At 37.0% G+C, this 144,179-nt stretch overlaps 1 protein-coding gene and 1 non-coding gene across 3 annotated transcripts; both read left to right on the top strand.

Moving 5' to 3' along the window:
* Positions 1–27,810: 27,810 nt before the first annotated feature.
* FAM83B (family with sequence similarity 83 member B) lies at positions 27,811–109,106 on the top strand. Of its 2 annotated transcripts, none has more exons than XM_004772411.3 (5): positions 27,811–28,001; positions 45,051–45,562; positions 94,193–94,357; positions 95,114–95,238; positions 102,767–109,106. In XM_004772411.3, exons 2-5 carry the CDS (start codon positions 45,119–45,121, stop codon positions 105,066–105,068), a joined length of 3,036 nt encoding a protein of 1,011 aa, XP_004772468.1. In that variant the 5' UTR covers positions 27,811–28,001; positions 45,051–45,118; the 3' UTR covers positions 105,069–109,106. The 2 variants fall into 2 exon arrangements, with proteins under 2 accessions (XP_004772468.1, XP_004772467.1); XM_004772410.2 differs by lacking the exon at positions 27,811–28,001 and adding an exon at positions 28,029–28,096.
* Positions 57,696–57,802, top strand: LOC123389541. The gene has a single exon (XR_006604156.1). It is a non-coding gene; the product is annotated as a U6 spliceosomal RNA (small nuclear RNA).
* Positions 109,107–144,179: the final 35,073 nt, after the last annotated feature.

The raw sequence follows: 144,179 nt of genomic DNA on the forward strand, positions 1-144,179 counted from the left end.
ATCTACCCTTTTAACAAACTTCCAAGTGTACAATACAGTATTATTAACTATAAATGCAATTTTGTACAGAAAATCTCTAGAACTTTACTTGCTCTTTTAGTGTTATTAGTGTTTTTATCCATTGGATTGGGAAGAACAATAAAGACATAATATTTAATACTGATAATGATGAAAAGAAATTAGTATTATTACACACTTTTGGTGAAAGTGGTATTTTTTGAAATGTAATTTTAAGTTCTAGGCTGCTAAGGTGGAACTATCACAGTAACTCTAATTAGGGCCCCCCTCATTTTTCACAGTTGGCCTTGGACCTCTCCTATGAATATTTTTAAACCTTGGAAACAGGAATTATACACATGTTATTGTGTATAACATGAGACTCAGTGTTTTAGAGGGTATGGTTCCAAAAAATGTATATCACTGGCTCTTTTTCCCCCAGACTCATACTCCTCATGTGTCTGTAGGAAATGTGGTAAGAGCTGGTGGGGATATCAGCTCTATCTTATTTAATGTGGTGCTCTTATAAGGTCATTTTAAAATTTTTCTTTACATTTTTCCATTTGCCTAAAATTATATTCATAGAAATGAAACTGGATTGTCACTGATTTTACCTTCTCTGAATTCAATAGGTTATTTTTTCTATTAATTTAACTTTATATATTAAGCAAGAGCTAAAGCACGGGAGTCCACATTACCCATATCCCTGCTGACCCAACCCAATTAAAGCTCTCTAAGAGTCAATTTCACTTTCCACATTCTTTGAATTTCCACTATTACCAATACATCCAATTACAGTATGGTTTATTAATATTAGAGGAGATATTAACAATCTGATGGTAATATTGAGTGAAATAAATATGAAAAATCACCATGTTCTTGTATGGTTCATAAAATTTAATTTTATCTAAAAATATACCAGGCACAGTGCAAAGTGTTATATAAACATATAAATCATAATATTCAAACCTCTCTTTATTACTTACTATTTGCATTGAATAGTTTTTTTCCTATCCTTTCACTTTGAGCCTATTTGTACCTTTTTGTCTAAGGTTAATCTCTTGGAGGCAGCATAAAAATGAATCATAAAAATGAATCATAAAATGAATATTTTGTTTTGTGTTTTTTTGTAAACCATTCTTCCAATCTGCACCTTTTTATTGAGGTGTTTAATCCATTTATATTTAAAGTAAATATTGATAAAGAAGGATTTACATTTGCAAGAAAATACTTTAGTTGGGCTTTATTTACATATTCATTTTCAATCTTTGAAGTTCACCTAGTTAATGTCAACATTTTCTGATGAGATGACTTACTCTTTCTTTTTTAAAATGTTTTTGTTTGTTTTTGACAAATATAAAAGATTTCTAAAGGGTACTTACCGTATGGAATGGAAACATACTTATTGAATAGCAATTCCCCATTTTTCCCTCTCCTCCACCCTTGGTAACCACTACTTTACTCTCTGTTTCTATGTTTTTTGATTATTTTCTATATCTCATAAAAGTGGTATCATGCAGTATTTGTCCTTCTGTGACTGGTTTATTTTACTTAACATAATGTCCTCAGGGGTCAGCCATTTTGTCACATATGGCAGGATTATCTTCCTTTTTAAGGCTAGATGATGTTCCATTGTATGTCTATACTACATTTTCTTTATCCATTCATCTGTTGATGGAAATTTGGATTGCTTCCACATTATTGCTATTATAAATAATGCTGCAATGAATATGGAAGTATAAATATCTTTTCAAAAATCCTTATTATAACTCTTCTGGATTAATGCCCAGAAGTGGGATTGTTGGATCATATTTTTAATTTTTTTGAGGAACTTCTATATTGTTTTCCATAGTGACTGTACCATTTTACATTTGCAAAAATAATATACAAGAATAAAAAAGTATACAAGAGTTCCAATTTCTCCACATCCTCATCAACACTGTTACCTTTTGCTTTTTTGACAATAACTATCCTAACAAATGTGAGGTGATGTCTCATTATAATTTTAACTTGCATTTCCCTGATGATTAGTGATGTTTAGTATGTTTTCATATATGTGCTGACCATTTGTGTCTTTGTGTATATATATATATATTTTTTTGTATATATATATTTTTTTGCAGAAATGTCTATTTAAGTCCTGTGCCTCTGTGTGTGTGTATGTGTGTGTGTGTGTGTGTGCATGCACTATTGCATTGAAGAAATTTCTTTCGATATTAACCTTTCGTATGATTAATATACTAAGTAATATACCATATATACCCTATTTATGTTTTGCAAATGTTTTCTCCATTCCTTAAGTTGTCTTTTTACTTTGTTAATTGTTTCCTTTGCTGTAGAGAAGTTTTTAGTTCTATGTAATCCCAATTACCTATCTTTGTTTTTTTTTCCTGTTTTTGATGTTAGATCTAATAAATCATTGTCAAGACCAATGTCATGAAGGTTTTTCCATCTGTTTCTCTAGAAATTTTACAATTTCAAGTATTATGTTTAAGTCCTTGATCCACTTTGAGTTGATTTTTGTGTGCCAGTTAAGATAAAGATTCAATTAATTCTTCTGCATGTGAATATTTTCCTAACACCATTTTTTGAAGAGGTTGTTCTTTCTCCATTGTGTATTATCGGTACCTTTGTCAAAAATTAAGTCTTTCCATATGATGTTAAACAAAGGCTTGGATCTCTAAAACATTTTCCATTAGTTTTATGGCTTATGATATAATAGATTTTATTGATAATGCCTAGTGATATGAAATAGAGATTAAAATATTGGTAAGCAGATAGAAGCACAGCATCTACAGCCCTAAAAATCTACTATTACCAGTGGGTAATTTTTTTTAAAGATTTTATTTATTTATTTGACAGAGAGAGAGATCACAAGTAGGAAGAGAGGCAGGCAAAGAGAGAGGAGGAAGCAGGCTCCCCGCTGAGCAGAGAGCCCGATGTGGGGCTCGATCCCAGGACCCTGAGATCATGGGAAGGCAGAGGCTTTAACCCACTGAGCCACCCAGGCGCCCCACCAGTGGGTAATTTATGACGTTTTCTGATCTAGTTAATCCTTCTGCCTTTTTCCCCCTCAGATAATTGAGATAAGACTCACTAACGCTTAATAGACTGTGCTTCAGGATATCCAGATAAAAGATGTTATTAGATGTATAGAATATTTTACAGATATAGTCTAATTAACCATCACTTCACTCCTTGGGTTAAGTGTCTCTATTTTTTTGTAAATCTGTAATCTAGAAATGATGATGTTAAGTGATGTGCTGAAAGTAATATGGTAAATTAAGCACAATGTTAGAAATACAGCCTGATGGTTGTAAAACTTACTGGTATAGATCTGAATTTTATAATTTATAAAAAATTCCTTGACTGTTTTAGTTAGATATTTCTGACTGGTTTGGGTTAGAAAGAATGCCACTCTAATGTATTAAACAAAAGTATTTTAAAACATTTTTTCTTTTAAGGTTCTTATATTTGATATTTACTGTTTTTGTAGTTGTGCCAAATCTGTAAAAATTCTACAGACAGAATGAGATAGTAATCCAGGAAAAGAGTTTAAATGAAAATGCTTATGGGACACCTATACGTCTCAGTTGGAAGACTAAGCAACTCTTGATCTAGGGGTCATGAGTTCAAACCCCATGGTGGGTGTAGAAATTACATAAATGAATAAATAAATAAAATGAAAATGCTTTAGGTGCTAATTTGAATACTGAGTTTAACATCTAACTTTGATTCCTTTGGTGAAAGACATCATGGATTTTATAAATCTTGAATTTAAACATTTGTTCTTCATCCTTTTTATCTGTTGAAATACTAAACTATTTTGTACATATTTTGGTATGTCTCTTATATGATCTATTAGTTTTCTATTGCTGCTGTAACAAATTACCACAAATTTACTCACTTAAAACAACACAGATTTATCATCTTACAGCTCTGGAGTTCAGGAATCCAAAATGGGGTTCACTGGACTAAAAGCAAAGTGTCCACAGGGCTGTGCTCCCTCTGGAGTCTCTAGGGGGGAATCTGTTTTCTTACCTTTTCCAGCTTCTAGAGGCTGCCCACATTTCTTGGCTTATTCTCTACTTCGATCTTCAAGTCCAACAATGGCTGGTTTAATCTTTTCCATATTGCCTATCTTTCAGGCTATCCCCCTTTTGTTTTCCTCTCATTACGTATAGTTATCTTTATGATTACATAGCAACTCCTACCCAAATAACCTGCATAATTTCCCCATCTCAAAGCCAAGTGATTAGCAACTTTATTTCTATCTAATATCTTCATACTTCCTTGCCATGTAAAGGAACATATTCCCAAATTTGGGGACTAGAACATAGACATCTTTGGAGGGGCATTATTCTGCCCACCACAAATACAAAAAAATAAAGACCCTCAAATGAGTACTAGGTATAGGAAATTGTTGCCATAACTAACCTTATTAATCTCAAAAGTTCTAACTTCCTTTTAGTATGTCTAAATATCATTTTAATCACTTAGAAAATATTTCTTAAATATCAAGGCTTTTGTATCTTAAATATTTTTTATCATTAAAGAAGATGAAAATATTTCTAGCTGCAAATTATGTAAAAACATGCAACAAATTAAATCATGTAATTATATGTGACTGGTAACAATATCACATAGTCAGCACATATGCATAGAATCTCCATGGTAATAAGAATAAAATTTTAATCCAGGAGAAAAGTGTTTGGGAATTTTAAAACAGAAAACACAGCCATATAATAATGGTGAATAGTTCCTTTCTTATAAGATTGTGTTTGAAAGTGATCACACACACTTTATACACCTTGAGGACTTTGTTCTTTTTTTTCTAATCAATAAAAATCTTCACTGAGAAATTTTGTTACAGGCAATTTTAGAATTTTAGAATTATTTTAAATTGTAAATATTACATGTCATATGGTCATCAAAAAGTATTGATTGAAATAAATACATTTCCAAAGAAGTTTGCCAAATTCTCCTTTAAAAAATGTGGATTCATGCATCCTGGCCTGGCTCGGTCCATTAAGCATGTGACTCTTGATCTGAGGGATGTGAGTTCAAGCCCCATACTGGGTGTAGAGCTTATTTTAAAAAATAAATAAATAAAATAAAATAACACATGTTAAGCTGTAAAGCATTTGACATTTAAAAAAAAAAAAATGTGGGTTCTTTCCAAACTTCCTCATTGTTTGTTGAGGACACCACTCTTCTTCTAGTCACTCAACATCATCATGCACACTTCTGTTTCCTTTATCCAGATATCAAATTGTTATTGTTTTTTTGAAATGATGATGTCACCAGTACCCTCTACAAACCCTGATCAATCTATACCAAGATTACTGTAAGAATATATCTAATGGATTAGTCTACATTGACTTTTTATTTGAAGGTTAAGGGGAAAAATCAACTTAAATTGACTGAACATTTTACCATGTCCTAGGCAGCATTCCAAATGCATTAAAATATAAAACTCATTTAGTTCTCACCTTGGGCCTATGAGTTAAGTATTGTTTTAACCTCCTTTCACAGATGAGAAAACCAAGACATACGGAAGTTAAATAATTTGCCCAAATTTGGGCAAATATAAGTAGTAAAATGAAAGTGCAAAATCAGTTAGTCTGGGCTGTTTCCACCAACCTGCTCCCTATGCTGTCTGGAAAGATCTATGAGAGGCAAGTAAACTTTGTTTGTGTCTTGGGGCCTGGGGGTTTGTGTTCATACTAATTCTAATATGTTCTCACTCCAACAGATTCCACAGGGAACTGGAGGGCATATTTAATACAGACAAGGACCCATTGGTGGAGCGGGTCTCCATTATCAGAGGAGGAAAGAGGAAGAACAAGTCTTACCACCATTAGGCACAAACCAGCAGAGTCCTGTTTTCTTTGTCCCGCCTCATCATCCTTCTTCCAGCCTCGCTAGATAATGCTGCCAGGTGCTCTCATAGCACCTCTTACATCATGTTACTCTCCTACCCAGTAATCCAAACTGACTTTGTAATGCTTACAGGAGCAAGTCCAAACTACTCACCTGGCACTAATGATTCTTATTAATTGTCTTCATTGTATTTATCTAATCTTCCATTTCTTCCAAACACAGATTTTCTAATTCCTGAGTCATCCTTAACTCCTCTCTTTCTCTTATACCTTATAGCATCTATCAGCAAAACCCACTGACTCTAACTTAAAAACATATCCCAAATCCAATCATTTTTCAACACCCTCACTGCCACCACCCAAACCATGAAACTATCATCTCTTATTTAGACCATTGACATAGCTACCTAACTGGTCCAGCTGCTTCTGCCCTTACATTTCTATAGAATCTTCTGAAGACTGCAGTGGAAAGATTGCTTTAAATTACTCCTCTGTTAGATTCCCTCTGGTATCTCCCTATGTCAACTGCATAAAAATCTAAAGGCCTTATCAGAGACTGCAAGGACTTGCATAATCTGGCCCCAGCAATCTTACTGACTTGGCCTCTTTCTGCTCTTGGGCGTGATCATTTTGTACTAGTCACATTAGTAAATAGTAGTGTTAGTAGATTTGTATTTAGGAGCAATTTCTGAAAATATAGTATACCTCCCTTATACTTGTGTTAAGATAAAATAAGATGGAAACCTTGGGTTTTTATATAAAAATACTGGTTGAAATTTCTGGGGGTAAAAACAATCATCATTATAGCTGAAGATGTAGTTTTTGAGGAAATATGGTCTTTTATACACTTCTGTGTTTGAAAAAAATGGACTAAGGTCATCCTTAAATTCTCATCAAATTTTGAAAAAGAATATTTTAGCTAGATATAGTGTACTAAGAAAGAATATAACACAAGAAATATTAATAAGTTGAATTTTCTGAAGGGAGAGAAACTTATAAAAAGAAAAACCTTACCTTAATATATATTTTAAAAGATTTTATTTATTTATTTGAGATAGAGAGAGAGCATGAGTGGGGGAAGGGATTGGGGAGGGGCAGAAGCAGACTCCCCACCAAGCAGGGAACCTGATGAGGGGCTTGATCCCAGGATGCCAAGATCATGACCTTAGGCAAAGGCAGATACTTAACTGACAGAGCTACTCAGGCACTCCAACGTTGAATTATCTTTTTTTTATATATATATATAATTTTTTATTTTTTATAAACATATATTTTTATCTCCAGGGGTACAGGTCTGTGAATCACCAGGTTTACACACTTCACAGCACGATTATCCACTTTGATTTTTGGTAATACCTAAGTATTACAAAATAATACAAAGTGAGCCTTAGGGATGGCCTCTTCTTTTCCCTTTCTCAAATAAAACCACTATTAAAACTAATAAATGTTAATTTTGCTTTATCTTCTGTTAAAATACACATTTCAGAAAAATCCCCATTGTGGGTTCTTTTTGAACATTAAAAAAAAATTCCTTTTTAATGCTAAATAAGCTAGTATAAAACTGAATAAATAAATGTCATTCTATAAACTTTTCTTACTTAAATTGCCTGCTTTATGTAACTGAACAATGGATCCAATATTGAAATCTACAAAATAAAACTACAAAAAGTATCTAATAACATATTTTTTAAAATTTTTTAAATTGTGGTAAAATATACATAATATAAATTTTACCTTTTTAACCATTTTAAGTGTATAAGTCAGTGAAATTAAGAGCATTTTCATAGTTGTGCAACCAGTGCCACTATCCATTTTCAGAACTTTTTATTTATTTAATTATTTATTTATTTTAAGAGAAAGAAAGAGAATCCCAAGCAGGCTTCACACCCAGTGCATGAGCCTGACATGGAGCTTGATCTCAAAACTCTGAGATCATGACCTAAGCTGAAATCAAGAGTTGGACACTCAATAGAAGTGAACTTGCTGAATTACATGGTAATTTTTTCTGCTTAATTTTTTGAGGAACTAACATACTGTTTTCTATAACAGTTGTACCATTTTACATTCCCATGTGCAAATGCACTGTGGTTCCAGTTATTCCATATCCTCTCCAACACTTACTGTCTTCTATTTTTTTAATAGTCATCTTAAGTGGTATATGGATAATTCTTTCTTATCCAGTTTTATTAAGAAATAATTGACATATATCACTATATAAGTTTAAGGTGTATAATATTATGGTTTGATTTACATATATTACATATATTGTGAAATGATTACCACAGTAGGTTTAGATAACATCCATCTTTTCATAAAGATACAGTAAAAAAACAAACAAAACAGAAAAGGTATTCTTGCTTTGAAAGCTCAAAATTAACTCTCTTAATGCTATGAATCATACAGCAGTGTCACTTGTAAGCACTATGTTGTACAGTACATCTCTACTACTTATTTATCTTATAACTAGAAGTTAATATTTTTTGGACACCTTCTTCCAACTCCCCCTGTCCTTCATCTCTATCTCTATCTCTAGTAGCCACAAGCCTGATCTCTTTCTATCAATTTATTCATCCTTCTTTTTCTTTTTTTAGATTCCACATCTAAATGAGAGCATAAAGAATTTGTCTTTCTCTGTCTCACTTATTTCACTCAACACTTACTTCATTCAATGTCCTTAAGGTCCAACCACGTTGTCACAAATGGTAAGACTTCCTCATTGTTTAGTGCTTAAATAATATCCAAATGTATATATATACATATATATACACAATTTCTTTATCCATTTATGCACTGAGAAACACTTAGGTTGTTTCCTCATCTTGGTTGTTGTAAATAATGCTACTATGGACATGGGGGCACAAATATCTTTTTGAGTTAGTGTTTTCATTTCCTTTGGATATATTCCCAGAAGTTGAATTGCTGGATCATATGGTAGTTCTATTTTTAATTTTTTGAGGACACTTCATACTGTTTTCCATAGTGGCTGTAGCAGTTTGTAATCCCACCAGCAGTGCATGGGGTTCTCTTTTTCCACATCCATGCCAGCATTTGTTATCTCCTGTCTTTTTGTTTATGGCCATTCTAGCAGGTGTGGGTGATATCTCATTGTGGTTTCAGGGTAATTCTTTTTTAATCTCAGAATGTAGAAGATTTTTCCAAATATAATACAAAAAAAAGCCATGAAATAACATATTAATGAACTTCATTAATTGAAAATAAAATTTAAGTAATGACTACATGGCTAAAATCTTCATAAGAAAAATCATTATAAAGACAAACTAAAAAAAAATGTAACTTTTAGACAAAGAGTTAATTTCCCTAATTTACAAAATAAATAAATTAAAATCAACTCCTCCAAACAATTAAGTAAATAATCATCAGCTAATTGAAAAATGGACAATGTTAACAATAAAAAGTTAACAGAATAGAAAACTCAAATAGATCTTAAATATATGAGAAGATAGTATGTGTATAAGGTGACCTAGTTTAAGGTGGGCTAATGATACTATATACATTAGGCGAATATATAGATTCAATGGTAAGACTCAATTAGTAAATTTTGTACATTTTAATTAACAGTCTGGAGTCTCCAGGAAATAGAGCAACACAATCTACTTAGGACTAGGACACAAGAAAAAAAAATAGCTCTTAACTTGAAACTCAGCTAAAAAAAAATTAATTTCTTCAGAAGCAAGGTAAGAGACAACCAACAAACATAAGGTATAAAAATAACAGCCAGATTATTGAATTCAATGAGGTCAAATTAGTTTCAGTATAGTTGTTAATTACAGAACAGAAAGAAAGGGAAACTTTTCAACCAAACATCTATTTCTAGAAAAAATCTTGAACCTTTTTCATATTAACAATATTAAATTATTGGAGGAAGAACTACAAAAATTTCATTCAAAACTCTCTTCATTAGAGGTTGAAATACCTAATCCCATCATTCATATACATGAAGATCTCTAGAAGTCTTTGATCACGTTAAAATGTGGCTTTAGGGAGTCTTTGACTGTTTAAGTGTAATTCTAAGAGGCCTCATTAACTTTGAGAATAATTTCACCTTGAGCAAAACTTCTTGATAAGGAAAATCTATTTAAATTTCATAAACATTTGAAATGGGAGGAGGTATGTGTTTGTCATGTTCCACACCAGGGGATCCGAATGATCAAAAACATTCACATAGCAACACTTCTAATCTCACCCATGAAGCCATTATTAAATGAGTAATTAATATTCTTCTAGATGTATACAGAAAAGCAAAGTTAATGAACTCAAAAATTATTTTCTACAATAGATACTAACTTTTTCTACCACCCATTAATAAACTTAATTACTACTTCATTATATCCTGAATGCCTTCTATGTGCCAAGTGCTATTCATCACAAATGTTGTGAAATCCCTGCCCTTGAAAAGACTACATGGTAATAGGAAGAGACATAAAAATCATAAAATAACAAGAAAAAAGTTATATAAGTATAAATTTATAGAGAAAAATAAAGAAGGATAAAAGGACTAGTATATGACTGTGGATGGTTCTCTTATGTAGAGGGGTTGGGAAAGACCTCACAAATGAAGTCATCCTTAGGAAGCCATGTGAATATTTGAGGGCAGCATATTCTGGCCAGAAGGAATGGTGAGTGCAAAGGCACTGCAGTGAGACTCTGTTGTGGGATAAATGAGTAAAACCAAGGAGGACAATGCATACATAGAAGAGTGAGTATGGGGGTGGCGATGGGGGTAGTTAATGGCAATGAAAGCAGAGAGGTATCCAGAGGAAAATTTGTGTATGACCTTTTAGACTATTGTGAGAACATTGGCTGTTACTCTGAGTGTGAAGAGATGCCATTAGAGAGTCTTATAATGAAGAATGAAATGACCAGATATATTTAAAAAATTTCACTCTGACTGCTCTGTGAGAATAGCCCTGATGGGGCAAGAGTAGGGAGATGGGCTAAGAAGCTTTTCCAATAATTAAGGTGATAGTCTCTTTCCAGTCATATAGTGATGAGGTATCTAGATATTTGTTGTTGCCTAAAATAGCTACAAGCTCTGAAGAATACACTATAGGAAAGTGTGGCAGAAAGTGCTAGATGCCTCTCAATATTTACTTTCCCCTTATTATTTGGTAATAGTTCGTTAGCTCAACACACTGACGGGAGGATTCACATACACCCCCACATCTCTAATGGTAGGCATGGCCAAGTAAAAAATTCTGGCAAATAATAAGTGATTTTTTTTTTAACTAAAAGATGAGTTATTTTATTTTTTTAACAGTTTTAAAGTTTTTTATTTCTTTTTAGTGTAACAGTATTCATTGTTTTGCACCACACCCAGTACTCCATGCAATCCGTGCCCTGTCTAATACCTACCACCTGGTTCCCCCAACCCCTTTCAAAACCCTTCAAAACCCTCAGATTGTTTTTCAGAGTCCATAGTCTCTCATGGTTCACCTCCCCTTCTAATTTCCCTCAACTCTCTTCTCCTCTCCATCTCCCCTTGTCCTCCATGCTATTTGTTATGCTCCACAAATAAGTGGAACTATGTGATAATTGACTCTTTCTGCTTGACTTATTTCACTCAGCATATGTGAAGGATTTTTAGCAGTGGGAGTAGCCTTGTTTTTATGCTTTTCTCCCTCTTGGCTCCTCAGAATACAGACAGGTGCCCAGGCTGGAGCAGACGTCTTAGATTTGGGGGCAATTTTCTTAATACAGTAGAACAGTATAATAGAGGTCCTGATGACTGTTGCACTCCTGGAAGTTTCTATCTTGTTCATACCACCACTTGTGTACTCCCGTTAAATATAGCAGAATCTAAGCTTAACAGTCATAGGAGCAAAAGTAAATGCAGGTTGACAGAAGTTAAGAGGCAGTGGAATAATAGTTAAGTGACGAGATTCAAGACACATTTCAAAGAACAATCCAATTTTTGTTGGTGGATTGAATGCAGATTATATTGTAAAAGGAACAATCATCATGCTTCCATATTTTTAGCTGAAATGAAAAGAAATGGAGTTAGTATTTACTGTTTCAGGGAAGATTACAAGTAGGGCAAAATTTTGTTTTGTTTTATTTTTGAAGTCTTAAAATAAGCAAGATTTTATTTTGGATATGTTATTTTTAGGATGCTATTATATTTCCAAATTGAAATATCATAGGGGCATCTGATAAATAATTCTACAGTTCAAGGGAGAACACTGGGCTAGAGATAAAATTATGGACTCATCAGAAATCACTAGGGAATAAGTATAAAGAAATGATCGAAGGATGGACTGAGAAACATCCATGTATATAAATTCAAAAGATGAAGACGAATTAGCAAAGAAAAATCAGAGGGAAGAGCCAGAGAGGTGTCTTAGAGGCCAAAAGGCATGGGGTAAGGGATTGTGTTCCAAGAATAGAGCGTTGATAGTTGGAGTTAAGTGTAAACCAAGAATTGACCACTGGAACTGGCAACATGAATGACATGGACACAGATGATTTTGTCAAGAACTGTTTTTATTAAGTTGGCTAGGTAGATGGGGAGGTCAGGGGGTGGCTCATTGGGATGGATTCCAGAAAGAAGACAGATATTAGAGACTCCTGTAAACTCTTTTTAGAATCTTTGTTGCATAGAGAAACAGAAGGGTGAGAAAGTAACTTTTAAGTTTTTTTTTCATTATCTTTTAGATGGGAAATACTCTATGTGTGTATGTTCACCGAAAAGATTCGGTGGAAAGAATCAGTAGAAAGAATGAAGCAGGAGAGAGAGGAAGCATGTTCTGCCTTTGAGAGGGTGCCAGGAGTTGGAAATCCAGTGTACATGTGGTAGAATTGGCCTTTCTCAGGAGTAAAAAATAGTTCATACAAAGGTCAGAGCAGGATTTTATTTTCAAGTTTTTATATTTGGTTGCTGGAATGTTGGGATATTTTCTTCTGATTTCTTCAGCTTTCACAGTAAAATAAGAGACAAAGTCATTAGCCAAGAGTGGAAAGGTGAAGATATTTGAGATTCAGGGACAGAAGAGAAGTTAGGAAATATGAAGTACAGTGTGGAGTAAATTAAACAAGAGTAATGGGGGGTACCCAAGAGGGAATTATTCTAAGTGTTGCTGGAAGTTAGTGTTCATAATTGTAGACTGGGAACAGTCAGCATGGTGATGATATTTTCTCCAGCTGTTGTCTCTCCTTGGGTGTAAGTATAGTTGGAGGGTTATAGGCACTCAAGATCAGGCTCTTGGCCAGGATAATACAACAGAGGGAAAGAGGGAAAAGGAGTTAAGAGTATGTATAAGGAATGACTGTAATGATGGACTGTGGAATCTAAGCCAAGGAGGAGAAATGTAAGGGATGAGGAGGCAAGAAGGAAAGGTGTTTGGAGTTGAGGAACTGAAGGTCTATGAGAGTTCGAGGCTTAGATATCAGAGGTGTAGTGGGAACAAAGAGAAGCATGTAGATAAAGGTCAGAGTGTATAATGTTTGACACCAGTATTATGGAGGGGTCACTACTGAGGGTAATAGTAAAGTCCAAGTTATGACCGTGAAAATGTTCCTTGAGGTAAATTGAAGCCTAAAATTGTGGGAGAAGAGATTAAAAACTTAAGTCACCAGCATGTATGAGAAAGATGATCTCTGTGGATCCTTGTTCACCAAGAATAAGACACTAAACCAGGTTCAAGAGTCTTCAAGGAAGTAGAGAGGGTGATTAAGAAATCTGCAGATGGCAGAGATGGAAGCAACAAAAAGAGAGGACAGGTAAGCAAACAACTCCTGTACTCCTCAAGTTAAGCTGTCTGAGGTATATGAATATGCTGAAACTGTGAGATAATCTTGTGTTTGATGTAGTAATGATTCATTTTGCCTGTTTTTATCAAGTGTTCACAGTGCACTAGGCACCACAGAAAGAAAGGCAACTAAGGGTGGCACAGTTTGTGATATTAAGGAAATCATTCTATTAGGGGAGATTAATATGAAAATACTATGAAAATACACGGTAAAACAGTGAAAATACCACCCAGCTGTCTGTGGAACATTAACAGGATACTGTGATCATGGTGAATTGCTGAAATGAAAGCCTTCTGGATCATATCCCTGGATGCAGTTCAAATTTGGATCTACCTTACATTGATTTTCTCAAAAATATCTAGTGAGTACTACATAAAAGCACACAAAGTGTGATAGAAGGCACAGTGACATATTAGATTCAAATTATGTCTTTATATTGAATTATTTTATGATGAGTCATGTCGTAGTTAAGGCTTCCCATGGTTAACTTTTTTCCTGATAATTTTATTTAGGCAGTCACGAGACTTCTGTTCAACAAGGGCGAAATTGTCTTTTCATGTTATATCAAATTGTCTGAGTGATGTAAGCATTTGTTTAAAATTTAAAACCAGAACTTCAGCTAAGACAGAATGCACTAAGTGCTATCTTTCTAAACAGATTCCCAAGATTTTTACTGAGAACTTAAAAGAGTAGGATATCATTTTGTTTTGTTTTGTTTTGTTTTGTTTTGGGGGATTTTTTTAGCTCAAATAATAATATCTGTCAAAGTGAGTCATAATGCTACCTGACAGCTGATATTTACCTCTTAGTGATTATCATACCATGCCAGTGAATAACAAATACAAAAAAAGAACCTATTCTCTTCCTGCGATAATTCCTTACATTTTCTGTTGGAAGTCCCTATCATAGTTTATTTAAAGGAATTCAATATTTATTGATTCTTTAATTTGTAATAATAACTTTCTTGAGTAGTTTATCAATTACACATATAACAATATATGTTAACATTCATTCCATCATTAAATTGGGGATAATAACATCTATCTCATGAGGTTATAGTGAAGAATAAATGTTATATAAATTACATATGTAATTACATAAATGTTATGAAAAATGCTCAATAAACTTTAGTTAGCATTATAATTATCATTATCACCAAAATTATTATTAAAACTCCACAACCATTTTATTTTGACACATCCAGTTGCAAGTAAAGAGAACCCATCCAGGAGTAGGGCAAGAAGACAATAAAACTGAAAGGAATTTGCAGAGATCAAAGAGCGGCGTAAGGATGGGACCCATGGAGCCTCAGAAGACAATAGGATTAGGCCCAGGAGAGCCATCAAAATTCTCCCTCCATCCATAGCCTCTGAGTTCACATGTTGTAGTTCAAATCTCATGCTTGGACTAACTACCCAGCTCTCAAGGCCATTTCTCTCCAAAAACAGGAAATGAGATCAGTCCATCTGGATTCACTAATCTCCTCCTGACTCTGTTAGGATCAAAGAGATGGTATAATTTAAGGATTATTGTTAGCACTGCCGAAAAAAACCCTATGTCCTACTATTGATTTCTTAGCACATATATATCTTTCTTTCCATCTATCCAAAAGATACTCTATCCACGCTTCAACTGCTTGAAGCGTAACAACAAACACCCTCAACACTGTAACTGGAGGAAACCTGAAGTAATCTGTTACTGAATCCATAGACGTGTCCAGGGAATGTATCAGGACTTTTTACGAGAGAAACAACTCAGCTTAACTTAAAACTAAAATAGAAATTTATTAAATCATTTAATTGGAAAGTGCAAAGATATTTTGAGATTCAGGCTCAATTGGATTGCAAAGCTCAAACAACTTTCCAATATGTTTATCTCTACCTCCACTGCTTTGTTCTGTATCTTATCCCTGCTTCGGAAGGACTTCATCCACGTGTCCAGGGGTGACAGGTCACTATTAGAATCGTGATTTGTTGCTGCAGTTTTCTCTCCACTATCAAATATGCAATACAGAGGAGGACTCTTGTGATTGAGCTAATTTTGGTCCGAGGCCCATCCTGGATCATTGTTCTATTTAAGAAAAATGGAGTTCTTTCTATGGTCAGGACTGCATCGTGTATGTACTTCTGAAGCTGAATATATATATGGGGTATAGGGACATGCTGTATGAAAGCCCCACAGGACCTCATGATTGGGGAAAGAATTGATCCACGAAGGTAGAAGTACTGGTAAAATACTTCCCAGACCATTCATGTATTCCAACCATGGTTGTCCATTACTGGCATTATAACCACTTATTAAATGTCTTCACCTAACATGTTATACTAATTATAAATGTCACCAAATATATACTCTCCAAAGAGAAACAAATCAGTATCACCTTTAGCAGCACAGCCACTGATGTGTACTCCTCCTGGATCAGACCCAGATGTGGGTCTCTGTGAAGTACTTAACCACGCTAACACTTACAATCCAGAATGGGGGTGGATGGGGGAAAAAAATAACTCTAATAAACCTCCTATTTGTGAAAAAGGGGATAAGAAATAATAGATAGCTGTCACTGAACCTTAGCATAAATTATATTCCATAGGAAAAGAGAGTAAGAAACCGCTGTTTGCCTATGGAGTGAATTTTATGTCTGGAGTAAATTCTGATCTGCCTCCCTTTGTTCTCACTGTTGCGAGTGTTGTGAGGGACCATTTTCCTTAGTGGCCATGTCTGAAAGGAGCGTATGAAAGGATTCCTTCAGTAGGACTGTAATTGCTGAATCCACCCACTGTCTGTAAACACGGTTATAATGACCTGAGTGTTGAATCAATGGTTGAGCAATAGAGTAGATCTCTGTTTTCCAGGCTTGAGGATTCTCTGAAAAATTACATTTTCTAAAATGTCCATTCTTCCACTTTTTCATTTATTTCTGAAATTTCCACAGGATGGTAATTAGCAGTAGAAATCCTGGATAAGGGGCACCTGGGTGGTCAGTCAGTCAAGCATCTGCCTTCAGCTCAGGTCATGATGCCAGGGTTCTGGGATGGAGCCCTGGCAATGGGCTCCCTGCTCAGAGAGGAGTCGGCTTCTCCCTCTCCTGCTACCCCTGCCCCCCGTGCTCATGCTATCTCTATAGCTTGCTCTCTCTCTTAAGTAAATAAATAAAAACTTAAAAAAAAAAAATCCCGGATCAAGAGCATTGAATCTTCCACCCACAGGTTTTCTCCCAATAATTGTTACTGCAATAAGTGCTGATCTCTCAAAGTCACTGATACAGGACTTCCGCCTGGCCCAAGCTAATAGTAGGATGTGGGAGTCCACCTCTGCCCTGTTCTGCTTCATTCCAGAAGATAGTGCTTTATACTATTTATCTCCTAGAGAAAAAGTATTGACTGTTAGTTTAGATACAAACATTAGGAGATGTTTGGAAGATGATCTATGACTTAAACCACTCTGAGGACCAGTCATGTTTTCTCAGCTCACTGCTTTCATTTGTTCTAATTGGGGGAGGGGGAAGGCAAATAATGTGTTTTGTTTTATGATTAACAAGGCACTGGCTTTCTGACTCTTAGCTGTCTCAGATTCCTGTGTTGTGCTATATAAACAAATCTAAATGTTGCTCTTCTCTTTGTGCTTGCAGATTTCTGACTTGGGAATCTAAGTGTGTCCCATTCTTGCCAGATCTCACTGGAGGCTGCTAAAAAAGACCAGCACTTGCTAACATTTTCATATATTTGCTAGGTCCCCAAAGGTTCCACCCAAGGAAGGCATGGGGCCTGAATTCTAGGATACATCAGAGACATATCAAATACTTCCAACTTTCTGTGCAGAGACAGAGACCATTTCTGCTCACAATGACATGTGGTCTCAGACAATTTCCCATTTCAGTGTTTTGTTACCTGCAGTATTCCTTTTCAAGATACCACTTTATATATGAGAATTCTTTGAGGTTCAAGTGTCAAAACACAACTCAGATTAAATCTGAAACAGAACTGCGTTGATAGTTTTATACTTGACTGTATCTAGGACTCAATCATCATGTAGAATTCCTCCCCCGACCCCTCCCTTTTCCTTCACAAATTGGCTTACTTTCCTTCTCCAACATTCCTTCATGCAGTTAAGAAAGAAAGAAGCCGGTTCTCCAGGCTCCTTCACTTTGGCTTAACAATCTCAGCAGAAAGCTTCTAATTTTCTAATTGCATTGTGATGTGTTGATATTGTTTTAAACTTTACAGCATAATCCTATATGTCACTTAAGGATACAAACATATGTGAAGAAAACAAGTGTTAGGATAGAAATTAGAATGATAAACACCAAACTGGGGAGTGTGATTACTTCTGTGAGATCACAGGGGAATGAGTTGTGGTGAGGTATTTTAGGGATTTTAGCTGTCTGTATTGGTTTACACAAGTCCTTGTTACATTATTCCTTATGCATTTTAGTATGTCCAAGATATTTTATAATTTAAAAAAGAAAATATTATTAATGTTGGGAGTTTGATTTCAGAGACAATCTCAGATTGGCCCTATCTGGATGATTTGAGCAGCCTGTCCCCTCATTTTTTTTTTTCTTTTTTCCCCATAAAATGTGGAAGCCAAGTCATATGCTGACATGGTGGCTATGGATAGAATGAAGAGGTACTGAGGTTCTCAACCCATCAGATACAAATGGAATAGGGAAAATATGGTTTTCCAAAAGAGGGGGTTATTGGTTAGACAAAAGCAATTCAGGAACTTTTTAATGGGTTAGTTTTCCCTAAGTGAAACTCATTCCTTCTCTAGTTCATTTGAAATCTGTCCAGGTATGAATTCTTAGCACCTTATATACTATGACCCCAAAGTATAACATTAACTATGGTCAACATACCTTATAAACAATGATGGGAGGGAAAAAAACACAAACAACAACAAACAAAACCAAGACGAGTCTTCAATGTAGTAAATCTTAATGTTTTCCTTGTGCAGTACCCTTCAGAACCACCCCCATGAGGAGCATGAGGAAGGCTCCCCTGTGTGTGGGGGTGTGTGTAAGTGCACACACATAGGTATGCAAACACCCCATGCTTCCTGGCAGTGCTGGATTGGGCTCTGAGGGTGACCCAAGTGGATAATGCTCCCCACACTATTTGTGGGTCAAACTCTGTTCCTCAGAGTTTTATACTGCCCTGAAACTTCTTGGACAGTCTTTTGATTTCAATTTGGGGAACTGTATCTGTTTAAAAAACATTTCCTCAAGGGGCACCTGGGTGGCTCAGTAGGTTAAGCTTCTGCCTTCAGATAGGTCATGGTCTCAGGGTTCTGGGATAGAGTCTGGCATTGGGCTCTCTGTTCGGCAGGGAGCCTGCTTCCTCCTCTCTCTCTCTGCCTGCCTATCTGCCTACTTGTGATCTCTCTGTCAAATAAATAAAATCTTAAAAAAAAAAAATTTCCTCAAGATACTCTTTGTCAGGACGCTCTCCAAACCCTATTTCACCATAAAAGCCCCCTGCCTGTGATCATGAGCTGTCCTCAATGCTCAATCATCCCTATTTTCCTCTGCTCATGGACCTCAGCCACAGACCACAGGTGGGTAACAATGACATAAGCAAGAAGCCTTTCTTACCAGGGCCCCATCCTGGTGCTTTTTCCTAACCACATACTGATAGACGGAGTTTTATGATGAAATGCAGACATCTTTACTATCAGGAATTGGATGACTGCTTTAAAGACTTAAGAAAGGGAGAGGGTGATCAGGTTTGATATATGTACATGTAATACTTCGATTCTGGAGTTTTTGAATCCATACCAGTACCTTGAAAATCTACCTACTGCAGTTCATGTGATTCACATTTTTTTTTTTTTGTCTAAACCTCTAATGTTTTAAATAAATAACCCAGGTTTTTGTTATATGTTTGCTGCTGAAGGGAGAACTGTAGCATATCTTGGACTAAAACTAAAAATTTCAAGGTGCAAACAACACACTCACACTCCTACATATTGGGTTATTTGCTACTATTTCCCCTAATGTTCATCATTGGTGAGTACTCAGACAAGGTCTCAAGAGCCAACAGATAATAGCACAATCAAATTTTTCATTGTGGTATGGTATGGACTATCAGCTTCTTCCTCTGGGGTGAGAAAACCCTCTCTGGACCTGACCTTTTACTGCCTTAGCCAGTTTCACATTCTCTGAAGGTCTATTATACTCAGCCTTTCACCTCATACTGAAATGAGTCATTAGTTAGAATTTTTAGATCACAAGCAACAGAAACCAGCTCGTATTTACTAATACAGGAATGGAAAGTATGTTATGAGGCTGGATGCCTACTCCCCCAAGTCCCAGGGCAGGATTGCATTCAAGCCCACAACAGAATCTGGATTTAGGAAGTGGAAAACAATTAGGACTCAGTGTAATCTTTTGTCTCTACTTTGCACTATACCTTTGCGTGTCCCCATCCTCTTTGCAAACCAGTTTTATTTTTTGTTTACATGGCTAAATATGGTTACTCCACAGACTGATTTGATAGTTCCAGACACATGCTCAAGTTATTTCTAAATTCCAGGAGGAAATCCGATTGGCTTAATTTAAGACAAATACCTTCCCCTATTCCATAGGTTGTGCAAGATGAAAATTTCATTTTGGGGAGTTGTTTTGAAACATCAGGTAATCTCTTTAGAACATGATCATTGTAGATAAAACATCAGAATGGAATTCTATCGCATAGAGACTAAGACTGTGATTCTGTTCTAATTCATCCTAGAGCTCACCTTGGCTTTGATGTTTGTAGTTCATGGGGAATGTCTGTAATGATAACCATAGTAATATTGGACTTTTGTATGATAATTGCAGGTTTTCCAAGCAATGCAACATCAATTTGAGGCATGTCATTGTTATTATAATTACACCAGATCTGGGGATATGGAGACACAGGAATTTAAGATGACATGGGAATTTAAGATGCCATGTTGAAGAGTCATAACTCAGCCAAGATTTGAATGAAAATCAAGTTGCTCTAAAACTTGGGCTCAGTAAATTTAGGTAATGGTATTGGATTTCAATCTCTGGTCCATCTGAATTTCTGTTTTTTTCTTAACCATTTTTTTTTTTTCATTCCAGTTCCTCTAAAATCTCATATGCTTTTCACAATATAATTTTTTTTAAAATAAAGAACTATATTCTTCATATAATAACAAATGACAGTGTAATCTATGACAATAGTATTTTGTTTTATTTTAATTTTAAAGATTTTATTTATTTATTTGAGAGAGAGAAGCAGACTCCATGCTGAGCGGAAAGCCCAATGCCTGTGGCTTTGTGTGGCCTCCATCACGGGACTGGGAGATCACAACCTGAGCCAAAGGCTGACTCTTAACTGACTGAGCCATCCAGGCACCACAACCATAGTATTTTATGTTTTGGCATTTTTTTTTTCCTTTGGTTAAACATTCTCTGTCAATTCCTTTTTTCCAACCAACAATCACAATAATGGTGGATTTTATTTTGCCAATGTGTGTAAACAGAATTGGAGCCGTAGGGAACATCTGGTTAAATGAAGTTTAGTGTATTTAAATTAAATTCTAGTTTAATCTCCACTAGGGAAATATACTTTTGGTTGTCAAACGGAGAGTAGTGAAAGCAGAAAGGGGCACTGTTCAAAAGTGTGTCTGCTTGTGTTTACACATGAATAACATCACTCTAATGTTTATAGCAATGATGAAGAGATTAATTTTTATATTGGAAGTTTGATATTGAGGAATTTGGAAGTCAAATCCTTGAAACTCACCATCTCTTCCATTTATCCTTTACACCCCATACCAGTTTTCAATTCTCAGGAGGAAAGAGGAAATATGAGCTACAAGATTTGTTAAGAGATAAAAGGGAGAGAGTATGCCAGCATTATTTGGAAGAGTTAAAGCCAAGCCGTACTGTTATAATACTTTATGAATTCATATACTTCATTCATTCCCCATTCATTCTTCATGTATCTGTTGAGCCCCTACTAAGCACTAGAGGTACAATGATGGACAGAAACAAATGGACAGTTGTTCCCTGCAAACTAGCGGGAGTTCTTTGGGAATGAAAAGAATTGGGTTTCGCATAAATAAATGGTTTTGAAGAAAAAGCGCATGACATTTTATAAACCTAGAATTCATCTGGTCTGAGAAACTAGGAAGGCTTTCCTGAGAACCGAAACATTGCATTTAACTCTGAAGGAGCAGTTCATAGATTAAAAAAAACAAAAAACAAAAAACACAAGGATAATGCAACATTGTAAATAGTAGAAAAATATCATCAACATAGAATTCTAATGAATAGGGGAATGCCACATATATAATAGATACCCTCACAAAAGGATATTACGTGCCTATTAAAAATTAATTTTAAAAGAGGAGAGCTTTACTTTTTGAAACAGAGGGATTTCCATGAAGTGATACTATATCAGAAAGGGAACATGTATAGGGCACCTGGGTGGCTCAGTAGGTTAGGCGTCTCCCTTCTACTCAGGTCATGATCCCAGGGTCTTGGGATCGAGTCTCACATTGGGCTCCTTACTCAAGTGGAGAGCCTGCTTCTCTCTCTGCCTGCCACTTCCCTGGTTCTGCTCTTTCTCTCTGTTAAATAAATAAATAAAATTTAAAAGACAGGCAAAGGAACATTTATTAAAATAAACAAAACAAGCAGGAATAATTCTACTGAGTAGTTTCCTCAAGGAAAAAATAGGGGAAGCAGGGTGAAGGTAGCTTTCCAAACAAAAGGAAGAGCATTTGCAAATGCCCTGATGAAGAGAATCTGCAGAATGAGAAGCAGATTAACTGAAAGGGGGATGATAGGGTAGAGCTTAGAAATGATGGGGGCTGAGATGTGAGGAAAAGAGGAGATGCCAGGTAAAGCAGAGAAGCAAGGCCATACAAGAATTACCCATATGAAGGACTTTGCTGTTATCATTCAGTGAATGCTTTATACTTTTGAACTATTTATTCTTTCATCATTTAGCAGTGACCTGCCATCACTATAGGGACTATATATTAGAATCTAAGGCACTATGCCTGATATAAAAGGACCACTCAAAAAAATCCTAGTTTTCAACTTTTCTTACGCCTCCTTTCAGTCCTGCTTCTCCCATGAAAGGGTATAGGGTGACTCTGTAGTTCTCACCACTCAGACACAATGATCCTCTATGTTTCTGAACAAATGAGGTTAATAAGGTTAAAATCCCTGTATTATAGTAAAATAAAATGAAATTTCTTTAAAAAATGACCTATTCACATATTTTTAAAAAGTAATGTCATGTCTAACAATAAGTTAATGCAATTTACAAAGAATGCTATTTGTGTATAAATAATCAGCTCTGTAGACCAGAAAACACTAAGTTGTCAGATCCTTGACCTATATATATTTAAGGAGGCTCATGAGTTTTATTGGTAACTCTGATGTAGTTCTGTTAGTGCTGTGACTTAAAAATAAGGAATTGGGGTGTCCAGTCAGTTGAAAGTCCAACTCTTAGTTTCTGTTCTGGTCATGATCTCAAGGTTGTGAGATCCAGCCCCACATTGGGCTCTGCAGAGACTCAGTGCAGAGTCTTCTTGAGATTCGCTCTCTCCATCTCCCTCTGCCCTTTCACTGGTCTCTCTCTCTCTAAAAGAAAAAAATAAGCCTTAAAAAATAAAATAAAATAAAATAAAATAATGAATAATTCTTAACAGATGTCTAAATTTTAAAAAATACTGTAATTGGATTCCTGGAATTCGGTATATATTCAGACTGTGCAAAAACATTCCTCTGTTGTGTGTAAAACAGAGAAATTCTAGACTTAGGTACTTATTAATGACCTTTCACCTTCACTATGTCTGGCAGAACTGCTGTTACTTGTACAAGAAAGGGGATAGTTTTCCATTGTAAAGGGCATATTATAGGATATATATCATTCTGGATCCTCGCCCACTAAGTTCCTGTAGAGCCCTCAGTCATTATAGCATCTTTCACAAGTCCCCTATGGGTTGGTAGCCCTTGTACTGAGAATTACTGATCTGAATGGAATATAAGACAAGACACTGAAGAGATTAAATTATACCTGAAGACTTCAACCACAGCCCAGGAGAAAAAAACAAACAGACAAAACAAACAAACAAACAAAAAACAAACAAAACCCACACAGATACAAACAATAATGGAGGTGTTATAAAGTCACATATCTTTGGTAGAGAAGTAGAAAGGGGATTAAGGCTTATGCATTTTTAAGAAGCCCATGCAAGCCAAAGCTAAAATTAGACAATGAAGGATGTCTTGAAGGGTGGCGAACCTATGGAGAGGCAGGAAGAAGCAAGAAAGGCATCACAGGCTGGACATCTACTGAGCAGAGATGGGCAAAGGCATGAAGTGTAAATAAACATTCTATGTCTGGGAGACAGTGATACAGAATGGCTGACATCTGAAAGCCAGATCTTCCAGAAAAGGCCCATGGAGTTGGCAGTTAATCAATTTTTCCTCTCCTCTCTTTCTCTTGCTGCCTCTTTCTTTTTTTCTTTTAACTACAGAACTATAATTTACATTGCAGACCTCAGTTGACCTCTGTGAAATCTGGTCCAGGTAATGATTGCCTCTGAGGGCACCTAGAAAGATCACAACTGATGTATTTCAACATAATTTGTACAACATAGGATAGCAATGGATGCCTGTGATTGTGTTAATAATGTTGGTGATGACGACTGTTACGTATTGCCATGATAAAATACCTCGGAAGATGGCATTCATATTCATCCATAACGATGACAAAGAGCTCACGACTTTTCAGGAGAAGTAATTTAAAAGATATTTAACTTGGACAATTTTCATATCTCTTAGCAAATATTGGCAACAAAAGACTAATAACGAATATTTAAGACATTGAATCATTACAGTAATCAGTACTTTATATCAAATATCTTCTATTAGCATCACTTCATGTTCTGTCTGTCCACTTAATTGCATGATTATTCATCTTACCGGTAAATACTGGCAAGGGTTTAAAAATTATTTATGTGTGTTATGAAAAATGTAAACAACCTTATATTTTCATGTATTTGATCTGCTGAAAAGAAACAGAAGAGGGAATGTATTCATGAGAGGGTACGATCTAATGATTTAGCTATTTAGAAAGAAAGGACCATGGTTTTCTTCTGTTTTGTCATTTTATTTCTCTAGCTCATTCCCTGAAATAATATTAAAATTATCTAAACTTTTAGATACTTACAGATTAAAAAAACTTCAGAGTACTACATAATAATTTTGAAAATGAAGGAATCACAAAGTATAATTATTTTTCATTCCTTCTAAAGGACTTTTGTGATGGAAAATAAAATAATTATTAATCTATGTATCTATCTAATTTTATTTAATTATATTTGTTTCTACACCTCTTCTTCACAAATACTCTAACATCTTTGTGGACTTTAAATTGTGTTTAAGTTGTTCCATCTTGACACACATATAAAGACACACACAAGCACACATAGACAAGTCAAGAATTCAGATAAACATGGATGATTCCAGGCTGTATCTACTGTGCTTTATCCATCTTTCCAAACTCTGCCCAGTTCCTGGCACAATTCCTTTCCTTAGAAAACTCTAAATATCTATGTATTGAATCAGTGACACTTACATAATATTTTATGTAACAATTTAAATGTGGCATATATATGAAATGATTATGAAGCTTATTCAATAATTTTCACAGTAGTCTTAACATGAAATGTCTTAAGACTATTAAACTAATGTTCTGATTCAGCCAGTAGTAGGTTTTGCCAACACTATGAGTAGTTTTGCTTCTTAACTTCCCTCAGCATACTTGGGAAAAATGTTTTAGATAAACATGTCTAGTTTTTTATTGTTACATGTGACATTCTTTCTGTATTAATGCGTTTATCTGACTGGAAGCCATTGTCTTAAACTGCATTAAGATATGTATATTTTAGAGCTTTTTTTTTTAAGATTTTATTTATTTATTTGACAGAGATCATAGGTAGGCAGAGAGGCAGGCAGAGAGAGAGGGAAGGAAGCAGGCTCCCCGCTGAGCAGAGAGCCTGATGTGGGCCTCCATCCCAGGACCCTGGGATCATGACCTGAGCTGAAGGCAGAGGCTTAACCCACTGAGCCACCCAGGCGCCCCTATTTTAGAGCTCTTAAAAGGACACAAACTTAGTCTACTAATGACTTCTGTCATTATTCAACTCAAATTCCTACAGTTCTGTGAAGTTCCATCAGCATCCCTTAATGATTTAAGCAGTTAATCATTTCTTATTCTTACCTTTTAAAGACCTGTGTGCTTTCTATTTCTAGTTCCTCATACTGGCTTGTACTACTAGCTTCCTTTCCTTGTTCATGTGCCCTCTGTCTTCACCTGAGTTATTATATGTGCTGCCAAAGAGAGCAGTGTCTTCACCTGAGTTACAAGCTGCTTAAGGGGTCACATCAGTTTTACATATTTTCCCATCCCACTGAGGACAGAAGGCCTTTAGCAGAGCACCTTTTTTTTTTTTTTTAAAGATTTTATTTATTTATTTATTTTACAGAGATCACAAGTAGGCAGAGAGGCAGGCAGAGGGAGAGGGAAGGAAGCAGGCTCCCCGCTGAGCAGAGAGCCTGATGTGGGCCTCCATCCCAGGACCCTGGGATCATGACCTGAGCCGAAGGCAGAGGCTTTAGCCCACTGAGCCACCTGGGCGCCCCTAGCATAGCACCTTTAATGGGTTCTCTCTCCTACCTACATTTTCCTCTCTTTCATTTGCTTTTAATAATTAACACTCTAGTAAATATCCTTCTTTGAAATTTCACTTGAGTTATGTATAAATGAATATCTTAACAAAATCAGACTTTCTATGGGCGCATTTTAACTTGTTTAAACATTCTTGCTATTTTTAAGTGTATATTTATGACTACAGTCTGAAATGTTCATAAGAAACATCTAGAATTATTTTTGAACATTGTAAAAGCAAATGAGTAAATGAGGTATCACACAGATAATACAAATTGAGTGAGTTGGATGTCAAAATGAAGACCTGGGTTGCAAAAATATTAAAAGGTTAGACATGGAAATTACAAGGACAGAAGAAAAAAAGTCATATATATATAAAAGAAGATAATTCTCCATATACCGGTGGAGAAAAGAAACTGTAAATCACAGACACCACAATCTGGGAAGCCTACCTTTGTTCTCTCTTGGAACTTGCTTTTACTAACATAGTCGTTTGTTCTGTTTCAGTATCTAGAATATGTAAATCTCATCCTCCTGTCTAAATCTACTCATCAGTCAAGACCTAACTGAAATCCCTATGGTTTAACATTTTCCCCAAGCATTTTATTCAGAGCGAAATATCCATAAAAGTCATTTTTAAGGTCAATTCCATTTATGATAATTTACATAGCATGCCAAAAGTTTAAACTATGCTTATTATTACCCTAAGTTTCCCTATTTCCTGTAGTAGGCTGAATTTTTAACGTTTGCTGCAAGTAGCTATATTTTGAAGACTATATGATTACACAATTATTAGAAACATTCTTAAGAGATTTATTGAGATGTAGACACGTTTTTAAAATAAATTTTATTAATTGCTGTAATTATTTTATGTTAAAACCAAATGATAATGCCGCTATTCCCCCTTTAGTTTGTCACACAGTATCCCACCTAGAATGACCTGCTTTTCACGCAGGTATTCCTACTGTAAACAGTAGTATCTTTCATCTCAAGTCAGCAACCAGGGTCATCCGAAGTCGATACCAAATCTTTGATGATGTTTAGAATTTCTCTTTCACATAGAAAGGTAAGTGCACAAGCAGTGTTTCTACCACCTTTCCACCCCTGCGGTTTCCAAGCCTGGAAACATTCAGGCGGTTGGGTAGGGGTCTGCATTGCTGGCTGCTGAGTGGAATTATCTCCTGCACGCTGAATCCGCCCCACTCTCCCGAGGGTGGTACCACCCCCTCCCCCACGTCCCCCCTCTAACCCCAAGACCCCTTCTCCCCCCGCCCCACGCATTCCAGAGCCTAGGAAGGACAGCACAGCCCGGCTTCTCAGAGGTCCACCCCCTTCCCAGGTGTGCGCTGTGGTCCTACTGGATTTCTGCTCGCCCTGGACCAGGTGTCGGGACTTGTAATCGCCCCGGAGCCTCGAGGGCGGACCGGGAAGGAAGGCTTTATACTTTGCTGGGAGAGGGCTGGGTTGCGAGAGGGTTGGGTTTCTGAGTTCAGACAGGTAGCGAGCGCTTTTTGGTTGCGCGAGGTTTGGTGTGGCACCGCTTGGGACTTGTTGCAACTCGTCCCCGCACCCGCCCTCACTGGGCTCTGCACCCAGGCCGGGGGAGGCGCGGTCGGGGCGGGAGTCGGCTTCCCTCCGCCAACCTGACGCTCTGCAGGTAACTCCCCTCCCCTCCCTCCGCCTCGCGGCTTCCTGGGCGGCAAACGTTCGGTGGCGGGCGCGGCGGCGCGCGGCTCGGGGGCGCTCCTGGCCGTAAGTGGGGCTCCGGGCTGCCCTCCCCGGCTTCGGTGGGCGGGAGACTGGCGGGCGCGCGAGCGGGATGCGGTGGGGTCCCGAGGCTGCACCCACCTTGGGTCGGCCTGGTGGCGGGGGGTAGGGATGGGGATCACCCCTGGGAAGCCGGCGCGGGGTCGGCAGTTCGCCGGGGTGCAGAGGTCGGGTTCCTCTGATTGGTCAACTTTCTTTCATTGTCGCGTGGCTAAGAGCGCGTAGGGAAGTTTGAAAAGTTAGGTCTCGGGAGGGGAAGGTTCGGGTTCCCCCAGGAACGGGCGCCGCCCAGCCTGGACATGGCATTTGTTTTCTCTGTCCCCAAGAAGTCCGTCGCGCACTCCTGTGGAGGGAGAGGTGGGAAGGGTCTGGGAAGAGCCTTGTGGGAGGAAGTAAAGGCAGGGGGTAGTGTGGTCGGGCGGGAGTGGGGGGATGGGGGCCCAAGTAGCGAAGGTGGGGGGGGCAGCAAGCCTACAGAAGGGCATATGTGTTCTTTAGATTTTGAGTGGGGAGTGGAACTGGGAAGGGAAGGCAAAGTTATTCTTAACAAAATCTCTTCTGTTTGTATCCAATGGGCTTCTGTCCACAGATGAGTTGAAACCTGTGCTTTCAAAACTCCAGTTGGCCTGGGTCTGTGTCCTTGGTTGGGTTGCTTGGTGATTTTGGTACATTCCAGATTTTGAGAACCACTGCTCTAAAGGGACAGTGTGCCTAGAGCAGATAGCTTCTGGAAAGGTACTTGGAGACTTTGGGCCTATTCTTTGTAACACGCTGGGAGACACATTACCTCTAGAAGGTGTGTGAGGAGGCGGAGAATGTCCATGTGTTAGTTGCATTCATGACTATATAAAGAGACAATGGTGCTTTATAGGGAGGAGGCTGTGGGAACATAAGATATCATCCTGACTGTGCATGCAGTGATGAGATTCTAGGTTCTAGGGTTTCTGACCCAGAAGTGGAGAACTCCGAGAAGGCCAGAACACAAAGAAAAGGCCATGCTGGCTGCAAACAGTCAAGGGTGTAGACCAAGATGGCCCAGCAACTCATTTCCAGATTCCCACTTGCTACATATATTGCCCGTTTACTTACTGGCAGGTACCGCCCCTCTTTCCCTTTCTCATCCCCAACCAGCGCAAGAGCCCCAGGGAAATCTATGACTGAGGCTGAATCAGTCCTGACAAGAAATAGGACAAGGGAATAGTCATGAAAGAGCCTTAGAAGAGAAAGCTGGTTTTTTGTTTGTTTGTTTGTTGGGTTGGTTTTTCAAAATAACTAAAGAATGAGCAGGATGTGAAACAGCATGAAGTGGGGGTTGGGGTCCTTCTTTGTTTTGTTTCTCAGGATCATGGCCGTTCCCAAGATGATGGCAGCCCCCACACCTTCCAGTTTCAAATTCCACCCCCTGGCTTTTGGGTTTAGGGCACATGGGGTTGTACACACCTATTAAAGAGGGCTGGCTTCACCTTGCAGAGCCTGCCTGAGGGGCTGGGTGGATCCTGCTTTTAAAGCTTGCACATTCTAGACTACAGATGCTCAGAACTTATTGTGGGAAGCTTTACCTATTGAACAGTTGCTGAAAGGGATTGCATAGAGGGAGACAAACCACACCTCTGGTGCTGACTCAGTGATGTCTTTGTGATTACTCTCTGGAGATTATTGCTTTAACTATAACTAACCTCTTTTGGGATAGGTTAATTTTATAATTCTTGCTATTAAATCTTCTGCTACCATATCCCCTTATAGTTTATGGTGGAGGTTCATACATTGAGTATTTTCTTGACTATGACTTATCCCGCAGCCACTCATCTACCTGTTTCCTGTTTGATTACATTATACAATAATGAGTTTCCAAGATGTAACATTATAGTTTAAGTGTTGAGAATCTTGTGTGTGAAAGTGTGATCCCAGTAAAACAGGCCTCTTCTGTAACATTATCTGGTTGGCTGAGAGCTTTTGAAAAGGTCCCACTTAGTTTAATTTAACTAATTATTTGTAAAATTACAAGCTGTCCTTGTTTAGCTAGTTGGGTAAGTTTGCATATCTGTCCTTCTGTAACTTGTAAAATATGAGTGTTCTAAGGATGTTTCACAATTCAGAGTCTGTTAAACACAATGTTACTGGTAATTTTGAAATATATTTTTGTTTAATTATTTCTAATCTGGAAGTGAAATGTATTTTAGAGTTTTGTTGGTGAGTTTATCACTTAAAAGTCAGAATACAGTCTCCCCACCACCCCAAAAATGGTGCTCGGAGTGATGACTATAGATTTTAAGATACTGTGGACTAAAGTTTATGTACATAGCGCCTAAGCTCCACCAAAAATTAAATCCATCAACATTTCTCTGAGAAAATGTGCTGGAGCCTTTAGCTAGAGCTTCCTTCTTACTGAGGCAGGCCGTTGGGCATTAGCAGTGTTTTATGGTGTCTATCCAAGCCCCCAAGGGTGAAGTAGAGTTCAGGGGGTGGGGGTGTGGATTAGTACTACTAATCCTTGGAAACTGAGTACTGTGGGCTGCTGACACAGGAACTGGGCAAGTGCTGGGCTTCAGACAAAAGGGCTCATGTGGAGGTGAAATGGAGTGGAAGCAAGTTGGCTCCAGAATTGGGAAGGAGGGTTTATTCAGGAGCTGGGAGGCTTACATATACAGGAGGTCAGGGTGGGGCCTCAGAGAGACAGATGATGTTTTCAGCAGCTATGGTGCTGTGAGGAAGATGAGACTGGGTTGGAGAGGCGATCCAAGCACAAAGACTATTCACCCATTGGGGACATCTGTGTTGGGAAGTGTTTGAATCATGTGATCATAGCTGACAGGAGGAACCTTTTCCTCTGGGGACATCTAATTACTCCTCAGTTTGTAATTTTGTTTTATTTTCTTATTGTCCTTAGGAGTTAGGTCAGATGTCCCCTAAAGGCACATGACTTTTATCTTTTGGGCTTTGTAGCAAGTCATTTGCAGACTGCACCCATCTCTGGGGAAGGTAAGGTCGTGGTAGTCAGCCTCTTGAGAACTGGCATGGGCCAGGTGTCATCTCCATGATGCTGGCAGTGGCCGATTTTGAAGCGTTTACACAGAAGTTATGCAGTACTGAGATCTACAAGTTATAACTTTTTGCTTTTACACTCTATGCATTCGTTAAACATGCATGTGTTGACTGTTTTGTGCTGAGCAATGTGTTCCACTCTGGGTAGGAAGAGAGCCAGCAAGAGACTGTTCCTGCATCTCAGGAAGCTTATAGTTGGGGACCTAATAACTTTTCTAAGTGCAAACAGAAATTAATGAATCTGGTCGACTTACTTAATATTTCCTTCATATTCTCTAGAGGTCCCAGCAGATATTCTGTATGTCCTTTAATCATTTGTGAAGTTGAACATTAGCAGACCTGACTCAGTCGGGATTTTAGACAAAGTACCTAAACTCTGCTGGCCTCTCTGGTTTTTCAGTGGCATGTTCCATATGTCCCATCCTTCTCTGAGATTCTCTGTGATCGCTTTGTATGGAAAGTATGGTAAAATAATGTTAACTGATGTCTCTCCATCGTATCACTGGGCAGCTCATTATTTTCACTTGTTTTGCCAAAGTTTCATTTCAAAGGGTTTTAGTTCTCTATTGATTGTCAAGTTGTCACTCTGATCGTATAAACATGACTCACTTGGGGGAAGAAACGGCAGTTTCCAGAGCACTAAAAAGTGGCATCTTCCACCTCAGTGGCTGCGGTTAGAGTCACCCAGCGGAGCGTTTGTCCGGACGGTCCTTTTTCCCACACGTAGGCAGCGATGGCTCCATTCTTAACAGTACATTGCTCCAACTGCTTAGTCTCCTCTGACTCATTCAGCAGCTGTTTCCTGATGTGTTAAAAGAATTGTCTTTTTCTCGAGTAAATGTGATTTCTGATTATTTGTTAGAGAAGGGCAAAATCAAGCCGAGTTGTTCTTGAGTAAGGAACTGGTGACCATGGCCCCCCGTGACTCTCTGCTTGCTACAGGTTCATGCCTGCCTTTCCTCCATCTCTTCCTTCTGTCCTCTCTTACTGTCCCTCTAATCTTTTGTAGTATCTTAGGGTTTCTGGCTTCTTTGTTCATGCTTCTCTTCCTTTTCTTTCTTTTCCTCTGTCTTTCCTTCCCTCCTTTCCTTGTCCCTTTTCCTCCTTAGGCTCATCTTCATTTTCTGGCTCACCTCTCATCATTTTTTTTTTTTTTTCCTCTTTGCCCGTTCCCTACTTCTGTGTATTTGGCTATTTCTCCATCTGTTCACCTATTTGCCTTTATTTCGGTCTGTCATCTCTCAATATCAGTGCAGTTTTCTATTTTGGTACATTTTAGGTTCCTAAAAGTCTATAAAATTCAAATAATGTGAAAATCAAATAACATATTGCAGAGGTAATTTTGCTCTGTAATAGTTAAAATATAAATAAAATTGCCAGTTACATTTTCAAATATTAGAGACACTATTCAACAATACACTTCTGACATTTTATATGTTTTAAAAAAATGTTGTTCAGGGCGTCTGAGTGGCACAGGGTTAAGCGTCTGCTTTCAGCTCGTGTCATGGTCCTGGAGTTCTGGGATGGAGCCCTATGTTGGTCTCCCTGCTCAGTGGGGAGCCTGCTTCTCTCTCTCTCTCCCTCCCTCTGCTGCCCCCCTGCTTGTGCTCTTGCTCTTTCGCTCACTCTCCGTCTCTCTGTCAAATAAGTAAATAAAATCTTTTACAAAACATGTTCTTTACCTTCACAATAGAATATGTGTACAGTGATCATCTGATTAAAACTCAAGATTTGCCTTTTTTGGCATGTTCAATAATTTCTATCTTTACCTCCATTATACTCAACTTATTAGATAAACATTTTACTAACATCAAGATGCATTTTTCCATTTTCCTAAAACTTATAAAATAGATTGAAGTTTCAAGAAGATATTCAAATAAGGGTGCTTATAAATAAGATAGTAAAAAGGAAGGATAATGGTGTTTTTCAAACTGGATATTGACATGCCCACATCCTCTGTGCAGTAAGTTGAAATATTTGTTAATTGATGGGTTGAAAACTGGATTCATGACAGGATAGGTACTTTTTAGTGTCAGTGTCTAATGTAGAAAAGTTCAAAGGTCAAAAAAAACTAAGTAGGGTACTTACTACTAATACATATAATTGAAACTTTGTTTTAAAAAGATCTCAGTAAGAAAATGACACTAAAGAAAATTAAAATCTTTCTAAGACCGTAGGACCCAAAACATAGTTATACAAAAGTTGGGACAGGAGCCTATGAACATTGTAATTAAGTGTGTGTTCATGTATTATACATAAAATAAATGATTTGATAAAATCATGAATTACTTCGGTTAAAGAAACTAATTATTATGTTTAGTTCTCAGCATACTGGTATCTTTATTTGGGGTATCGTCTCCCTTCTCTGTCACAGTTATACTGACCTGGGCCTTACAGACAAATGGGAGTGAAATGGAAGAGCTGCCAGGTGCAGTTTCTGGCCTGGGTCTGGTTTAGAGAACCATGACTAAAACTTTAGAAGCCTGAGCCTTCACTCAAGTCATTACAGTTTCCCAGGGTAGAACCACTGTCACAGGAATGTAGCACAGGAGTGGGAACACTGTTCTTGCAGGATCCACAAGACCTAGAAATCCCATCTTTACAAACCAACAGCATTTTACACATTAAAAAAAAAATGTATTTATGTCTTTTTGGTTAACTTCTGTATGTGCACGTGTTCTGTAAGTGAGAAGAGCCAATGAAGGAAACCATACGAGGTCTAAACTAGGATGGGCTAGTTTTCCAATTAGATTTTTTGGGGGAATTCCTGAGGGAAAATAAAAAAGAAGCACTTCATTTCATCTGTGATAGAGCTATCTAAGCAGGCTTAATTAAAAGTGAATCTTGAGAGAAATAGACTTTGGAATTGCTTTACTCGTTCTGTTTACTTATATGGCTCTTTATACAAATCAAATTATACAAATTAAGATCTTTCTGGGCTAGGTATATTACTAATACTAAATATTTTTTGGCATGTTAACTAAATAAACTTGTGTTTCCTTGCACAGTTTCTACAATATTATTTGTTTTAAACCTCTATTTTAATTTCTTTTTTTAAAGATTTTTATTTTGAAGAGAGAGCTTGCACACAAGCGGGAGTGAGGGGAGGAACAGAGGAAAAGGGTCAGGCAGAATTGGAGCACTGCGCTGGGCTCGATCTCAGGATCCTGAGATCATGATCTGAGCTGAAATCGAGAGTCGGATGCTCAACTGAGCCACCCAGATGCCCCACTTCTCTACTTTTTAATAGTCCCAAGATTTTTTTATTGCCTCTAAATACTTCCAACACTGAGTTTTGATTGACATTCCCAAGGCGCATAAGGAAAACACATTTTCTTCAGACCTTTTGTTTGTAAACTTTCACTTTTTCATAGATGAAGCACACTGTTTTTGTTACCAGTATTTGGAAAGCCATTTTCATTGTTCATCGGGAGCACGTATTCATGATGTTTTCCTACAGCACCTGTTCTGTAAATGTCAGTGTGTGCCCAGATTGGCTTTCTGTTGTCTTAAGTAGACTCAGAAGCTGGGACAAGAGGGCATATGAGACACATTCAACATTTTGCTCAGCGGGGCCCCATGTGCTCTCATCTAAATATATCAAGTCCTTGTTTTCTATTCTACAGAGGTTTAAAAGCTGAGGTTGAAAGATCCTGAACCCACTTCCTGTGGTAATCAGGGAATCATGGATGGGTGTTATGACAGACAAACAAGTAAGGAAATAGGGAGACCCCTAGTTATTTCCCCTTTGTGATGACAAGTGAGGGAGAGTGGAACATAGATCCCAGCATACTTAAGATGTAAGACAATAGGCCTTCTCTAAGACAGCAGTGATACTCAAGGAATACCCGATATGACAGGGGCACAGATAAATTAGAATAAACAGCTTGGTGGCCTTTGATCAACGTGCATTTTAGTGAGGAGGACACAGCCAATGGCAAATAAATGTCTTGATTATTTTTACATAATTATAAGTGCTAGAAGTTAAATAAAACCAGGTAATAGAGTTAAGCATAGCAGAGAGGGTAGGTTCTTGACCTCTCTAAGGAGGTGCCACATGAGTAAGATAGGAATGAAAAGAAAGATAATTCCAGACTGTTGGAATGACTAGTGCAAAGATCCTACAACAGGAATTAACTTGGCATGTTCAGTGCAAAGAAAGTAAACCAGGGAAGGTGTTCAGAAACCAGGCCGATAGATGAGTCTGGAGCCAAGGGGACCAGTCACATCTGAACATCTGAAGATGTTCAAATCATCCGCAGATATAGAGTATTTCCTCTTGTAAGACTGGATGACGTTACCCTGGGAGGAATACTGATGGAGAAGAGTGAAAGTACAGCTGAGTCAAGTTCCCAAGTCCAAGCCCAGATGGCAGAAAAATAAGTAGCTTTGATGGCATTTGAAGGAAATTCTTAGCCTTTTGACCTGCCAACCAGTATCCCAAGCAATGATATTCAGGTACCATTGTCGTAACAGTAGTCTGTCTTCAGAATCATTTCTTCTAGGACTGTAGGACTCTCAAGGGGAGGGAAAAAAAAAAATAAAAGATTCTGATCTTGTTCCAAGTTTTCCTACCTTTAGGGTAGAGAGATCTCCATACTTCTTGAAACTAGAATCTGTCTGGATTTGCATCTGGATGATGTCATAGATAAATTTAAGCTTCACACTGCTCAGTTTTACCACGTTGGAAAATATAGACTTTGAAACTTCTCAGTACTCCTCTGGAATATATAGTTTACTCTAATTTCACCTTAATGGCATACTAAATATCTGTGATTATAATCCATTTAAACACCTAGTGAGTCCTTTCTTCCTGGTGAAATGAATTCATATAATGACAGAACAAATATCAAAAACAGAGGAAAACTAAGTCCTATTTTACGGCTAATTTGTATCACTGTGTTAAAAAATAAGACTTAGAACTTTGTTTCATGAAGATTAATTTAAACACACAGAAACGATTTTCAGACTGATTTGAACATAATTAAACATTTCAAAATACAGTTCTTAGGGAGAATTTCCAAAGGACACTTGATAACAACTCTATCCTTTTCACAAAGTACAAATTTGAAATTGGTATTTATGTTTATTTTTGATAGAGATCTATGGATTTATCTAATTACTTTTGCAGTGCTCAGTGGTTTTGTAATTAGTCTTTTAAAAGCCCTTTTCAATGGGTAATAGTTCATATTATCAAAAAACTAACCTCCATTTAATAGAAACAGCTATGTGCTTCAGTCTTAAAAAGTTCTGCATGGATATTACCATTTAAAAAAATTATACTTTAGGATTTGTTGGGCCTATCATATTTAATCAGCCCTCATTCTATTATGCTGTTATTAAAGCAGTGTATTATTAGCTTGTTATGTAACAATTATGTACTAAGCATTAATAATTGTGCTAAACAAAGATAATCTCCACCATCACAGAGTTTATAGTGAAGAAGGTGGGGAATAATGCATTTAAATAGTGCATGGAAAGTGATAATATGTGCAGAAATTGCTATGGGCGCTCCTTGCAATGCCTTTGTTCCTAGCCCCGGGGAGTTGGGGAAGGCACTGCACCATCAGTGAACTACTTAATCAGACCTCATTAAGTGTATGCAGTTACTTTTATTTTACTTTTTTCCTTCTTGGTCCCTGAATCCATATAGCTTTACTTTCTCATATTCTGCACTTGTTCATATGTTGCTCTGTTAGAATTATTAAACTCTTTTATATGCAGCATTTTGAATTACCTATGACCGTCAACTTAATACATGAATGGAAGAAGAAGAGGATATTCAAAAGTAAAAAATAACTATTGGAATAATTCTCTTAAAAATTCCTTTTTTCCCAAAGCAAAATAGTACATATGTATTGGTAAACATTTGGTCAACACAGAAAAGAGTAAAGTAGTTTTAAGAAGTTACCCATAAAACCGCCTCTCCAAGGCAGCCACTTTCATTTTTATGTATATGTTTTTACTTTTGTTTTTGGATGAATTTTCTTTAATTATAATTCTGCTATTACATAGTTTGGTAGCCTGCTTGCTTTCCATAGAGTATCATAATATGTGCATTTTGGGGGCGCCTGGGTGGCTCAGTGGGATAAAGCCTCTGCCTTCTGCTCAGGTCATGATCCCAGGGTTCTGGGATCGAGCTCTCATTGGGATCTCTGCTCAGTGGGGATCCTCCTTCCCCCTCTCTCTCTGCCTGCCTCTCTGCCTACTTGTGATCTCTCTCTGTCGAATGAATAAATAAAATCTTTAAAAAAAATAAACATTTTTGCATGCTATCAAAACTACTGGAGGCGGCTTTTGGCTTCTTGGCTTTTTGTTTGTTTTGCATTTGAGAATGAGTGTATAGAATATTCTTTATGTCACCTCAAAACAATGAAGCTGAGGGGCTGGGTCTGAGTGGCTCAGTTGACTGGTTGAGTGTCTGACTCTTTTTTTTTTTTTTAAAGACTTGATTTATTTGACAGAGATCACAATACACAGAGCAGAGGCAGACAGAGAGAGGAGGAAGCAGGTTCCCTGCTGAGCAGAGAGCCCGATGTGGGACTCGATCCCAGGACCCGGAGATCATGACCCGAGCCAAAGGCAGAGGCTTAACCCACTGAGCCACCCAGGCGTCCCGAGTGTCTGACTGTTAATTTCAGCTCAGGTCATGATCACAGGTCATGGATGGTGAGATCCATGCACTGCTTAAGGTTCTCTCTCCCTTTCCCTCTGCACCCCCATCTTTAGCTATGCCTGCTTGTGTGCATGCTTTCTCTCTCGGAAAAAAAAAAAAAAAAAATGAAACTGACCATAGGGGAAGGGGGTAAAACTGATGGGGTGGGAATCAGAGAAGCAGAGGAACCATGAGACTATGGACTCTGGGAGACAAACTGAGGGTTTGAGAGGGGAGGGGTGTGGGATGGGGTAATCTGGTGGTGGGTATTAAGGAAGGCCGGTATTGTGTGGAGCACTGGGTGTTACACGTAAATAATGAACACTACATCAAAAACTAATAATGTACTATATAGTGTCTAACTGAACATAATAAAAAAAAATGAAGCTGAATTGTGAAGGCTGACTTAGAAACTGAGGATATGAGGCAGTTCCTTGTCATATGATAAACACTTTTTTTAACCACCTCCCTCCCTCCAGACAATGTTAGCAGGTTTCTGGGCATCACAGATCTTTTCAGCAGGCAAAATGAATATCATATTAGAATTTTGGCAAGGGTGCCCTGGAGCCCAGCTTATTACACATTATAAGATTCTTTCAGAAATATGCCCTTTGCTTGATTACATACAGAAAGAGAATACTCATTAAGAAAGTAAGAGAAAAATAGAACCATATTATTATCACTATCATTATTTTTAAAGATTTTACTTATTTATTTGACAGAGGGAGGGAGGGAACAAAAGCAGGGGAAGTGGGAGACAGAGAAGCAGGCTTCTTGCTGAGCAGGGAGCCCAGAGGAGGGCTCAGTTCCAGAACCCTGGGATCATGACCTGAGCTGAAGCCAGATGCTTAAGGACTGAGCCCCTTGGTGCTCCAACCATATTATTAAGTAAAATTCTCCTCTATATTGCTATAACCATGGTGTGGGGCAAGAGTGCCTGGCTCCAAGTTCCCAAACAGACCAGGTTTGGCCACTCGCTGCTGACAAAGTCCAAAGGCAGAGACAGTAGTGGTAGGGAAATGAGAACGGAGTTTATTTCCGTGAGGCCACCACCAGGGAGACAGTGGACTAGCTCCTCAAAGACCGTCTCCAAAGTGCTGAAAATACCTCCAGGTTTATATAAGGAAAATGTGGGACAAAGGCCAGTGGGTACCTGCAGGTGGGTAAGAAAGGTCAGGTCCATAACTGTCTTGGGGTCAATCATGGCGGGTGTCACTGGCTCAGGGCAGTCCTCATTGCTTGAGGGCTAATTTCAGTTACCATCACGGGATGCTTTGCCTGAAGGGTCTTTTGCTTGAGTTAAAAGATAAGCTGGGAAGAAGAATTTAATCAATTACAAAGTACTCACTGAGATCAAAATGGAAGTATTTGAAGTCATCTTTCATTATTACCTATTTTAGCAGTCTTTATGGCTGATACAGAGTTGAGGGCTTTTATCTCATTTAGTCCCTTTGCAGTCAGTACCGTTATTTTACCCATTTTCCTAGTAAGGGACATGTAGCTTAGAGCCCTGAAATTTTGTGACCAAAATCTGAACACCATATGTGGCAGAGCGAAAGGCATAACTTTAGCCATCTCAGCCCCTCTGTGTCCCTGAGCTAACCATCGATTTGTCACTCAACCCTACTTTCCCCCTTCATGCAGTTAAAAGATGCTTTTCTGGGACACCTGGGTGGCTCAGTGGGTTAAGCCTCTGCCGTCAGCTCAGGTCATGATCTCAGGGTGCTGGGATCAAGCCCTGCATCAGCCTCTCTGCTCAGCAGGGAGCCTGCTTTCCCCTCTCTCTCTGCCTGCCTCTCTGCCTCCTTGTGATCTTTCTCTTGTCAAATAAATAAATAAAATCTTTAAAAAAAAGACTGCTCTCCTGTGTCTCTGTTAGTGTTCTCTTTGGATTAAACCCTCTAATTTTTCAGCTCTTCTTTGTGACATAATCTACCTCAACTCTGCTCAATCCTATACTTGTATGGTTAATTCTTAAATATTTATTTGTTTGTTTGTTTGTTTGTTTATTTGAGAGAGAGAGAGGAGAGATGTGAGCACAGGCAGGTCAAAGAGCAGAGGGAGAGGGAGAAGCAAGCTCCCCACTGAGCAGAGAGCCCGATGTGGGGCTCGATCCCAGGACCCTGGGATCATGACCTAAGCTGAAGGCAAACTCTTAACCAACTGAGCCACCTGGGTATCCCTGTGTGTTTAATTTTTAATGTAAATTAAAACTTTTACATTTATTTTATTAGATTTAATCTCATTCATGTTGAAATATTGTTTCACCAGTTTAAGATCATGTTGTGTATTAATTCTGGCAACTAATGCAAATGCTGTTTATTTCTGCCAACTGTATCAAATGTGTTTCTCTTGATTCATCTGGATGATTGTTACATATATTGATCAAGATCAGGACAAGATGAAACAGTTTACAGCACAAGATTCCACCCCATTAGGATGACCTTATCTCATCCATTGGAGTTTCTGGAATGCTTGTGTCATGATAGATGCAATTCAGGAGTAGTTTAGGTGTTGGTAAAACAGTAATTTGTTTTAATTCCACTTGCATTTTAAGCCATGCATAGAGTAGTCCTCTAAAGTTTGACTATACAGTATATGCTCTCCAAGAAAAGGGTTTATTTTTTTTTTTCCCTATGAATTTCTCTGCAGAATTACTTCATGATTCCAAATGACAGTGAATAGGTATGTTTTAATATTGTTCATATATATTGAGGGCTTTTGTATTCTTATGCCTAGACTATAATTTACACTGAGGATGGAAAATATATTGAGTAACAGGTAATACAAACAAACCCTGGAATTAAGTACTTTGATACTATGAAATCAGTAAAGTCATACCATTGCCTGATTAAAAGAAATTAAAGGATTAAAAAATGTTTAGATATTGAGCAAGTGGAATTTTTATTTGGGATTTATAAAGTGACTTGGAGGCATTTAGTTTCATTTTCATGACTTGGATGAGATGGGTGATTCCATCTGTGATCTACAAATGGAGATATTTGCTTTTAGAACCTAGTAACTGTGTGTGCTGTGTGTTCATGTATTCCTGGGCCTGTAGAAAATCAGACCCTGTGGAAGACTGTAATTGGTACTGTTGGGCTATCTTGTTGTAAGTATTATTATAAAGCCAGCTGAGAATTTTTTTTTAAAAGTTTGGATGCCAAAATTTGATATCAAATTGTACTTGGCAGCTTGACAATTATAGTAAAATTTTTAATATAATATCTTTAATGTTTTAATTGCCATCTTAAATTTTGGACAATCAAATTCAAAGTCAAACACAATCTTGGTAGCTAAAAATTCAAGGAAAAAAGATACATAATTTTCAACTGTTGTGGACCATGGATTAAATATGACCTCATCCTAACTGGATTACATCTGCAAAGAAGACCCTGTTTCCAAATGAGATCACATTCACGGGTACTGAGGGCTTGTACTTGAACATACCTTGTTAGAAGACATTATTTAACCCATAAGAGCATTTAGGAGTAGAATAGAAACAGCCTAAGACAGAGGCTGGAAAAGGTACCTCAGAGATACCAGCAGCTGTGATCCTTTTTGTGTTTCTTTCAGAATCTTGACCTTGGGTCATCTACTTGTATATTTAAGGAAGTTGTAATTTCTCTTTGGAGCATTTTTTTTCTGTTGACCTGTTCTTTCAGGAGTCTTTTCAATGAAGCTTCTCAGATCAGAAACCATAAACAAGTATGTTGTTTGCATATTTTATTTTATAATGAAACTGCCAAAATGTTTTCCAGAGTAGCCTATGAGTTGAATTCTAATGTTTAATACCTTTGGAATTTATACTTCCACAAATGACACCAAAGATTCAATATCAAATAAATTTGTAATGCTTTTGAGGCATGGATTTGAATCCCGTATTTTATAAGCCTATTTTCTTGGAATGAGTCACTTTACAGGCAGATGAGACCAGTGGTCGGTTTAGCTTTTATATCATAGTGAAATTTTATTTTGCTCTACTCATTAACTCTGTTATGTATGCTTATATACTTTTTAGGAGTTTTTAATGGTTATTAATAAAATAATGAACCTTTACATGTTTAAAGGCATACCCAATTAATTTTGTCCTCAAATTAAGCCCTTCCAATGTTCAGGGAGTGAACTCCTGAGAGTGCTATATTTGATCTGTAACTAAATACAGGTGCTGTTTTATTGCAATACCCATTTATGCAAGTGCCATTACCTTACTGGTCTCCCTTAAAATTTGTTTGTAAATGGTTCTTTCACATTTATCCCTTGTAAACAGCTCTTGTGACAAATGTGTATTTCTAGACAGTTGTTAGAGGGTGTAGCTTCTCTAGCAGGACAGCGTCAAGCTTGTTTATTTTTTGTCTTAGCTCTGTTACATAATATCTCAACTTACATGCTCATAGCTGTTGCATTTTTTTCCATGACGTGATTTTCTGCTTGTATCTGGCATTGCCATTTGATGAGTCCTGTGGTGTTTTACTTTTTTTCATCTTCAGTTTTTTTTTTTCCCTTCATAATTAACTGTGTGTCTTTGTCTTCATGGGTTTATTTTATGTTCATGGTCCTTTTTGATGTCTCTGGTTTTGCAGTTTATGCATAACTTGAGTGATTTTTTTTTTTATAGTTGCAATGTACATATTTACCTAGATAAAGCTTGGGAATCAATACAGGTTTTGTTTGTTTGTTTGTTTGTTTTTTAAATTTAAACCTTCTTTTTTTTTTTTTAGATTTTATTTATTTGACAGACAGAGATCACAAGCAGGCAGAGAGGCAGGCAGAGAGAGAGTTGAGGAAACAGGCTCCCCGCTGAGCAGAGAGCCCGATGTGGGGCTTGATCCCAGGACCCTGGGTTCATGACCTGAGTCAAAGGCAGAGGCTTAACCCACTGAGCCACCCAGGTGCCCCATCAATACAGTTTTTTAAAGCACTTCATGCATTTTAGCTTCTACATAGATAATAGGTATTTAGCTTCTCATGTTACAGGCGTTCAAAAGTTACATTTTAAAATTTAGGAAATAACTGCTAAGAAAATTAAAGATTTTTGTAAACAACCAGTAATTAACTACTGTCTTAAGCAATTACAAATATTAGATGTGATTTTCATGGGCTCACTGGATGCTGTCCCTACATGAACCGGAATTATTAAATGAACACCCCACCTCAGTAAACCTTAGGGAACTATACTATAATCCAATAATCCAATGGATTGATTCTGTCAAGTAAATTAAAACCTAATGTCTTTGTTAAAAATGAGTCCAGTGTAGGTACAAAAAAGAACTTTAATGTACATTGAAAAGGTCATTAATTAGTAGTATGATACCATGCATATTAAGTGAACAGCTTGATGAAGACTTTTCAAACATGGCCCCATAGACATTTTGGGTCAGGTAATTTCTTAATGCAGGTGACTGTCCTGTGTATGGAAGTAGGTTTAACAACATCCCTGGCTTCTACCCAGAACATGCCAGTAACATAAACATGTCTTGTTTTGTTTTCTTGTATCAATTTAATCGTTAGGCTCACTATACTTTTGGACTTTGTTGGTAAAAATTTTGAGCCTAGGGATAGGGACAGGATTGTCTCCACTAAAAGAGCTAAGTGGATCCTTTTATCTTCCGTGTTTGTTAGCTCTGCCTTAGTATGTGTGCTGAACCTTTTCTGTTCTCCCCACCCTTTCAACAAAACTTGTGGCCCTGTTTCCCATTTCCTGACAACGTCTCTGTATGATTAGTGACTGGTTGCATCTTTTGAGCTGAGGAGTTAATACTGGATAATGGCTTTGTGGGTTACCCTCTCAAATCAGGTTTGAGTTTCCATAGTCCTGAGTCTGAAAAAGCTGGGTTAAGTGGAAAATTTTAAATTAGGGCAGGGCCCTTGACAAAGATGTTTTTGGTCAAATTAGTCTTTCAGTGCTTGTAGCACATCATGGAGCTGAATTTTGTTTGCATCTATACAACGGAGAACATGACTTCAAAGATTGGAAAGTCCCTTATTTGATCAAGATAAAGTCTGGTGTGGCATCTTACACAGTGAAGGACTGAATGAATGACAGTTGGTGGGCATTGTGAGGGTTGGGGTATGAGCTTGGTTAGGCAGATTTGAATTCCTAAGAGAAATCCCTGAATTATCTTGGCTATGATAAATTTCTTTATCACCTAAATGCTGTCAAACCGTCAAATCTCAGGAGTTCTTACTTTGAATCAGCTCTTGAATATTCTTGTCACTACTTAACTGGGTGTTTGAACACTGAAAGATTTAGCTACTTGTCTCCCCTCCATTCCCCTGATACTGCCAGACTAATTGTTTTCAAGACTGGTTTTGTTGAATCACAAAAGTCTCCTGTGTCCCTCCACACCTGGCTCCATTGTGTCTCTTCAAATTTGTCCCGTTTGTTCCTAGTGAAAGGAGCCTGCTTTCCAGCAGTTTTGTTTTTGTTTTTGTTTTTAACTAATTCATGAATGTATCAAGCTCATACCTGTTCCGTGCTTTTGCTATGTTTTTCACTCTTGTGTGGGGTTAAAACATTCCTTCTTGCTGCCTGATCACATTCTTACTTATCACCCTAGGTTCAGCTGAAGCCTATATTCTGCACAGGGATATACGTAAATACTTTATTCTGTATTGATTTCTACTTGCTTTAATCTGAAAGCATTGACTATAGACAGTACTCATTTTGGCCCTTAGCAATATATGGCTTTGTACAAAGTGGTAACAGTTTTGTGTGTATGTTTCGGCTCTTCAGCTAATTAATATATTTCTGGAAGGCAAGTATTTCATGCTTTCTATATTCCATTAGTATGTGAGTATATGCGTAACAGGTACTTAGTAAAAACTTACATTCATGGATGGCCAGGTACTGATTGTATTCTATTTTAAAATACTGTAAAACCCAAATTAAGAAAATGTATAGAAACTGATAGGACCATTTGTAGTCCCAGATTAAAATGAAGAAAGGTGACCTTTCTGGATGTCAGAGAAAGGAAGGTATTTTTTCTTAAGTGAGAAACTAAGTAGAGGTACCTTGGAAAAGAAAAACCAACTAGTGGCTTGTAAAAGGAAATCTGTTCAGTTTATTTGTAATATGTATGTGAATTATGGTGCAATTAATGACACTTTGGATGTGAAGTGTATGTCCTATTGAGTTACTATCGGTCGTAGAAATGAATAAATGCAAAACTGTTGGTTGATTTGGATCACAAAAAAATATCATTACAGAATTCTAACTGATCTTCATGTTCTTCCTTTCAGATAGCCAGATACCTCTCATTATTGTACCAATGGACATTTGAAAGTGCTGTTGTCAGACACTTGGAATCATGGAAACCTCATCGATGCTGTCCTCATTGAATGATGAGTGTAAATCAGACAATTACATTGAGCCTCACTACAAGGAATGGTATCGAGTAGCCATTGATGCACTCATTGAACATGGGTTAGAAGCATACCAAGAATTTCTTGCCAAGGAACGAGTATCAGACTTTCTAGCTGAGGAAGAAATTAATTATATTCTGAAAAATGTCCAGAAAGTTGCACAAACTACGGCTCACGGTACTGATAACTCCTACGATGATACCTCCTCTTCAGGGACTTACTGGCCCATTGAGTCCGATGTGGAAGCTCCAAATCTTGACTTGGGCTGGCCGTATGTGATGCCGGGACTCTTAGGGGGCACCCATATAGACCTCCTCTTTCATCCACCGAGAGCACAATTACTTACAATTAAGGAAACTATTCGGAAGATGATCAAAGAAGCAAGAAAGGTAATATTTTCATTTCTAAATGAAATTTTTAAGTGAATTTTTTTTCATCAAAGTAGAGTTGACACACAATGTGACACTAGTTTCAATGTGTATAACGTAGTGATTGAACAAGTCTGCCTTATCTGGTGCTCACCACAAGTGTACTGTCTACTACCACCATACAACACTATTATGATACCATTGACTATATTCCCTATGTTGTACTTTTCATCCCCGTAACTTATTCATTCCACTCTAAACGAAAAATATGAAATATGTGGAAAATGCACCAGAGTAATATAGCGGGTATGATAAAAGAATCTCTGTATGTGTGGACCATGCCTATTATTCTCAGAAAATACACATGAGTACATAGGAGAGTTGTACTTCCCATATCTTGTTATATTTAACAAAGTGGTTAGGTCCCTGCTACAGGAGATTTCTGTCTTTTAATGTACCTTCTTCTGCTTATGAAGGCATATGAACTGGCAACAAGCTGATGTGATACATTCGTTGAGTTAAAAGCACTCACGTTTTCCTTAGTCTCTGAACGGAAATATGTTATTGGGAAATCTGGTGAAATATTTTTGTACTCAAAAGGACTGAACCTTGATTCTTGCTCTGGACATAGTTTACACTATTAAATAAACCATAGATTTATTTATTTATTTTCCTCAGTTGTGTGGAAACGGTATAAAATCAGGCATGACAATGTAAAATTCTGAGGTAAGGTCCTGAAGTACTTAGCCTTTTAGGCCTCTGTGCTCTTTATTAAATATTTATATTGCCTTATAAATCTCAGAAATTCTTTTTTAGGGCTTGAATAAAACTGTAGAAATTTTCTTTAGATCAATCAAGTGTTTGAGTGTTTGCTAGGTAATCAGTACCGTGATAGACAATTTTGAGATGACAACAAAATTACCTAAGCTGTTTATTGAACCCGACCTAGAGCTTTAAAAAGGATGGTTAAGGAGTTATGATTTTTCACTATAAAGTGTCTGTTTCTTTTTTTTTTTTTTTTTTCTTTTTTTAAAGGTTTTATTTATTTGACAGAGAGCGAGAGAGGGAACACAAGCAGGGGGAGTTGGGTTGGAGGGGAAGCAGGCTTCCCGCTGAGCAGGGAGCAGAGCCCAAAGCAGGGCTTAGTCCCAGGAACCTGGGATCATGACCTGAGCAAACACTTTACAACTGAGCCACCCAGGCATCCCTAAGGTATCTGTTTCTTACAGATGCCATGCAATATAGAAATGTAGATCTAGAAGAGACCTGAGGATCCACACATACATGACATTGCTTTGTTTCATGTCACTAAGACCCAGAAATGCTCCAAAAGCTTGCTTTTTATGAAGTACAGAAGTATAAGACTCTAGAAATTCTCAGTGACATTATCGTTTGCAAGATAGGCAACTAAAAGCCTTCCAATCATGTTCGGGAAACGCAGTGTTCTGAGGCTAATGTCAAATGTGGACTTTGCAAAAGTAAGGTGACTTTTTCCCCCCATGCCTTTTGAATTCAAATAACCTGGCTTTTAGCCATAAACTTAGCAGTTACATGAAAGAAAGTACTAATCTAGTCTATTTGTTAAAAATTACCTATAAAATCAGATACATGGTAGGGGTCCAAACATACTGAATGAATTAAACTGTTAGTTGAATATTCTGAATTGAACCATGAGTATTTTTATCTTATTTTATTTTTCTTAAAATTTTATTTATTTATTTATTTATTTAATTTTATTTATTTACTTAACAGAGAGAGAGAGAGAGAGCACAAGCAGGGGGAGCAGCAGAGGGAGAGAGAAACAGCAGGGAGCCCAATGTGGGACTCAATCCCAGGACTCTGGGATCATGACTTGAGCCGAAGACAGTCACTTAACCCTTTGAGCCACCCAGGTGCCCCGAGTATTTTTAACACTACCATCCTATGCTCTGTGGACATGTTATATAATTGTATTTTTGTAAAACAATAGAACAAAAGCCAAGAATATATATGAATTCTTGTAAAGGTAGAATAGCAGATATCAAGTACTATAACATTTGCTAATTTCTGTTTCAAGAGACAGTATGTTTTTGGACTATAATAAAAACTGAACATTTGAAACATCACTGAAGACTAAGATTATTATTATGGTAAACTTAGTTATGAATTCATGAGCCTACATCCCAGCTAGTTTTCTCTGGAGCATTGTATTTCTGTGGTAAAAAATGAAATTCAGGAGATATCTTAAGTTCGCGGGCTAGCACTCACTGGAAACTGAACATCAGTCATGACTGTTTGATGTGTTTTTCTTTCTTTCTAATGTGGCGGCTATTTACTTAGTGAGCCTCTAAAAGTAATATCCTTTGCCTGGTCATTGTCTGCTGGGAGCTCCCACTTACATTGGCAAGATGAGAAACGTGAAGTCCATACTGTAAAATAGTGATCTAATGTTCTGTTTCTCTTCCACAAAATCGAAGCAGCATGAAATTAGAGGGAGAATTTTACCTTTATTGGATTTTATGTATATATATTCCAAGAAAGAATTATTTGAACCTTGTGCATTTGAATATAAAACATACTACATAACATAGTGTTTTGTTTTGTTTTCCAAAAGTGTTGGAGAACATCTTGATTTCTGCCAAGATGCATTAAATATTGAGGTCAAGTTGTCTATATATGTATGTAAGGTATTTCTCCAGTCTTTTGGAAATATCTTTGTGTGTCACTATGTCCATTTAATGAATTTTGAAGGATCCAATATCCAGAAAAGAAAAAGCTATTGAACTAATTTTTACAAAATGTTACACTCTTTAGCCCATAACTGGACAAAGTCTTGTGAAAAAAATTTAAAATAAGAAGAGCAAATATTATTTTGAAGTAAAATTTCATCAGAACACATTGCTTTGTAGATTAAGTGTGGTTTTTATGACTGTTATTTACTTAGCAGATAAGTCAGATTCTCATAATCTTTGGAATCAAAGGAAGCTTATTATCAGGGTCAACTTTCTGTTTTCAAATTATTTTCAGAAGGCAAATTCTCTTTATTGGATAACTCTCAGTGAATTGTCATAGCATTATAAAGAAGATGGTATTTTTTCCATAAAGTGTTTGAGTAATATATATTTTAATGAATAGAATAAATTTTCTTGCCTTTAGATTTCTTAGGGAGATTCTTTAATCAATATTATGAAACTATTGAGATATGAAGCCAAACAAGTAGGGCAAGGAACTGGCAAAGCAGAACCCAAGGAAAGTAATCTCAGAGAATAATTTAAGTGCATTTTCACTGTCCTGTTTGCAATTGACAGAAAGTACTTACAAAAAAAAAAAAAAAAAACCAAACCAAAAAAAAACTTAAAAATAAACAAATAAATAAATCATGGAAAAATCTTAAAATAATGAAAAGAATCAAAAAAGCACTTCTCTTAAAGGTCCAAGCATTGGAAGTCTGACTACCAAATTAACCTTCTAGTCCCTTGAAAAAGGAATTAAAAATGAAAGTATATCATATCTATCTTTATTGGAAATACTTTGTTTTTAAATTTCACTGATTTATATGCTCTTGTTTCTATCTCAAGTGAGGCAGTCTCTGAATCACTCTATTTTACAAGCAAAATATAATCTTTATAGTATTTCAAAGATCCATAGATTTTCTTTTAATTTACTCATTTTGTTTTTGCCAGTTGTCACTCAGAAATTTTATAAAGGTGGGCACTGGGTGGTTTAGTCAGTTAAGGGTCTGCCTTCAGCTCAGGGAGGGGATTGAGTCCTGGGATTGAGTCCCACATTGGGCTCCTTACTCAGTGGGGAGTCTGCTTCTCTCTCTCCCTCTGCTGCTCTTTCTCTCTCTGTCAAATTAAAAAACAAACAAAAAAAAAAAAACAAAAAAAAAACTTGAATAAAAGTTGTATAGAGGTTTTTTGTTTTATGTTCTTGCTTTTTCCTTTTGTGTGTTTTTTCTTTGTATGTCTGCTTACTTTGTCATTAGAGAATTTTCCTTTGGGAAAATCCAATTAGGAATAACTTCTTTCCATACCAGAAAATAGCTCAGAATCCTGTTGAGGAATAACTTCTTACTTGTGCCCTAAATATGCCATATTTTTATTGACTGGCTCTTTTTTCTAACTTCTTCCTATTTTTCTCTATGTGGTTGCCATAATTATATTCAGGTCAACTTTATATCATCTGATAGCATCTAGCAAGACTTTTCCCAGGTAATTACTTGTCTCTCAAGAGGTGTTCCCAAGATGATACATGCGTGTATTCCTAATTACTGTGAACACCTCTTATGAAAGTATCCTCTCTAATTACTTTAAAAAGTAATCTTTCATTAAGGTAATTTTTCTTGTAGTCTCTCTGCGGATATCCCAAAAATTACGATTTCTGATAGTCTTCAATATGGGAATGCTTAATCAGAATGCTCTTTTCATCTGGTTCCTTAGTGTAGGCTAGCTCTCTTCTGTGAGGTATGAATCTTACTCTTGTGAAACAGGGACTCAAGAAGACACATAAGCATGAATCTAGTGAGAATTAGGGCAGAGTAGTTCCTGAGGTGTTCAGTACTGTCTCTCCTGAGTCACTGCTGTTGGGTGTGGCTGTTATGGCCTGGGGAACTATTAGTAATACAGAGAAATATTAACCAACAATTGGCCCATGGCCACAAATGGGAAGGTGAACAGTCCTTGGGGCTTTTCCTGGGATTTGCCTGGCATTGTAAAGGGAGTGCTAGACTAGAAGCTCTGTTACCAGGGGTCTACCACTAACTAGTCAGAGACTGAACAGGTCATAGTACCTCCCCAGGTATCTTCATTTATGTGGTGAAAGATATGAAGCAAAGCCTTTCGGTGTTTTTAAAATCTAGTGTTTCTGTCCAGATCTCTAACAGTGCTTTCCAATTCAAGATTATTTCAATATGGTATACTCCTTGCTGAATTAGTCCATTATATGAATATTTTTTTGTGTCCTAGTGTGTCACTTCCATCTGCATGATTTTTGTGGTCATATCCTGCCCACTAAGTGATATTAATCTATTTATCAGGGCTTTTATTAGGCTAGGATCATCCCTGCCCGGATGCTCCCAATTTTTATTAAGAATTTCCTCTCTGCCCTCCCTCTTGCCGCTCTCACTGTGAATCTTTTCATTCTTTGAACTTGAGTCAAAATGTGTTTTTTTTTTTTTTTCCTAGGAAGTGTGTGTGTAGTCCGATTTAATAACATTTTTTATCCTGTGACATTTGTGTGTATGATTGGGAGAGGGCGAGATCTTGTTAAAAGTGCACAGGCTTTGCTGTGCGAACTGTTGCTCTCTGCACGGAGCTCCTGTGCCATACAGGGAGAGAACACTTTCCACATTCTCCCCAGTTCATTTACCTGCCCCCTTCCTATACTATTAGCAGTAAGTCTGATGATACAGTATACAGTTTTTAACACAACTGCTTAAGGGAGGTGGGGAGGAGAGAAGACACCATGTAGAGACTCTGACCATATTGCAAGATCAAGTTTTGGGCTTCCTTTGTTGACTTGAAAAGTTACATGGACAAAAATACTGTAGCTTCTTTGCTCTTTCTTTTCAGATGACCAAATTTCAAATGATGCTTTTTTTTTTTTTTTTAAAGAGTCTTCAGGGTATGAAGGCTCTGAATCTTGGGGTCAGTTAGAGCTGGGTTAATCCAGCTCAAACAGCTGTTTGTATTGGCTGTTATACTACAACCTCTCTGAGCTTTTTTTTTCCCCACCTGTAAAATGGAGTTGCTAATACTCTCATAGGCTCCCTGTGAGGTAGTTGACATGTCATACATGACACCTAACACACATTCATCCATTCGTTCATTCATTCATTTTAGAGATTTTATTTACTTATTTGTCAGAGCACAAGGAGGGGGGACAGCAGACAGAGGGAGAAGCAGGCTCCCCCGCTGAGCCAGAGGCCAGATGTGAGACTCCATCCCAGGACCCTGGGATTGTGACCAGAACGGAAGACAGACATTTAACAGACTGAGCCACCCAGGTGCCCAAACTCAGATCGTTTAGGGCCAAGCTAGAAAAATAACCACAGAGGAGAAGAAGGCATATGGTACTTCTTTGCAGCAGGGTTGAAAAGAACAGGGGCAGAGGGAAGATAACTTGACTTTGTAGGCATTCTTGTTTAAAATGTAATAAATGAAACATACCTTGAGGCTAAATGAGATAAGGTTAAGACCTCAAGTGCACATTGGGGCCTCTTATCAAAAGTTCACTTTCATGAGAATAAGAGGATATAACTGTCTTTTACTTATCTGTCCCTCTAATGAGATGTAAAATGTAATGGCCCTTTGCTGTGGGAGCCTTTTGAGATGATGAGGGCTGTAACACCAGACTGACATTTTGTATTTAAAGGATTCAGCCTGCCCTTCTATAGTTGCCACAGATTCATTCTGTGGTGTGTACTTTTATATTTTTATATTAATTCTTCTTTTTTTTTTTTAAAGATTTTATTTATTTGACAGAGAGGACAAGCAGGCAGAGAGGCAGGCAGAGAGAGAAGGGGGAAGCAGGCTCCCTGCTGAGCAGAGAGCCCTATGTGGGGCTCCATCCCAGGACCCTGGGATCAGACCTGAGCTGAAGGCAGAGGCTTTAACCCTCCGAGCCACCCAGGCAACCCTATATTAATTATTCTTTTTTTAAACTAGTCACTCTTGAAATTATTTTGAAAAAAAATTGTTGGCTTTTATCGTCAGGACTAAAAGTGGGATCTGGTTTTGAGTAATGGATTTCTGTTATGTAATCTAGTAACAGTATCTGGTAATATATACCGAGCATCTATGTGTCAAGCACTGTGCTAAGCACTTCACCTGCATTACCTTAAAGTGACCTTCACAACTACACTGTCATTTACATACTTTTATCATCCATATTTTACTGATGGATAATCTGCTTTTTTGTGATAGGTATGACTCCAAAATGACCATAATTGGAAAGCAGTGATGACATCCTATTCCTAAATGGAGGTATTAGAAGATACCGTGGAGAGGCTCTAGGATTAACACTAGATGGTGGAGATGTAGAAGCACTGATTTCTAAGTGAACCAAATGCAAAGCCATTATGGGCTTGCTATTAGAAGTCACAGTAATGTGGGACTCTTGGGTGGCTCAGCTGGTTAAGCATCTGCCTTCAGCTCAGGTCATGATCCCAGGGTCCTGGGATCGAGTTCTGCATTGGGCTCATTGCACAACAGGGACCCTACTTCTCCCTCTGCCTATTCTGCCTGCAGCTCTCCATGCTTCTGCTCTCTCTCTCTCTGACAAATAAATAAAAAATCTTAAAAAAAAAAAAAAGAAGAAGAAGTCACAGTAATGTGCCAGCCACTGACAGAAGGTTATGATTAAGTTGATGAGATGTAGGATTTGGACACAGACTCCATCAGGAGGCACTAAAAAGAAATGGGTTCTCTTGAGTTTAAATGCAGGGGAAATTTGAAGAAGTAAGAGAAGGGACAGTCATGTAATGATGTTGTCCTTTGGCTTCTTCAGGCTTCAGCTGTGAGTGGGATCAGTCAGTCTTTGCCCAACCTTATAGGTAAAAAAAATATGACCGTGTGTTCATTCATTCAAGCAAATATTTAATGTCTACTGTATGTCAAGTACTGTTTTAAATTCTATGGATACAGAAGAGGATAAAGTATATAAGAAACCTTGCCTATGAATGGAGCTTATGTACAAATGAGGTAGATAATAAGCATAATAAATGCTTATGGAGAAAAAGAAAAACTGAGCACAAATATGGTTGGGTCAGGAGGACTAAGAGTGGTAATGGTGTTAGTCTGCATTTTAAATAGCGTGCTCAGAGGGTACCTCATCAAGAAAGCAACAGTTGAAGAAAGAGGAAATGAGCCATGCATATCTTTGCAGCAGAGAGGGCTAGACATAGGGTAGGCTATAGGGCAGGGACAGGGCTTCCTGTTTGTAAAGGATGCCATTAAGGATGCCAGTTGGTGGACTCGGGAAAACGGGGACATGAGTAGGTGGGTTCAGAGAAGTAACCCGGAGGCCCGCATGAACTGTTACGCTCTATGTAAAATTAGGAGCCACTGGAGAATTTTGAGCTGCAAAAGAAAGATACAATCAATTTCAAATATGCTATATTAAAGGGTTCATCTGGCTTCAATATTGAAAATGACTGTTGGGCTCAAGAATAAGCACATCAGAGGCTCTGAAAATAATTCAAGTGTGAGATGATGATGTGTTAGAGGGTCAGGATGGCAGCAATGATGGTTAGTTTTTGGATATATTATGAAGACAATAAATGTAGGTGTGAAATAATTTACAGAATATAAGATTACTCCAGAATTTTTGGCCTGAGCAATTGGAATGATGGCATTGTCATTTGAAGGTCAGTCATCAGAGATTTGGAATCAGGAAGCACAGAGACTAGATTACAGAGGCCTGGAAGTTCCTGTTTTCACCACTTCCCCAGGATGGTTGATCAGTAACCTAGCCACCAACACCTACAGACATGTCTGAAAAGCTATTTGGGAATCACTTCTGAATCCAAACACAGAGAAACTGGATTTGGAGATCAGTCCTGATCCTGAAGACGCTATAGGTGAGGGATGAAAAGTAACTTACATAAGATTCAGATACGAAGTAATGGGCAGATAACAGAGTGAGAGATAAGAAGGCTGGCTGGCTGGATGCTGACACAGGACCTGATAAAGCAGGAACTTACATAACCTGCTGAGACATGGAGGCTCCCAAAGGCAATTATTTTGCAACTCTCGTATGCTGGGTCAGGTGAGTGAAAGACAGAATAAGATACTGGAAAGTTGTCACTTGGGAGGTCACTTTTTTCACAGGTCATTTGGGTGGATAAATTTGGCATTTTCAGATAGTAGGGAATGTGGTGTGGTTTTGAAAAAAAGGCATGGGTTGGTTGGAGGGGTAGATTGGGATCAAATTGTAGAGGTCTTTCAAAACAAGTTCAGTGGTTGTGGCCAGTAGGAAGTCATGAGACGGGGAAAAACACGGGACAGAGATAAGGAAATAAAATCTAGATGTTTTCTTCCTTGTAAGAGAAGTGGTTGGATCAGGAAGTATATGCACATAAGTGTGTGTATACATTGTAACACCTTCTGTAGATCTCTGAAATTGAATGTTGATATGTAATATACTTGAGATCATACTTGAACTTATGTATAAAAATCTGCCTCCCACTTTTTTCACTTAGGATTTTTCCCATAATAAAATAATTGATTTCCTGTACTGATAAGCAGTGGCATCACAAAGCAGGAACAGTGAGAGCTGCCTGGCCTGGATGCAGGTAATAAGGAAGTTCATTATCTCTAGGGAATTTAAAAATAGCAAGAAGATTCACTAAAAGGCAGTCTGCTTTTTAGTACACCATATGCTGGCAATTGTAAATAATGTCAGTGATGATATGCTGTTCCTCACCGGGGCAGATCCCTGCTCCCCCCACCCATCCTTACCCCTCCTGTCATTCCTTGGTTCAATAGTGCTGATATGATGAGAGTCTCATGGTAATATTCCTTTAGATAGGTACAAAGCTTCATAACTGTTTTTGTATAATCATCAGACACTCCATAATTAGTTGACTCGCAAAGCTTTAACAGCAGAAAAACGGTAGTCAGTACACATTTTTTTCCCCCACAAGCTAACATTTTCCTTTGGGCTGTATTTTCTTATTAATAATCACCTTTCAATTTCCCCCTTAAGAATTCAAACAGATATTATAAACAAGTAAATAAATGTGAAAAGCAAAAACATTGCCATTTGGCTAAATATCAATCCAATAGGTGCTACTGGAAAATCCATAATCATGAACAAAAATCAGTATCTGTTTCATAGTAGTCATATTAAGCCTGCTGAAATCCTGGAGCAGTGACTGGAAAAAAAAATAATAAAGAGTCGTGAACCATGTAGTCTTTTTACAAATGGGCAGTTGGAAATTGAGAAAATCCAAAAGTCTGAAGTCACCCAACTGATTAGTAGCTATTAAGGCAGATAGTATTCAGGCTTCTCAATTTCCATTACCAGACTTTTTTTTTTTTTTTTTTTTTAAGGTTTTATTTATTTATTTATTAGAGAGCATGTGCACACGAGGCGGGGAGCAGAGGGAGAAGGTCAGATAGACTTAGCACTGAACAAGGAGCCTAATGTGGAGCTCTATCCCAGGACTCCGAGATCATGACCTGAACCAAAATCAAGAGTCAGACACTCAATCAACAGAGCCACCCAGGCAACCCTCCATTAATCAGGCTTTATGTTATGTTACTTTTCTACTGGGAAGGAGAACTAAATTTCTCAACAACATTAATAATATCTAATGTTTATTGTTGTGTGCCAGGCAGTGTTTTAGGCTTTTTATTTGTATTAACATATTCATAACCACTCTAGAAGATGGATGGCTCTATTGCCTCCTCTCAGAGGTGAGAACAAGGAGATCAAAGAACTTATACTAGGGTTTAGAAGTAGGAAATGGCAGTGCTGGTATTTGAGCCCCAGCAGGGAGTCCAAACAGAACACACAGCCATCAGTATTGCCTCATGGTCTACCATGTAGACCAGCTGAGTTTTCACCAGGCTTTTGGGCAGGTCTTGTCACACTTGATTCCTGCTTGTCTACCAGATAAAGTCCCACTCAGTAAGCATGGCGTATATGAGGCTCTTGGTGCATCCTTACCTTTGTGCTTTATCTTCTTTCCTCCTCCCATCAATCACCTAAAACTCCAGTTTTATTGAGTTGCCATTTTCTGGGTGTGTCGTGGTAGCTTATTCCTTCTTAATTTTGTAATGGTTATTACCCCACTTGCAGCTTCTTTTCCTGTATTGTGTCTCCTGTTCAGTTTTTAAAAATCCATGTTAATGATGAGTCATCTCCTAGGATATTGCCACCTTTGTACTTGTCCTTTGATTTTAATTCTAATTCTAATTTGAAGCATGGTACACATCATTGTTTCTTTATTTAAAACATCCATATAACTTTCATGTTCATTTTTGTAATTTTCATAGGTTTCTCTCTACTTAATTTTTGGATATTTTCTATATAGTTATCTTTAAGTCACTAATCCTTCATTAGAGTACTATTTACTATTAAACTCAACCATTGAGTTCTTAATTTTGGTATTGATATTTTTCAATCATGTAATTCTTGACTGCCTAAATAACAGTTACTTTAAAGTTTGTTTATGAAAATACCAATATTTGGATTACCTATAGGTCTGTTTCTGTTTTTTGTTTTTTCTCTTGGTGTTTGCTCATTTGGTTCTGTCTTTGCATTTACTTGGGATTTTTTTTATTGAATACTGGATATTTAGTATAAAAAATTATAGAGGTGATCTCCATTAGATAGGATTAGTTTTCTTTGATTTGACAGCTAAAGTAAGATTAGATACCCTTACTCCAGAGAGGGATTGGGATATAATGAGGCTGAGATTTAGTCTTTCAGAATAGTGATTTATCTCCAGTTTTCCCTTACCCTTAGGGTAACACTTCTGGGATCTCCTTTAAACACTGAAGTTGTTTGCAGGGGCCTCTTCTCTTAGAAGAACCTGAAATGCAGTGTGATTCTCAAAATTATTCTTAAGCATTTTCCCCTCTTATCAACTTCCTTCTGTTTGGTTTCTTATCCTTTTACTCAGGCAGAAATTTTGGATTTTGCAAGAGTCTCAAGGACATTACCACAAGGAATCTTGAGATCACTTTGTGGTTCCCTTTGCTCTGTGATTACGGGTTATCAAGTTCTTTTCCCTTGGTGGTACTGGCCTCCAGTTTTGTTTGTTTTCTCTATCCCCCTGAGATTGCTAAAAGGTTTTCACCATAACTTACTGTTTAGTATCAGTGCCTTGCTCTGAATTGGCAAGCATGTAAGAGTGTTAGGTGAAAAAGTGGCAAGAAAAATTTGTCTTACCTTGTTATTTCTCTTCTATCTATGATCTTGGCTCCATAAACACTGGCTGCATTTTTTGTTTGTTGTTTGTTTGTTTGTTTGTTTTTCTGAACCTTGTTACTTCCCGGAGGAGAGTTGGTCTAATAAAATTATCATTGTCTTGTATTAGAGAAGTCCCTTTTATTTTATTTTGAATGCATTAGTATGATTAAGTATCACAAAATCTGTAGGTGAATTTAAGAAAAAAAAACACATATCATATATGGTAAGTAGTTTAAAATAAAAACCAGTGATAGTGTTCATTTCAGCAGCACATATACTAAAATAGGAATGATACAGAGAAGATTAGCATGATCCTTATGCAAGAATGACATGTAAATTCATGAAGAATTCCATAATTTTGCTGGATGGGGGATGGGCCTTAAGGAAGACATTTGTTGTGATGAGCACTTGGTATTGTATGTAAGTGATGAATCACTGATTTCTACTCCTGAAACCAATATTGTACTGTATACTAGCTAATTAAATTTTAAATAAAAATTTAAAAATGATAACTATCACTATTTAAATGTTTAGGAAAAAATTATTTGCAATTTTATGTCTAGTATAAAAATAAGTGTATTTCTTCTCATTCAGTGAATCAGTTAATGGCTAGTTTTATTTTATTCTTGAGTATTTCCAACATGTTTATGAATGGAAACCATCCTGTATCTTATTTTAACTTCTCATGCCTTTGTCAGTATTTCTCTGTATAATGCATATTGTGAAACACATTATTCTAACCATTATTCCAATGAAATTTTGTCTGCATAAGTTACAAATGATAAATTCTTATGTTTAGAATATTAGTCAAATAGTATACATGTGAGAATATATTTAGGTATAGATATGCTACCTATGTAAGGATGAACATTCATGTATATATATGAGGGTATAGTATAGACTTTTAGTTCTATATGTTTAAAATACTAGAGAGAGAACTGCAAGTCCTTGAAAAATGCAAATATTTAACTGGGAAATTTAATAGAGCTTAAGTACTCTCAAGTTTAGGGTCTTAAAAAATTAACTCTTTGTCTCAAAAATATATACAGCCATATTTGATTTAATAATAGTTTATTTATAAGCTTTATTTATATAACTTTTGTATTTTTTTATTTTTTTAAGATTTTATTTATTTATTTGACAGAGCTCACAAGTAGGCCAAGAGGCAGGCAGAGAGAGAGCTCTCTGAGCAGAGAACCTGATGCGGGGCTTGATCCCAGGACCCTGGGATCATGACCCGAGCTGAAGGCAGAGGCTTTAACCCACTGAACCACCCAGGCGCCCCATAAATTTTATATTTTAACACTTTCAGGTAAACTTATTTTTTAAAACAAAAGTATATATACCGTAATCTATTCATAATATGAAGATGAAAACAACCCTGAATGAAACCAAGAGCAAGAATTTTATAGCATTATGTTCTTCACAGTTGTGTTCTATAAAACGCAAGTTTGGGAAAGTGTAATATTAATTTCTTTTCAAGTGTCTGTATACCTTATCTTTTTCAAAAATATTTTCCACATTCAAACAGTAAATGTATCCATTGAGCCAAATACAACTAACCTTTTTCTCTTTATAAGTTACATTCCAAATAGTGTATTTCAGTTAACAGTCCAATGTGAAAAAACCATGCGGCTCATTCCTAAAATCAAAGATTGCTCTGTCAGCTGCCATTTTATGTTTTGTTATGTTTAGACCAATTCTGATTCAATCAACATAGCTTTTAGGATTTATTTACATAGTTTCACAGTAGCAAAATCCCTGGAGCTCAAATCCACAGATTTCCCAGAGCTTAGTTTCACATAAATATGTGTATCCACACTGTTTTATTTTTAAGGGAAATATCAAAGAAATTGAGAGGCCAAACAGTTATTTTAAAATAATACTTAAGGAAATGTGACCCAAAGAATGCACTTATTTGTTAATTCTCCCCTCAACACCAGAAATAAAAAAGTCCATTTTCTGTTTTTCCTGGTTACTGCTGAAGAAACTGGTGCAGATTGCTATAACCTATATAACAATATATTCAACTCATGTGGTCATATTAACTGAGAAGAAACAGTGATAAGAACATTTTTTTTTTTTAATTACACACTTAACATGGGGCTTAACATTTAAAACTAGACTGAACATTTTTGTTCTCAAATGCCAAGGGCTGCTTTTATAAAATCCCCAAAGCTTCCTTTCCAACTGGGGACTGTCCAAGCAAATACCTTGAAGTTTTCAGCTTTTCCATCTCAAATGCTACCCTCTCTTCTAATCAGTTTTCTTCAGAGGAAAAAACATTTGTGAGCTTGACCCACACCCCTGCGATTCTATTACTTTGATTTTTGTTTTTGTTTTTTACTGTAGTTAACACATGATGTTAAATTAGTTTCAGGTGTATAGCCTAGTGATTCAAAGACTGTATATGTCATGCCATGTTCACTACAACAAGTGTGGCTACCACCTGTCACAATATAGATTTCAACATCACTGTCTTTTATTTCCATGACCCTTATTCATTCCATAACTGGAAACCTGTATCTCCCACTCTCCTTCACCCATTTTGCACCCCCTACACCAACTACCAGTTTGTTCTCTGTATTTATAGGTCCGATTCTGCTGATTCTGCTTTGTGTGTTTGTATATTCATTCGTCTTATTTTTTAGATTCCACATATAGGTAACATCATATGGTATTTATCCTTCTCTGATTTATTTTACTTTGCATAATATCCTGTAGATCCATCCACATCACAAATGGCAACATCTCATCCTTCTTTATGGCTGAATAATATTTTGTTGTATGTATATATATATATATATATATATATATATATATACACACCATATCTTCTTTATCCATTTATCTAATTGACAGACATTTGAGCTGATTCAATATCTTGGCAATTGTAAATAATGGAACAACAAATATGGGGATGCATTTATCTTTTCAAATTAGCATTTTCACTTTCTTTGGGTAAATACCCAGTAGTGGAGTGATTGGGTCATATAGTAGTTCTATTTTTAATTTTTTGAAGAACCTCCTTACTGTTTTCCACAGTGGTTATACTAAGTTTCATCCCTAACAAGATCGTAGAAAGGTTTCTTTTTCTCCACATCCTTGCCAACACTTGCTATTTCTTGTCTTTTTGATTCTAGCCATTCTGACAGACGTGAAGTGATCTCACTGTGGTTTTGATTTGCATTTCCGTGATGATGAGTGATGTTGAGCATCTCCTTGAATAGTATTTATATGCAAAGACATATAAAAGGAATCTTAAAGAGGACTTTATAATGGACATTTATATGTGTGATGGATATTAACTGTTGTTTCTTAATGTTTCCTGAAAGTAAATGTTTAAAAGATTTTTCTCCTTGGGTCTGTTCTCTCTGTGCATTCTATTCCTTAGTGCTGCTTTCCACTCCACACCTTCAGCTACCAGTGCTATGCATGACTGTGGGGTGGCCTGTCTTCTGAACGTTGGCCTTGGATTCGAGCAGACCGTCCGGCAGCATCTTTACTTGTTTGGCCCGCAATACATTTAATGCAGTGTGTCCCAAGTAACAGCTACAAGTTTATGAACTTCACAGTACTTCCCCTCCTGTCATCTCTCTGTGAAAGGCATCACCACTTTCTTAGCTACTGAGGAATCATATGATTCATCTCTCTCTCATCTTACACCTCCAGTTCTGTGTGGACTGGACTTAGTGACTCTCTTCTTATGAAAACAACATGGCTGAAGTGATGGTGTGACCAGGTTACAAAAGATATGATGCCTATTCCTTACTCCCTTTCAACTACTTTCTGTGGGGAAGCCAGCTTCTGTGACTTGAGGTCACTCAGCAGTTTACAGAGAAGCCCGTGGGCTGAGGAAATAAGACCTTTTACCAACAGACATGAAAGTTAAGCATCTTGGAAGCAGATAGGCCCTCCCAGCCAATTCCAGATGACTGCAACCTTGACTCTGAGTCAGAACCACTCAGTTAAGCTGCTCTCGATTTTTTTACCCACATAAACTGTGAGATAATAAACATATGCTACTTTAAGCTACAAAATTTGGGGAGTGATTTGCTATGCAATGATAGATCACCAACACAGGAGGCCTGATCTCTGCGAGTGAGATGAGATTCCTCCTTAGAATTCTCTTCATTTATACCACTGACCTGTTCCTGGACACTGTCCTTTTGTATTGTAGTTACTCATCAATAAATTTGATACTTGGGTGAATTCAGGCAAATTTATACAAGTCTGAACTGTTTAATAACTATGTAAATACATCAGAGCTTAAAATATGAACCAATTCAATTCAGTATCAATTCAGTAACAATGTATCAATTCAGTAACCACACTTTATGTCTTAGGAGATTCTAGAAGTGATCATTTACCATCACCTCATGGTTCTTAGAAGACATTCTCAGCATCTTACGTTTCATATTTCCAATTATGTTATATGTCAACATCCATGAACCAATTAAAATATTGTAATTCTACTAAATCAGGTTGCAAGTTGCAGCCAATTTCTAAATTAAATCTACGGTTGAAGACTTGAACAAAGTGACATAGATGGGAAGTGATTCTTTTTTTATAAAAACCTAAAGTTTAGCACCAAGGATTCTCCTTTGGTAACATTTATATGCAAAGAAATATAAAAAGGAATCTTAAAGAGTATCTTATAATAGCCATTTATATATATGAGACCTCAATATTTATGACTGTAGCCATCCTACTTCTCCATTTTGGGAGCGATTTGACAATCTAATCCCTTTAAGTGTTACAAGTGCTAAAAGATAATTGGTTTTTTTGTCATCTTATTTTAACCTGAATCAGTATGTTTTATGGTGGTCAGAGAACAGTCCTCTTTAATTACGCCACCAAGGAAACTCTTCTTTTCCATTTGGACATTTATATTTGTAGAGGGTTAGTTTAAGGGTGAGAGAGAAGAATTCTTTCTAGGCTCATATTTAACAGTGTGTGATTTGCTCTTTAATCACGTTAATTCTGCAGTATATGCAGCCGGTGGCCTTCGATGATGGTGGTTTCCACTGCGCTCAGTGGCTCTCCCAGGTATTGCATATCTAAATTCAGGAAGCAATGGATCTACCAAGAATGTATAACTCTCAAGGCCTAGAAGCATTTTTTTCTTTAATTTCCTGATAAATAGTGGTCAGTTGGTATAAGTGGTCTCTTGGATTCTGATGAATGTCTTGATTTTAAGATGACAGTCTCAGAGGTAAATTAGGGGACTATAACCTACTTTCTATAACTTAACATATGTGTTTGATGTCTGCCAATAAAAAACACATGTGCCAAAAAATGGACAGATATAATCTGTTTTATGCAGGTGTCTAATATTTGAGAGAACATACTTGAAGAGATTTTAATTAAGAATATGTGTCATCTTAGGGAACCTAAAAAACAACTCTACAGGGGTTTGTCCTCAACCATCTGGTGTTTGAATTAACATTTTTATTTTTGACTGGAATAGAATGCAAAGCTCTTCCTTAAGGTTGCAGTAGATGACATGCTAGAAATGTACAGGCCCTTGGAATTTAGGCTTCTAGTAGAGAATGGCTTTCTTTGGTGAGAAAAGTATTAGAAATGAGCAAGGACAAATCTGACTTTATACCTTTCAGAGAGAAATTTCAGAATATACAAGTGTACGTGGCAGCTTGGGGTGGTGGTTTTGAATGTGGACTCTGGATCCAGACTGGCTTTGAATCCCAGCTCTACCAACTTAGTTTTCTATTATGTGCTAGGTATGGTGCCCTGTGCCTAAAAGAGTATTTCATTTGATCCTTGAAAACACTGTAGGTATGTTTTATTATTCCATTTTTTCAGATAAATTGAGATTTCAAGAAAGTGATTTGACCAAGATTATCAGCTGATGTACATGGTAGCTGGAGGACTGGAACCCGTGTCTGACTTATTGCCAAGGGTTTACAAATACTTCATTGTTGTAGACTTTGTAACTCAGAAGAGATGTGGGAAAACAGTAACAACAATAATTTCCAAATACTGGAGGGAGGGGTGAAAATGAGCATGACAAAGAACTATTGAAACAATGATCATTCCTGAGCTGGGAGAGAACAAGTTTTGGTTTGACTGGAGCAAGCATATTTTTGGGAAGGTGAAAGGGAGGGTAAAAAGGCCGCCTCCTCAGTCCTTATCATTTTAGCCTTGCATTAAGTTCTATTATATGTCTTTTTATTTCCTTGAGATTTCCTTTATGATATGTGGGTACCTTTTCTGTTCTCAGGTAGATGTGCAAGTTTGTGGTTCTTTTACTTTGACAAGCTGATAAGCAGGATGTGTTCAAATACAGTTGTTTCATCAGAGAATGTTTTTTTTTTTTTTTTTTTTTTTTAAAGATTTTATTTATTTGTTTGACAGAGAGAAATCACAAGCAGGCAGAGAGATAGGCAGAGAGAAAGAGGAGGAAGCAGGCTCCCTGCTGAGCAGAGAGCCCGATGCGGGACTCGATCCCAGGACCCTGAGATCATGACCTGAGCCGAAGGCAGCGGCTTAACCCACTGGGCCACCCAGGCGCCCTCATCAGAGAATGTTAATACACACTTACATAACCAAGGTGATGCCTGTTCTTTTTTTTTTTTTTTTTTAAGATTTTATTTATTTATTTGACAAGGAGAGACAGTGAGAGAAGGAGAACACAAGCAGGGGAAGTGGGAGAGGGAGAAGCAGGTTCCCCACTGCATGGGGAGCCCTATGCGGGGCTCGATCCCAGGACCCTGGGATCATGACTTGAGCCAAAAGGCAGATGCTTAATGGCTGAGCCACCCAGGCACCCCGAGGTGATGCTTGTTCTACCATTGAGCATGTGAAGTTCACATTCATAGTTTTAACTTTGTATGGGTTGTATGTATTATGTATAATGGTTGTTTCTGTTGAGAGACACTTAAACGAAATTAAGGAAAATGGGTTTCAAAGCCAGTAACCAATAACATGGCATAGTTTTTTTGTTTGTTTTTATCATTGGTTAAAATACTTTATCAACTGCTTAAAACAAAAGTATATGCCTAATGTGTTACCTTTCAAGATTCGGTTGCCGGTTTATAGCATCTATCTAGAATGATTGAAAGAACCAAGAAATTGATGAATTAGCCCTAAAACAGCCAATATAGACATGACCAGAAACTACAGCTTTATGGGGAAGGCATGCTGTTTGGTCCTCCTCCAGAGCCTATTTACCTTTATTTTACACACAATTAAAATAAACTCCCTAATCTTTCCCAACCCAGATCAGATTACAACTATTACATTAGAATACAGGGAGCCTTACTGTCAAGAGGAAAGATCAATTTGATACCTTGATAATAAGAGAAAAACCGAGAAGCCGACAAAAGAATACTCTGAGCTTTAGCAGTTACAACTTAGAATGTAGTGATTGGCACTGTCCGCAACCTTCTAAATTGCCATTGTCAGTAAATATGCATTTTCACTATTTTTTTAATCCTGTACTATTGCTGAATTCATTTATTAGCACTAATAGTATTTTTGATTGCTTTAAGATTATACATATATATCATCATGTATATTTATTGACATTAAAAATATTTATACTATGTTATGATAGGTAAACAATGAATCCCTTCACATGGATTCTGCAAGTTCCCTATAACGCATCCAAAAGACAGAAGATTAAAAAATATAAAAAAGAGGGAAGGAAAGTAGGAAGGAAGGGAGGGAGGGGTGGAGGCGAGCAGGCAGACCGGCAGGCAGTCCTGAGACTTCTACCCAGTTGTTTTTGGCTCAAGAACATTTATTATCTCCCTGTGAAAAGAGAGCCTAGTGATCCAAACTAAATTGTTTTTTTCTGCAATATTCTTATGATTATGTTACATTTAACTGTTTATTAAATCAAAAGCATTTTATACATTGAAAAAATTAAATAATGTGCCATTATCTTAGAAACCTTTAAATAATTCCAGATTTAAATTATACTCGGTATACTATGCTTGAAAAGTCAAGGAAGATTGTTCTTTATGTAAGAATGTTTTCCATTTAAAATCGATTGGACAAAAACAATTATTTTGGTACTTAAAGTCACATTCAACTATCAGGAAAACTCACTGTGTATGTTAGCCAGAACAAGAACAAGGACCTTCTTTAATAAAAATCAAGCATATTTGTTAAAAATTAAACGTAATTGAATATTGCAGTCAAGCCTAGATTCTTAGAGGTCAGTTGGAAAAGAATAGGAATGAAAAATAACATAAAAATAGATTTGACGCATCTTGACTGTTAGTATTTAGTTAAAAGTTGTATCTGTATTTTCTTCACAAGGTCTTCTCTTATTAATATCTCATTTAATTTTTTATTCAACACTGCATCATTCCTTCCCATGTCCTCTCCCTGAGACCCTTTGGACAACTTACTGCCTTCTAACAGGGCGGGGACAGCTTTACCTGCTAATTCTGCTGCTACACTGGTGTGCACGTAACCTAGTGAAAAACCACAACAGTGACATCTGGATAGTAGGGAAACCTCAGATGGGACACAGCTATGGCTACCATTATTAATCTAAAATAATGTTTATAATCTTGCTGATAAGGGAAGCCTTGATTGCATTATTATGTATTCTGGGTAGTTTAAATTTGTAAATAGAAGTCTCCTAAATAAAGTCAAAATTTCTGGCATTTACTTACATAATATTGTGGTCTCTATGAATAGAATAGAGGGGCAGAGGGTTAAGGAAATTGTCTTAGATCTTTTGACAGAAATCGTAATAATTTCCATCTGAAAAATTCGGCAGATTTCTGGAAAAATACAAAAGAACATAAAAAGCTAACTGTTAAGTTAGCTGTCAGATTCAGGTCAAAGAGTTTAAGCTTTTGTTTGGTAGATTTATATTTTGGAACTTCTTAGTAACTTTCTTATTCTGGACGAGTAGGATAATATGACAGTAATAAAGACATGGAAGCAACACTGAGCTATCTCACTGAGGAAGAACTAAGCAGCTCAGTTCACAGTCCATAATGCTTTGGCAAGCAGGGAGGAATTAGGCATGTACCAAAGAAAAATAATGCCTGTCCTGTTTTCCCAATCAGCCACCTTACAGTTTAAGGAATTTCAGTGTTCTAGCTCAATCAAGTCAAACAATCAACTCTCTGTGCCAAAGAGAAGACCTGAATAAGGAAAATATCTGAATTAGTATACATTTTTACCAGCATTTTCAGGCATGCTCAAAATCATGGTATCACTTACATACTTCGCTTTTCTATTCAGGATGGGCTTCTTAGAGTCTTAGAGTGGCTAATGTTACCTTCTCCCTACCTCTTTGGATGGTTAGCTACTTTACCTTTTTCTTTTCTTTCTTTCTTTTTTTTTTTCTTTTCTTTGCTTAAGTAGCGTTTCCAAGGAACCAACATAGCTTTCTTTATACGTCCCCTGGGAATTAATGCTGGAGATGAACAAGAAGGTCTGGCATACTCAAACTGGCCTCTTGCTGTCAGTTGCTGTTCTCCTCCCAAGCTGCTTATTGCTCAGAAAAGAATTTTCAGCCAACCCCAGGACTCTGCAGGAATAATACGATTCCTTGGGAGACTCATCACTAGCTGTTTTCAGGTGGAAAGCAGGCCCGGGTATTCACTATACTTTGTGCAGAGACTCAGACCTGGAGATGGCTGGGCTTGTAGGTCCTTTGTTACTTGTTGAGAATTGGGACAAAAGCAGAAAGAATGAATTGCTGCCTATCATTAGTTCACAATCACTGTCTTCTGGACATCTCTGTCCGAGTGCCTCCTATACCCCAAACTTAGTACTTGCCGAACTGAACTATTTATATCTACCCTTCTTACAAATTGGATATTACATTTATATATTCTCACTAGGATAATGGTATCACCATCTTACCATCCATTGAAAATAGTAACCTTGAAATAAGATTTTTTTTAACTCTCCTTCTCCCATATACCTTCTTTTACCCCCATTTAATTTTTTTTCTTTTCTTGCTTTTCTTTCTTTCTTTTTTTTTTTTAATCAAGACCTGTTGATTGTCTCACCAACATATGCCAAACTGGCTTTATCTGTTCTGTCCCCAGTGCCATCTGCTCTACTTCAGACTTGCATGATCTCTTGCCCATAGTGTTGTGGGAAACCCTTATCTGTCTGTTCTCCTGCAGTGTTCCTTCCTGTTAATTTCTTCTTAATCTTCAAGTTTTAATTAACACATTGTCTTTGCTAAGTGTTTCCTGAGCTTCCCACGTTAGTTCAGTATGGCCTTCCGTGCTCCCATGCACATCGTTGTAGCACTTACTCATGCTGTGATCCACATCTTTGTTTATGCCCCTGTTTCTCCAACTAGACTTGGAAGCCCTCGAGAAAGGACCTTTGTCTGGTATACTTTGAAATTCTGAGCACAGAGTAAATGCCCAGCTCTTTCCTAAATCAAAATGATGAATTGAAAATTTTCTGATGGGTTATGAAATCCAAAATTAGTGGTATAAATGGATAAAGGAGAAATCAGGAAAGTCTTACTATTATATTTTAAACACACATTATGTACAGCATTTATGTGAATAGGAGAATAGGTTCCAGGTTTTCCCAAACATTTCTCTCTTAAGCATTTTAAGAATCACAAGCAAATATGATTTTACACTGTGAATTTAGGATGCAGTAGTAAATGTGGCAAGTCTGTGCCTGAATCAAAATGCACAATATTCCAGCACTCTACCTAGTTCTGTCAGTATTCGATTCAAAAGCTAGTGGAAATTACGAAATTGAATGCTTTTAAAGGGTTCTTTGGTGACTGAAGGTAAGTTGAGCTCCAGGGGCCAGATGACCCAGAGCACAGTTTTTTTTTTTTAAATGAAATGATTCATAATGAAATGATTCAGGTAAAAACAGACAAAAATAAAACCAATACATGAAAGAGGTTAAAATAGTTTATTCCAGGATATATAGTTTATGAATGGTTACAAAATGTGGTATCACTTTTGAAATTGACTAGGATTTTGTGAAAATGTGCATTTATGTGCAAATGTAATTATGTACATGAAGTTATTAATGTAATAATTATTATAGCATACTTCAGCTTAATGGTGGGGTTTTGCAGCTTTTAGTATCCTCATGTAAATTACAAGGCACAACTTGAAAGCAAGAACATAGAACTTATTTATCTTTAGATCATTGCCTTTCAGTGGGGTGGGGTGATCGGAAGAGCGTGAGGCACTCCCAGCCTCGTCCCGCCAAGGCAGCATCTCAGCATCTCTGGGGGCCTTTTCAGACTGCTCACTGTTCTTGGACACAGTAGGAATCGCCATGTAAAGCTAGCTTTTCCTTGATGAGAGTGTGGTATTCTTGAAGAATATTAAGGCAGAAAAAACGAGAGTACTACTGAAAAAGGAGTCAGTGGTTGAGAACACTTTTGTTTCATATTTCAAAGATACCAAAAATAAAATGCCATTTATATTTTCACATACTTGAAAAGAAGCATTTACAAAATAATAATTTTGGCTTTACAGTTTCTGTCTTTTCTCTTAATCAAGTAAATATTGATGACTGAAGGGAGGAAATGGGAGATATCAGTGACAATATATGCATAGATACCTATAATACATTTACATTGTAAATAAAATGCATGACATAGGAAGGCTGAACCAACTCTGCTTCTATTAAATGGTGGTAAGCCTCAAATATGTCCCTTTAACAAGAAAGTGAGAGATGCCAAAACTGAAGGGCATGACAGACCGCCCATTCTACTTAATTAGAATGTCTGGGAAATATGAATGCAAGACCACAAGAAATCTTTTTAGGTGTGTAACTGCAGGCACTGGTATACTCACCATTCAAAGCAATGTTAATTGTGTATTCAGACATTAAAGGGCAGTCATAGGTCAGAATTTAAATTTCTTCAATAGAACATGACTGCTCTTTGACACAAGTCAACTTTGCTGAGTTGCTGGCAACAAAAGCTATTATTGACACATATGTAGAAGAACTGGGAATCTGTCTATCTAGCCAAATCAGGATTCTTGAGTAGTCTAAAAAGAACAAGGCTGAAGGTTAAAAATGATAAATGTCTCAGAATATAATTTATATTGATCCTGCCTTTTTTTTTTTTTTTTAAGGTTATTATCCTTGAAATCTGTTGCCCTCCTCTTAATACATTAGCCATGCTTTCCTAGACTGGAAACACCACAGGGACTAGGGAATTTGGTAAACACGGAGTTCAACATAGTATCTCAGTAAGCAGAATTGCATCAGGTTTACAATGTGACTCACTTTTATAAAAAATTGTATATTATTATCCACTTGAAAAAAACATGGTAAAAGCCTGTTATAATAAGGCCAACAGGTGATAGTCTTATCCCCTGAAACCATTATGTTAAAGACTTTTCTGTCCTATGAAAGAATATGTAACACATCATGTACTCACTGAAAGAAGCTTTTAAAAGTTCTGTGGTGACACAGTGTTGCCATGATAGAGGTAGTTAATAAAATGACATGAAGGTTCTTATAAAAATAGCCATGCTCCTTTTATCCATTGTTTTAATATTGAAACAGAAGAATAGTTGCTGGCTGAAGTTGTGCTGTTGAGGTAATGCTAAGTTCTACCTTGGAATGACTTTGAAGAGAAGTCAGTATTTTATACGCAGATAATTTTTATTAACCAGCTTGATAAAGAAGTAATTTAAGATAATTAAGCACTTTAACTCTGACAGGTCGATGTTATTTAGTGACAGGTGTGTCATTTGTATGGCAAGTAGCTAATTTGACAGATTGAATCTTCTTTCAGGAGCCCCTCTCCTGCCTCCTTTTCCAGTCTTTAGATGTTAGCTGTTTTCCCATCCTTGGATCTGTCTTATTTAGGGAGGCTAAGACTGACTTTATTGGGGTGCCTGGGTGGCTCAGTCATTAGGCGTCTGCCTTCAGCTCAGGTCATGATCCTAGGGTCCTGGGATCAAGTCCCCAGTGGGGCTCCTTGCTCTGCGGGAAGCCTGCTTCTCCTTCTCCCACTCCCCCTGCTTGTGTTCCCTCTCTCGTTTCTCTCTCTCTCTCTCTGTCAAATAAATAAATAAAATCTTAAAAAAAGAACAAGAAGAAGAAGAAGAAGATGACGACGACGGTCTTTATTTGCATTCATCATATGTGATTGTGCCACCGTTTGCCTGAATCACTTTCAGGACAGTTGTTTATTTCATCTAACTCATGGTAAAAGGATTGCCTTTTGGGATTGAACATTGTTTCCTATATCTCTGTGTTTTGCTTCTGACACTGAAATCAAACAGCGTGTTGTGAGATAGCCGAGTAATTGTGTTTTGTGATGTTGACTCTGAAATTGGAAGACTGTGTCCCCAAATGCCTCTATGTTTCTATTTCAGAGGCCTATGTGATTCTATAAATCGTGAATTCACTTTTAGTAATTTTGGATCCTATTTCCATTTATTTTACTCTATCAACTACCAGAAGGAGAAATTTTGGAAGTCTGATCCCTAGATAGAATTTTGTCTTAATTAGGGACACATTAGTAGGGATTGTCCCGGCCTCTCATGAGAGTTTTCAACTCTCTTGTGATAATAGTCTTTCTGAGAATTATAATCAGTTTGTCTTGGTTATCAGAGAGGCTACACATGGCCTTCTTAATTACAATCATCTTGTTTTTGACAATGTCCAATACTTTTGTCTTAAGATAAAAGGACTGTAGAATTCTAGGCAGACCTTCCTTATATTGTATGAGTAAGATTTAAGAGTGCTCTCTTCATTTTACGTCTATTTACTAGTCTTATGTCTAAAGATTTTAGTCTTATGTCTAAAATCTTTTCTATGCATAACCCATCATTCACTTGGGCAGAAGAAATAAGTTTCATGAAGACAGAATTTTTTAGAGTGCTGGTTACTGTATTTTCTCTCTCTATGCACAAGAATCTTGAGGGGCTCTTTAACTTCAGCTTTTAGGATAAAACAAAATGATTTGTTCAGAATGACTGACTCCCAATTATGTAAGGTAAAATCTATATAATTTAATTTCATAAATATTTAAATACATTTTGATAATCCAAAAAATGGAACTATCCCTACTTATCATAATTGTAATACAGCACAAGAGGTACATAGAAGAAAATAAAAATAACCTGAAATAATTTGGTGAGTATAGTGGTAGATTTTTTCTATCTATATTTCTCTGTATTTCAATAAATGGGTTTCTATCCTACATACTCTTTGAATCTGGCATATCTTCATCACTTTTTTACTGCTATGTGGATGTACCATAACTAATGCCCTTTTATTTCCCAGACATTTAGGTTGCTTTTAAAATTTTAGAGAATGGGGTATTGAACATGCATGTACTTACATCTCTACATTTGAGTAATGTCCCCCCTTAGGATAAGTCCAGAGAATTGATCTGGTGTGGTAAAAGGTATAGTCACCTTTTAACTGTAAAGAACATTGCCAGATTGTCATCTAGGAAATTATTTCAGTTTGTACTCCCTCTGAGATTTCCTATGAGTACTTGTTTTCTCTCATTACCTGACAACACTGACTGTTGCTAATCATTTTTGTTTTTTGACATGGTGATAGGTAAAACCTGATAACCAGTTTAATTTGTAATCCTGCCTGTTATTGAGGTCATGTACATCCTCTCACACATTTATTGGATATGCATATTGGTTTTAATCATTTTTCTATAGAAGTATTAGTCTTTATTTTCTTATTTCCTAACTCCATTTATGTAATACATTGTTTTTTCTCAACTGTTCTAAAATCATCTATATCCAAAAGCATCTTGAATATATTTTTTACTCATTCTTCTTTCCTTTATTATTTTTTTCTATTCCTTTCAGCTGGCCTATTTTTTATGTGTTAGTACCATACTATTTAACTCTAGCAAAATATTATACTTTTTACTTAGATTTTTATGAATTTTTCTATATATTCATGTGTTATTTTCCAGGAAAATATTAGAAACACGACTCCATATATTTACACATCATGCACATCTAGAGTAGGTTCTGCTAGCACTGCCCAGCTCTTCCTCATTAAGGATTAGTGTCCACCCTTATCCAGTAGGACTAAAGGAAGAGTTCTTCGTTGGAGTGAGAATTATGTCACGCACCCTCGATTGTTACTGCCCCACCCCATTTGGCCAAGATATTTGCTTTTTATTTTAAGTCTCCCGTGACTAATCACAAATAGTTTAAAGTCTTTGTTTACATATTGTTCAGTGTTTGATTAAGTATTGAGTCAGTGTTTTAAAAAATTATAAATGAAAGACTATTTCTCTTTACTCTAAAATGCAAAGTAGTTCTCAGGTATTTAACAGTGTTAGGGAGTAATGATAAGTAATTATGTTGATATGTAGGCAGTTAACAAGTTCACCCAAACAAAATTTATTTAAAAGTAGTGAGTAGCATTATCTTCTGAAAGTCCTAAGGCACCCTGTCAAGTGAATGTACACATATTACCATGTCTGTCTAGAAGTACTATTGCCCAAAGATTGAATATTGTTGTAACCTAGATACTGCCTCCCACACTTTTCTAAGGTAATTTAAGATAAACAGTCATCTACGGTACCCTGACCCCTCTCTGTCTGACCACAGTTTAGTACCTCTCACAGTGTCTGGCACTCAGTATACTGTTTGTTTGTTTGTTTGTTTTAAATAAAAAAAATATACAGATGGACATGACTCTCCTCTCCCCATTTCATTTGTTAGTGTTTGTTTCATGGATGGGCTTAAGAGGTTTTGAGCATTAAGATAACCAGACCAAGAGATTCAAAACCAGAAACTGTAGATGACATTAGCACTAGAGCTGTGAGGCCAGCAATAGACCCAGAGCTTAGCTCAGGCTACTTGAACCTCACACATGCCAAAGTTGGCCAAGTGGCCATGGGAGGCAAAAACTAACTCTGTGGAGAAGCCAAGGGGTCAAGAGAAGCAAAGCAAAGAAAAATACATCTAGAGGGACAGAGAAACGGGGGAAAAGAGAGACAGAAAAATAAAATGAGAGAGGAGAAAGTGCTGAGAGGAGGAAGTCGGGGATGGATGGGAGGGAGGACCTGTAAGGAAAAGGGATGTTCTGGCAGGGAGTGGAGAGGAATCTCAGAGGCAGTAGTCAGGTGGAGGTAGGAATGCAGGAGGCAGAGATGAGGAGGAGCTTCAGGCCACTTGCTAACGTCATACCGCTTACTCAGTGTAAAGTCTTCTCTGTTTCCACTCAAGGTAAGAGGAAGAGGGTGAGGAAAGCAGAGGGGAAGCAGAATTGCTGCAGAGAAAATGTCAGGCTTGGGAGCAGTTGGAGGTCACTGTGAGCTTCAGCCGTGCCTGTCAAAGCTGCTCTCATACCGACCTTGTGGCCAGGTGTCCCCATTGCTCCTATGTAAAGGCATCCGTGTGTGTGTGTGTGTGTGTGTGTGTGTGTGCGCGCGTGCTGATGGGGCTAAATGTAGAATCCGATCTTGCTCCAGCCGCCCACCCTATTCCATCACCGCAGAGAACCTGAACTCCTCTTAAGTGGCACTTTCAAAGGCCACAACTTACAGAATGTCTGGCTCAGTTTAGAAATAAACTAGATCATTTAGGCTATCAAGAACAGATAAAAGCAACCGAACCTGTGACAATGATCCCATATAGGTGACACATGGACTGACTGGAGCTGCTACTTTATCTATTTTATCTGATCATCTAAATTGAAATTTTTAAAAAAATCTTTATGTTACTAGACTCAGAACTCAATCGAAGTCGCTACTATAGACTATATTGTCAAAGCAGAAGTTGTTATTTACTATTCCTACAGTTGCTATTAGTGATTTTAAAAACATGGAGATTTGATACAGTGTTGCTAAGAATTATCTTTAAATCCTGGTAAAATGCTCTGACTAAATAACAACATGGTGAAATATCCGTCCACAGGTCCAGCAGGATGTTGCAGTCTCTTTCATTCAATATGTATTCATGAACACTTTTGGTTAGACATTCTTGTGTGATTGTATTAAAATTCATTGTTCTATGAAGTGCCCATTTCCATTTTATGTTATTATTGCAGTGTATTTAGAGTAAACAGTACCATCAAATATAAATCCCATTACAGTTATATGGAGAAAGCCTACTTTTTTATATGTGCTTTGCATCCATTTTTACTCTGTGCCCTTTCTTGAATGCTCGTTAAATGTTAAAAAAAAATAAGTTAGAAACATCTTCCAGCCTCTTTTGTTGTTGATGTTGTTTCTGTAGTGTACAGCTATTATTGAGATAAGTCAGTATATTTTTAATTAAACTAAAGAAGATTGTTCCTATCATTATTTTATTCAATCAAATAGTACTTAAGAATGCATTATTTTTCTTAGTGTAATTGTATTTTCTGATCTCAGTTGTTTAGAAACTTTACAAGGAAAACCATCAAACTCCAAAGCATTGTTACAATGTTGCTAAAATATAAAAGTAAAATGTTTTTTTACTGTGGCTAACACTTTTGAGTACTGTTAGCCATTCTCATAAAAGGAGTACTGTGTCTCTTCAGTTCCCTATTCTCTTTGTTCTCATGTGATCTTTACTTCAACTTCTATACCTAACATCTCTTTAGCTTATAACATAAGGAGCCTCTTGATGGCATGAGACCAAGAAAATAGAAATCTTGGTAACATTTTCATAGGGGATGTGTTTTATGAAGGTATTGTTTGTTTTAGTTTTTGTTTTTTTAAAAGGAGCATAGAATCTCAGAGTTTGAAAGAATTTCAGAGGTCAGAATTCACCTAATTTATGCCTTTGATAAATGAATGAATTTCTTTACTCTGTGCAGGGTTCTAGTTATACATTGTAGTGTTGACCAGATTTCAGAGAATATAAAAAATTGAAGGAATCTTAGTTTCTAAAGCTAAGATTTTTTTTATTATGGCTTGGAAAGGGGTCAAATATCATAAATGTTATGGTAACACATTTAACTTGAGTCACCATATGATTTTTATCAAATGAATGGCATTAAACAGATGTGATATAGAACTCATTATGAAAGAAAATCCACTCAAGGGATTAAAAAAATTACCAGTATTTATTTAAGGGTTTCCTTTACCAGAATTTAGAGGAAAAAAAAATAAGTGAACTTGATATTTGTGTAATAAAAGGCAGCTGTTGCTACCTCATTTGTTGACTAAATGGAGAGCATTGCTTTCTTGGGATTCCCTGGAGGGAAAAGAAATGCCTAGCAAATGCTGGCAAGGATGCTGGGAAGATATTCCACTAATAGAAGTTGTAGTCAATAATTTCATTCACTCTCAAATTCCTTATTCACTCATTCCACTTTTTCCCCCTTTGTTTCTTTATTAAAAACTAAGCAGTTTCTTTCATGAGCCATTCTAGTTATACTTTTACAGTTTTGATTCCTTTAAGGTTCTTCCATTCTGAAAAATATTTCTAAGGTATAGTTCTACCACCAAAGAGAGGAGCTCCTTTATACATTCTGAAACCTGTCTTATATAATATTCTTTGAATTTTAGCATAGATGAACATATGGTTCACTTTGATTACTTGATTTTTAATTTTTAAATTAATGAGATAGATTTTCAACCAACCACTTTTCAGCTATACTTTTAAAGAAAAAAAATCTAGTAATTTTCATGTCTCATATCACTTATGCATATATTGGAAATCACCCATAATGAGTTTATATACATTTGGAACAGACTCTTCAGACTAAGGCTCTGTCCATAATGGTTTTAGATAGACTAAATAGACTAAATAGACATAGACTACATAGACTAAATAGAGAGAAAGTAGAATTCAATACTAGTTTAATCCAAAGACAATAATATGGAGAGTGTCAGAATTTTTTAGATAACATTCAGAATGTAGCATACAGCTTTATTTCAAGAATGCAACTCTGCATCAGACTATTCTTTGCCTCTTATTATCAGTGAAGCATTAACCGTACATCTGGGATCAAGTTGAACTCTATCACAAGACATGGCCACCATGTTCTGGAACCTCCTCCAGTAAACACATTTCCCACTGATAGAGACGGGCTCATATGACATCATCTTAGACTGCTGAACTAGAAGAAAATTAGTACTAGTCATAACTTTACCGCTTACTGTGTGGTATTAAATAAATATCTTAGTTTCTGTGATCAATAGCTTTTTGTCATGGATGTCATTGGTGTGAAATACTCCTTGTCCAGCCCAACTCATAGGGCTGTTTTGAGAAATATGACTCTTGTTAATACCTTCCACAGTGCAAATGTTTGTATTCCCAGTTTACTGAGACCCACATTTTTAATATATATTATCTGTGGCAATCACAGTGCATTTCAGCACCTACTTTATTTGAATAGCAGGCAGATAACCTTTTGGAATCTTCTGGCTTTTTCATACAGGTGCACATACATAAAATATTGCCTATAAACACAAGACGGTAAACATAGTAATAACAGTCCATGTGCTTCCTTCTACCTCCTTCCTGGAACTCTGTCAGATTGATTGATTGATTGATTGATTTAAATTCTGTCAGTTTTAAGTGACAACCACCATGAGAGGTTTCCGAGACCGTGCTTTATTTAGAAAATCACAAAAATCTTGAGGAGTTCAAAAGAAGAAATGTAAATATTCATTTAAAATATTTGCTTGTTTACTATTTGAAAATAACTACACTTGATGCTTTGGAGAAATATCAGTCATATTATTGCTTTATTGGTAAATTGATAGGGACACAAAAGTGACTGGTATACCTCCTACCCTCTGGTAGCTTATTTCTTCCTCGAATAAGTAAGCAGTGGAGCAGAGTGAAATAAATGGCTATGCTGAAAGTATAAATAACCTACAGGTGGACTATAAATAAAATCCAATATAAATTAATATAAACTGAATATGAATAAAATATGAATACAAGTTAAAATGCAGTTAATCTAGGCTCAGGGAAATGTCAAAGGCTTTGTGAAAGGGACCTGCAAGTAGGCTAGGGACTGAAAGGTAAGCTGGATTTTCATCGAGCAAGGGGAAGATGGGGATTTTAAACAAAAGGAACTGTAAACGTACAGTATGAAAGATGGTGAAAGAACACGGCCATCAGAATGGGGTGCATGGAATATGCAGTGATGTGCGAAACTAAGAAGAAAAGTTGGATTGGTGAATCCCATTATAAAAAAAAATCCGCATTTGGAAAAAAAAAATCCTGTTTGATTCCATACATTTTTTTGAATAGTCTGAAATATAGAATGGAATATGTGAAATTGGAAGCCAGAAGCTTTCTTCTGAGTCCCAGCCCCAGAGGCCAGCAGCCTATATGTGTTTCCAAATACTGTGTCATAGATGGCTGACACGCAACAGACCCAAAGCCAAGTTCATTCTTTCCAACTCCCATCTGCCTGTACCTGTCATTGATATCAACTTATCAGTCACACAATCTAGAAATCCAGACATTTTCCAGAAGTACACTCTCCTCATGTACCCCACCATCCAGTTGACTGTCCCATGCTTTTGTTATCTGCATCCTAAATATTGCTGAAATCTGGCTTGTGTTCTACATCTGTGAGTGTTTTATCCTCCTGCCCCATGTTTCTCAGATCTGTGTTCCACCTTTCTCTGCCCTTTGGATTTTGGAGGCTGTTACAGTAGCCTGCATCACCTGGGTCCCCCCTGCCTGCTTTTCTCTTGGGGAGTAAGACTGCCCAGTGGGAGGCATCAGGAGGAGAGCGAAGACAGGACAGAGAATAGTTCATTTTCTTTTTGGTTCTTGTCCTGGCACACTCCCTGCTTGAGTGCCAGGCTTCCATCTCCCTTCTTGGTACCCATAACTATGCCCACATTTCTGTAAATAAATAGTCTTTTCACAAATTTGTCAGCATTAAAACCCTGCAGGAAATTTGTTTTCCTACCAGAACTCTGCAAGATAGAATCCCCTTTTCCAGTTAGGGCTCTGGGCTTTTGTAGCAGAATTCTAACTGGTCTTTCTCTTTTCAGACTGCATTCTTCACACTGCTTTGGAGAACTATGTTTTTTGAACATGTGATGTTATGACAGTTTGAGTAATAGGTGAATATTCTGTAATGACCAATGTATGGTATTACTTAAATCATATAATCTCAGTTTTGTTAAAAAACAAAAACAAAACGCATACTCCAGTACGAAAGGGAGATGCTATTGTTCCTGGCATAAGTATGAAAATATTGCTGTTTTTCTTTACTTAATATGAATTTGTTTGTTTTTGTAATTTTTACTCTGGGGGTGGAGAGAATTAGACAAACTCTGTATTTGCATAATAGACAAATGTTTTATAACTTTTTTGTTACAAGAATGTTGCTAACTGCTGATTTGTTTACTTTCTGACCCAGATGCTAGAATTGAAAGAAATGCCCCTAAATTTTACTTAGAAAATTTGAGTTCAATTTAGAGAAGGGCAAATCTAACATTAAGTCTAAAAAAAGGTGAGATAATCTTTTAACTGGTAATATGAAGTAGGGTTGGGAGTCTTTTCTAGATGCTCATGAATTATAATTTAACTTAAAACTAAATATGTTATTTAAAATGCTACATTCTATGAGTTATTTAAATTCCCAAGAGTATTTTGCATAACCCTTTTCTACATCTTCTCAGAGGACAAATTACTTTGGACCCCTTAGCAGTTGGCAGGCTTACTGCTGCATATGATTAGCTCAATAATAAAAGCTATGGTTGGATTTCTTATTGAGTTGCTCCACACTTCAATCATTAGGATAATTTTATTCTTCTGCCGTGATTATCTTAATGTTTTAATACCTATCTGGTATAAGTTTCTTTTGCCATTTGATCTGTTTCCAAAAATTAAGTCTCAAGAAACCTAAATTATAGACATATTTAGTTTTTTTAAAAAAAATCTTACTTGCCCAAATTGAAACTCCAGTCTGAATTTTGTTAGAATGGAAGTACAAATTTAATGTATTATTCCAAGAGAATTTTTGTATAGTTTTTCTCCTTTTTGTCCTCACCTCATTCTGTTCCTTTTTAATCATTAACTTCCGTTTTATCTATATTTACAGCTTGACTGGATGCTTGAGGATATATTATATGGAACACGTTTTATTTTTCCAATGACATATTTATGTAGAATTAATCAAGGGTGATATATGAGGACATGGGACTTTCTTAATTTTATAGATGAAACAGTTGGGTTTAATGAAATGGAAATGGTTAGAATAAATGTGATTATTTCAGCTCTTGATGGCAGTCTCATTTTGATAAAACCTCAGCTTTCAGATACAAAATGTGTAATAAACAGAAACAGACTTTAAGTAGACATCTGACCCATCCCTTGCTATGAACCTGCCTTGGGAAAACAAATTATACTTCATCATTTTCTCAGTAGAGAAAATGAATATTTTCACAATGGGATTATAATAATATTACTGAAAACTTGAAAATAAAATAGCTGCTAATAAAACCAAAAATTCTGTGTCTTCTTATTAGAGCCCCACTGAAAAACATATATTGTTTTGTGTCTGTATATCGTTTATTTGTCTAGAATGACTGCTATTAGGTGTTCAAAACACTTAAGAAACCTGAAGTGCATGGGAGAGGGATTATTCAGGAGATAGTCTAAGTAATGTGGCCAAAGTTTTTCAATTTAGCTTGATGGTCTCCTGAAAATTACTGCCCGTATCTCCTAGCTGTTAGAAACATTGTTCCCTATACCAAAGGAATGCTGTCTTGCAACTTTCAAGCACCAAAGTGAAAAATAATACACAGCTCACAGAAGTTAGTAGTGTAAAAATTAACCCAAGAGAGAAAAGAGGAGTATTCGAGTTAAATGAGCAAGGGATTAAGTACATATGGTTTGACTGTAAGGAGGACATGGCAATGTGTTTAATTAAATACAAAAGCCACTGCAATTATTTCATGACTTTAACTCCTTGCTATTTAAGTTCCTTATTCAAACAGAAATTACTAGAATAAATAGGATTTGTGATATTTTTGTCATGCAGTATGTTTGTTTTTTTTAAATGTCATGTTAATTATTTATGGTTGGTATTAAAGTAAAACAATTATTGCCCAAGTAAAGAATGCAGCCTCTTAAAGCATGAATAGAAAGTTTTGTTCTAGTTTTGTTTTGTAGTAGTTGTTGTTTTAATGATTCAAGAAAATGTCTTTTAGACCAGCATTATAAAAGAAGAGGATAATGAAGTGAGAAATGTGAAATACTTCACTCGTCTTCTTGTTAAATTAGGGACTATAAAGTTCTGCTCAATATAACAAAAATGGCTATTCTTAATGTATGTTATCACCAACATTTTTTTAATAATAGCAACTATTTAATGATCCTTTGCCATGTGCTTATAATACTTATTATTCTTTATCATGGGCCACTTACCAGCAATGTGATACACGTCATCTTAATTTCTCTAACAATCCTACAGGATAGGAGTTATTTACTTGATTTTATAGATGAGAAATTTGAGGCTTAAAGAGATTAATTTTCCTTTCTCGATTTCACCCAGTTAGAAAGTAGCTGATCCCAGATTCAAATAGATACGTAAGGACAGACGTTTGTAGAAGAAAAGGAAACCTCGAAAAGTGACTTAGGAAGAAAGAGTACAAAAATAAATGGAAAATTTAGCATGGATGGCACGAGTTAAAAAGATAAAAATAGGAAAAGAAAAAAGAATCAGATGGGTTGAGTCGAAGTCTAGTTTCTTGAGTACTTCTCTTGTTAGGGAAGTTTTCAAACATATGTAAAAGAGAAAATAATATAATGAAACCTCATGCACCCACCACTCAATTCAGTAATGACCAACTTGTGGTCAGTTTTGTTTCCTCCATACTCCCATTGCTGCTGAATTGAATAAAAGAAAATTATATATATCAGATCATTTCATTTCATCTGTAATTGTTTTAGTTTCATTCTCTTAAAAATAAGGGCTTTAAAAAAATCAAACCTAAAAAAATCATTAATATTATTAAATATCCAGTCAGTATTAAGATTTTCCTATTTGCTACATAAATGTCTTTGATAGCTCTTGAACATTGCCGGGAAATTTCTCAAAAACTTGCTTAAAAGTCCATGACAAGTTCACATTTTTTATTCCAATTGGTCTCACTTTACACCACAAACTCTTTTAATTTCCCCCTTTTTACTGTATTCCTGAAAGTAGCTCTTTTTCATTCTCGTGCAAGCCCACAATCTGAACTCTTACTGACCGCACACCCAGAGGACCACTTTAACTCCAACCATGAACTGTATTATTTCTGTCACTTACTACCAGTTCTCTTCTTCCCTGTGGTCCTAGCACTTTTGTGTAACCTAATTTGAAGACAAACTCTTCTTCCTGTGCTCACTCCATCCCCTTTTAACACCACTGAGATCTTATACCATCAACCTAATTACACTCTTTCCCATTTTATTCTTTTGGTGTTCACCTACCTTTTCCCTTATACCTAAAAATGCTGAAGTTGCAGTGGTTTAAAAAAAAGGGAGAATGCATGGATGGGTGGGTGGGTGGGTGGATAGATGGATGGATAGGTAGGCAGAGAGAAAAATCAAAGAATGGATAAGGAAGATGTGGTCCATATACACTATGGAGGATTATGCCTCCATCAGAAAGGATGAATACCCAACTTGTGTACCAACATGGACGGGACTCGAAGAGATTATGCTGAGTGAAATAAGTCAAGCAGAGAGAGTCAACTATCATATGGTTTCACTTATTTGTGGAGCATAACAAATATCATGGAGGACATGGGGAGTTAGAGAGGAGAGGAGAGTTGGGGGAAATTGGAAGGGGAGGTGAACTGTGAGAGACTATGGACTCTGAAAAACAATCTGAGGGGTTTGAAGTGGCGGGGGGGTGGGAAGTTGGGGTACCAGGTGGTGGGTATTAGAGAGGGCACGGATTGCATGGAGCACTGGGTGTGGTGAAAAAATTGAATACTGTTATGCTGAAAATGAATAAATTTAATTAAAAAAAATCAAAGAATGCAACTTTTTTAGGACATTGTTCATCACATTGTTTTGGCTTTCCTACATAAAAATGTGAAATGCTACTTTTGAATTTTAAGTTTTCTTATAATGGTGCTGTAATTGTCCATTTAATTTGGGTCTCTGATCCCTAATGATACCAGACTAGCTGCTCTGTGTTGTGTTCCTCAAGCACTCAGCCATGGAGTGTTGTCAAAACATCCTTTGCGAATTTACCTCCACCCCTTCTTTTTCTTTGTGCTACCACTATCCGCATTGGAATCCTGTACATTTACTCTGCATTCGGATTGAAATCAGCTAACTGCTCTACTGCTGATAGATCTTCCAATTTCTAACTCATCCTATATTACCAACATATTAATCTTCTCAAGTACTATTTTTGACCACATCGTTCTTTGACCATAAAGCTTTAACCGTTTCCTCATTGTGCCTTATGGAATCTGATTATACTGGCATTCAAGGACTTCTCCCTCCAATCAGGGCCAAATGGACCATCCTAGGCTATCTAGCCTTATTGCTAACTCCTCCTCGGCAGATTTCCGTGTTGCAACAAAACTGGATCACTAGCTGTTCCTACTATGGTGCTTCCATGCTTCTGAGCCTGCCTTATGAATCAGCTCCTGTTACCCAAACCCCTCCTCAGGCAATATTCTGCAATGGTCCTAACACACCAGGGTTTCCACTCTTCTCTTTCTGACTCCAGTACCTTTCACTCTTTTCATGACAGACCCCCTTTATATTGCAAAAAGTCACATAACAAGGTATTTCAAGCCCATGGATGATTATGTTTCAGAATAAAAAGATCTCCCAGGAGTCTCAGGAAGAACAAAAAGTTTAGTCAGCTTATCCAGACCTAAATCTTGGAACTTAGACTTCAAAGCCTCATCCATTTCTTTAAAATAAACTTATTTTGACTAAGTTTTGAACACTGATGTCTGACATCAGAATGCCATTTTAGCAATGCCCATTTTAAGGGCTCACAGTCCTGACAGATCTCAGTTACCTAGCTGCCTCGTTCTCTCCCTGTTGGCAATACGCATAGTAAGCCCCAGTATACTTAAAAGCCACAAAATTAGAATAAGAGGAACTTGTTATATGAGGTTTAAAATGTGTCTGGCTCAGATGCTGTTACTAAACCAAGTTTACTTGGCCAATATTACGGAAGGGTCAAATTCATGCCTTGGTCATCCATCTGTCCCTCTGGACACTATTTAAATGAAAGTGGGCAGTGTTTGTCTCTGTGACTCTTTTTCCACAGTTAACCTACTGCCCTATTCTGCTGAAGTCTCTACCTTTATTTATGCTGCTGTCACTCATGTGGACTCAGTTGGCTGTCCTCATATTGTGCAGACCTCTCTTTCTCTGCTAAGGGACTCTCTGTACCAGTGCTTTGATCCACTCTTCAATGGCATTTAATTCTTAGAAGGTAGTCTCCTTCCCTTATTTCACAAGATCTAAGGAGACACTTCACTCAGCTAGGCTCCAGGTACTGATGGCATACAGTTTTTAGTTAGAAGAAATGTTTCCTTTACAGTAGTTTGGTTATAATTTTATTATGACAAGTATCACAAGTATCACATTGATTTATAGTTCTTCAAGTGAATCTCTCAGGAAACTATGTGCTCCTTGAGACCAGATGCCATGTAGCCACTGGCCAACAACAAAAATTAAACACCCGATCTCTTTCAGGTATACTTGTCCATGGAGGCTGGGTAACAATGTAAATATATTTAAGTTTTGTGGAGTTAATTACAGAAAGGTTTAACTAACCCAATAATTATAGCACACTTATTCAGAACAACTAAATATGTTTTAGTCTAAACAGGTTTTACTTAAAATTATAGTTTTTATAAGACCATAAAATGATTTTTAAAGAATTTTCCACTCCTAATTATTTCTTTCCCAGTGGCTTCTTCTTAAATTTAAAATATTTTTAAAAAATAGTTTCTCATTTTATTTTCTTTTTTTTTTAAATTTTTTATTTTTTATAAACCTATATTTTTATCCCCAGGGGTACAGGTCTGTGAATCACCAGGTTTACACACTTCACAGCACTCACCAAAGCACATACCCTCCCCAATGTCCATAATCAGACCTGCTTCTCCCAAACGCCCTCCCCCCAGGAACCCTCAGTTTGTTTTGTGAGATTAAGAGTCACTTATGGTTTTTCTTCCTCCCAATCCCATCTTGTTTCATTTATTCTTCTCCTACCCACTTAAGCCCCCATGTTGCATCACCACTTCCTCATATCAGGGAGATCATACGATAGTTGTCTGGATGGAACTAGAGCGTATCATGCTTAGCGAAATAAGTCAAGCAGAGAAAGACAACTATCATAGTTTCTCATTTTAATGCCATGCTAATACTCATGGCTGGTAAAAAGCAAAAAGGAAAAAGAAAATATAGTGACGTACCCTTTGCCATAGTTTTACCTCTTTGGTCAGAATTTTGAGTAGTTTTGTTTTGTTTAAATTAATGACTTAAAATGATAATTACTCTAATAAAGTCATTTTTTAATAGATAATTTAAATAGATTTTATTTCATCACTATTTGTGACACTAATGTAAACATGCAAAGTACAAAATTTAATATATTTTGTTCAAATTTCTCGTATAATTCAGAAAGAATTTGGCTTAAAGATACATATATTGAATTGGCATAGTGTAAAGGATTAGGTTTTTTTGTTTTGTTTTGTTTTCCAGTTAAATTTGTACTGTGTCTGATTTGGGTATTAGTTTTTTTTTTAGTTTTTTGTTTTTAATTTTTTCAATTTATTTATTTTCAGAAAAACAGTATTCATTATTTTTTCATCACACCCAGTGCTCCATGCAATCTGTGCCCTCTCTAATACCCACCACCTGGTACCCCAACCTCCCACCCCCTCTGCCACTTCAAACCCCTCAGATTGTTTTTCAGAGTCCATAGTCTCTCATGGTTCACCTCCCCTTCCAATTTACCCCAACTCCCTTCTCCTCTCTAACACCCCTTGTCCTCCATGATATTTGTTATGCTCCACAAATAAGTGAAACCATATGATAATTGACTCTCTCTGCTTGACTTATTTCACTCAGCATAATAATGCTTTCTTTTAAACATCATCAGTGAAAATACACATACAATTACACATACAATTTTAGTGCAAAATTGAAATGTTAATAGCAAGCTTTTAAGAAACTAAGTAGAGAAATGTTTATTACTATTAATGAATGGCTGTTGGTCTCAAATGAATCTTCTGTTCTAGTCAAATGCCTTCTGTTTCAACCCAAGCCATCTCCCACACCCTGCGTAAAAATTACAGCCATAATCAGATTTCTCTCTATTTTTATTCTGAATTTTGATCCCAAGTCTCTAATACATTTACACAGAATTAAACGTGACAGCATTTTAACACTTCTTAAATATTGGTGTCAGTCTTTCAACTTTTCTATATGTTTGATAATTTTGATAATCAAAGTTAAGACTGAAGTTTTTTTAAAAAGTCACATATAAATATTGCATTTTATTTCATTCCTAGGGAGGTAATACTACTATATTTCTATACTGCCATATATACCTTAGAGTATTAGGGTACTATATAGCATGTACTGTGTCTTTTAGAAATTATGAATGTGTCATAGTTTCCTAGTAATTAGGAGTTTTTACTATTAAATAACTATATAAATTTAACTTGCGCCTACTATTTTTTTACAAATGTTGCCAGAATTTGACTAAAATGTGACTGATTTTTCTATAGCAGCAGAATAAACTAGCATTTCTAGTGCTATGACAGATCACAGGTCTTTATTTTAAAGAGCATCCTTTTGACCTACTGACTTGGGCTTTGCACAAAGTCAGTGGGATGGTAGCTGTTGCCAGTTGAACAGAATAGGCTTTGGTGCTGCCTGCTGTCATTCAGGCTTTCCCTGTCATTCCTGGGCTAGCTCCTGCTTTGGCTGTCAGATGGACAGTGGCTGTGATCACAGAGGCTGGGAAGTCCTGAGCTCATTTTTCCCAGCGCTGACTTTCCCAGCGTCAGCTTTGGGGGCTCGTGCAAGAAGACCCTTGCCAGGCCACACTTCAGGAAACGTCACTTTAGGGAAAATACTGAACTATGAAATCAGTGAAAGGAGTATGGCTCTTCTTTGCAGTTGCTTTCAGGCTTTTAGGCCTGCTCCCAATTCATTCTTCCCTTCCCCTCCCCTATCTGACGTGCACAGAGCTGATAAAAGGCTTTGATTAAATTATAAAGATAAAAACATAATGCATTTTCGTAGTTGTCTTAGTCCATTTGGGCAGCTGTAACAAAAATATCAAAGACTGGGTAGCTTGGTAGCTTAAATAGCAAACATTTATTTCTCACAGTTCTGGAGTCCAAGATCAAGATGCTGGCAGATTCAGTGTCTGTCTAGGGACTCCCTTCCTGCTTTATGCACAGCCGTCTTCTCACTGTCCTGACATCGTGGAAGGTACAGGACAGTTCTCTGGGGTCTTTTTTTATAAAGTCACTATTCCTATCCATGAGGGTTCTGTCCTCAGGACCTAATTACTTCCCAGGGTCCACCCCCAAACTCCATCACATTGGGTGTTAGGATTTCTTTCTTTTTTTTTTTTTTTAACTTTATTTATTTATTTGACAGAGATTGAGATCACAAGCAGGCAGAGAGGCAGGCACAGAGAGAGGGGAAGCAGGCTCTCTGCTGAGCAGAGAGCCCGATGCAGGGCTCGATCCCAGGACCCTGAGATCATGACCTGAGCTGAAGGCAGAGGCTTTAACCCACTGAGCCACCCAGTTGCCCCGGGTGTTAGGATTTCAACAAACGAATTTTGAAAGGACATAAACATGCAGTCTGTAACAGTGATGTATAAGCACCTTCTATCATATAGTACAATGTAAAAGATGCAGGAAATAATTTATGCAGTTTCTCTTCTGAGTTGTCAGACATACATACGAGTTCGACAAATCTATGTCACAGCCATAATAGAGCCCAAACATTTCCCCAGATGTTGGGTAATTGGGAGTAAATCAACAGTTCTTGAAACACAAAATTTTAGAACTTGGTAAAATGCAAAATCTTCTCTGGTTTATTTAATGTAGAACAGAGATCAGTGAGACTCAAAATTGTTTCAGTGGCTTCCCCAAGGTCACTTGTGATAGACCAAGCAAATGATATATTGGTAACAACTATTAGTACAGGTTGTTAAATGTCTGCAAAAATTAAAGTATTCATAATGTAAAGCTGTCATACTAAATAGTATAGTACACACAATATAGTGTATGTTACATTTTACACAAAATGAATGCTTTTCCTTAGGCTGCAAAAGGATAAGGACCAAAAGGCACTTATTCTTCACATCACCTTTTTTTTGAAATCCACTTATCTCATTGCTTTTACAGACTGAAAAATATGTGTTCCCTAAGGAATCATTTCCCTTGATTTCTATTATTCAATTTGAAGTTTTCTAGCTATGTTGAATTTTATTAAAAATATAGTTATTATAGAACTCCATTTGTTTACTTTTTTAAAAATTTCAACTCCTTATTAGCTTTTCTTCTGTTGGAAAAAATAAATCCTCCTGTATCCATGCAGGCAATTACGAAGCAAGTCTGAACCCTTTCAAATGGTGTTTAGTATTTTGAAGCATAAAAGGTATAATATTCAATTTTTCAATTTTGAGGATGATAATGACAGTTCTGTGACTACAGAACATTAACCCAAGGTATACTTACATTTCATGAAGTATCTAGGTCACATAAAAGCATATTGCTAATGGCTTTCTTTCCTAATGGATGACAATGAGAAAAATAAGATAGGGCTCAAAATTAAAAATTCTGAAGATTGTGAAGCGTGTTTCTGAGGCAATGCAGGTATTGAATATTAACATTGTAATAAAAATTTTATATCAAATCTATCTTCAATTTTCAGTTCTTTTCATCTTATCACTGGTTCCTACCTCACCTTTTTAAAAAAATTTTAGTGCATTTATAAATATGAACATTACAGTAAGAATAATGAGGCTTCATAATCTTCAGACAGCATCACTCAGTGGAATTTAGATATTTTCAGTATGAATATTGCTATCGGACTCATTTTCTCGGGACACTGTTTTGTCCAGATACTTAATTTTTCAGGCTTTATATTGCACTTCCAAATCAAAACTAAACATGTCAGATATTCAAGATCTTTCATAACCTGTGTAAATCCTGTCTATTCCATATTCATAAGGAATGATCTTTGTGTTTAACTTGAGGTTAATTCAGTAAACATTTTTTATAAAAATATTACTATCTTTATTCTAATCTTTGCTTCCTTATCTTTGCAATGTTGATCCTCCAGCTTGGATAGCTGAACGTAATCTTTACTCATTATTTAAGGCTTATCCATGAAGCTCTGTGAGTCTGTTCCCTTCTGCTGTAGACCCACCCCTAATAACCATGCACATACAGAGCATTTATTTCTTTCTCTGAATGACGATTATATTATATTACTTAACAACTGATTGTACAATCTCCGGAATGGCCTTAGACTGTGTCATGATCATGAATTTATGAGAAATTTATTGTCAGTGTTCATGTTATTTTAATTTAGTGTGACCTGCCGTGTCTGGGTCACTTTGGGAGAATTCCTTGCTGTAAGTCGGATAAGAGAAAACCAGTGACCTTGAGTCAGGTTCTCTGAAACTACTAAAAGATGTGAAGTTTCACTCAAATCTTAAAAATGACCCAGAATATCTTCTAAAAGTTTTCTAAGTCTCCTGTTGCTGATGAATGCATTTAGTTGTTTATTTTTTCAATTTACAAAAGCAAGAATAAAACAGGAATCAATGAAGAAGCAAAATAAAAATTTAAACCATATATAACATCATAGTAGTTTAATGAATACTATTTCATGTGACTGGTTTCTTTATTGACTTATAAAAACCAATTGATGTGCCTTTCGAAAAGCCTTGTGCTAATTAGGTATATAATTTTTCTTTCAGATATTCAAGATCTTTCATAACCTGTGTAAATCCTGTCTATTCCATATTCATAAGGAATGATCTTTGTGGATTTCTATAGCACAGTGTGATTTAGTTAACTACTTGAGATTATAATACTTTCAGATCAGGTTGGCATACCTCCTTAGTAATTATTATTCCTTTCCAGGAATATAACCCACCATAAAAAAAAAAAAATCCTGCATTTTATTTTGCCATTCTTGGCACAGCTGAGATTTTCTATAGACCTTATTTAATTTTCCATCTCATGAGAATGCAGGAAACCAGAAGTCCTGATAAGCTACCTGACTTGGTTGACATCAGATAAGCTTTGTCAAAGATGTGTAATCTAGTCTTTTGGATCCTGATCCAGTATATTATCTGTCATGCAAGAGAGACTGTAATTTGTTCTACATTTAGTATGCTAGAATCATCCAATGGCTGACTAACTTCAATTACGTTTTTGCAAACAGAAACCTTTATTTATCCTGGTAATGTATTTTGTTTATTTCCAAAGTCTTAATTAATTTATTACATGAGATTCTAGCAAATAAAAGAAATTTTTCTAGATGTGCTAATTTCCTACACAATACAAATTTCCTAAACAGTACAATGTTTCCTTATTTTATTGTATTTTTTTTAAAGATTTTATTTATTTATTTGGCAGAGAGAGATCACAAGTAGGCAGAGAGGCAGGCAGAGAAAGAGAGAGGAGAAAGCAGGCTCCCCCGCCAAGCAGAGAGCCCGATGCGGGACTCGATCCCAGGACCCTGAGATCATGAACTGAGCCGAAGGCAGAGGCTTAATCCACTGAGCCCAGGCACCCAATGTTTCCTTATTTTAAAAAACAATTTCCTCTCTAGTTATTCTGTAAAATAGGTTTATAATATGAACATTTTCTTTTCCTTATCATACCACTTGTTATTTCTGTGTAAATGCATTAATTAATAACTTTGCTGTGACTTGAAGGTTTCTTCCTCATATTTTGTTTTATAAAGAATATGCACAAGACATGGATGAGGTTGTTACCACTGTCTTTTTCCTTCTTCTGGCACCTCATACCATTCATAAGTAAGAAAAGGGTCATTCAATCACTACTAGAGTGATTGAAATTGTTCTTCCTGGAACAAATCTGACTCAAGTATGTTTCATAGGTACTTTGAAGAATGTCATCAACTTGTAAATTTGGGTGTTATTATGGTCCAGCATTTTCCTATAATATCTCAATAGAATAAATACAAAGAAGTATACATATCATCCATGACTTTCTTTCATCTTCTAACATATTCATAATATGCCCCTTACATTGTCCTGGTTCTTGTTGCCATGTCTATTCCCTCCCCTCTCATTTCTTGACAGTTTTGTTCCTTGGTCTCCATCGCTCTTTCCAGGGCTCCTCCTATCTCAGCTATCCATTAAGAGATGCTTCTAAAGATTAGTTCCTTGCCTCCCATGATCTCATCCTACGCAGACCTCAGCCCCTGACTCCTGGTCGTATCCTTGGTCACAGCGTAGCCTATAACTGTGGATCCTCTAGAACCTAATTCAGCCTATCCTTGTCTGACTCCCACTTCCCTCTGGCACTTGATAGTATCCAACATTCCTTTATTTGTTTATTTTTTAAACTTCGTGTTGTGGAAGTATCCAAAAGTAGAAAGTAAGTATATAGAACCTTCATGTTTTGCCAGTTTTGTTTCATTGACCATCATATGAACTAAATACAAGGTAACATATCATTTCACCTGTAGCCATATTAATATGCATATTTAAAAGATAAGACTTATTATTACTGTCAACATGGAAAAAATTAACAGTAATTTCTTAATATTTAATCGTTTTTTAACCTCAGCAAGACCACAAATTCATTGATTCCAGTCTTATTTCACTGCTTCTCACATCCATGACACCCTCTTTTCCTCTCTTTGTCTAGTTTAAATCCCATGACAAGTCACTTTAGCCTCCCACATTACCTATACCCTCAGTTCTTCCTTATCTCTCTCCATTATACTCTCATGGCCATCACTACATCCATGGTTTAATCAAACTTTCTGCCTCCTTCGTGCTGGCAGCCTTGCAGCTGAAAAAAGGTGGAGAATAACTCACAACCACATTGACTTTTCTCATTTTAAATTTATGATTTAGAGAGTCCTTAATATGTCCTGTAATTATACTGTATTTCTGTAGTTGATTCTGTTTCCTACCATCCTCGATGATGACTTACTACCCCTGTCATCATTCTCTATCTAACACATCTTCCATAATCTAGGGTCTTCTCCGTTGAAGCCCTTGCTTCCCAGTTCATGAAAAATGTTGAAGCATTCACAAGAGAACGTGCCCAGCGCCACTACCACACACTGGGCCTTCTGTCTTGATATTATAGGTGATCTTTTCCTGGTCTTTATTCTCTGTGCTCTCATAACTTTATTTTTACACTAGATTTGCTCTTTTATTGCCTCCTCAAAGACTTTTCTGCAGAAATTCTTTCCTTCACCACCCGTCTCCCACCATCTCCTACATCATTCAGTTTCACTCATTTCATTAGCGTGCAGACAGGCCATTATTTCCCTCACCCTAAAACAGCAAAAAAGTAAAACCCCGTTTGACCCAGCTTTCCCCACGGCTACCTCTTCATGTCACTGCTTCTTCTTAGAGCCAGTTTACTCGAGAAGAGTTGCCTGTACCTGCTATTTCCGGTACTTGTCTTCCGCATTGCCTCTTAAATGTCTTACAGTAAGGCTTTTGTGCTTATCACTCTACTGACACTATAGTGTCCTTTGCTGATACCTTCTCTTGTCCCAGGGCACAGTCCTAGGTCTCCTTTTCTTTATCGAGTCTCCCTTGGTGACTTGGATTTAATTGTCATCTCCGCACAACCGACACCCAGTTGGCGTGTCTGGCCTAGACTTCTCAACTTAGCATTCCACCTGGCCCCTCCAACTTAACTAGCCTTTTTAATCTTCTCCCTAAAATTTAACGTCGCTGTAGTCTTCCCGAACTTAGTTGATGACAACTTGGTCCTTCACATTGATGAGGCTAAGAATTTTAGAGTACGTCTCTTTCCCTGCTTTTCCTCTCACATCCTATGTTCAATCCATTCAGAAATCCTTTGGCTCTAAAGTATCTGACATTTGGCCATTTGTCTTCATCACTGATGGTGACTCGGTCACCCCTCACTTAAATTGCTCCAGTAATTCTAACTGGCCTGCCTGCTTCCACCCTGGCTTCCACCCTTAGCATCAACACAGTTACCAGAACAAATCCTTTTCAGACATAAATCATATCGTCTTGTTGCCTCAACTGAAAAGCTTCTCATAGTTTATAATCTTATTCAGGACAGAAGGCTGAAGGCTCTAGAATACCTTCAAGGCCTTGTGATTTCATGTCGTTTCTGCTGTCTCCTTGCTGCTTCTTGACTATGCCAGGCAAACTCCTGATGTTGGGCCTTTGCACTGCCGATATCCCCTGCCTGGAACACAATTTGTCAGGATAATCATGTTGATGACTAACTCCATTCCTTTTTATGTCTTTGCTCAAAGGGTGCTTTCTCACAGAGACCTATCTAGAAAGTCCCAAACCTTACCTTCTCAATTTTGGGGGGCTTATAACCCCCTTACTCTTTTATATTTTTTCCCCAGTAAGCTTCTTATTTTACAGAGGTGCTTGGTGGCTCAGTCAGTTAAGCATCCAGCTAGCCCTGCATCAGGGCTTAGTAAGGAGTCCGTTTATCCCTCTCCCCATGCCCTTCCCCAACTCATGCATGCACACAGGCACTCTTATTCTGTTCCTCTCTTTCTCTTTAAAATAAATAAATAAATCTTAAAAAAAAAACACCTTATAACTTATTACCGAATTTATCTATTTATTGCCTCTATTTATTGCTTATGGTTTCTTCCCTGATCTAATATGCAATCTTCACCAAGAGCAGGGATTTTGTGTTCTTCTCCAACAAATAGTATGTAGACAGTCTAGTCATTTTCCCTACTTTCAGCATTATTTCCCTCCACTGCTTCTCAGAGTCAGTAATGGTTCTGTTGCCCATAGTTTAACTTGCACTCTCTCCATTTTAGGAGTCTGTTCTTTAGGAAATTTCTGTGTTTATCTTTTTAATCGTACTGCCTTTTTGCTTATTCTGTTTATTTTGTCTGCTAAGCTCATTTTAGGTATATATATTTAATTTTCTGGTCTTTTAAGTCCGATGCCCTTTCTCAGCTTTGGCTGCTTCCTACCTATATTTCTATTTCTTTAAGATTTATTTCTCTTGGGGCACCTGGGTGGCTCAGTGGGTTAAAGCCTCTGCCTTCAGCTCAGGTCATGATCTCAGGGTCCTGGGATCGAACCCTGCATCGGGCTCTCTGCTCAGCAGGGAGCCTGCTTCCTCCTCTCTCTCTCTCTGCCTGCCTGTCTGCCTACTTTTGATCTGTCAAATAAATAAATAAAAATCTAAAAAAAAATTATTTCTCTTTCCCAGTATCCCAAAACATTTATTACTAATAGCTAGTTTCAGAGAGGTTGCTTTTCCCCATAAATATTTCCCACAAAAAATTTTAACACTGGTTTCCACCTTCCATCTACCTGTCCCTTCCCATTACCCTGTTCTGATTTGGGTTTGTCCTTTGCTCAGCAAACCTACTGAAATGCAGATTCCCTTTGACATAAAACCAATATAAAATTACTTAGTTCTGCAAATCTGTATGTAGTCACTTGTTTATTTTCAGTATACTTTTGCATCTTCTACTTTAGGAAATGCACACACATTGTGTGTGTTTGCATTTATACTTATATACTTATACACACTTATACATTTATAAGTATTATGTATTTGAATATTTTCCATTGTATTCAATTACTATTGAAAGAAAGGAATTTCTAAACCTCTACTTGTTATCTAAAATTGTTTTACATTTTTGTCTTTTATAGGTCATTGCTTTAGTGATGGATATATTTACAGATGTGGACATTTTCAAAGAAATAGTGGAGGCATCAACTCGAGGGATATCCATATACATTCTGCTTGATGAGTCCAACTTTAATCATTTCCTAAATATGACTGAAAAACAGGGCTGTCAAGTTCAACGACTCAGGGTAAGAATTCCATGTTTATTTGTTTTTCCTTCACGTATTTTGTGTATCATTTTTATCTTAGTTGAATTTAAGGCAAGTTAAGCTATATCACTCCCAAAATAAATATATTTACATACATGCATAAATATATTTAAGGTGTTATAATGATTTATCACAGAAGGGTACCTTTGTACTTTTTTGGAATATGATTGAGAACACACATCTTCATGATGGTTTTAGAAGATACCTTTCTTGATGGGGCACTTAAGCTTCTGAGTTAGCTTTGCTCAGTCATAATAAATGCTTTAGTTTCTCCATGAATAACCTTGAAACCACTGACTCAAGTAATTCTTTCATTCAGCAGATGTTGCTTATCACAGTCATTAGGCATAGTGTTTTCAGTTACATCTGACTTCTTAAAAAGGAACGTGGAATTTAATTGTAGTTATTGTGGAATCATGCTACTGTAACCTGAATGGCTCTCTTGCAATAGGACCCTAGGTGATTTATGAAGTCCTTCTGTATAAATGTAGAATAATGCCTCCTATTTATGTTATGTTAAAATATATATTTTAAGTGACTGTTTTTCTTGAGCCTTTTTTTTTTTTTTTGGTGATGTCTTAACATTTGCTTTTACCATTTCTTTGTTATTGCTGATTTAAAAGATTATTTCAAGTATACTTTTTTGGTACTAAGATTTTATATTGACATATATTTCACTTCCAAAATATCTCTTTTCTAGTTATAATTTTACTTTCTGTTTACATGTAATTCTAGAATATTCGAGTGCGGACAGTAAAAGGCCAAGATTATCTTTCCAAAACAGGAGCAAAATTTCATGGAAAATTGGAACAGAAATTTTTGTTAATTGACTGCCAGAAAGTTATGTATGGTTCCTACAGGTAAGATCATTGTGTTTAGCTCCAGCATTATCAGTCATTTACAGAATTTATATTAGTTTCAAATTTTAACATAATCTGTTTAGCTATTCCTTCGAGATAAAAAACGAACCTTTGCATGGAAGTTTGGAGGCTTCGGTTTCAGTTCTGGTTGAGCCGCTAAAGAACATTAAAACATTGGGCAAGTCGTATAACTTCCTTGGGCTCCAAGTTCTCCATCCCCAAAATGAGGGGTGGGGTGTTGAGATATATTTCAGGTTCCCTAAAGTTCTGTAATTCTAGGAGTGATTTTGCTCCTTATGAAAACAGTCTTAGTATGGGCTTAATAATAACAGTTGTTTGTAAAAATAGAAGCCCTGGAACACCTGGGTGGCTCAGTCAGTTGAATGTGTACCTTTGGCTCAGGTCATGATCCCAGGGTCATGGGATCGAGCCCCAAATCAGGCTCCCCAGGTGGGGAGCCGGCTTCTCCCTCTCCCTCTGCTGCTCCCCCTGCTTGTGCTCTCTCAATTTCTCTCTGTCAAACAAATAAATAAAATATTTAAAAAAAAAAAAAATAGAGGTACTTTATCACTTTGAGCAGCCTGATCTCTGGATTGTTCTTATTTTAGTATTATTAAGAATCTGATAGTTATCATCATGTAGTCACTATATATAGTACTACCCCAAAAAGCATTTCAGAGTCAGGCTATTAAAAATGCCATGATAGACACTGGACAGGGTTTACTTGGGTTACTGTGATCTGACCTCTTTCAAGAGACCACTGGTGGAATGCCTACTCTGTTCCACCTTGGCTCTGCCACATATGTACTCCCCAGTCCTTACCACTTTTTGGATACATTTGTTCTCATCTACATTTATAAATGATGAAAATGAAGTTCCAGGGGGCTAAGTGACTTGTCTGAAAACTCCCCAGCCATAGGTCAGAAGCAGTCCCAGACGGACAGCCCAATCCAAGTTCTGCTGGCTTCAGAGTACAATGCTACCCTAATACTCTCTGATATATTCCAGACATGGGTCCTGAATGGGCTACACAATAAGGTTAGATCAACAGGCAGATAAAAATACCAACCAGCACATGTGAACTGCTGGGTCATCAGGCAGCACAGACTCATTCCTAAAGACCGTGGAAACAGGCCAGGAGAGCTGTGGATGTAAACAGGACAGTGAAGGAAAACTTTTCCTTCTTCTCTTGGAACTTAGAATGTCTGCAAGAAGGAGACAACATGTTGAAGTGATTGGTCATGAGCAAGTTACTCAACTTGGTTGCACTCAAGTTTATTCCTCTATAAAGTTAACGATAGAGCCTACCTTGTGTCCTTGTGAGAATTAAAAGAGTCCGTGCAGCATGGCCCCTAAAGTCAGCTATTATTTTAGGCATGTTTTAGCTGTTACTATCTGCTAACTTTCCCTTTAGGCTCAGGGACCTTTTCTTGAAACTGCCTTTTGGAGTTGTAAAGGAAAACTTGTTAAGAGCAGAAATTACAACCAGTGCTTGAAATTAATGGGTCCTTTAAAGACTCATTATGCATGTATGTATTTGGTCAGACCCACTTGGTTTTACAGGGGTTTTAATTGAAATTTTAATTAAAATTAGGCATTCACTTGACTTCCAGAATGGTATTTATTGCTTAATTTCATCCTAATGAATGCTTTCTGTTTTTATTATTTAAATTGACTTTTAAGATTACCTTGAACAGTAATTTCACCTTAACTTTGTTTTGCTAGTGCTAGGCGTTAATAGGAGCTGCATGTTGAGATGACTATGGCTAAACTACTTTAAAGTGATGTTGGGAAAAACAGACAACAGCAACAGAAACTTGTTATCTTTCTATGTATATCATAAGCCAAGGCAGAATTTAAGTTACTATTTATGGAAGTGAATATGTAGAATACCTAGGACCACAGATGATAAAAAATAACCAAAACTCTTCTGTAACAACTCTATTTTTCTTATTATTCCATGTTAATTTTAAATATACTTCTTTTAAAAAATGACTGTCCTAACCCTCGTTCGCCGCTACCCCTGCATTGTCATGGACCTTTCCTCTAACAGTATTGTAACAGGATCTGGTGGAACAGTTATGAACTAGTCTTCATGGAAACTGGCTAAAAACTGACTTATTTTTGGTTAAAAACAGCCTTTGTCTCTAATTCCAGTATTGTCATCGTCTCCATCATAGCCCAAATCAAAATGCCACCTTCTTTAACTTAAAATTCTTTGCCGTAAAATGTCTCCATAACTCCATAAACGTATTATTTACTTATATGTCAGAGAGAGAGAGAGAGAGAGAAAGCGCACCAGCAGGGAGAGCAGCAGGCAGAGGGAGAAGCAGGCTCCCCGAGGAGCAGAGAGCCCGATGTGGGACTCGATCCCAGGACCTTGGGAGTCATAGCCTGAGCCGAAGGCAGATGCTTACCTGAATGAGCCACACAGGTATCCCAAAATGTCTTCATATTCTAAACTCCAAGCATTTCCAGAGAGGCCTGACGTCTAGTCATACATTGTGTGACTATTCACTCATCGTGGTGACAGTTTTATCAGAACGCAATAGATGCTTTGTCCTATCATGATACTAACAGTGATGAGATATAACAAATACACTTTTTATCAATGTGTACAAATCAGATTGTTAATTGGATGTCCTCTTTGAAACTGTATAAAGTCTAGAACATATTATTTAGTAAAATATTGTCCACAAATTTGACTGGGAGAGAATTTTATAAACGTTTTCTTTTCTTTTTTTTTTTTTTCTAAATCTCATGGTCTCTATAAAAGCCACTTTCAAAAGACATGTTTCACTGAAGTTGTTGGCTTCCAGGTACCATCTTTGATCAGACTTGAAGACTGTCGGATTTAGAGACCCATGATACAACTGGTGTACTGTCACTACTTTCTCTGTGGATTTCACTCTTGATACCTCCAACCAGAAAGTCAGAGTTTCCCTTTTGTGCTTGCTTTCCCACATTTTCCCAATGTCATGAATATGACAGTGTGTCTGGAGGGAGGGGGAGTAGTAAGTTAATTTTATTTTTTATCCAGGAAAATATTTACATTTTTTAAAAATTATTTATTTATTTATTTATTTATTTATTTGACAAACAGATCATAAGTAGGCAGAGAGGCAGGCAGAGAGAGGGTGGGGGGAGCAGGCTGCCCGCCAAGCGGAGACCCCAATGCAGGTCTCTATCCCAGGACCCTGGGATCATGACCTGAGCAGAAGGCAGAAGCTTTAACCCACTGAGCCACCCAGGTGCCCCTGCACATTTTTAAAAATAGCAAATATTACCAAGAGAAGAATACAGGGGCACCTGGGTGTCTCACTCGGTTAAGCTTCTGACTCTTGATCTCAGCTCAGGTCTTGATCTTGGGGTTGTAAATTCAAGCACTGCAGTGGAGCTGCATGAGTTCAAGCCCTGCCTTGCATAGAGCCTACTAGAAAAGGAGGGAGGGAGGATAGGCATGCAATACAGGCCAGTTTTTGTTCTCCATCTGGATCCACTCCTGGATCCTAATCTCTAGATGCAGTATTTACTTCTTTCAGCTGGTTCTTCTGATGGTTATTACATTCTCTTATGTAACATGATTATACTGTGAATGCTCAGTATATCACTTTTAGATATTATCACTTCATTCTATAGTATAGTAATTGAAGGGTTACATTTTCTATTCACCCAAATCCACTTGACCTCCTGGTTGCCACTCACCCAGTACAGTTTTATCACAGTTGTTTCTTAAGTGAGAAGTCTCCGTTTACATTTCTTAAATTGTGTCAGAATTGGTCATTGATGAGCCTTGGAGTCATTTGTGATATGCTTCATTTCTTATAACAAAGTTAATAATGACCGTTTGGTTTTGGGTTTTATTTGCTGGGTTTTTTTTTTTCCTGTTTATGACTATTTTTTTTTTCCAGTTGATTCTACAGATTTTTTAGCACATGAACAACTTTTCCAAATGCTAAATTACTACCAACAATCTGTCATGTCCCATCTGGCTTAACAGGTCTTTAACCCGGAGTGCTGCTGGGGTCCTGTGATATCCCATATTCCCGGGTAGTTTGAGCCACAATTTCTTAAACCCCATGTTAATCCCATCTTTACATCTTTTTTTGTTTCCAAATAATTGTTTTTCTCTCATGTTTGCTCAAGAACAATTTCCATCAGGATGGAACTTTTTTAAAGTCCAATTTGGGGCACCTGGGTGGCTCAGTGGGTTAAAACCTCTGCCTTCGGCTCAGGTCATGATCCCAGAGTCCTGGGATCAAGTCCTGCATTGGGCTGTCTGCTCAGCAGGGAGCCTGCTTCCTCCTCTCTCTCTGCCTGCTTCTCTGACTACTTGTGATCTCTGTCTGTCAAATAAATAAATAAAATCTTTAAAAAACTAAAGTCCCGAAATTTGTAATTTTAAGTGATTGATGGATTAACTGGGGATGGTACTGTAAGCCAAATCCTTTTTCCTCCAAATTTGAAAGATGCTGCCTGGCAATCAAAGTTACTGTTGAGAAGTCTCAAACAATTGTTATTCCCATCCTTCTTATGTAACTTTTTTTTTTTTTTTTGGAAACGTCCAAGGTTTCTCTTCTATCTCCTGCTGTTCTCAAATTTATTGTGTTTCTAGGTCTAGGCTTTTTTTAATTTATTGTTCTAGGCAATCCAAAATTCTGGATAGGAATCCAGAATTCCTATCCTCCAATTCTGGGACATTTTCTTACTTATTCTTTGATCATTTCTTCTCCTTGGTTGTCTCTATTCTCTCTCTCTTTCTCTCTCTGGAATTCTTATTAACTAGATTTCTGCTCCCATTGTATTTTTCCCCTTCTGATTTTCTGTCTTGGGTGGGTACTGCCTGAGGAATTTTCTTGGTTGTTTATTCTAACGTATCACAACTCTCTTTTAAAATTTTGCTATCAAATAGTTTTAGTATCTCCTGCTTGGATCATTTTCAAAGCATCCTGTTTGTGTTTTTATAGATGCATCATTTTCTCTATTTCTTCGAGGATATTAATTGTAGTTTTTTGTAGCTCTGCTTTTATATATATTCTTATCCATGCAGTTTCTGTTTCCTCCAGGTGACTGTTTCCTGCTTGTTTTGGTCTCTGTTTGGCATCTAAACTTCTAAGCTTTATAAACCATCTTCCAAACATTCTTCAAATGTCTGCTGATCTTTTGCTGTGTATTGAGGGACTCTAAGCTTATTGGAAATTGTGTGGGTAATGTTTATCAACAGCAGAGTTTACATGAGAGCGGTTGGCTGGAATCTTGACAGTTTTATTGTAAGATGCCTGGATGTCAGTAAACTAGCTCTTTCATTTGAGGCTGTTCAGTGTTTCCAGAGAATAATCTCTACACTGAATATATACAGTGGAATGTCTTCCTTTTAGCTGAAGTGATACCACAATATCATTTTTTGATTTACCAAAGTAGGGAAACTTCTCCAGTTGCAGCATATTCACCAGTACCATTATCTTCTCAGTTTCCTGAGCTCAACACCTGGAGGCTATTTTTATTTCATAACCTATACATGTCCTTTATGACCTGCCGGTATTCTGGTTCTCTCTTCTTGTTACTGGCTCAATATTTTTAGTCTTTATTCCAATTTCCACTCTGGTTTAGGCTCTTATCACCTAACTTCAGTTATTTCACTCATCACAGTAAATTCAGTCCCTCATCTTTCAAATCTGTATTATAAATACCTACTGGAAAAAAAAAATCATTCCTCAAACATCTTTTTATGATAATTTATCCGAATTTGGGGGAGAAAATCTTATACAGTCAAACTTTCTTCTGCTTTTAAGATTTTGCTTTGCTTTTAAGATTTTCCCCACCCATTCATCAGTCTATTATGTAACTGTCTTTACTTCAGGTAAATGTAATTTGTTTTCTGTGTTCAACCAAAACATGGCCATTCTTTCCTTCTTATTCCCCTATGTCTCTCCTCCCACAGAAACTGTTCCATACTTTCTATGTTTGAACTTCTGGGTTGTCTAATCTCTGTCAAAATATAGCTCAACTTCCACTTGTCTCTGGAGATTTCCTCATATGTCATAGCTGACTATTCATTCCTCTACTTGCTCCTTCTCACAGATTTTTTATTTGTATCTTCAGTGGGGTTGAAAATTCCTGTAGTGATTCACTTTGTATCATTTATTTTAAGTCAGCCTGGTGGCCCCCACATGGTCTGTACAAAAAGAGCACCTACTGAGTTATTCTTCTCATACATGCATCCAGTAAGCATACTAGATAAAATTCAGTATATTAGATAGGCAGTGTTGTTTGTGTATTTTAAATATATTCTGGGGGCGCCTGGGTGGCTCAGTGGGTTAAGCCGCTGCCTTCAGCTCAGGTCATGATCTCAGGGTCCTGGGATCGAGTCCCACATCGGGCTCTCTGCTCGGCAGGGAGCCTGCTTTCCTCTCTCTCTCTGCCTGCCTCTCCATCTACTTGTGATTTCTCTCTGTCAAATAAATAAATAAAATCTTTAAAAAAAATAATAAATAATAAATAAATAAATAAATAAATATATTCTGTATATTCTTTTAGTATTCATATGCCTTTGTTACTATATCCCCTCTATAAAAACAAGCTCCTCTGTCTCCTTTTTCCTTTATTAACCCCTATCATGTTATGTAACAGTATCTAATATATAGCATATTAGCAATTCCTTTTTCTGCTCAGTGACTCTGTATGTTACATTATCTAAACTTTTACAAATCAGATTTAAAATTTATATGACATTTCAACTGTCACCTCTAAACTGCAGAATCCCACATAGTACTATAAAGTAGTTACAAACCTTAATTTCCTAGAAATTGTATTTTATATTAAAAGATCTTAAGTGTCATTTTGACTGGCATGGCTTTTGAGGCTAAATTTACCAGTTCTCTGTCCACTGTGTAAGTAGTTAAGTGTCTTTTATAGACTGAGACTGCAGCCCACAAATCCTCTCTCTGTGCACAAGCCCTGGCATTCCAAAGTATGCTTCCTGAGTAAGCCCCAGAGATAAAATGTATGTATTAGCAAAAACCTATCTTGTATTATAACATGCTAGAACTCTAAGGAATGTCGGCTTATGCTAGCATTTTGGAAACTGAGGCCCACACTCATGTGTGTAGATAGCTCAGTAAAAGCCAGATCTCTCAACTTTTCCACTGATACTGGCCTGTTTGCCTTCTGCCAAGATACTTTATATGAAATATAACATTTCTACACCATAAAATCTTAGTAGGCAGGATGCAAAATGCACAGCAGGCTTTTCTTTGAACTTCTAGAAAGTAATTTAAGAAGTTAGGGGTGGATTCAAAGCCAGGACTTGAGTTGCTTTGTTATTTAAGATACAAATATGGTAGTAAGGGAGATAAGGCAGGTATTGCAATCATTTAATGACTGAAGATGTTCTAAATTACGGTAGGCAGGGGAAATGAACATAAATTCTCTTGTCAATGTTAAACAGCACATTTTTTCTTAGTAAAGTTATATATTGTCATTAATCTAACAGAAAAATTTAAATTTCCCAATTTTGATTCTTTTTCAGCTACATGTGGTCATTTGAAAAAGCTCACCTCAGCATGGTTCAGATAATCACAGGACAACTTGTTGAGTCCTTTGATGAAGAATTTCGAACTCTCTATGCCAGATCCTGTGTCCCCAATTCATTTGCTCAAGAAGAATTAGCCAGGGTAAAGCACGGCAAAACACTCTGGGAGAATGGCACCTATCAGCGTTCACTTTCTTCATTAGCTTCTGTTTCCAGCCAAAGAAACCTTTTTGGCAGACAAGACAAGATTCATAAACTAGAATCCAGTTACTTCAAAAACAGAGGGATATATACTCTAAATGAACATGACAAATATAGCATAAGAAATCATGGATACAAGCCTCATTTTATTCCAAACTTTAATGGTCCAAATACAGTCCGTCAGTATCAATCCAGTCAGATAAATGAAAATTGGAAGAGGCATAGTTATGCTGGAGAACAGCCGGAAACAGCACCATACCTGCTTCTTAACAGGGCTCTGAATCGAAACATTAATCCGCCAGGTAACTGGAAAAAGCCTTCAGATAGTCTCAGTGTGGCTTCCTCAGCACGAGGAGGCTACGTGAGCCGCCAAAACACACCTGCCCAGAGTTTTGCTGATCGGCTCGCCCAGAGAAAAACAACAAATCTTGCAGAGAGGAACTCAAATGTACGGAGGTCTTTTAATGGGACAGATAATCATATTCGCTTTTTGCAACAACGAATGCCAACCCTTGAACATACCACAAAGTCCTTCTTGCGTAACTGGAGAATTGAATCCTACTTAAATGATCACTCAGAAGCTGCACCTGATTCAAACGGGTCAGCTCTAGGTGACCGGTTTGAGGGCTATGATAGTTCTGAAAATGTGAAAGCCAGTGCCCATTATACTCATTCTCGGCTTCGTTCCTCTTTTGTGTTTAAACCAACATTACCTGAACAGCAGGAGGTGAACAGTTGCACGACTGGCTCCTCAAATTCAACTGTCATTGGTTCCCAGGGAAGTGACACACCTAAGGAGGTCCTGGATACCCCCACAAGCGAACAGCACGGGACAGACAAACCCGTGCCAGAATCAAGCCCCAAGCTCCCACTGCAGTCAGAGGCACCACAAATGCACACTTTGCAGGTTCCCGAAAACCACTCCCCAGTCTTAAATCAAGCTACAAATGGCCACACGGAGGCCAACAACTATTTATATACATCCTTGTGTGTAAATAAGCAGACAGAAAATCTAAAGAATCAACAAAATGAAAATGTGCTCAAACGGCGTAGTTTCCCATTCTTCGACCACTCAAAGGCCAACTTAGATCATGGACATAGTAAGCATTATGTATATAGCACGCTTACCAGGAATCGAGTTAGACAACCAGAAAAACCCAAAGAAGATTTGCTGAAAAGTTCTAAAAGCATGCACAACGTGACCCAGAGCACAGAAGAGGACAGGGAGGTCATTAAGAGACAGCCTCCCAGCGGTCCCACGACCAAATCAATTTCCGTCGCTGCTTTACTTGATATGAATAAAGATGAACCTAGCAAAGAACTCACTTCAAAGAAGGAAGTTAAGGGCTCTCCCAATTTTTTGAAAAAGGGATCTCAGAAGTTAAGGTCATTACTTAGTCTTACCCCAGAGAAGAGAGAAAATCTCTCCAAAAATAAAGCACCTGCCTTCTACAGAATGTGTAGTAGTTCTGACACTTTAGTTTCTGAGGCTGAAGAGAATCAGAAACCAAAAAAATCAGAACCAAAATTTGATTCATCTCCTAGAAGAAAGCGTTCTTCCTCATCAAACTCTCAAGGCAGTGTTCACAAGAGTAAGGAAGATGTAACCATTAGCTCATCTCAGGGGATAAGTTCTCCATCAGATGAAGGTAGCAAACTCATACCTGTTCCAGGTCCAGTTGAAAACAAGTTCTTGGAAAGAGCAGGAGATGCCTCTGCCCCGAGATTTAACACTGAACAGATCCAATATCGAGATTCGAAGGAGATTACTACAGCTCTTGCTCCTGAAAGAAAACCAGCTGCTTCTCCAAGGCCAAAGCCCAATGAGCTTCTAAGATCTCATTCAGCCGACAGGCGCGTTTACAGTCGCTTTGAGCCATTTTATAAGATTGAAAGCTCTATTCAGCCAGTAAGCCACGTACCAAATACTGGTGTGCACCGCCCAGAAATAAAATCCACAACCGTGGGCAAGAGTTACGGCAGGTCCAGCCCAATGCTTAATTATAACGCTGGTGTTTATCACTCATACCAGCCAAATGAAAATAAGTTCCGAGGATTTATGCAGAAGTTTGGAAACTTTATACACAAAAATAAATGAAATACTGTAATTTCAAATAGTTTTTAAAACACAAATGACAACAGCTATAAACATTTGTCCAAAGAACTTTGTGGACCGTTTTTGTAATGTGCCAATAGATTTCTGTAGGGAGAGAGTTTGGGGCATGATGTGTTTGTTTACCAGTATACTAATATATGGTAAAATTCTTCTGTGTGATAGAGTTAGTTGTGCTTAATTACAGTGTAGATGGAATGTCTCTATACACACAACTTTTAAATGGTAATGGTAAATAGAATGTAATTAAATTGTTTTCTGCAGACCGAAGATCTTAAGTCTCAAATAGAAACTTTCATAGAGAGAGATGGTGTATGGATTTGAAGCATTTGGTCCAAAGTCTTCCCTTTTAAGAAAGAATCCTAATACTATCAGTTACCCTTTATAATATATCCTTATGGGTTTTCTTATCTCCAAATTATGAGAAGAATAGGAAAAAGCCTTTTTGGGTTTTAATTACCTTTAAACTCTACAGGACAGCTTGCTGCTGTATTTTCTTAATTTCCCTGTGGAGCACATACAATTTAAACTTTGTAGCTCAGCATATCTTTCATTTTGACTGAGGTCTTTGCAAAATATCAACCTCATGTGGTACATGGTAGGAACTTCTTTTCCTCATTTTGTGAAAAACATCCAGGTTGTGCTGCTTTCTACTCTGGACCATATGAGCCCACGCTGCTCTCACCGGTCAGATGCTGAACTTTTATAGTCATTCCTTCCTTCAAACTTAGAGCAAGTAGCAGATATTTGGGAAATCTGAATTGTATCTCTCCTCTAAGAGAAAAAACCATTGAGAAATGTATACTTTTGCATAAATTTTATCTTAGATCGGTATGACAGCACTTAGGTGTTTTGCTTGCAAAGTCCTTGCTCTTTTTTTACGCTGTGCCAAATAATAGTGGGATAGTGGGAGCGCATATTGTTTTCACGAAAGTACCGTGATAGACATAAGAAGTGGCAACTGGCCTAATTCTTTCATGACCCGAGAACCCGGTTGAAAGTTTTAAATCTTCCCCTATCTTAACTGGATCATCATCAATCATTTAGATCATATGAAACCATTTGCCTTTCTTAGAATACTGAAATTAAAGCCCCACATCCATTAAAGAGACTTTAACTTGACTTCACTTCATCTACAAAGGACAGAATTCAAGAAACAACGTATCATTTGAGACGTGTGAGATATTTCTGTAACACTTTAAATATATCAACACCTTTTAAGTTGTAATGTGGGGCAGTATATTGTTTTAAAAATTCAAGATTCAGTCAAATAATATCTGTCATTAAAACAAGGGGCATTGAAGTATCACTCATTAAGGTAGCTTTCTGCAGTATTTAAAAACCACAAAGAGAACATGACAAGAGAAAACATGACAGTAGGGAAAAAGAAAACCTAACATTTAGTGAGCACTTTTTTGGACCAGGCCTTGAGCTAGAACCTATAGTTCCCACAACAATTATTTTGGGGCCACTCTTGTTCTCATTATTTGTAGATGATGTCTGAGGTGATAAATGAGACTTTGAGACTCAGAGAAGTAATGCTTCATGTCAGATAACTAATAAGTCACAGTACTAAAAGTGCCTGTGACATTCTCTCATATCCTGTTATCTCCCAAATGTGTTCAATATCTGCCTCACCCAAAATGTTGAGAATTAAATGAGAGAATGTTTATATTTTCTGTCTCAATGGAAAAGCAGCCAAGAAAACTTTAGTTGAATTCCACCGGACAACAGGACACATAGGGCTCAAAATAATGAAATTGACATTAATTTCTGATTGTAACTTAGCAAGCCAGTTTTAATTGGCAGGCCACCATTTTGAGCTTGGGCTAGTTGACCTATGACAATGAAAAGGGAAAGGGAACTACAAGTTGAACTTGTGTCTGTGCTAGGCAAAGTAGTCCTTTAGGAAGCTAGGCAGGGAATGGAACTCAATGTTAAATATATTATCTTGTGAAGTATTCACAATAGCGCTGTGAGGTAAATACTTCCTTTTTGCAAATGAGAAAACTAATCCTTCGTGAAGTTACATAACTTTCCAAGAGTCACACGGCTCTGTATGGGTCGAACTGGGTTTGAACACAGAATTGGGTTTGAATGCAAAAGCCAGTATTTTTAATACTATACCACACCATACATTGCCAACTTCTACTCCATTATGATTGAGGCAACTTTTCTGAATGGTGTCTCTCTCTCTTTTGCTCTGTGTCTATACATTGCAGGAATATATCGGAAATACTGCGGTAACATAACCCATTTACAGCATTTTGTAAACACAAATTCAGAATATAAACTCAGCTTATTATTCATAAAAGTAGGTTTCATGACTCCCATTATAACCTAGGGAACTCCCAACTACTGCAACAGGGATTTTATTGTTTTGGAAAGCTGCATGTAATGGATTGGAAAATTTGCAGACTTTCTAATAAGGTAATAGCATACAAATAAAACTGAGAGAGAAAAGTTTATTTTTCATAGGCATAGTAGCCACTTGATCTACAAAAGTTTTGCAATTAAAAATAACTGTTGGAAGGTGCAGATACAGATTTCAGTTGCAGTGAAACAATCTAATCGTTAGTGGGTTCGTTTTTAGAGTTCTGGAAATTGTATACTCTTGTATGTAAGTATCAAATTATTAAAAAGCATTAGAATTGGAGTCAAGTGAATGAAAAAGATTTTTCATTTTGCTCTTGGAAAAATTCACTTTTGTAATTTTGGACCATCGTCCTTTACCCACTTACCAAAGACAGAACGCACAATTACCCAAACCATACTGACTTTAATAGTACCCATTTGTTGTTAGATGGGACATTTTTCAGGCCTATGGGGAAAATGGGCTAATTGTCGTTAGGCAGCTCTGAAATTGGAAGTCCAAAAATGTAGGGCAACATAACTTTGAAACTGAAATTACATAGACTAGTTTTAATCCTTTTTAATTACAAGCAAAAGCCTATTGCCTTTTTGTGCAGCAACCACCACCATTTCTGGAAACAGATAGCTTGTAAATAGTTCCTGAATTCCTCCTCTCCCTCGTGGCATTGCGAAATGCAAGAGGCTTTGTTTCATCGCCCTGTGACCTGTAGCTTCCGCTTTTGTACAGATTTATTCTCCTCTGCCGTTTGTCTTTTTTTTTCTTTTTATTTATTTTTCCCTCCAGAAACATCTGTATGTCAGAATCTATGTGTAGTAACTTTCCAAAGTTTCTGTGGCTGAGAAATTCCTCAGGGTGAAGGCTGAGCAAACACATAATACTTCAAATAATTTGCTCAGAGTTTAAGTTCTCAACAGACACTTCCAAACTTCATGTATGTAACCCTATCAAGCAAAATACTTTCTTTTTTCCCCATATTAATATTGTTGGGAAGATAATGGTACGTAGAGGTACTTTCATAGTAAAGTTTGGTAAGGTGGTTTTACTCTCTACATAGTACATTAGTTTGTAAGCAGAAACTCAAGAAAACAAGTGTGGATTCAAAGCAGTTCTGGGCAGAGACCTTCAGAATAGTTTAAGTGCCTGTATCCTGAACACGCTAGTGTCTCTCTATAATGATTGGGATTAGCCATAATTCTAACGTGGCATATTGAGTAATGGGTCTATGTTGGCAGTCTACTTTTAGGGAAGCAAATATCTTGTTTAATTAAGATGACATCTAGTGGGATCCAGTAAGCAAGTAAGAAGTTGAACTCTGGCTACATTCAACTTTAACTTTACTCAAGATTATCCAGTTATTCACCTATTATTCCAAAGATATTTGTCATGAAAGACAAATATGACTCAATGTGACTACAGCTGAGGAATATAAAGTAGAATCATTGTTTCACGTTAACCATGTGTGGTATTGCTTTAAAAAAGTTTATTTTAATACTTGGTTTGGTTCTAGAATATTTAAAATGAAAAGGATGAAATTATAAACCAAAGAGTCCATTTTTATATACATAAATGTTATCAAAGAAATATTCTTCCTAAGTAGCTTGTTTTTAGAACTAATAAATGGATATTAAATAATTTTGTACAAACATCAATATATTGTAAGTTGTTTTTTATCTTCATATCTAACATTTCTCCACTTAAACACTTGCTTTTACTTAGTGTTATATCATTTATATTTGTGCACATTTTTAAATATTTATGAATTTGAAATTTCTTAAACACTTCATTTTATTTTGGGTTAGCAGTTATATTTCATTCAAAAATTTATCCATATCTGATACCCAGTGACAATACTCTTCCTTTAAACAACTCTCTTTATTTCTAACTCTCTTTAGTTATTTATCACTAGCTCTTATTTCTATTGCTACTATAATATAATTATTTTAAATAACTTGAAACTTTGAAAAATGAGACAATTTTGCTTAAAAATTGATAGCTGACTTTTGTATAACTTTGTAGCATTTAGTTTGATAAAATATTCTTAAGGTCCATTTGAAGTATGTCAATTAATGACATTAAATAACCTAGAGTCTGAAAGTTATTTAAGTTCAAAAAGCATTTTTCTTAGGGCAGAAAAAACAACAAAAACAAAAACTGGCCCTTATATCACAGATTAAGATGCAGTTGAAATACTGGGTATTGAGAATTAAATAGTGTCATTTTAAAGGCAAATGTGATTTTTAAGTAGATAAGTATAATTTTGGTAAGAACCTTGTTTGTTTTTTCCCCATTTACTGTAAATGATGCTTAAGAAAACCCTGGTTCAATGAGTTATTAAGGAAAATAGGTAAGGTTTTGCTTTTGTGACATCCTAAAGGAAACCCATAACTAGGTTCTGCTCTTTTTAGGAATCAAAGACCAACCTGAGGTACCTGGTTTTAAGGTGAGAGGGGATTGAAAGGAGTAAGCATGTGGGAAAGAATTACATGAGGTCCCTGATGAATATGCATGCTAAGATTCTCAACAAGATCCTAATAGGATCCAACAGTACATTAAAAAGATTATCCACATGACCGGGTGGGATTTATCCATGGGATGCAAGGGTGGTTCAATATTTGCAAATCAATAAATGTGATAGAACAAATCAATAAAAGAAGAGAGAAGAACCACATGGTCCTCTCAATTGATGCAAAAAACCACATTTGATTAAAACAATTCAAAGTATAGGGATAGAGAAAACATTCCTCAACTTCATAAAATCGATCTACAAAAAACCCACCATGAATATCATCCTCAATGGGGAAAAGCTGACAGCCTTCCCTTTGAGATCAGGAACACGATGATGCCCATTCTTGCCCCTCTTGTTCAACATAGTATTTAAAGTCGTAGCAACAGCAATCAGACAACAAAGAGAAATAAAAGGTATTCAAATTGGCAAAGAAGAAGTCAAACTCTCTCTTTGCAGATGACATGATACTTTATATGGAAAACACAAAAGACTCCACCCCCAAACTACTAGAACTCATACAGCAATTCAGTAATGTGGCAGGATACAAAATCATTGAACAGAAATTAGTTGATTTCTTATACAGTAACAATGAAAATACAGGAAGGAAAATGAGAGAATTGATTACATTTACTATAGCACCAAGAACCATAAGATACCAGGGAATAAACCTAACCAAAGAGGTAAAGGATCTGTACTCGAGGAACTACAGAACACTCATGAAAGAAACTGAAGAAGACACAAAAAGATGGAAAACCATTCCATGCTCATGGATTAGAAAAATAAACATTGTTAAAATGTCTATACTGCCTAGAGCAATCTAGACTTTCAATGCCATTCTGACCAAAATTCCACCGGCATTTTTCAAAGAGCTGGAATAAACAATCCTAAAATTTGTATGGAACCAGAAGAGACCCTGAATTGCTAAGGAAATGATGAAAAAGAAAAAACTGGAGGCATCACGTTACCTGATTTTGAGCTTTACTACAAAGCTGTGATCACCAAGACAGCATGGTACTGCCACAAAACAGACACATAGACCAGTGGAACAGAATAGAGGGACCAATATGGACTCTCAACTTTATAGTCAAATAATCTTCAACAAAGCGGGGAAAATATACAGTAGAAAAAAGACAGTTTCTTCAATAAATGGTGCTGGTAAAATTGGACAGCTATGTATAGAAAAATGAAATTCAACCATTCTCTTACACTATACACAAAGATAAACTTGAAATGGATAAAAGACCTCAATGTGAGGCAGGAATCTAACAAAATCCTAGAGAAACATTGGCCACAGCAAATTCTTTCAAGATATGTCTCTAAAGACAAAGGAAACAAGTGAAAATTAACTTTTGGAACTTCATCAAGATCAAAAGCTTTTGCACAACAAAGGAAACAGTCAACAAAACAAAGAGGCAACCATGGGATAGGAGAAAATATTCACAAATGACAGTACAGACAAAGGGCTGATATCCAAGATCTATAAAGAACTCCTTAAACTCAACACACACAAAACAGAGAATCCTGCCAAAAAATGGGCAGAAGACATGAACAGACATTTTTCCAAAGAAGACATAATGGCTAACAGACACATGAAAAAAAAATATTCATCATCATTAGCCATCAGGGAGATTCAAATCAAAACCACACCGAGATACCACCTTACACCAGTTAGAATGGCCAAAGTTAACAAGACAGTAAATAACATATGTTGGAGAGGATATGGAGAAAGGGGAACCCTCTTACAGTGTTGGGAATGCCAGTTGGTGCAGCCACTTTTGAAAACAGTGTGGAGATTCCTTAAGATTAAAAATAGAGCTTCCCTATGTTCCCTATGACCCTGAAGTTGCACTACTGGGTATTTACCCCAAAGATACAGATGTGATGAAAAAAAGGGTCATCTGTACCCCAATATTCATAGCAGCAATGGCCACAGTTGCCAAACAGTGGGAAGAACCAAGATACCCTTCAATGGATGAATGGATAAAGAAGATGTGGTCCATATACACAATTGAGTATTATGCCTCCATCAGAAAGGATGAATACACAACTTTTATATCAACATGGACAGGCCTGGAAGAGATTTTGCTGAGTGAAATAAGTCCACCATTTTCATATGGTTTTGCTTATTCATGGAGCATAAGGAATAACATGAGGACATGGGGAAATGGAGAGGAGAAGTGATTTGGGGGAAATTAGAGGGGGAGATGAACTATGAGAGACTATGGACACTGAGAAAAAAACTGAGGGATTTGGAGGGGAGGGAGGTAGGGGGTTGGGTGATCCTGGTGGTGGGTATTAAGGGGGGCACAGATTGCATGGAATACTGGGTGTGGTGCATAAAAAATGAACTCTGGAACACTGAAAATTTAAAAAAAAAAAAAAAAGAATTACAAAGGAAAAAAAAAAAAAAAGATTTACATGAGGTAAAATTACCTGAGCTGAAAGAGTAAAAAACTGAAGCAAGAGGCATATAGATGAAAAATATGTCAAACCGGACATGGTTACACATCTGCCTTTATTGTAAGCAGCAGGTAGGACACTTCCAACAATGGCAAAACAATTAATTCACAGTGAATTAATGATTCAGTGAAACCACCTGGTTGGAACCCTTGGGAACTCATACCTAGATACCAACCCAGAGCAACAAGAAGAGGATTCCAAATTCCATGAAGAGTGAGGCCACCAAGGAGATGAGGAGCTCTTCGTAGATACCCTGAGTGCACCTGGTGGAGGTAACCTCATGAACAAAGAACTAGGCAGTGAAGAACATGCCAGTGATTAACAGCAACACAGTCTGATTGGGGAAGACAGCCAGCTTCACTGGGACATCCACAGTTTCACTGTGGGGTCATCCACAACTCTGCCACTGGAATCCAATTTGATTCAATTTTTATCTAACACGCGTATTGGGACTGGGAACCTACTTTGTTCCAAGTACATAAGTTACAGCAAACTTTTGGCATAAGAATAAAAAGAGAATATCTGGGTAATCAGAAGCTGCAGCAAGTTTTCATGAGTGTTTTAAGAATAGCCCAAACTAACAGCAAAAATGTGTATGCTACCCACAGACTGTTTGTCCAGATTTGTGCTTTGGACCAAAGTGCACAGAAGAAAAGCCTGATAAATATTCTGTGTGTGAATCCAGTCATTTTCTTAACTATAGTTAGATAAATATATATTTCACTAATATCAATACATTAAAATGGATGAGTTAATGCAGCAGGGGTCCCAGTATAAATTTGGTCCATTCTTTACCAAGAATCTTGACATCTATAGCTCCAAAGGGCTAGTCTTTGAGACCACATGTTTTTTGAAAGAAAGAAAATTCCTGATGAAGAATTCATTCTAAAGAATTCATTCTAAATTCATCTAAAGAGTGAGGGCATTCTTGACGTCATTTGTATACAGACGGCAGCTGAGCAATCATCTTTATTCCACTCTGTGTAAGTGGCCACCCTTTGGCCTGTGTCTTCTCTGAGCATGCTTTTCCTATATATATCTGTTGCTGCACAAAAAGTAATCCTCTGAAACCGTTTCCCTTAGAATTCAAAATGAATTCTAAATTCACTTAATGGAGTAGAGCTGTTCAAAGTCAGTTAAAAGACAGATGGCACAGAAGGGAAGGAAGCGGGGACTGTGTAAGGTCATTCAGATCATCGATCAAGGTAGGTTGACTATGTGGGACTGTAGCAGAAGAATGGTTCTCTAAACTCTCCATGGATGGCACATAGAGAATTGGTACCAAGGGTCACTACCATGGGTTTCTGCCCCCTGGTCCTCAGCATGGCCTCCTGAGTTCAACAGCAGCCTCTGCTAATATTAAAATGTTACAGCAAAAATTGCAGACTCTGCTGGGCACAAGCAAGTACATCTACCACTTTGGGGGTGAGCGGTCCTTGGCAGCATTACCACAGAGGGCCAGAGCAGTGAAGACTAGGTGCCGTGAGGAAGCCAAACTAGCAAATGCCTCTGGAGACTCCTAGAACATATGTGGTAGGAAATGAGGAGAGGTGGACACCCCGTCAGAACAGGTTTAGATAGGAACTTACTGTTTCCTTATTCTTGCTGAACTCCATTGGCTAGGAAAGTACAAGTCACATCTGTAACAGAGCCACAAGGAAACACAAAATGTGACAAAATTCACAAAATCAGTTTGACAGAATGGTCCCCACTATTTTGCTTGAATTAGAAAGAGATAATTGGGATGAGAAACCAACAACCCCCAAAACAAAATAAAAACAAGAACCTTTAACCAGGGAATTATTTTAGAGAACAACTTTCAGGGTATATATTAACATTGGCACATTGTGTCTCTAAACTTCGTTTTTCTAGCTATAGGAATAAAGCTTATTCACAGTCTCTCCCTGTGTCTCAGTTACCAGGCACATTCAATTAGATTTCGTAAACTACATTTCTTAAAGAAGGTTCTATTGGGGCTTAGGAGGGGGGGCGTATTTTTGGTCTGTTTGGGTGTTTTACAAACTACCTAAGTTTTGAGTTCACTACTAAGGCTAAATAAGTTGGATATTCATTAAATCAAAATAAGCATTCTGGGTGCCTGGGAGGCTCAGTTGTTAAGTGTCTGTCTTTGGCTTAGGTCATGATCCAAGGGTCCTGGGATCTAGCCCCGTGTTGGGTTCCCTGCTTGGCAGGGAGCCTGCTTCTCCCTCTCGTACTCACCCTGCTTATGTTCTCTCTCTCTCTCTCTCAAATAAAATCTTGAAAAATTAAAAAAAAAATAAATAAGCATGAGAACTAATAAGAGTCTACCAGAAAGCTCAGATGTAGATGTGTTTTTATAATTGGAATGTTGACTGAAGGAACACCAACCTCAAAGTGGTAAATTAGTAAATGCCTTATTAGTTGGCTTACTGAGGACAAACACCTAGCAAACAGTCTTTCAAACTGCTTTGAAGAACTGTTGCAAAGCTTATTAGCGATAGGTTATATATACAAAAAGGGGGGAGGGGTTGCATATTCTCCAAATACATGTGTGTCACAAGGTATAATTTGTAATATTTGTAAAAATTAGGGTTTTCTGATTTCCACACAGGCAGGAGAAAGACCCTTAGGTCATCTTCATACCTCATGTTTTAATCATAGCTGGTCATTCAAAAGTACTGCCTGCATGTCTCTGCTTCGCTGGTTTTCTGGTTCTTCCTGTTTTTGAGATCTCCTTGAGGTCACATGAGACATTCCCAGAAGGCTGACATCAGTCGCCTGCTGCAGTCTTCATGCACAGTCCCCCTTTTTGGCAAATTGCAACCTGTGGGAGACAATGGTGACCAAGTATCTCCTTGTCCCAGGGCACTAGGAAGGTTCATTCCTAGTTACTCTGATAGATGAGGCAAACATGTCCTAAAAAGAATAACTATCTGTAAACTTGTAAATCTGCTATAGTTAGGAATTTTATAGCCTGAGGTATTTTGTTGTGTCTGGGTATAAACTGTCAAACTTTATACAGAACTGTATATATAATTTATAGTATCCAGACATTTGACCATCGTTAGCTTAGTGCAAGTCTGAGTACACTAGTTCACACAAGAAGTTCATTTGTAGAGTACATCTATTAACAGTAAAAAGGCTAATATCTTAGCTAGAAACATTAGAATCAATTTATACCAAGAATATCAGAACCCAAGCCATTGAGCTAACACTTCCCTGAGACTGGGCGTTGGGTCACTTAAGGCTGATATTTGGTTTCATTAGCTTGTTCCAGCAGAGTGGAGTTACCCCAAGTGAGAGTCATCTTCACGAATCCATCCCATATCTGGAATAAATTTCCACCCAAAGTCCTTGTGGTATGGTTACAAAGTAACATTCTCCTCTTTTGACAAGATTTTTCCCCCCTTAGAATACCATCACCTGTCAATTCTGTTCCCTCTTAGACAGAGTTTAACTGTTCTGTTCTGGACCTTAGGTAAGAAGTCTGTTTCCTCACTCATGAAAATTTCCTAGTTTAGAAAACAGGTCAGGTTGGTTAAATACAGTTGTCTCATTTCAGCGGTCCTGCAGGCGGTCTCTCTGAGTTAGGCCTACATTGCGCAAGCAATGTGAGTAATGAAGAGAGACATTTCTTATGGAAAGAAAAGAAAAATACAGGTTAATGGAGCAAATTATCAACCCAGTGTCTGGGTCCTGACTGTTATCAGTGAGATTATTTCTAGATGTCGGGCTCAAAGCATCTTTAGATAGAGTGAGGACAGGCAGTGCAGTCTGACAGATTTTCCTAGTTCAGTTTGAATGTCTCCAGCGATCTTTCTGAGAAGCCCATTTAGCAACAAGCATGAATATTGTCTAAATATGGCCATCGTGGCAATTTCTCTGAAGTTTACCTCAAGTTGTCTAGCTTTATTCTGCAGGCCTTCAGGGAAAAGGGCAGTTTAAGTTCTCAATGATTCTAAGTCAAAAGAACAAAAGAAAATTGGAAATCTTAGTTTGGAGAGTCATAGCCAGATGTTTGAGGAAACCAGAGGAATGCAGGATCCAGCCTAATTTTATAGGCAAACAACAAGCAATCAAAGACAAGTAATCAGAACTATAATCTAACATCCACAAAGTGGTGTTACTGAAACAGTTTTTCTCTCTGAAATCATCCTCTTTTCTCCCAAAGAGAGATAAATTAAGATTAATTTGTTTGTAAAACAAGTCCGCTTTTAACAACTTCATCCTAATTATTTACACAATGCCAGCGAGAATAGAGATTGGCCATTTAGGTCCTTTCAAATCTGCTTTGCTGAAACTTTCTATCAGAATTTTAAATTGAACTTTCCAACAAACAGCCCTTCGAGGCTAAGAAACCAAGCCCAATACTTGCCATCAGACTCACCTGTATAGCTATAGATTTAGGCTATTTCCCTTCTTCTTAAGGTCCACAAAATATTCTGAGGTTTCAAAGCCTGCCAGGAAGTGACCTACCTTACTCACCTGGTAAAGTTCCCAGGAACCCTGCAAGCAGTACCAGGATCATTTTCCAAGGGGCCTTCCTTGGCTGCATAACCAACCTCAGTTGCTTAAAGCTGTCAGGTGATCTCTGAGTCTATGCATGTCTCTCTCAAATATGACATTCCAGTCAAAGTCTTGATAATAGAAGTGTTGTTTCCAATGATGTCCTGTTATAAGGAGAACAGATTCTTACTGAACTTACGAAAATAACTATAACTGCCCTGGAAGTAAGAATACTTACTGAGAGTTCCCAAATTTTAGAGAGATCAGGTAGGGAGAAAGAGAAAGCTTTCATATTTGTTTGCAAAGGAATATTTTACCAAATGTCTCTTAGTCAAAGATTGCTTAAGAAAGAAAGTTTCCTTAAATCTGGAAGAGCAAACATTATAGAACCAGTATGTGTTTCAAACCAAAAGTCATAAAAAATAGAATCATTTTCCTCAGCCCATTCACTACCATGCTACTAATTCCTGTTCTATGTGAATCCAGTATTCCCATTAGTTCTGGCAATCTTTTACCCAGTTTAGTTTTATGACCTTAAGAGTATCAGATACCTATATTTGTCGTTAAGTCCTTTCCATGAATTTTCTTGAAGCTGAAACACATTTGCGAGAACATCAGAGTAAAAACAATAATGATAAATGAAAAAGGTTTCAAAAATGGCCATGGTTAAAGATCTGATGAGAGTTTATTATAAGGCAATTGACAAGGAAATCTGGTTATTTCTGAAACATACTCCATTTCAATAATTAGATTTACAAGTGATAATGTTATACCAAAACTTGAGAAATTTCATACCATAAGAGACTCTTAATCTCAAGAAATAAACTGAAGGTTGCTAAGGAGTGGGGGGCTGGGGGAGGCATAGGGTGGCTGGGTTATTGACATTAGGGAGGGTATATGCTATGGTGAGTGCTATGAATTGTGTAAGACTAATGGTTCACAGATCTGTACCCCTGAAGCAAATAATACATTGTATGTTAATTTTTAAAAAAACTTCTGGAACAATTATATTAATAGCTTTCACCCATACAATAGAATCTAAGAAGGTTTATCATCATTTATCTGCCAATGCTTCCCATGTAATTTAATATAACAAATAAACAAGACCAATCAGTCAAAAAGACTTCATTCAAAATTTGAATTTTGTGAAGGTTGTCAAAAATATAAAAGTATTAAAGGATGTGCCTAAACAGAATTACAGATCAAAACTTAATACTTTATAATGCTTAATTATTTAAGCAAGGTAGCAATAAAAGATTCTAAAGGCAAATGAAGAAATTACATAGTTGTCAGCAAAATTTAACTCTTTTAATACTAGGGAGATTCAGTTATCTTAAGTGATCAAATATTTCATAAAGACAAAACAGAGAAATTTTTTCTCAGTGATTGATTACATTAAAGATAAATAACCTTTGTTTACAATTTCATATTAAGATTAGACCAATAATCTAAGAAAACTTTATTTTAACAGAGAAAACCAAATTCTAATCTTATACCAGTGTACTTTTGACATTAAAACTCATTTTCTATAAATTTATTCTAATTTTAGCCACTACTAGCCATACATAAAATTCTTTTCCAAAAGATTTCCTTTTTGCAAATTTTTTTACATTCTTTTCTTTTTCTTTTCTTTTTTTTTTTGTCTTCTTTTTTTTTTTTTTTTTACATTTAATTTTATTCTGTTTTCCCTCTTTAAATAATCTCACTTTAGGATAAAATAATTTGTTTTTTCTCAACAAAAATCCATTTCCCTTTTCCCATGCCTTTTTTTAAATACCATAAACACATATCTTACTGTCTTTGCATAGAGTTGTTTCCTTATTATGTCCATTAATCTTAATTATATTTATTAGAGTCCTGAAATCTTAGAAACCTTAGTTTCTAGTAAAAACTAAAGTAGTAAGCAATTGTGAACTGTTAGTTATACCAGTATTTTTTAGTTGGGGAAATTTACAAATACATTTAGTAATTTTTAGAAACATATGCTTTCTCTCTGTTTCAACATGGCACAAAATATATTTATGAACAGACCCAAATACCTTTAGTTTCTCTGTAATAGAAAGTCAAATGTAGATAAACCTATGTTAGTAATTAATGTTTCAGTATTTTATCTTATTTGAAAGTGATTTAGCTTATTTAATGACTATCCATTATGTAACTTAGCAAAACTCTAACGTTTTAACTTACAAAAAAATTAGAGGAAAATGCTTTAAGTAGACACAAATATTGCTGACAAATTTATAAACTTTTAGAACTCTTTTAATCACCTTGATCTTAATAAAAACTTAAAGATGCTTATCTGCTATCATCTTAAAATGATCTTTCTTGTTAACAAACTCTATAACCAAGATTACATGCGCTTGTTTGACTTTTAGTAAACCTAGGTAGAATACGAATATATTTAATGTTGACAATTCAAAAACAAACAAACAAAAAAAACAAAAACAAAAACAAAACAAAACAAAACAACAAAAACCTAAAACCTGTTTTAATTAAACCAACAAACTTCGATTAGTGGTTTTTTAAAAAAGATTTTATTTATTTATTTATTTATTTGACACAGAGAGAGAGAGAGCGCACAAGCAGGCAGAGCAACAGGCAGAGGCAAAGGGAGAAGCAGACTCCCCACTGAGCAGAGACCCCAATGTGGAACTCCATCCCAGGACCCTGAGATCACCACCTGAGCCAAAGCAGATGCTTAACTGGCACCAGTGTTTCTTTCAAAAACTTCTAAATACCAATCAAAATATGCTTCCCACTCTGGTTGTTTAATTTAACCGCTGGCTTTCTTGAGTAAATTCACGATATTTCAAAGGATCCCCATTTAGGCCATTTGAATGTCAAAATCATTGTTAGAATTATCTTTAGTATAATTCTCTCATTTATTTAGAAGCTTGGAAATACATGATCCATGTATGTTAAACGTGAATCCCCCTGGAGTGTTCGAAGTGTTACCCACCCTGTTTTTCCAGTGATGGTTTGTCTCAGTCCTAGTGGGTATAAATGCTTGGCACTACCTAAGGGGGTTTAGTTGTGGACCAATGTGTTGATCAGAGTGAGCTTGCACCTCCAGATCTCCCCCTGGAGGTGGCTGATGGGCGTTTGTGTCTCAGTGTCTCTCCATTAAGCCTGGCAAAAATGAAAGTGCTCAGAATGCTGAGCATAAGATTTACATGCATCCCTTGGTAAAGCAACTAGATTATCTGCATTGTACATGGGAATCTCTATGAAACCATGTAGGGTGTAATGTTAACCCCTGCATTCTTCAATGAGAGGAGCTCCTGGCCCTTGTCTTCAGATTTCTTCAGAACCTCATTTATGTCATTGTAGCATCAAGTATTCAAATTGGCAAGGTTCTAAAGGATTTTTAATTTCTGGGATGAAAATTTATCCCTCCAAGAGACCTGAAACCTGTGCTCTATACAGTATGGTGCCCTTTCTGACTTATGCAGGAGAAACGAGACAACAGATAAGACCTGGAACCTGTGTTAAGCATAAAAATGGCACACTTTCCTGACTGCAAGAGAAAGAAGAAAAGGTTAAGAGGTGAAACCTGGGTCATACACAGAATAGCACCTTCTCCTGACTTTGGAGAAGAAAAATAACAATGAATAAAGCTCTGGACCATCTACCAAAAGGGAAGGTCCGAGTCCCAGGAAGAACCCACCATGTCTTTTGTTCTCCAAGGACAATGTCCTTTGTACTCCAAGTAAACTTGGCACAAGAGCCAGTGGCAAGGCTCCATCTCCTGGTGGAGTCCAAAGGAGAGAGTGGTGTCTCTTCTGGGGTCCTTTCGTGGTCACCAAATTGTCAACTGGTAAAAAGCCAATCTCAAAATAGGTTAGTAAATGTTTTATTAATTGTCTTACTGAGGATAATCCTCTAGGAAGCAGTTTTTCAGATTGCTTTGAGGAATTGTTCCAAAGCTTGTTAGCTACAGGGGGTTAAATATACAAAAGTAGGAGGTGGGGATATATGCTTGCAAGCAATTCTCCAAATACCTGGAGAATGCCATAAGGTATAATTTGTTTCAGTTAGAAAACTTAGGGTTTTCTGATTTCCACATGGACAGGAGAAAAATCTTAATACATTATGTTTTTGTCATACCTGATTATTCAAAAATATTGCCTACGTGCCTCTGCTTTGCTGGTTTTCTAGTTCTTCCTGTTTTTGAGATCTCCTTGAGGTCACTTGAGACATTCACAGAAGGCTGACATCAGTCACCTGCTACAGTTTTCATGCACAGGGGAGTATAAACTTGGCTTGATGTTTTATGGTTCTCCCCCAAGCAGAATATAATGCTATTTTTTTAAAGAGAAAAGACAATTCTGTTATGTATTTTGCTAATTCAAGTATGAAACAATATGTATTGCACTTTGTAATGAATTTTTTTAAAATGTGTTTTATATGATTCAGAGTTAAACAACATTTGTTCTATCAAGTGCTTTCACAGTGCTTGGCACAGGGAAAGGACTTTAAGTGATGATCTCATTTGATTTCCAGAGGAAAAACTTGAAAATATTTTGCATCCTAATCATGATAAGATGAAAGACATTGTTTTAAAATAAAATTAGATAAAAATAGAATGGAGAACAGAGGGAAAGTGAAAAGCTCCATGTACTATATTCTGACAAACCACTTACTGGCAGTGAACTTTGTGCTTGATTCCCTTTATAATACATGAAAATAATAATATTGGGTACTTAACAGAAGTATTTGAGTATTTAAGAAATTTACCTTGTGATTTGAATCCCCTTGAAAAAAGGGCACAAGGTAAATATTAACAAAGTAAGACCAGCATTTCTTAATGTGTTTTCTTGGATAAAGGCAGTAATAACTTTTAAACTCTTAGCAGTTTTCTCCAGTGAACTCAAAGTTAGACAAAGGTTGATTTCCAGATGTTGGGAATTAAAACTTTAAACATGTGAAGATGAAGTATATATTTAAATGCCATCCAACCTTTAAAATGTTTCTGAGTGCACTGGGAGAAATAGAAAGCCAGAGGTTACAGACGGCTAGAGCGGAATGACTGGGAGGCAGGGCAGGCTAGTGGGCGGCAGGTGCTTTTCCAGCATCATGTTGCTGCACAGTGTTCCAGCCCAGCCTTTCCATGACTTGCATGGAGTAACAGCTGTTCCAGTTGTCAAGGTGACAGAAGCCCACTTACTTTTATTGGATTCCTAAATGCAATGGTTTTAGAGATTGTGAGATTTCTTAATGTATAGTGTGTAGTGAACATGAAAAGTCAGTTTTAAGTTATCTTTATTTCATGTCAGGGGATCCTAAGAATGTTTGGGATTCTCACAGACCATCTACCACAACAGCAATGCACCTTAGTTTTGTTAGTGGCAAAATGTGTGTTTAAAATGCAGTGTTCAGGAGCCCCCTAGGTGGCTTCATGGGTTAAGCAGCTGCCTTCAGCTCAGATGGTGATCCCAGGGTCCTGACATTGAGCCCCACATCAGGGAGATCTATCTCTCTCTCTCTCCCTCTGCCCCTCCCCACCACTTGTTCCCTCTCACTCAAATAAGTAAATAAAGTCTTTAAAAAAATAAAAAAATAAAGTGTGGTAAATGGCCATAATCCTTATCCACACTAAAGTTACAGATTTGAGATTAGTTACATACTTTACTATATCAGGCTCCATATTGACTTATCCAAATTCAAGGTTTTGTTTTCTTTCTTCTTTCAAATCCTTTTATTTTACTTTATTTTATTTTATTTTATTTTATTCTTTTTTATTAACACATAATGTATTATTTGCTTCAGGGGTACAGGTCTGTGAATCATCAGTCTTACACAATTCACAGCATTCACCATAGCAATACCCTCCCCAATGTCCATAATGCGGCCACCCTATCCTCCCCCCAATGCCCCAGCAATCCTCAGTTTGTTTCCTGAGATTAAGAGTCTCCTATGCTTTGCCTCCCTCCCGGGTCCCATCTTGTTCATTTTCTCCTTTCCTACCCCTACAAACCCCTGCCCTACCTTTCAAATTCCTCATATCAAAGATATCATATGATACTTGTCTGTCTCTGGTTTACTTATCTCAATTAGCATAACACCCTCCAGTTTCATCCATATCATTGCAAATAGTAGGATTTTGTGGGGTTTTTGATGGCTGCATAGTATTCCATTCTCTATATATACCACATCTTCTTTATCCATTCATCTGTTGATGGACATCCAGGTTCTCTCCATAGTTTGGCTATTATGGACATTGCTACTATAAGCATTCAGGTGCACGTGCCCCTTCGGATCACTACCTTTGTATCTTTAGGACAAATACCCAATAGTGCAATTGCTGGGTCATAGGGTAGCTCTATGTTCAACTTTTTGAGGAGCCTCCATCCTGTTTTCCAGAGTGGCTGCACCAGCTTGCATTCCCACCAACAGTGTAGGAGGGTTCCCCTTTCTCTACCACCCTTGCAAACATCTGTCATTTCCTGACTTGTTAATTTCAGCCATTCTGAATGGTGTGAGGGGGTGGTGTGAGATTTGGAATTTTTCCTTCCATTTCTATTTTTTTTTTTAATTTTTTATTTTTTATAAACATATATTTTTAGTCCCCAGGGGTACAGGTCTGTGAATCACCAGGTTTACACACTTCACAGCACTCACCAAAGCACATACCCTCCCCAATGTCCATAATCCCACCCCCTTCTCCCAAACACCCTCCCCACAGCAACCCTCAGTTTGTTTTGTGAGATTAACAGTCACTTATGGTTCATCTCCCTCCTATTCCCATCTTGTTTCATTTATTCTTCTCCTACCCACTTAAGCCCCCAAGTTGCATCACCACTTCCTCATATCAGGAAGATCATATGATAGTTGTGTTTCTCTGCTTGACTTATTTCGCTAAGCATGATACACTTTAGTTCCATCCATGTTGTCGCAAATGGCAAGATTTCATTTCTTTTGATGGCTACATAGTATTCCATTGTGTATATATACCACTTCTTCTTGATACATTCATCTGTTGATGGACATCTAGGTTCTTTCCATAGTTTGGCTATTGTGGACATTGCTGCTATAAACATTCGGGTGCACGTGCCCCTTTGGATCACTACGTTTGTATCTTTAGGGTAAATACCCAATAGTGCAATTGCTGGATCATAGGGCAGTTCTATTTTCAACATTTTAAGGAACCTCCATGCTGTTTTCCAGAGTGGCTGCACCAGCTTGCATTCCCACCAACAGTGTAGGAGGGTTCCCCTTTCTCCGCACCCTCGCTAGCATCTGTCATTTCGTGACTTGTTGATTATAGCCATTCTGACTGGTGTGAGGTGATATCTCATTGTGGTTTTGATTTGTATTTCCCTGATGCCGAGTGATATGGAGCACTTTTTCATGTGTCTGTTGGCCATCTGGATGTCTTCTTTGCAGAAATGTCTGTTCATGTCCTCTGCCCATTTCTTGATTGGATGATTTGTTCTTTGGGTGTTGAGTTTGCTAAGTTCTTTATAGATTCTGGACACTAGTCCTTTATCTGATATGTTGTTTGCAAATATTTTCTCCCAGTATGTCAGTTGTCTTTTGATTTTGTTAACTGTTTCCTTTGCTGTGCAAAAGCTTTTGATCTTGATGAAATCCCAATAGTTCATTTTTGCCCTTGCTTCCCTTGCCTTTGGCATTGTTCCTAGGAAGATGTTGCTGTGGCTGAGGTCGAAGAGGTTGCTGCCTGTGTTCTCCTCAAGGATTTTGATAGATTCCTTTCGCACATTGAGGTCCTTCATCCATTTTGAGTCTATTTTTGTGTGTGTTGTAAATAATGGTCCAATTTCATTTTTCTGCATGTGGCTGTCCAGTTTTCCCAGCACCATTTATTGAAGAGGCTTTCTTTTTTCCATTGGACATTCTTTCCTGCTTTGTCGAAGATTAGTTGACCATAGATTTGAGGGTCTATTTCTGGGCTCTCTATTCTGTTCCATTAATCTATGTGTCTGTTTTTGTGCCAGTACCATGCTGTCTTGATGATGACAGCTTTGTAATAGAGCTTGAAGTCCGGAATTGTGATGCCACAAATGTTGGCTTTCTTTTTCAATATCCCTTTGGCTATTCGAGGTCTTTTCTGGTTCCATATAAATTTTAGAATTATTTGTTCCATTTCTTTGAAAAAGATGGATGGTACTTTGATAGGAATTGCATTAAATGTGTAGATTGCTTTAGGTAGCATAGACATTTTCACAATATTTATTCTTCCAATCCAGGAACATGGAACATTTTCCATTTCTTTGTGTCTTCCTCAATTTCTTTCATGAGTACTTTATAGTTTTCTGAGTATAGATTCTGTGCCTCTTTGGTTAGGTTTATTCCTAGGTATTTTATGGTTTTGAGTGCAATTGTAAATGGGATTGACTCCTTAATTTCTCTTTCTTCTGTCTTGCTGTTGGTGTAGAGAAATGCAACTGATTTCTGTGCATTGATTTTATATCCTGACACTTTACTGAATTCCTGTACAAGTTCTAGCAGTTTTGGAGTGGAGTCTTATGGGTTTTCCACATATAGTATCATATCATCTACGAAGAGTGATAATTTGACTTCTTCTTTGCCGATTTGGATGCCTTTAATTTCCTTTTGTTGTCTGATTGCTGAGGCTAGGACCTCTAGTACTATGTTGAATAGCAGTGGTGATAATGGACATCCCTGCCGTGTTCCTGACCTTAGCGGAAAAGCTTTCAGTTTTTCTCCATTGAGAATGATATTTGCGGTGGGTTTTTCATAGATGGCTTTGATGATATTGAGGTATGTGCTCTCTATCCCTACACTTTGAAGAGTTTTGATCAGGAAGGGATGCTGTACTTTGTCAAATGCTTTTTCAGCTTCTATTGAGAGTATCATATGGTTCTTGTTCTTTCTTTTATTGATGTGTTGTATCACATTGACTGATTTGCGGATGTTGAACCAACCTTGCAGCCCTGGAATAAATCCCACTTGGTCGTGGGGAATAATCCTTTTAATCTACTGTTGAATCCTATTGGCTAGTATTTTGTTGAGTATTTTCACATCTGTGTTCATCAAGGATATTGGTCTATAGCTCTCTTTTTTGGTGGGATCCTTGTCTGGTTTTGGGATCAAGGTGATGCTGGCCTCATAAAATGAGTTTGGAAGTTTTCCTTCCATTTCTATTTTTTGGAACAGTTTCAGGAGAATAGGAATTAGTTCTTCTTTAAATGTTTGGTAGAATTCCCCCGGGAAGCCGTCTGGCCCTGGGCTTTTGTTTGTTTGGAGATTTTTAATGACTGTTTCAATCTCCTTACTGGTTATGGGTCTGTTCAGGCTTTCTATTTCTTCCTGGTTCAGTTGTGGTAGTTTATATGTTTCTAGGAATGCATCCATTTCTTCCAGATTGTCAAATTTATTGCCGTAGAGTTGCTCATAGTATGTTCTTATAATAGTTTGTATTTCTTTGGTGTTAGTTGTGATCTCTCCTCTTTCATTCATGATTTTATTTATTTGGGTCCTTTCTCTTTTCTTTTTGATAAGTCGGGCCAGGGGTTTATCAATTTTATTAATTCTTTCAAAGAACCAGCTCCTAGTTTCGTTGATTTGTTCTATTGTTTTTTTGGTTTCTATTTCATTGATTTCTGCTCTGATCTTTATGATTTCTCTTCTCCTGCTGGGCTTAGGGTTTCTTTCTTGTTCTTTCTCCAGCTCCTTTAGGTGTAGGGTTAGGTTGTGTACCTGAGACCTTTCTTGTTTCTTGAGAAAGGCTTCTACCGCTATATATTTTCCTCTCAGGACTGCCTTTGTTGTGTCCCACAGATTTTGAACCGTTGTATTTTCATTATCATTTGTTTCCATGATTTTTTTCAATTCTTCTTTAATTTCCCAGTTGACCCATTCATTCTTTAGAAGGATGCTGTTTAGTCTCCATGTATTTGGGTTCTTTTCAAACTTCCTTTTGTGGTTGAGTTCTAGCTTTAGAGCATTGTGGTCTGAAAATATGCAGGGAATGATCCCAATCTTTTCATACCGGTTGAGTCCTGATTTAGGACCAAGGATGTGATCTATTCTGGAGAATGTTCCATGTGCACTAGAGAAGAATGTGTATTCTGTTGCTTTGGGATGAAATTTTCTGAATATATCTGTGATATCCATCTGGTCCAGTGTGTTGTTTAAGGCCTTTATTTCCTTGCTGATCTTTTGCTTGGATGATCTGTCCATTTCAGTGAGGGGAGTGTTAAAGTCCCCTACTATTATTGTATTATTGTTGATGTGTTTCTTTGATTTTGTTATTAATTGGTTTATATAGTTGGCTGCTCCCACGATGGGGGCATAGATATTTAAAATTGTTAAATCTTCTTGTTGGACAGACCCTTTGAGTATGAAATAGTGTCCTTCCTCATCTCTTATTATAGTCTTTGGCTTAAAATATAATTGATCTGATATAAGGATTGCAACTCCTGCTTTCTTCTGATGTCCATTAGCATGGTAAATTCTTTTCCACACCCTCACTTTAAATCTAGAGGTGTCTTCAGGCTTAAAGTGAGTTTCTTGGAGGCAACATATAGATGGGTTTTGTTTTTTTATCCATTCTGATACCCTGTGTCTTTTGACAGGGGCATTTAGCCCATTAACATTCAGGGTAACTATTGAGAGATATGAATTTAGTGCCATTGTATTGCCTGTAAGGTGACTGTTACTGTATATGGTCTCTGTTCCTTTCTGATCTACCACTTGTAGGCTCTCTCTTAGAGGACCCTCTGCTTAGAGGACCCCTTTCAATATTTCCTGTAGAGCTGGTTTGGTGTTTGCAAATTCTTTCAGTTTTTGTTTGTCCTGGAAGCTTTTAATCTCTCCTTCTATTTTCCATGATAGCCTAGCTGGATATAGTATTCTCGGCTGCATGTTTTTCTCGTTTAGTGCTCTGAAAATATCATGCCAGCTCTTTCTGGCCTGCCAGGTCTCTGTGGATAAGTCAGCTGCCAATCTAATATTTTTACCATTGTATGTTACAGACTTCTTTTCCCGGGCTGCTTTCAGGATTTTCTCTTTGTCACTGAGACTTGTAAATTTTACTATTAGGTGACGGGGTGTGGGCCTATTCTTATTGATTTTGAGGGGCATTCTCTGAACCTCCTGAATTTTGATGCTCTTTCCCTTTGCCATATTGGAGAAATTCTCCCCAATAATTCTCTCCAGTATACCTTCTGCTCCCCTCTCTCTTTCTTCTTCTTCTGGAATCCCAATTATTCTAATGTTGTTTCATCTTATGGTGTCACTTATCCTTCGAATTCTCCCCTCATGGTCCAGTAGCTGTTTGTCCCTCTTTTGCTCAGCTTCTTTATTCTCTGTCATTTGATCTTCTATATCACTAATTCTTTATTCTGCCTCATTTATCCTAGCAGTGAGAGCCTCCATTTTTTATTGCACCTCATTAATAGCTTTTTTGATTTCAACTTGGTTAGATTTTAGTTCTTTTATTTCTCCAGAAAGGGCTTTTATATCTCTCGAGAAGGTTTCTCTAATATCTTCCATGCCTTTTTCGAGCCCGGCTAGAACCTTGAGAATTGTCATTCTGAACTCTAGATCTGACATATTACCAATGTCTGTATTGATTAGGTCCCTAGCCTTCGGTACTGCCTCTTGTTCTTTTTTTTTGTTTTGAATTTTTCTGTCTTGTCTTTTTGTCCAGATAAGAGTATATGAAGGGGTAAGTAAAATACTAAAAGGGTGTCAACAACCCCAGGAAAATATGCTTTAACCAAATTAGAAGAGATCCCAAATTGTGAGGGGGGAGAAAGGGGATAAAATGAGGTTCAAAAAGGAAGAAAGAAAAAGAAAGAAAAGAAAAGAATTTTAAAAAAGAAAACAAATAAAGAAAAATATAAAAAAGAAAAAATATATATACTAAACTAGTTAAAAAACGTTAAAAAAGAAAAGGTAAAAGTTAAAAAAAAATTTTACCAGAAGGCGAGAAAAAAAACAAAAAATGAAAAGAAAAAAATTAAATTAACTGCAAGACTAAAAAAAATCACAGGGTAAAAGCCATGAGTTCTGTGCTTTGCTTTCTCCTCCTCTGGAATGCTGCTGCTCTCCTTGGTATTGAAACCGCACTCCTTGGTAGGTGAACTTGGTGTTGGCTGGATTTCTTGTTGATCTTCTGGGGGAGGGGCCTGTTGTAGTGATTCTCAAGTGTCTTTGCCCCAGGCGGAATTGCACCGCCCTTATCAGGGCCCGGGGTGAGTAATCTGCTCGGGTTTGCTTTCAGGAGCTTTTGTTCCCTGAGCGCTTTCCGTAGAGTACCGGAGGATGGGAATACAAATGGCGGCCTCCTGGTCTCCGGCCCGGAGGAGCTGAGAACCCAGGGCCCCACTCTTCAGTGCACCCTCAGAGAACAGTGCCCAGTTACTCCTGTCTGCCTGACCTCCTGCCGTGCTCCGAGCTCACCGAGCCTGCCACCGGTTCAAGGTAACACCAAGCTGTGAGCTTACTGTCGGCTCTGTCTCTGTAGCCGGCTTTCCCATTCCAATATATGCAAGCTCTGCAACACTCAGACACCCCCGATCCTTCTGTGACCTTCCGGGACCTGAGGCCACGCTGACCCCGTGTGGGGTTCGCCCTGGTTTAGCCTCTGGAGTGATGTCTCTCAGCGGAACAGACTTTTAAAAGTCCTGATTTTGTGCGCTGTTGCTCCGCCGCTTTCCGGGAGCAGGCCCCTCCCCCCGGGGTCTATCTTCCCGTTGCTTTGGATTCACTTCTCTGCCGGTCCTACCTTTCAGAAAGTGGTTGTTTTTCTGTTTCCAGAATTGCTGTTCTTCTTCTCTTTGATCTGCTGATGGATTTGCAGGTGTTTGCAATCTTTAGATAAGCTATCTAGCTGATCTCCTCATAGCTGAGGTAGTCTCAGCCTGCTACTTCTCCGCCATCTTGACTCCTCCTCCCCATTTCTATTTTTTTTGGAACAGTTTCAGGACAATAGGTATCAATTCTTCTTTAAGTGTTTGGTAGAATTTACCTTGGAAGCCGTTTGGCCCTAAGCTCTTATTTGTTGGGAGATTTTTGATGACTGCTTCAATCTCCTTACTGGGTATGGGTCTGTTCAGGTTTTCTATTTCTTTCTGGTTCAGTTTTTATAGTTTATATGTCTCTGGGAATGCATCCATTTCTTCCAGATTGTCAAATTGGCTGGTGTAAAGTTGCTCAGAATATGTTCGTATAATTGTATTTCTTTGTTGGTTGGGACCTCTCCTCTTTCATTCATGATTTTCTAATTTGGGTCCTTTCTCTTTTCTTTTTGATAAGTCTGGCCAGGGGTTTATCAATCTTTTAAAGCACCAGCTTCTATTTTTGTTGGTTTGTTCTACTGTTCTTTTGGTTTCTATTTCATTGATTTCTGCTTTGATCTTTATTATTTGTCTTCTCCTGCTGGAGAAGGAGCTGGAGAAAGAAGAGCAAAGAAAGTTCCTTTAAGTGTAGGGTTAGGTTGTATACTTGAGACCTTTCTTGTTTCTTGAGAAAGGCTTGTGCTGCTATATACTTTTCTCTCAAGACCGAAACTTTCATTCTTTAGTAGGATGCTCTTTAGTCTCCATGTATTTGAGTTCTTTGCAACTTTCCTCTTGTGGTTGAGTTCTAGTTTCAAAGCATTGTGGTCTGAAAATATGCAGGGAATGATCCCAATCTTTTGGTACCAGTTGAGACCTGATTTGTGTCCCAAGATATGATCTATCCTGGAGAATGTACCATGTGCACTAGAGAAGAATGTGTATTCCATTGCCTTGGGATGGAACGTTCTAAATATATCTGTGATGTCCACCTAGTCTAGTGTGCCATTTAAAGCCTTTATTTCCTTGTTGATCTTTTGCTTAGATGATCTGTCAGTTTTAGTGAGGGCAGTGTTAACATCCCCTGCTATTACTGTATTACTGTCAATGTGTTTCTTTAATTTTATTAATTGGCTTATATAATTGGCTGCTCCCATGTTAAGGGCATAGATATTTAACATTTTTAGATCTTCTTGTTGGACAGACTCTTTAAGTATAGTATGATATAGTCTCCTTCCTCATCTCCTATTATATTCTTTGGCTCAAAATCTGATTTATCTGATATAAGGATTGCCACCCCAGCTTCTTTTTAATGTCCATTAGAATGGTAAATTGTTTTCCACCCTCTCACTTTAAATCTGGAGGTGTCTTTGGGTCTAAAATGAGTTTCTTGCAGACAGAATACTGATAGGTTTTTTTTTTTTTTAATCCATTCTGATACCCTTTGTCTTTTGATTGGGGCATTTAGTGCATTTTCATTCAGGATAACTATTGAAAGATATTAATTTAGTGCCATTGTATTGCCTGGAAAGTGACTGTTACTGTGTATTGTCCTGTTCCTTTCTGGTCTGTTACTTTTAGGCTCTCTCTTTGCTTAGAAGACCCCTTTCAATATTTCCTGTAGAGCTGGTTTGGTATTTGCAAATTCTTTTAATTTTTGTTTGTCCTGGAAGCTTTTTATCTCTTCTTCTATTTTCAATGATAGCCTAATTTGATATAGTATTCTTGGCTGCATATTTTTCTCATTTAGCACTCTGAATATATCATCCCAATCCCTTTTTGCCTGCCAGGTCTTTGTGGATAGGTCTACTGCCAATCTAATATTTCTATCTTGTATTTTACAGACCTCTTGTCCTGAGCTGCTTTCAGAATTTTCTCTTTGTTACTGAGACTTGTAAGTTATTCTTAGATGACACGGTGTAGACCTTTTTTTACTGATTCTGAGGGGGTTCTTTGTGCCTCCTGGATTTTGATGCTTGTTTCCTTTGCCAAAATAGGGAAATTCTCTACAACAATTTGCTTCAATATACCTTCTTCCCCCCCTTCTTCTTCTTCTGGGATCCCAGTTATTCTAATATTGTTTTGTCTTATAGTATCACTAATGTCTCAAATCTCACTTCATGGTCCAGTAGTTGTTTATCTCTCTTTTGCTCAGCTTCTTTATTCTCCATCATTTGGTCTTCTATATTACTAATTCTCTCTTCTGCCTTGTTTATCCTAGCAGTGAGAGCCTCCATTTTTTATTGCACCTTATTAATAGCTTTTTAAATTTCAACTAGATTTTAGTTCCTTTTAGTTAGATTTTAGTTCCTTTATTTTTCCAGAAAGGGCTTTTATTTCTCCAGAAGTGGATTCTCTAGTATCTTCCATGCTTTTTTCGAGCCCAGCTAGCATCTTGATAACCATCGTTCTGAACACTTGTTCTGACATATTACCAATGTCCTTATTGAATAGGTCCCTAGCCATCAGTACTGCCTCTTGTTTATTTTTGTTTGTTTGTTTGTTTGTTTAAGTGAGTTTTTCTGCCTTGTCATTTTATCTAGATAAGAAGAGATGAATGAGAGAACAAAATACTAAAAAGGTAGCAATGGCCCAGAAAAATATACACTAACCAAATCAGAAGAGATCTGAAACTGTGGGGAAAAGAAAGAAAGAAAGAAAGAAAATAAATAACTAAATAAATATTAGACTGGTGAAAAGAACAGAGCCACATACTTGATTTTTTATTTTAGGTATATTTTGGTTAGAGGAAACTGCCTCCCAAAATTTTAAAAGATGAAAAATATATATATATATATATGTAAACACAATGAAGGGAGTATAACTGTAAAGACGTAAATCAAAAGAAGATTCTAAAAAAGGAATTGATTATATAAGAAGTTGGTTGAAAACAGAAAAAAAAAAAAAGAGAAAAGAATGTGATCAGACTAGAGACTAGAACAAAGCCATTCACTAGAGTTAGGGTATATTTTGATCTATTATAAGAAACTGTATCCAAAATTAAAGAAAGAAAAACCGATATGTACACAAAAAATAAGGTCAAGTAAGATGAAGGGAGAGAATATGACTATAACAATGAAAATTTTAAAAGATATTTTAAAAAGGTATTGATAAAATAGTTTAAAAACATTAAAATAGGGAAAAGGGAAAATTATAAAAAATAAAAAATAGAATAAGAAAAAATAGAATTAAAAATTTTAACTTTGAAAGACTAATGAATCATAGAAAACAAAACAAAACAAACAAACAAACAAAAACGAATTTCCGTAGCTCTGGGAGTTCTGCAGTTCTCATTGATTGATAACCTTGGTCTTGGCTGGATGTTCTTGTTGATCTTCTAGGGGAGGGGCCTGTTGTACTAATTCTCAAATGTCTTTGCCTGAGGCATAATTGCACCACTCTTTTCAGTGGCCAGGCTATGTAATCTGCTATGTTTTGATCTCGGCAGCTTTTATTCCCTCAATGCTTTCCATAGAGCTTTGGAGGCAGAGAATGAAAATGACAGCCTCCTAATCTCCAGCCTAGAGGAGCCAAGTGCTCAAGCCCCATTCCTCAGTGCACCCTTGGAGAGAAGCAGTAAATACCTCCCATTTCCCTGGTCTCCAACCTCACTCCGAGCTCACCTGGCCTGTGACTGAGCATTTGTATTTCTGGCATGTGGCCCCATTTGGAGTCTCCATACCCAGCAGATTCCTGTAGCACACTCCTGTGCCACTCCTCCCAGAGAAGGAAGGAGGGGGTTTCTCCATATCTGCCATTTTTGGGGTCTCTGTTCAAAGAACAGTGGTTTGAGTGTGCCTCACATCACAGCCTAAGGTAACCCTGAGCTGACAGCATACTCCTTAGTTCCATCTCTATAGTCTGCTTTCCCACTCCAATACCTGGGAGCTCTGTCATAATCAGCCACCCCTCATCTTTCTGTGACCCTGCAGGTCCTTGAGACTACATTGTCCCCACAAGGGCTCCACTCCCCACTTAGCCTCTAGGGTGATGTCCCTTAGTGGAACCATCTTCTAAAGTTCCGATTTGTGCTCCACTGGTCTATGACTGCCAGGAGCTGGGCCCTCCCCCCACAGACTATCTTCCCATTTTTCACCTCAGATTCACTTCTCCACAGGTCTTACCTTCTAGAAAGTGGTTGCTTTTCTGTTCCTAGAATTGCTGCTCTTCTTCTCTTTGATCTCCTATTGAGTTAGTAGGTGTTTGGAATGGTTTGGTAACTATCCAGCTGAACTCCCGGGACCCAATGATATTTAAGTTTCCTACTCCTCTGCCATCTTGCTCTGGTTCTACCTTTCAGATCCTTTTAATAACCTCAAAGTGGTTTAAAATATGGAAAGAAGATTAAAACTGGCTCCTTAAGGGGGATGTAACCATGATTGCCTCACACAAGTGTGATCAAAGGTAACAATTAAACAGGATTCCAAAGAGCAAGGGTGGTAACAAGGCTTCAAGGCACAGACTGAAGAGTTTGGTTTGGAAAAGTCTCTGAGGGGAGCAGGCTGCTGAAGAGACATGAAATTTAAGGGATCCTCAAAGGACAAGTCTTGGTTACTGGGTCATGAGCACCTTGAAGTGTATCTTGACAGTGATTCAGTGCCAAGAGTATTTGTCATCTGGGGGGATCCCAGCAGGATGAGCAGAGGAGGTCTCTTGTCCCATAGGGTCAGGCTTCTTTGGCTACAGACCCGGTCTGCCTGCTGTTGAGATAATACTGCAGAAACGTGATCATGCTGAAACCAGATGTTGTAATTTCATCTGCAACTCCTTCTGACTCAAATTTTCCCTCCCACTAAGTTTTTTTTTTCCCCCCATAATGTTATTCAATATATAATCACCAAAAACTATTTGTAGGTATGTTTCTTTAAGTACTTAACAAATTATGTTTTTTATTCCTGGATATTATTTGTCTTTTTATCTTCCTGTGTAAGAATAATAATGAAATAGGAAAAGTTAGACTTTAATTCAATATGCTGAATATTAAATTACCTAGCACCCATCAAAGACCATCTTTCACATTATGGAGTACAGATATTGAAGATTATAACATACATTTGTAGAAAGTATGTAAACATATAAGAACAATTATAGAAGGCTAGAGACTGTAACACAATGCATACGTTTATATATTTTATCTACTCTTATGGTTCTTCAATATAGTGCTATAAATGAATATCTACTAAATATCTCCAAACATTTATGTTTGTCACTTTTTAGATAATCTATATAGCCTATTATCAAGAACTTAGTGGTACTCAGTTGTTCTTTATTTATTATGCTTATTTCATCAGTTATAGTAGGCTTGAGGCTTGAAATAAAGTGTCACTCTGTTGAGGTCACAGTAAAAAAGATGGTTCAGTGGGACTGAATAATATTCAACTTTATCATTTAGCCAAATGCTGCTATATAAAAAGTATTTATTTATTCATTAATTTATTTATTTATTAAATATTTATTTATTTATTTTCTGTGGATGGCACCATCCCAGGAGGCCTAGCTTGTGCCACAGAAAATAAGATTGAAAATCACCTTGGTAAATGGAAAAGTATTTAAAACCACAGAATGACATTCAGCTTTTAAAAATCTGAAAAATAGGCTGTACAAATATAAGCTAAGGAATAACTTGGATGCCTGGAGAGTCTATGAATCTGGACATTTATTTGTGGTTGCAAAGCTAAAGAATAATCAGATCCTAATGCTAGAAGGACCAGTAAAATCAGAGTACAGAGGCTTACATACAGAGTGGAACGTAGAGAAGAGTATATAAAGTGAGGACTCTCCTTTTATACGAGGATCTAATTTGAATAAAGGATATAATTTCATCACTTGGAGCAACACTGTTTTAGTCAAAGTAATGTTTCTGTTTGAATTTATAGTCAGGAACATAATTTTAATAGATCACTTTTTTTTTTTTTAAGATGCCACACTATGCTATGTGACAAAATTAGAGCAACATCAGGGGTATGAGATGTTTAAAATTTGTGAACCTTATGAGAACGTTGGTATTTAATATGAAATGTGGAAAACTCATAGAGTGTGCATTGGACAGTGGGGAAAATTAACATATGAAGAATTATTCCATTGTATAAAACAGTGTTTTCCATGGCTCAGTAGCAAAAACAAATAAATTTAGGGATCATCATTATTTTTTAAAATAAATTAGAAAAGAAAGAATAAAATAGAAAGTACCAGAGTGCCTCAGAAGTAACAATAACAAGTATTTTATGTCACTTTATTTGTTCACAACTATGTAGGCTTGGTCATTACGGAAAATGTTTTTTTTTAATACATTGAGAGAATTTCAAGCACATCCAAAAGTGGACAGATACTTTAATGAATTCCCATTATCCGTCACCTGTCTTAAACACCCAACAACACTTGGTAAAGCTTCTATATCCACGCTCTTACTGTCTCACCATTTCATATTATGTTTGAAGCCATCTTTGATGTCACATCAGTGTTTTTACTATATATCACAGAAAATTTAAGGATAGTTTTCTAATTTAAGTACAATACAGCTATCAATTATTCCTTAATATCATCAAAGACCTGAAAATGTGTTTGTGTCATTCATGGTCCTAATCTCTGCTTCACATAGAAGAAGTGTGCCTGACATTATGGGTGGGGGTTTGAGTAGATGTTATATGTTAGAAATTTGTGACATAATTTCTGAATTAGTCTTTGATGGGAATGTAAAGTAGCATTCTTTGGACTGCTTTTGATGTAGAATCAAGGTTTTCCTTGTTTTGCAAGAAACAAAGAAGAAAAAAGTGGTATCTTTCTGGATTTTTCACCTTTCTTATATGAGTATCTCTTGAACAATATACTACTCACTGATTTATCAACCTTATTCTCACATCACAGAGATCCTTATTTACAGATGTAATTACTATGCATGTTGCCTTTGGTTCATTTATTATTCAGTCACTAAAATTAAATGTCCATTGTTTGCTTGATACCTCTGTGGTTGACTTATATTCCCTTCCCTCCAGGAGCACAGTCTAGTGAGCCAAGAGTCACAAATAAACAGTATTGCATGTGAGATGCCATAGTGGAAATACTGAATGTCAGTAAAATAGAGGATATACTCTAGACAGTTGGAAGCATATACAAAGAAAGAAATGTATAAAAGGCATGCCATTTTTCTAAAACAATGAAGAGGTTTGATCCTAGTGTTTATGGGGGGGGGTGCAAAGAAGAAACAATAAATGTCAGAGAATAAAGTGTAGAGCTGAATTATATATTATATGTGTCAAGCTAAAATTTTGACTGCATTTTGGAAGCAGTGAGAAATCTTTGCAGTCTCTTAAGTATGGAACGACTGTTATTATTACTGTTGTTGTGATAATGGGGGTGATGATGATGATTTTGTAAAAAGAAGTCCAAGGAAGTGAGAGTTGGTTGGGAGGAAATATGGAGACATGGGGTTTGACAAGGAGGCTATTGCAGTGAATCCAAGAAACTGTTGGTGAATGACAAACTAATGAATGAGTATGAAAAAAAATGCTAAATAATTTGGAATTAGAATAAATACTTGATAACCAAATATATGATTTTTATTGGAATAAAGGCTGATTGATGGATTTTTTTTTAGGTTTTTAGCTGCATAGTTTTTGTTTAGTTTAGTTTAGTTTAGTTTTAGACTGCATAGTTTCCTTACCAGAGATAAGGCATACAGAAGAAGGAGCAGGCTTAGTGTGTGTTGAGGTGGGGGCAGTGAGGATAAGCCATGTGCAACTGTATTATGTTTCAGATGCCCACGAGATGCTTAGTTGTAGGTAGACATTAATGGTGTGTATCTGGAGCTCAAGAGGGAAGAATGAGATAGATGTGAAAGCAATCTGCATTGAACTGGATAATTATGCTAGGCAAGATTGTCCAGGCAGAGGTAAAAAGAGAAAAGAAAAAGAAAAGTGAGAGAAGAGAAGAGAAAATGACAGTTTTTTATTTCCACAAAATAGTGACCACAAAATAAATGTGTCTCCCCTGCTAAAAATATGTTTATTTTGCTATTTTTTGTATATTTTAAAAAGTCAATGAGACTTTTCCTGATATCTTTCCTTGGAAAACTCTGATTTAAATTCAAGACGCTGGCTATGTTTCTTTCTTTCTTCTTTTTCTCCTTCTCTGCTTCCTCCTTTCCCTTCTTCTCCTTCTCCTCCTCCTCCTCCTTCTTCTTTTTCTTCTTCTTTTTTAAAGATTTTATTTTTTTAAGTAATCACCTCATCCAATGTGGGATTCTATCTCACAATCCTGAAATGAAGAGTTGCATGCTTCACCAATTTGGCCAACGAGGTACCTCACTGAGGGATGCTGGCCAATTTTCTTAAACACTTTTTCCACATTCATTATGAGGATAAAAATGTATATAATACATACCAAAACTTCTCAAGATGGTAGCAACCACAGAACTGTCTTAGGCTAAAATTAACAAAGAAAAAAGCTTTTGATGACTCTTTGTTTTATCTATTGAGCTCTTCCTTATCCAGATGGCCTTTCATGATGGAAACCTAGGTTCAAAGGTGAAGCATTTTCACCAAGTATCTCTTTGTCCTGACATTATTTGCCAGGTAAAGTTACCATATTTCAAAATATGATCAGACAGGGACCAAGTAACCACAGCACAATTGTAAAGAAAAATCTAGGGACGCCTGGGTGGCTCAGTTGGTTGGACGACTGCCTTCGGCTCAGGTCATGATCCTGGAGTCCCGGGATCGAGTCCCGCATCAGACTCCTAGCTCCATGGGGGGTCTGCTTCTCTCTCTGACCTTCTCCTCATTCATGCTCTCTCTCACTGTCTCTCTCTCAAGTAAATAAATAAAATCTTAAAAAAAAAAAAAAGAAAAGAAAAATCTAAAGCCTAGAGTTAGAACTACAACAATTTCTAATGAGGCATGAGGATAGTTTGACTACTTCAGTTGGGAGGATGAGAGCAAGGAAAACTTAGAATGTTGGAAATAGAACAAGAGATTAGAAAAGATAGTCTGAAGCTGAATCCAACATTTGGAAGTACTAACAAGGAGTAAGATGAGGCCCCAAAGGTAGGTAAGTGGAGCATATAAACTGCTAGTTTAATAGTTGGCATTAGGAGTTATGGCTGGCCACAGGAACCTGCTCCTGACAGGGTTTCTAGCATATATTCTAGTTAATTTGGGAACTTGTCAGAGAACTAAATTCCTCTGAGACTGGAAATCTTTGGTAATCCAGGCAGAAATCTGGACTGAGAGAACAAAACATGGATAGAGAGACTAAATCTGAGAAATTACTTTCATGGAGTGGAATGTTAGTGTTTCAATTCTGTACCTTATTCTTTCTGCCTTCTATAATAAGGAAGCACCTGATACCCCAGCAGTCAGTCTTCACCACACTCAGGATTTGGATGAAAAGTAGTGCTAAGGCTTAGATCTAGGAATATGCTGATTCTTCCTGCAATATTTCTACTCCTTTCCACCTATCTTTCCTGCCAACCCCCTTGTTTTATCTTCATATAAACATACACACTGTTTTTGCATGCTAGTGAAAAGTGGCCTATTCAATGACTTCCTTTCTGATTAATCTTATGAATCAATCCATCCTCTCAGAGGAGCTAGTAAAGGTGGTGGACAGAAGCACATGCTTCTCTGGATATTCTATCCTCTGTGGGAAGGGGTGGAAATATGAGAAGAACATCAGTATTTCACTCTTTTTCTAGAAATAAGGACTTGATCTGATAACTAGACAGAGTAGAAGTAGCCCATCTATGCAAGTCAGATTGGTAATGAGGTTCAGATCCTGAACCTCAAATTGTTATTCTAGAGTTTACTTGAATATCCCTGACTATAATCAAGATCCATCTTCTACACCAAATGAGGTTGATCTTGAGCCTGTTATACAAAATGGAGAAGAGATGGCACTGTGTCAATTGTTCTTTAATTCAGTCAAAGGAGTAAAATAGCCAGACAGGACCTGAAAAGATCTGGAAAGTCATCCATGGCAAACATGAGACTTAAGTTAATAATTTCAAGAGTTTGGTCCTAGACTTCTTGGAACGTGTATAGAGTTTTCTCCTTTCTGTGAGGAATTAAATTAGACCAGAGGTCCTCAAATTTTAGTGTGCATCTTTGAAAGCTCATGAAGATACAGGTTTCTGGATTTTACTCCAACAGATTCTGAGTCACTAGTTCTGGGTTGGGGACTACAAATTTGCATTTTTAACTTCTCAGGTGATATGCATGCTGCTAGTTTAGAGGTCATATTTGAGAGTCACTGAATGCTTCATTTTTTAGTGCTTCTAAGAAAATTCCTAAGCCCTAATAATTTCAGGAAAGATGATACGACCAAAATTCAGTGTTGAAATCACAATGTTTAACTGTAATACTTATAATATATTCTACCAAAATAAAATATTAAAACTTATTTCTTTAGGAACAATTTATCTCCTTCATTATCTCCTACTGAACACCCCCCACACATGTACATGTACTTCCTAAGATCGTTATTTAATAAACAACATTATATTAGAGAGAAATCATGCTTCCTCCATCTTCAAGCTTAGAATAGTTTCCCACTAAAAGGGTTCGCTCTACAACTTGGGCAAAGGTTGTTAATTTGTCTACCCAATCCAGATCTGTAAATTTGCTTACTCAGCTGTGAAAGATGTGTATATCACAAGTAGAGAGAGGTCATAAGTACATAAGTTTGCCTTATTAGGACAAATGTTATTTGCTTCTGGACTAATGTATTTTATTTTTAATAAATGAAATGTGAAATTGGATTGAAATTATATATTCTGTATCATTTATAGATCATCAAAATATAATTAATTTGCCATATGAGAATGGAGTCTCTTTTTTTTTCTAAATGTTTTGCTATATTCATGACAAGAGAGCTCATTTGCTGTTGCTCTAGAGTTCTGTGTTTGCAATCATTTTGAGCTGGCTAACGTGCAGCACAAAGGACATTGTTAAGTAACCTGGACATCAAATATGAACTCTGAGCTTTTTTTAGATACTCCAAAAAATGATAATTTTAATAAACATGAATAGAAGCCAATAAGGCACTCCTCAAAAAAATTTCATTTTCCAGAATTAGTAGTAAAATTAACCATTTTAGCCAATTAAACTAGCCCACCCCTCATTTCTTGAATCAGTGTCCTATATTCACAGTAAAAGCATATTGAGTAACTGCGTTGACATCCTTATCAGACTTGACTCACTAGAACTAGATGTTTCAAAAAACACATTGTTGGTCTATATATTCTATTCAGATTAAATAACTAATGAACTAGAAGATATACTTGACTACACCATACTATTTAAAGCTAGCTAAAAAATTAAAATAAAAATGGACAGGTCATCAAGATGGTGATTCTGTGCTTTGTTAAGTATGGAGAGAAAATACCAAGGACCCGGGGCTTGAGACAATTAGTTCTCTTTATATAAAGCATTCTGAATGGACAAATAACAGGTCATTAAAGTCCAGTTATTGAATTCAATCTTTATCAGTATTAACTATCCACTCAAAAATGTCTGTCCTAGAAATCAAGAGATCCATAACAGGGATAGCTATAGAATAGGTGAACACTAATTACAATATTATTAATATTTATCAGCATTTATTGAGTGCCAATAATGTGCAGAGTATTTTTAATGCATTATTTCAATTGATCTTCACAGAAATGTTATTGGCTAAACTCTGCTAAGACCCCCATATTTCCAACATGGAAACCGAACCCTTATAGAACTTCCTTAATGATCTCAAAGTACAAAGAGCTAGTAAATGGTAGAATCAGAATTTGAACTGAGACAATTAGCTTTCAAAGCCTATTAAAGAAAAAATATTGTGTTTCAGAATTGACTCATCTTTCACTGAATTGACTATGGTTCAAAACACATGGCTTGACCGTTAGTGTCTTAATCACAAAGTCTGTTCAGATCAGATTTTATTATCATAAATAAGAATAACCAATCATATTTACCTACCCACCTCAGCAAAATTGAGGTACTTAGAATACAAAAATATTAAGGCTCCTAAAGCAGTTTTGTGCATGTACTAAATGTTTAATAAATATTAGAAACAGGGAGAAAAGGCGAACATGCTTGGACACTATGCTTGTACCTGGAAGGAAGATCCTACTGAAAACTAGGTTTGGATTGGGAAGTCCAGTGCTTCCAATATGACATCTTGTGCCTTCTTTACCTTCTGGATGGCATGTTCTCTTCAGGTTTAACCCTCTAATTTCCCTCTGAAATTCCCCTTCCCCTTCTCTACTTTCTTCCAAAAAATAAGTTCTCCTCTCCACTTCATATTTATCTATTCTTTCTCTTTGGAAAAGATCAAAGCAAATGGACAGGCATTTATTTGTTTAACACAAGAGACTGGGTAGCACATAATCATTTCCCTGTGCCTGTCAAATAAAACCACGCATCTTTCCTTATCATGTACGTTTCCACAATTAAATGTGTCATCTAATTGAAGTTAATGATTTTTCATTAATGCCCTATATCTGGAGATGAAAATAATTTTTTAAGATTCAGTACCTGCCCACAAAATGTTTACAGTATATGCAACCTGGCAGAATGACTCAAAGAAATAAACAGAAATAATAAAAACGAAACTGCAACAAGAGGCATGCAAACTCCTTAGAGGGCTGGGGGTAAGGAAGAAATATAACCAGGCAAAGATTCACATGTATGAAGTAGCTTAAATTTGAAACAGGTTTTGTCCAGAAAATTAGAAAAAGACACTACAAGTCAGAAGACAGTTAAGGGCTATTTCATTTGCTTTAATTTTTCTTATTTAAAAACTTTTAAGAGCAGTTTAGGTTTATGACAAAGTGGAGAGTAGAGAGTACAGGAAAGTACAGAGATTTATCAAATACTCCTCCCCCTCACATGTCTGTCCTCCCCTATTAGCAACAGCCTTGATCAGGAAGGTGCATTTCTTACCAAGGATGAATCTACAGTGACACCTCACAGTCCCCCACAGTTCACAGTTTACCTGAGGGCTCACTTTCTGTGTCTTACACTCTATGAGTTAGGAGAAAAGTGTAATGATGTATATCAACCATTATAATAGCAGATGGAGTATTTCACTGCCATAAATATCCTCTGTGTCCTGCCTATTCATCTATTCATCTCTACTCCTCCACGCCCACCCTCTACAAACACAGATCTTTTTACTGTTTCCATAGTTTTTCCTTTCCCGAAATGCCAAATCGTTGGGATCACATAGTATGGAACATTTTAAGACTGGTTTCTTTCACATAATAATAAGCATTTAAGTCTCCTCTATATATTTTAAAAAATATATTTATTTATTTGGTGGGGGGAGAGCATGAGCAGTGGGGAGAGGGACAAGCAGGCTCTCTGCTAAGCCAGTAGCCCAACATGGGGCCTGACGAGGGGACCCATCCCAGGATCATTTGATCATGACCAGAGCTGGAGCTAGATGCTTAAATGATGAGCCACCCAGGTGCCCCTCCTCTGTATCTTTTAATGACTTGATAACTCATTTCTTTTTAGTGTTAAATAATATTCCATTGTTTGGATGTACCACAATTTATTTATCCATCCACCTACTAAAGGACATCTTGGTTGCCTCCAAGTTTTGGTGATTATGAATAAAGCTGCTGAGAACATTCATGTGCATGTTTTTCTATGAATGTAAGTTTTCAGCTTCTTTCAGTAAATACCAAGAAGTGCAAAGGGTGGATTGTATGGAAAGAATGTGTTTAGTTTTGTAAGAAAATGACAAACTGTCTTCCAAATGACTGTACCCTTTGGCATTTTTTCCAACAATGAATGAGGGCTCCTGTTGCCCTAATCTTCCCCTGTATTTGGTTCATCATTGTTCTACATTCTGCCCATTGTAGTAGGAGTGTAGTGGTATCTCATTGTTGTTTTAATTTCCTTATCAATTTATTGGTCTTTTCAAAGACCTGGCTTTTGCTTCTGTTGATTTTCTCTATTGATTTCTTATTTTCTCTACTGATTTTTCTATTGATTTCTTCTCTAATTCTTACTATTTCTTGTCTTCTACTTACTTGGAGCTAATTTGTTCTTCCTTTCCTAGTTTTCTAAGGTGAAAAATTGGATGATTGATTTGGGATCTTTCTCCTTTTCTAATGTGTGCATTTCAATGCTGTAACCTTCCCTCTAAGCTCTGCTTTCTCTGCATCTTAGACATTTTGATAAGTTGTGACTTCATGTTCATTTCATTCAAAATATTTTTTAATTTCTCTTGAGATTTCCCATGTGTTATTAAGAACTGTGCTGTTTAATACTGAACTATTTGGGGATTTTCCAGTTATCTTTCTGTTAACGACTTCTAGTTTAGATCCACTGTGGTCTGAGAGCAGACATTGTATAATTTCTGCTCCTTAAATTTTTAAAGGGGTGTCTTATGGACCAGAATTTGGTCTCTCTTGGTGAATGAATGTTCCATGTTTGCTTCAGAAAAAAATTGTATTGTTGCTGGACAAAATGGCTTATAGCTATTCATCATATCCAGTTGATTAT

Source organism: Mustela putorius, unplaced genomic scaffold, assembly GCF_011764305.1.
Source record: "Mustela putorius furo isolate JIRA1106 unplaced genomic scaffold, ASM1176430v1.1 tig00003983_pilon_pilon_pilon, whole genome shotgun sequence".
NCBI classification, from domain to species: Eukaryota; Metazoa; Chordata; class Mammalia; order Carnivora; family Mustelidae; genus Mustela; species Mustela putorius.

Excerpts from the sequence above, each read along its gene's own strand:
- FAM83B (XM_004772411.3), top strand. The coding sequence starts at position 45,119 with ATGGAAACCTCATCGATGCTGTCCTCATTGAATGATGAGTGTAAATCA. Across the intron at positions 45,563-94,192 it reads TGATCAAAGAAGCAAGAAAG|GTCATTGCTTTAGTGATGGA; the intron begins GTAATATTTTCA and ends TGTCTTTTATAG. Across the intron at positions 94,358-95,113 it reads GTCAAGTTCAACGACTCAGG|AATATTCGAGTGCGGACAGT; the intron begins GTAAGAATTCCA and ends ATGTAATTCTAG.